General features: G+C 45.0%; 2 protein-coding genes across 5 annotated transcripts; both read left to right on the top strand.

The window, feature by feature from the left end:
• The first annotated feature begins 25,929 nt into the window (after nucleotides 1-25,929).
• On the top strand, nucleotides 25,930-100,373 carry ITPRID1 (ITPR interacting domain containing 1). Of its 3 annotated transcripts, none has more exons than XM_083407012.1 (15): nucleotides 25,930-26,070; nucleotides 52,215-52,389; nucleotides 53,051-53,099; nucleotides 55,273-55,319; nucleotides 56,229-56,280; nucleotides 58,262-58,348; nucleotides 61,534-61,736; nucleotides 64,138-64,703; nucleotides 68,788-68,842; nucleotides 86,390-86,472; nucleotides 88,924-90,351; nucleotides 94,311-94,438; nucleotides 95,456-95,567; nucleotides 98,799-99,152; nucleotides 99,454-100,373. In XM_083407012.1, the coding sequence occupies exons 2-15, from the start codon at nucleotides 52,236-52,238 to the stop codon at nucleotides 99,508-99,510; spliced, it is 3,375 nt and encodes a 1,124-aa protein (XP_083263138.1). In that variant the 5' UTR covers nucleotides 25,930-26,070; nucleotides 52,215-52,235; the 3' UTR covers nucleotides 99,511-100,373. The 3 variants fall into 3 exon arrangements, with proteins under 3 accessions (XP_083263138.1, XP_083263137.1, XP_083263139.1); XM_083407011.1 differs by lacking the exon at nucleotides 25,930-26,070 and adding an exon at nucleotides 33,228-33,923; XM_083407013.1 differs by lacking the exon at nucleotides 25,930-26,070 and adding an exon at nucleotides 33,547-33,923 and having other exon boundaries at nucleotides 98,802-99,152.
• A 14,247-nt stretch (nucleotides 100,374-114,620) lies between these two features.
• On the top strand, nucleotides 114,621-136,493 carry PPP1R17 (protein phosphatase 1 regulatory subunit 17). 2 transcript variants are annotated; one of them, XM_083407166.1, is made up of 5 exons: nucleotides 114,621-115,041; nucleotides 126,308-126,414; nucleotides 127,215-127,367; nucleotides 130,104-130,256; nucleotides 136,031-136,493. In XM_083407166.1, exons 2-5 carry the CDS (start codon nucleotides 126,333-126,335, stop codon nucleotides 136,108-136,110), a joined length of 468 nt encoding a protein of 155 aa, XP_083263292.1. In that variant the 5' UTR covers nucleotides 114,621-115,041; nucleotides 126,308-126,332; the 3' UTR covers nucleotides 136,111-136,493. The 2 variants fall into 2 exon arrangements, with proteins under 2 accessions (XP_083263292.1, XP_083263293.1); XM_083407167.1 differs by lacking the exon at nucleotides 114,621-115,041 and adding an exon at nucleotides 122,430-122,763.
• Nucleotides 136,494-144,179: the final 7,686 nt, after the last annotated feature.

Genomic DNA, 144,179 nt, shown 5'->3' with positions numbered 1-144,179 from the left:
GTAGCGCTGCCTCTTATCCTGAAGCCCCGGCGCACTGAGCAGTCACGCTGGGGCTTCGGGTAGCTCTGCGCAAGCCGCAGGAGGGCTCCCACGGCTTGTGGAGAGCAGCCTGTTCTGGGGGCTGGGTTCGGGGGAAGCTCAGGCTTCCCCCGCCCCATCCTCATGCCTTGGGGGGGAAATAAGTTTTTTTTCTTTATTTCCCCCCCAAAAAACTAGGTGCGCCTTATGGGCCAGTGCGCCCTATGGGGCGAAAAATACGGTATATAATCACCACTGAGTTAGTGCTGGTTGTTGTAACGTCAGCTTTCATTTTAATTTCCATCATGCAAATTCTGTAATTTCCTAGCAGAGAGAAAGAATTCATAAGAATGCTATATGTTTATACTAGAAAATAGAGTAGGGTGGGTATCATTATCATTATTTATTGAATTTATATACCACCCTATATATATATATATAGGGATGTGGGTGGCGCTGTGGTATATAAATAATGTATCCAGGGCAGCTGTCTACCAGCTCCACCTGGTACGCAGGCTGAGACCCTACCTGCCTGCAGACTGTCTTGCCAGAGTGGTGCGTGCTCTAGTTATCTCCCGCTTGGACTACTGCAATGCGCTCTATGTGGGGCTACCTTTGAAGGTGACCCGGAAACTACAACTAATCCAGAATGCGGCAGCTAGAGTGGTGACTGGGGGCGGCCGCCGAGACCACATAACACCCGTCTTGAAAGACCTACATTGGCTCCCAGGACGTTTCTGAGCACAATTCAAAGTGTTAATGCTGACCTTTAAAGCCCTAAATGGCCTTGGCCCAGTATACCTGAAGGAGCATCTCCACCCCCATCGTTCTGCCCGGACGCTGAGGTCCAGCGCCGAGGGCCTTCTGGCGGTTCCCTCATTGCGAGAAGCAAAGCTACAGGGAACCAGGCAGAGGGCCTTCTCTGTAGTGGCGTCCGCCCTGTGGAACGCCCTCCCATCAGATGTCAAAGAGATACCTGACATTCAGAAGACATCTTAAGGCAGCCCTGTTCAGGGAAGTTTTTAATGTGTGACATTTTAGTGTACCTTTGGTCTTTGTGGAAGCTGCCCAGAGTGGCTGAGGAGAACCAGCCAGATGGGCAAGGTACAAAAAATAAATTATTATTATTATTAAACCACAGAGCCTAGGGCTTGCCGATCAGAAGGTCAGTGGTTCGAACCCCCGCAACGGAGTGAGCTCCCGTTGCTCGGTCCCTGCTCCTGCCAACCCAGCAGTTTGAAAGCAAGTCAAAGTGCAAGTAGATAAATAGGTACTGCTCCGGCAGGAAGGTAAACAGCATTTCTGTGCACTGCTCTGGTTCACCAGAAGCAGCTTCGTCATGCTGGCCACATGACCCGGAAGCTGTACACTGGCTCCTTCAGCCAATAAAGTGAGATGAGCGCCGCAACCCCAGAGTCGGCTGTGACTGGACCTAACGGTCAGGGGTCCCTTTACCTTTACCTTTATACCACCCTATACCCGGAGGTCTCTGGACGGTTCACAGAACAAAATAAAAAAATAAACCCACAAAATATATAATCAAAATAAAAACTACATTCCAATACCCCCCCAATAAATTTCCAGTCAAAGAATGAGATAAGAAAAATGTCTTCTGCCCAAGAGCAACAAGGAAAACAGCTCCTGTTAGATCTCCACATCTTTATTCCAACACATTATTTGCATTCTCACAATCACCATGCTTTACTTCTGTCCTTTCTTTTATTTGCTCATCCCATCCCAAAATGCCCATAGGTGCCTAAACTGCTGCTCCAACCACTGACTGTCTTCTCAGGGGCTTTCATCTGCCTTATTCTGAGTCAGGCCATTATTTGCATCTAGCCCCAGTATGTTTATGTTAGGATATTTCCTTTCCACCTTAAAAGGGAGCAGGATGTTTGTGTCACAGCCTGCACATTTCCTGTTTCACAGGATGTTTCTGTTGTGTCTTTGCTTTTGTTTCTCTCTGTGCCGGAACATTGAAGCAGGCAGTCATGTTTTTCTTTGTTCTGACCAACGCTGAATAAACTTGTAAATATGCTCTCCTGCGTGCATCTTTCGCTGTGCATTATCTGCTGATAGAGCGTGCATCAGCTCTGGAATGTGGGAAGCTATTTCTGGAGCTCGTGTCGCTAATTGCTGATACTGCGTGTCTACGGGAGATCGATGGACGTCCGGAGACGATGTGGAGTCATGATGGACTTTGTCTCCCTGGCAGTATCCCAACAGTTTACTCTTGACTGTGTGTCTCCCCACAGTCTCAGAAAGAGGTCCTCTAACTAGATAGATAGATAGATGATAGATAGATAGATAGATAGATGATAGATAGATAGATAGATAGATAGATGATAGATAGATAGATGGTAGATAAACTTTGCCATGTCACTCCATTGAGCCCTGGCAGCCATTTTGGAAAAGCCATTTTTGACCCGGGGTTGTGATGATCTGAGATGGAGGTGAAATCCAGACATCTAGTGCTGCTTATGATCCTTTGATTCTGCAGCTCATAACCTGCTTGGGGCTGTCAAACGTTTGAGCAAGACTTCTTTTTGAAGCAAACTAAGCCTTTTTTTTTGCTTCTGAGGAAGTAAGGAGCAACAGATCAAAATGCTTTCTTGACTCAGTGACATCACAACCACCCCTCCACATAATTTGTTTAACGAACCTGCTAGTGTACCTTCCAACATGATGTGGCCTAAATCTGGGATGCCATCTTGCAAGTCACGTGACCTGCAGGATGGATCATTCATTCTGACTCTAAGGGGAGACCCCGATCCTGTATTATTATTATTAAAGGTAAAGGTACCCCTGCCCGTACGGGCCAGTCTTGACAGACTCTAGGGTTGTGCGCCCATCTCACTCAAAGAGGCCGAGGGCCAGCGCTGTCCGGAGACACTTCCGGGTCACGTGGCCAGCGTGACAAGCTGCATCTGGCGAGCCAGAGCAGCACACGGAAACACCGTTTACCTTCCTGCTAGTAAGCGGTCCTTATTTATCTACTTGCACCCGAGAGTGCTTTCGAACTGCTAGGTTGGCAGGCGCTGGGACCGAACAGCGGGAGCGCACCCCGCCGCAGGGATTCGAACCGCCGACCTTTCGATCGGCAAGCCCTAGGCACTGAGGCTTTAACCCACAGCGCCACCCGCGTCCCAAGATTATTATTATTATTATTATTATTATTATTACCCCACCCATCTGGTTGGGTTGCCCCAGCCACTCTGGGCAGCTCCCAACAGAATATTAATAGCACGATAAAAAAACAACATTAAAAACTTCCCTAAACAGGGCTGCCTTCAGATGTCTTTTAAAAGTCAAATAGTTGTTTATTTCCTTGACACCTGATGGGAGGGCGTTCCACGGGGCAGGCATCACTACCAAGAAGGCCCTGTAGCTTCACTTCTCTCAGTGAGGGAACTGCCAGAAGGCCCTCAGAGCTGGACCTGAGTGTCCAGGCCGGACGATGGGGGTGGAGACGCTCCTTCAGGTATACTGGGCCGAGGCTGTTTAGGGCTTTAAAGGTCAGCACCATCACTTTGAATTGTGCTTGGAAACATACTGGGAGCCAATGCACAGTAGGTCTTTCAGGACCAGTGTTACACCAGACTGACAATATATACATGTGCCTATCTGCGAATCTAGAAAACGACTCTTTCCTTAATGCTTGCTGACCATCAGGAAGCCCTAAAGCAGCCTTCCCCACCTGGTGCCCTCCAGGGGCTTTGGACTATAACTCCCCTCTGCCACAGCCAGCATGCCCAATGGTTAGGGATAATGGGAGTTGCCATCCAAAACGATATATGTATGTGATTTTCGGCTCCGACTAGACAATACAGTCAAACCTCCTTGAATGTAAATCCTTGCCATTGTGGCAAGCAGCTGCGATGGGGAATAAATAATAGTCAGCCCTTCCTCACTGCAGTGGTGCTGTGATTAATCTATATCATCACTACACACACACACACACGCACACATGGAGCGGTCAAAATCACTGCTGCATCCTCTGTCTTCTTCTGTTTTAGACCTTCACTTGCTGCACAACATGTCAGATTTTGTTGGATATCTTCAGTTATCCTCCTCTTACGATACATCTTTTGGAAATGAAAGAAAGAAAGAGCTGAAAATATTACACCCCCCCCAAAAAAAAACCCTGTGTAAAACTGATGGACTGAAAATGAAATATGGCTTGGCTTCAGGCACTTCCCCCCTCCTTTGCCACGATAATTGTTTCTACAAAAAGAAACTACTACTCTGGCGAAAAAACAAAACAAAAACCCGAATCTCTTCTGTTTGCTTGAACTTGCCATAAACTATTGCTAGTAATTAGAGAAGCCAATTGCACAGAAGCTCTGTTTGATTTAATTGGCGTTAAAAAAAAAAAGCTATAGCACAATAATAATAAAAAGTAAGACCGTTTGGAACACAGGTTTTGGAGATCATAATTTCTTTTTTGTAAACCAAACTTAGAAGTTCATACAAGATTTTAACTTATTTTATTCAGTGCTATTTTTATTTTTTTTAAAAAAAACTCTAATTTGGTAGAATGTGTTGGGAAGTAGGACAAATTTTGTCTCGCTTCCTGGGTACTGTTGCATCCTACAATGAAATATTTCATTGTTAAAAATGATTGTTTTGGGTACATTGTACAGTGGTACCTCGGGTTAAGTACTTAATTCGTTCCGGAGGTCCGTTCTTAACCTGAAACTGTTCTTAACCTGAGGTACCACTTTAGCTAATGGGCCTCCTGCTGCTGCCATGCCGCCGGAGCATGATTTCTGTTCTCAACTTGAAGCAAAGTTCTTAACCTGAAGCACTATTTCTGGGTTAGCTGAGTCTGTAACCTGAAGCGTATGTACCCTGAAGCGTATGTAACCCGAGGTACCACTGTATATGTGTGTTGGACCTGCTGCCCAAGGAGTGTCTATGTAGTTCAGCTCTAACAAGCATCTCACGACCTTTCCCCTAAACCAATGTGATGTAGTAGTTAGAACTGGAGTCACCAACTTTGTGGTCCTTTGGGTACATTTGCAAACAGGAGGCATCAGACTATGCGGCATTCAAGCACACTTCAGCCATTATGTTGCATACAAAAACAAAAACTTGTTTCAAGCCGAATTTCATCTGGGGTGCCACTTGGGAATGTCTCTGCAGGCTTATGTATGCCCAGTGGCGTAGCGTGGGGGGTGCAGGGGGGGCCGGCCGCACCGGGCGCAACATCGGGGGGGGGGGGCGCTCGCACTCGCAGCTCTCTGCCCCTACCTGGCTCAATCTCTCTCTCTCACTGCAGTGCTGGCTGTGCGAATCCGATCCGAGCCACCGGGTCGCCGCCCACTGTGGAGGGGAGGGTGCCAGGCGTGCGGTGCAGTGCGGTGTGGAGAGAGAGCGAGGGACTATCTGGGGGAGGGACAGTGCAGCGGGGGGGGGGCGCAAATTACTTGCCTTGCCCCGGATTAGGGGGCGCAAATTACTTGCCTTGCCCCGGGTGCTGACAACCCACGCTACGCCACTGTGTATGCCCATGGGTACCATGCTGGCAAACCCTGAGTTAGAGTGCAGATCCGGGTTCAAATCTCCACTCAGCCATGAAACTCACTGGGTGACCTTGGGACAGTTACTCTCTCTCAGTCTAAGCCACCTCATGAGATTTGTGTGAGGATAAAGTGAGGAGAGGTAGAAGGTGTTTTTATAAATAATACTAATAAATAATACTAATACTAAAATGTATGAATTACGGTGCTGGAGCAGACTCTTGAGAGTCCCATGGACTGCAAGAAGATCAAACCTATCCATTCTGAAGGAAATCAGCCCAGAGTGCTCACTGGAAGGACAGATCCTGAAGCTGAGGTTCCAATACTTTGGCCACCTCATGAGAAGAGAAGACTCCCTGGAAAAGACCCTGATGTTGGGAAAGATGGAGGGCACAAGGAGAAGGGGATGACAGAGGAGGACGAGATGGTTGGACAGTGTTCTCGAAGCTATGAACATGAGTTTGACCAAGCTGCGGGAGGCAGTGGAAGACAGGAGTGCCTGGTGTGCTCTGGTCCATGGGGTCACGAAGAGTCAGACACAACTAAACGACTAAACAACAACAGTACTAAAATACTAATACTACACATCAATCAATAGCAGTACATAGCACCCCATTCTCCACTTTTCCTTGATCCCCCCATTCTTTAAAGTCAGCATGTACAAATATGAGGCCACACTGAAAGAGAGAACATGAGAGCAAACAAGTTTAATTCTAAAATGTGAAGTAGCACTAACTGGGATTTAAGGTGACTTTGGATGTTATGCATCAAAGATGGCCATTTCCCTGAATTCTTCCCCCTCGTTGCACACTGTTTAGGCACTCGTTCCTGTCTTGTGATTCTCACCCTCACTACATCATTGTCTGCTTCTTTATTTATTGCAATTTTTTAATCTCACCCTACCTATAAGGAGCTCAGAGTGTCCTACAATCTCCCCCCCTCCCCACTTTATTCTCATAAAATCCTTATGATAGGCTGAATGACAGTGACTTGCCTAAAGGCCACTCCATGAGCTTCATGTCTGGGTGGCGGAATTTGATGTGGGCCAACACAACACTACACTGACTCTTAGTGTAGGTGGTAGCAAACAATGGGATGGGGGTGGCACTTACCTGACCTCTAGACAGGTGAGTCACTGCTGCTTACTAGACAAAAGAGGGGGAAGGACAAGGCTGTGGGGAAGTTGGCAATATGCAAACACATTTTCTACCATGCCAACCTTCCCGCCATCTGCTACTGAGTATCGGGGAATGATGTGATTCGCCTACCAAAATATTACGGGGAGAGAGGGAGAATTTGACATGGGGGCTACCATGTTGTCTAGGTCCCTCCTCTGTTTTCAGCTATTTAAATGAAGAAACATTTGCTACCATCTTTGACACGTCACTTGTTGAGATAAAAATAAGCCGATCGGTGTTCCAATTCGCCTCGACGAGCCTTGCATTTGCTCTGCTGTGCTTCTGTAAAAGTATCGGTGTTCATTATCTTGAAGACTGGAGCAAGGGGGGGATTTGATCCTGCAGTTGTCCAAGCGAGGTATAATCTCAGTTTTAGAGGCACAAGTTATATTTGTCTGAATGTGGTTCTGTTACTAGCAAGGTACTGACACAGTGCATCTGCCCCCGTCTGTCTCCATCTGTTAACATAGTTTGAGCAGTACACAAAGTGAGTGCAGACAAGCATTCTTATTCCATCTGTTAGCTGTGCAATTTGTACACACATTTTACCTGGGGGGTGGGGGGAATCGTATTCTTTTGTTCCTTGCTAATAGTGTGATGGGGGGAGGGGGGAAGCACCAGTGCCGTAATTTCCATTTATTCTGGAGTACATTTTTGTCATATGTCGAACCTAGGGTAGTCCATCTTACTCTATTGAGAGGGCTTTTATAAGAAGGCATATCTCATTCTTGCTAACGTTTGAACTCATAGCAATAAGGGAGTGGACTGACAGGCCAGAGTTTCAGTTACTGATAATGAGCTTGTGTTAGCTGAAGCATGCAAGAGAGGTTGCTGGTCTTAGAATATGCGCATACTGTAGGCATATTGTGACATCATGTGGCGAAACAGACCCACATACATTATTGCTGATTTATGAAGGTGCTTTTAATTGATAGCTACTGTTACTCCGTAAGAGATTAACATATTGTACGCGATTATATCCACTTCCTCCATTTTAGTATTGATAATATTGTCTAACGTTTTAAGAAAGTAAATGAAAGGACCTGTTTAGGCTGCAATCCTAAAGTAGGAGACACATAGCACTGAAGTCAGTTCATCAGATTCCCCCCTTTCTGCTACTGGAGCAATTTCTGTGGCTCTGGCCTCGGTAGGCTGAAAAGGGTGTGTGCTTGGTGCAGACAGGGAGAAGCAGTGGCGTAGCGTGGGGGGTGAAGGGGGGCCGGCCACACCGGGCGCAACATCTGGGGGGGGGCGCTCGCACTCGCAGCTCTCTGCCCCTCCCTGGCTCACTCACTCTCTCTCACTGCAGTGCTGGCTGTGCGAATCCGATCCGAGCCGCTGGGTCGCCGCCCACTGTGGAGGGGAGGGTGCCAGGCGTGCGGTGCGGTGCAGAGAGAGAGCGAGGGACTATCTGGGGGAGGGACAGTGCAGCAGGGGGGCGGGCGCAAATTACTTGCCTTGCCCCGGGTTAGGGGGCGCAAATTACTTGCCTTGCCCCGGGTGCTGACAACCCACGCTACGCCACTGGGGAGAAGGAATGAATCGAGGGGGCCCATAACCCACGCAGTCCCCCCAAAACCACTCCCCAAACCAGTAGCTAAGCTACAGCAGTCCTATGGCAAACAATGCATCGATCATTGTATTTTCTGCCAAGGAATCATGGACAGATTCTCTGTAGGAAATGGTGTTCTTTCTTGGCGTCATTTCTGGGATCTTCCAGTCTTTGCTGAAGTTTCAGCTGGCTCCTGCTTCATCCCTCTTCACCAAAGTAGGGTTTTGCCTCCTTCAGTGCTGAGGGAGAGGAATGGGGGAAACAGCTGGCGAAGAGCTTGAATATTTGGAGACCCACCTTGAGGCTTTCTATTCATTTGGCTTTGGTGTTCAACTGAGTGGGGCAAGGGCAGAGCTGCTCATCTAGTTCAGCCCACCCAAGTTATTGTGAGTCAAGCCCAAATTTCACCAAGACAATGAGCCGGTCCTAGTACAATTGTGCCATGCCATCACAAATCGGGTCCTCCCTTAAAGAGGGCATGTGTTGCGGTGAGACCTGGCAACCAAACCCTGTGTTGTGGGTGGGAGTGATTGGATAGCCACAATACCCAGTTGGTAGGTCCCTCGGTGCAGGGTTTAATCAGGCCAATGGGACACAGGCTAAATGGATCAAGGGACCTATTTATGCCCATGCACGTGACCCAGATCTTCCTCTTTTGGTGCGTGCATCGGAACATCTGCCCACCTCTCCCTACTTTTAGGGCTTTGCGCTTGACCTTGCTATGCCATCATGTGTCGTCTGATGTTAAGACAGGGGCATGGCAGGAATTTTCCCCACTTGGCTGATTGGCTGTTGCCATTTGGGTTTCGCCTGCCACGTAGCAAATCATCACAACTTTTAAGGTTGCGGATAGGCTCTGCTTCAGGTGATAGGGATGGGGGAACACTCTCGCCATCCCTATGTGAAGGGTATTCCATTAAAGGAATCCAGGGACTCAGTGGTTTGGTCAACCCTGTGAGGGGGTTGTGCCCGTGCCTGAGTCCAGGGGAACATCTGGGTGGTGGACATAGCCTGTTCCCGGCTTTCCGCCTATCCGGGTATTCACCCTAGGCTGACCTATGCTGGTGCCCTGGGTCAGCGCTACCTGCATGTCAGGGAGCTAGTCAAACCAGAGCCTATGCAACCAGTCACTTTCTGTAATCAGTAAAGTTGTGGCCTAAATTCTGCCAAAAACCGTACCAAAATTTGAATCTTGTCTGAATTTATTTAAGGGGGAGGTTTAAAGGTCTGAACACGGAAACACCCACTGAGAGAGGGCCTCTGTTATTATCAGGAATACTGAAATGGTACTGTCCCAGTCACAAGAATCTCTGGGACCAGCAGCCCCCCCCCCCAACATTGAGTATTCAGCAGAAATGTGAGGCAATCTAGATCAGGGATGGGGAAACTTTTTCACCCTGGGGGCTGCAATGCCTTCTGTAATTCACCTTCCAAGTGAAACATGCCAGAGGAGCAGTGAGCCCGTCCTCCACCCAGACAATTGAGGCATTAACAGAGTTCAAGAATATGTAACAGCCTGGCAAAAACAGGGTGAGAAGCAGGACCAGTGAGGGGGTGAGGGGGGGTGTTCTGGGAAGTTTGTTTGTTTGTTTTATTTACACTATTTTTAGCCAGCTAAATGAAGTAATAATAATAATAACATTTCTATTTTACATGGTTTTATTTTGTTATAAAATGTTCCGTGGCTATTTGTGGTGCAGGATGGTATGGAAATCTCTCAAAGCAAACAAGTAGAGTATTGTTCTAGATTTGGGGGGGGGGGCATAAACCCTATAATTATTTTTTTTAAAAAAAAATAAAATAGTAGGGTTTTGATTAGTTGGGATATGGATGAAAGTATAAGCTGCAGAACTGTGCCAGAAAAGGAATCTGTGGGCTGGCTTATGCAAACCAGCTAGGCTGGCCTAGGTAAAGGTAAAGGTACCCCTGCCCGTACGGGCCAGTCTTTACAGACTCTAGGGTTGTGCGCCCATCTCACTCAAAGAGGCCAAGGGCCAGCACTGTCCGAAGACACTTCCGGGTCACGTGGCCAGCGTGACATCGCTGCTCTGGCGAGCCAGAGCCGCACACGGAAACACCGTTTACCTTCCCACTAGTAAGCGGTCCCTATTTATCTACTTGCACCCAGGGGTGCTTTTGAACTGCTAGGTTGGCAGGCGCTGGGACCGAACAGCGGGAGCGCACCCCGCCGCGGGGATTCGAACCGCCGACCTTTCGATCGGCAAGCCCTAGGCACTGAGGCTTTAACCCACAGCGCCACCCTCGTCCCTAGTGAAGAGCAAATTTGTTAACTTGACAAAAGGAGTTGATGGACCATCTGAGAGGAATCCTTTGACCTGGAGAGACAGATGTTGCCAGGGTAACTGGCTGTGAGGTGACAGGAAAAGAGAGTTTTTAGCAGGGTGTTCTGGGAAGAAGAAGGAAGAAGAAAGACTGGGGTTCATCTTGGGCAGGTTGGCTGAAGGCTGGCTGCACTACTTCTTGAAATGCCCATGTTGTAGGATCCTGGTTCAATCTCTCTCTGTGTTTATAAAGTTTGAGTGAGGCACATAAGAAACCATCAACTGAGTGCATATGCAGGAAAGATATTGGAAACCTATCCAATTTTTGTACTGTTTAAGTTTTAAACTGCCCTTTTCTGATAACATCTTTTTCATGGAGACCAAAAGTCTGTTTAACCAAAGGTCTTCTATGAACTAGAGTGGTCTAGCTGTTAACGTACGAGACTAGGACCAAGGAGATCTGGATTCAAGTCCCCAGTAAGTTATCAAGCTCATTGAGGCTGTAATTTGTACAGCCAAAACTGGGAGTGAGTCCTATTGAATTCTCTGGGACTTACTTCAGAGTAGATGTGCTTAGGATTGCACTGTGACATGGGCTGGTCACCATTTTTCGGCCTAGCCTACCTCACATGTGATGGTAGGGAGAATCTTGTGGAGGAAAGGTGGCACTGAAAGTGATGACAGTCAATAGTTCTGAATCATTCTGGTATATATAGACCATGCTTTAGCTTTGCTTCTTTCCTGAAGCTCCCATATTTAAACCAGCCTCTAATCTAAAAAAATGTGGGTATCGTGACTCAGTGCCTGGTTTGAAATCTTCTGCAAAGGCGTATTGAAATACTGGTTTTGTAATGAAGCCTTAGGTATGAGGAATAGGACTCTGACACATTAAAGAGCTGCCTGGTGAATTATTTTGCTGCTTTGCAAGTTGCCATTACGCTGTACACAAAAATAAAACTGCACTCATAGAAGCTGTCATCATCAACAAATCCAACAACGAGGACAACAAAAACAACAGCAAAAAAATTGAATCGGAGGGGGAAATACTGCATGTTTTAGGCTAAATATAATAAGTGTTGTAACAGTATCACAATAATTTCAAAGTATGAGAAAACCAAATATTTCATAATGAATGCAGCATATAGCTTTTAAACAGGGCTAACATATGGGCCACTAATGTGAATGCGAATGCAAATGAGGTACTTTTGATTGCCTTGAAATAAAGTCAGCAAAATCAGAGCTTCAAAAAGCAAATTGTGCAGCTTTAACCACCTGAGTGCCACAAACGGAATCGTGCTCTTGCAGCATTTCCCCGTGAAATGAAGGCAATAAACAATAACCAAGGCCATTTATTTCAGGAAACCTGTTCTAGATTATAGGAAGCCTGCCTTTGTCCTCCCTTTCGAAATGACCTTTCCAAACCATTCTTGTGAGCTGTGCCGGCAGTTACATTGCTGGGTCGTAGGGCAAAAATGTGGCAATAGCAGGTTGCATCTGCCTGCCCATTCAGCCATCATTTTAAGGAGGCCATGAAGGGCACAGGGTGTTGGAGTATGAATTTCATACTGTACATTGGTATTCCGTTCACTGTTAACTCCTCTAACTGGAGAACAATTTGGCAGATTTAGGGCCCAGTCCTCTTTTTTACTGGTGCATAATGGCCTTCCATGAGCACTGACTTGGGCTATACATTTAACAAATGCTAGCATATAAAGTTCACTGACATGGAATCGGAAATGATGAATAGCAGGGATTTGTTCATTCTGTGGAGTGGCGTTATAGCACACATGGGGATAGTTGTGCCAAGGGTTTTGCTGGATGGAAGGCAGGTTAATGGATTGAGGTTGAATCCTGACAAGGCAGAAGTACTGTTTCTGGGGACAGGGGGCGGGTGGGTGTGGAGGACTCCCTGGTCCTGAATGGGGTAACTGTGTTCCTGAAGGTTATTTTGGACTCACAGCTGTCCATGGAAGCGCAGGTGTATTCTGTGTCCAGGGCGGCTGTCTACCAGCTCCATCTGCTATGCCAGCCAAGACCCTACCTGCCTGCGCCCTTTCTCACCAGAGTGGTACATGCTCTAGTTATCTCCCGCTTGGCCTACTGCAATGCGCTCTACATGAAGCTACCTTTGAAGGTGACTTGGAACCTACAACTAATCCAGAATGTGGCAGCTAGACTGGTGACTGGGAGTGGCTGCTGGGACCATTTAACACCGGTCCTAAAGGATCTACATTGGCTCCCAGCACATTACAGCTCTGATCACAATTCAAAGTGTTGGTGCTGACCTTTAAAGCCCTAAACAGCTTTGGCCCTATATACCTGAAGAAGTGTCTCCACCCCAACATTCAGCCTGGACACTGAGGTCCAGGTCCAAGGGCCTTCTGGCAGTTCTCTCACTGCGAAAAGTGAAGTTACAGTATAGGGAACCACGCTAACGACATTCTTGGTAAGTCACACCTTCTCTGTGGAACTCCCTCCCATCAGATGTCAAGGGAATAAACAACTACCTGACTTTTAGAAGACATCTGAAGGCAGCCCTGTATAGGGAAGTTTTTAATGTTTGATGTCTTAGTGTGTTTTTAATATTCTGTTGGGAGCTGCCCAGAGTGGCTGGGGCAACCCAGTCAGAGAGGTTGCATATAAATAATAAAAAATACATATTATTTATTTATTTATTATTTATTATATTTATTAAATCTCTATACTACCCATCATCCGACGATCACAGGGAGGTTACGATATAAAAACATAACATAGTGCAGACTGTCATGTGGTCCATGAAGACCAGAGAATACTGAAGTTTTATTGCTCTGTCTTTTGGGGTTCACCCATTAACAGTCCTCATTCAATCAGTAAGCATGTTCTGACAGACAAAGTGTGAGAACCATAAAGAGGAATGACTTGAGTATGGTCTGAAATGAAATATATCAAAGGATCAGGCCTGTATTATCTACCTTTGTGGACAATAATATGGTGTGAGCCTTGCGGAATTGTGCAGACACATTCCATTGGCTCAGCTTTGAAAGCAAAACAACATGAAATATTTTGCATTGAAGCCACAGCCCACCCTGGAGAAATGCAGTATGTCATAAACAGGAGAAGAAAGCCATTCTATATCACTTTGTTGACTGCATGCAGCTACCTTTTGCTCAGTGACAAGGCTCCAACTTTAATTACCTGGTTGATATTTATACTATGTCAGTTGTCTGGTCCTGTAGATCCATATTTATTCCTGGCGTCAGATACTAAAATGTGCTTGATTAGTCTTGTGGCTTAAAAGTGGTGGCGATCTTCCACATTTTCACTCAACTTGAAACATGGGACCCTCTTTGTTTTATATGTCCATGTTGACAAACATGCACTATGATGTTGTTGTTGTTTAGACATTTAGTCGTGTCCGACTCTTCGTGACCCCATGGACCAGAGCACGCCAGGCACTTCTGTCTTCCACTGCCTCCCGCAGTTTGGTCAAACTCATGCTGGTAGCTTTGAGAACACTGTCCAACCATCTCGTCCTCTGTCGTCCCCTTCTCCTTGTGCTTTCCCAACATCAGGGTCTTCTCTTCTCATGAGATGACCAAAGTATTGGAGCCTCAGCTTCAGGATCTGTCCTTCCAGTGAGCACTCAGGGCTGATTTCCTTAAGAATGGAGAGGTCTGATCTTCTTGCAGTCCATGGGACTCTCCAGCAACATGCAGTATAGATGGTTTCTTTGGAGAATAGAACCCTTGTATTTAACTACCGTCATTGCATGGTGACTGCTGGGTGAAAAGGGCTATTATGGGTGTACTGTGGCACCTTGGGGTGCCTTGAATGACGGTCAGGGGTGCCACGGGCAACACTGGCCTCTGTCGCTCCTTCCCTCCCTCCCTCCTCTATAAGACTCACTTTTTCCCTCCTAAAAAGTAAGGAGAAATGTGTGTGCGTCTTATGGAGCGAATGCAGGCTGTGCAGCTATCCTAGAAGCCAGAACAGCAAGAGGGATCGCTGCTTTCGCTGTGCAGTGATCCCTCTTGTTGTTCTGGCTTCTGAGATTCAGAATATATTTTTTCTTGTTTTCCTCCTCCAAAAAGTAGGTGTGTCTTATGGTCTGGTGCGTCTTATAGAGCGAGAAATACAGCACTTAATTCGTTCCGGAGGTCCATTCTTCACCTGAAACTATTCTTAACCTGAAGCACCACTTTAGTTAATGGGGCCTCCTGCTGCTGCCGGGCCGCCGGAGCACGATTCCTGTTCTCATCCTGAAGCAAAGTTCTTCACCTGAAGCACTATTTCTGGGTTAGCAGAGTCTGTAACCTGAAGCGTATATAACCCGAGGTACCACTGTATGCGTGTGTTTGCGTGCGGTGGAGAAGAAATGAGTCGTTTAACAGAACGTGCCATATTATATACGTTAAAGAAGATTTGCATACTTGAACTAACTTTGCCCAACTGAAAGCACAGAAGTGATGGCTGACAATTCTCAAACTCCCCATGGTTCATCCTTCCCTAATTTAAATGTCACACACCATGTCAAGTCTAGCTGGCTGTTTTTGTTGGTGAATACATTGCAATTAATTTACTCAGGTTCCCCCTGGTATGGCGGTTACAATTGGAAATCTGTCCAGGTGGAGAAAATTATGCACTCATAAGGAAGGCCTAACCCGCTCTCCCACGAGAAAGAAGAAGTGAAAGAGAGAATTATTGGCACATAATAACTTGATTCGTTGTGGCGGAAAGTCACCCTCGCCAATTCCACATCCTTTTATTTATTTATTTTGGCCTCTCAGAGCAAAGCCGTGTTGAATCATTTTTAAAAAATATTTTGCACCATCTAGTTAAGGCACACCCACTGAAATCAATCAGCTGCAATCCTATACAAATTTTCCAAGTGTAAGCTTCATTAAACTCACTAGGGCTTAACCACTCAGGTTTAGGTTGTTATCCTGTGCATATTTGACAATATATATATCCATTTGTGCTCAGTGGGACATGCTCCAGTAGCAATGGTTTTAGGATTGGAGCCGAATAAAGCATTTAACTGACTTAGTGACCAGAATTTCGTTGAGATGTAGCTGTTCAGTCATATGTTTATGACGATAAAAAATTAGGAAGTGAGATTCTTGGGAAGTAAGATTTTAACTGAAAAGACAGACCTGCTAAATTAATTCCAGAAATGAACTAGGTTTTGAATTGCCAGTTAACTGGCAATTTCTTGGGAAAGTGAGAATTAGGTAGGCTCACCTCTAAACGTGAACTGAAGTTCTTGCACATCCTTACTGTAGACTGCCTTCAAATTAAACTGGTTTTGCTACAAAGACATGTTGATTGACTCTACAAACCTTCAGAACATATGGAGCATCTCCACCCCCATCATTTAACCCGGACATTGAGGTCCAGCTCCAAGGGCCTTCTGGTAGTTCCCTTACTGTGAGAAGTGAGGTCACAGGGAACCAGGCAGAGGGCCTTCTTGGTAGTGGCACCTGCCCTGTGGAACGCCCTCCCAGCGGATGTCAAGGAGATAAATAACTATACAACCTTTAGAAGACACCTGAAGGCAGCCCTGAATGTTTTATGTTTCTTTGTATTCTTTTATTTCTGTTGGAAGCTGCCCAGCGTGGCTGGGGCAGCCCAGTCAGATGGACAGGGTACAATAAATTGATGATGATGATGATGATGAAGGCCTCTGCTGAATAAACAGATCAAAGCAGTTCTCATCCAGCATTTTATTCTTAATGACCAGCCAGATGCCTATGTGAAGTCCACAGGTAGCATGTAAAAACACTCTTCCACTCAGGTGTGCCAGCTTGGCCCCACGACCATGGGTGCCCAAGGCTGTGGGTGCCATGCAGCATGCATAGCCTGGCACCGAAATTTTTTGCACGGCCCCTTCATGGGGAATTTTGTGGGTGCTTGGGCACCCAGGGCTCCTGGGAGTTGACATCTATGCTCCCAATCATGTTGAGCAACTAGTATTCAGAGGCATACAGCTGAGACTGGAGGTTATGTAGCCATCATTAATAATAATAATAATAATAATAATAATAATTTATTTATACCCCACCCTTCCTGGTTCAAAAATCGGGCTCAGGGCGGCTAACAACAAATTTAAAACACTTTAAAACATTTAATTATAAAAGCAGCATAAAATGCAGTATAAAAACATGAATAACAATAAAATTCAAAAATCAATTAGATAATCCCCAGGGCTAGCTGGCTGAATTGGTCCTACTTGGACCAGAGAGGAGGCCAGGGGAGAATTAGCTGTGGGGTCTCAGAGTGGGTGATCTTCATAAAAGGGGAGGGGGAGGGAAGAGAAGGGAAATAAATGATCAGGCTGAATTCAAATTAAAGGCCAGGGGGAAGGAGGATTTAACCTCCTTCGGACAGAAGGAGGTTAAATCCTGCAGGGCTCTAGTTTCATGGGACAGAGCATTCCACCAGGTCAGAGCCATCACTGAAAAGATCCTGTCCCTGGTGGAGGATAGTCTGACTTCCTTAGGGCCCGGGACCTCTAGACTATGGTTATTCATGGACCTTAAGGTCCTCTGCGGGGCATACCAGGAGAGGTGGTCCCGTAGATAGGAGGGCCCTAAGCCACAAAGGGTAAAGGTAAAGGGACCTCTGACAGTTAAGTCCAGTCGTTAACGACTCTGGGGTTGTGGCACTCATTTCGCTTTACAGGTTGAGGGAGCTGACGTTTGTCCGCTCCGCAGACAGTTTTTCCAGGTCATGTGGCTAGCATGATTAAGCCGCTTCTGGCGCAACGGAACACTGACACCAGAGCAGCGCATGGAAACGTCGTTTACCTTCCTGCTGGAGTGGTACCTATTAATCTACTTGCACTGGCATGCTTTCAAACTGCTAGGTTGGCAGGAGCTGGGACTGAGCAACAGGACCTCACCCCGTCGCGGGGATTCGAACCGCCAACCTTTTGATCAGCAAGCCCAAGGCTCAGTGGTTTAGACCACAGCGCCACCATCATGAATAGTAGCCATTGATAACTTTATCATCCATGAATTTCTCAAATCAGCCTCACTTTCTTCTAGTTTAGGAGCAAGAAGATGGAAAGTAACAGCCTTGCCCCTTGCTGTTCTGGCAACAGAAAGGAAGAAAAGTCTGAATAGTTTTGGGTGGTGTTTTTTGTGTTGTTTTTTGTTTTGCTTCTTTTTTTTACAACTCATAAAAGCCACATCTCATTTTGTCACATGATACAGTTATTTAATGCAATATACTACAGTATATGTTTATACGCAAACCTTTTGGGTATGCATTATAACAAGACCAGATTCAGTAATCCTTACACACTATCTGTGGAAAGTTTTCACACACTGTTTTTCTGTGTTACATTTAACGAGGAACACTGGCATTTGTTTTTATAGTTTATTCACATGTCACTGCTCCCGTCAACTCCTTGTGACAGGATCACCCTGTAGAATTAAATTTTCAGCATTAGGGGAATTTGGGTAGCTTTTTATAGTTGGATAATAATTTATCGTCTCCATTCCCATAGTCCTTTCCTGCCTGGCTGCTCAGAAAGCAGAGCCTACCAGAGAGTGGTGAACAGAAATATTTTTCAAGAGCAGATGGGATGTACCTTCAAAAACCAGGATTGTCCCAGTGAAACTGGGACATCTGGCAACCCTAAAAAAATTCAAACTAGATGAAATAAAAATTATGGGGTAGAGGAGCAGAAAAATATGTCTTTGCATTGATTAGCAGGCAATGTAATTAATCTTCTTCAACTCCCTTTTCAGCCCTTAGTGTAAAAATGAGGAGAAATTGGGATCTTGTTACCTTGCCAAGCATTAATTTGTGAACCATAATTTCAAAGTAGTACATTTTAATGAACTTAGAAGGAAGGATTCGCTATTTTTTCTTCCAAATACAATACAAACTAATTTAACGATACAGCCCGAGGGACTTTAAGATAATCAGAAGTTTGGATATAGGGGAGGTTTACCTTAGTATGGGAATATACAAAAAATATTCAAATCCAGAAAAGTAAATGTTGGGATAACTGAGGCCTTCCATGCTCTTTAGTTTGAGGTACCAAAGGCAGCCAAGGCTGACCCTCCTAACAGACAAGTTGAAGTAACCCAACTCAAGTAACATATATTTATTTACTGATTTGTTGTTGTTGTTGTTTAGTGGTTTAGTCATGTCCGACTCTTCGTGACCCCATGGACCAGAGCACGCCAGGCACTCCTGTCTTCCACTGCCTCCCGCAATTTGGTCAGACTCATGTTGGTAGCTTTGAGAACACTGTCCAACCATCTCATCCTCTGTCGTCCCCTTCTCCTTGTGCCCTCCATCTTTCCCAACATCAGGGTCTTTTCCAGGGAGTCTTCTCTTCTCATGAGGTGGCCAAAGTATTGGAGCCTCAGCTTCACAATCTGTCCTTCCAGTGAGCACTCAGGGCTGATTTCCTTAAGAATGGATACGTTTGATCTTCTTGCCGTCCATGGGACTCTCAAGAGTCTCCTCCAGCACCATAATTCAAAAGCATCAATTTTTTGGCGATCAGCCTTCTTTATGGTCCAGCTCTCACTTCCATACATCACTACTGGGAAGACCATAGCTTTAACTATACGGACCTTTGTTGGCAAGGTGATGTCTCTGCTTTTTAAGATGCTGTCTAGGTTTGCCATCGCCTTTCTCCCAAGGAGCAGGCGTCTTTTAATTTCGTGACTGCTGTCACCATCTGCAGTGATGGAGCCCAAGAAAGTAAAATCTCTCACTGCCTCCATTTCTTCCCCTTCTATTTGCCAGGAGGTGATGGGACCAGTGGCCATGATCTTCGTTTTTTTTGATGTTGAGCTTCAGACCATATTTTGCGCTCTTCTCTTATTTGCTGATAAAGTGTAGTAAATGGTCAGTGATTTGGTTTATTATTTTTACCACCATGAGGAGGCACCATTTGGATTTTCTGCCTCAGACATCAAAACATCTTGGCCTCTCCCTGCCTTGAGTAGCTGTGCAGAAAGAAAAAAGCAGAAACACACATTTTCTGTTGCAATTCTTTAGGTCATTGGGGCAGTTCTTACGACTAAGTTCTGACTGCTGTGCCGCCATTAAGGCTGCAGGGTTATGCAAACTTACTTGAGAGAGTAAACCCCACTGAATTCAGTGACACCAACATCAGAGTAAACCTGCTTAGGATGGTGCAGTAAAGTCAATAGCCATGAGGTAGAGTAGTCCTCTTGTACCTCCATGAAGGATCCACTGTTTTTCCAAGTCCTAACCCAATTAGATGTCCCAGGAGGATATTGTTATGTACTGAAGTTCTCACCCTGGGCCAGCAGGGGGATACTGTAGATAGTTATGCAAATAAGGGATCGAAAGTGACGTTCAGTGATTGGATAGTTTTAGAAAATTGTTACAGTTACGTTGTACTGGAGCTCTATATAAGCAGGCTGGCTGAACCCTTCAGTTCAGTTCTGTCCAGACCTGTGAATAAACAAGAGCTGTTTGAAGAATCGCTGTGTCGTCTGGTATGTTCACCCACAACTTTACAGATATCATGGCTGATGCTACCAAAAACTACTGTGAGGTTCAGAAGAAGCAACATATCTAAGCAATGAGTGTCGTATGAGACTGGTGCCAGTCCTTCTCTGATTATTTTTTGGTCCTTTTTAAGGCTGTAGATTCTTTTACAGGTGGTATATGACACCTTCAAAGCTTGCAAAAATTTATAAGTAAAAATCCAACCTTTTTGGAAGTGCAAGGAGGTAGAGGGAACCATGATGCATGTTTGGTGGGGCTGTGGAAAAGTTAAAAAATTCTGAAGATGTATCCATGAGGAGTTAAAAAAAAATGTTAAAAATTATTATAGAAAAAAACCCAGTCTCATATTTATTGGGCCTAATTGGAAAGGATAATCCACAAGATAAGAAAAGGTTATTTCTGTATCCAACAGCCGCAACCAGACTTGTACTTGCAAAGAATTGGAAAGGAAACACTATACCCACAAAAGAGGACTGGATTTGTAAATTATCTGAATTCATTGGAATGGCAAAACTAACATAAGATATCAGACTAATCAGAAATTAAGGGCAGAATGGAAATGCTATGAAGAGTACATGACTAAGCACTTGTCTAAGGACGACATGTTGGTATGTATGGATTAAGCTTGTAAAGGAAAATCAGAAAAAATTAATCGTATTACAGTGGTACCTTGGGTTACATATGCTTCAGGTTACATACGCTTCAGGTACCACTGTAATAATATTAAGGATGAGATATATAAAATGCAATGTAAATAAGAACTTTAAGTTTAAGAGACGATGAGCTGTGGGAGAGGGAAGTCACAGGGGTGTATTATTTTTTGTTATTTTTATTTGTATTTTGTATGTGAGTTTGTCAGATGTTTGTTTGTCTGCTTCTGGAGGGGGGTGGGGGGAAAGCTGTAAATTCTTGCCTTTTTCAGAAAAAAAACCCCAAACCAAACTGACAAAAAGGTAATGGAAACAGTTACAACGAATTACCTTAAGAGGAATGAACAAGTTTTCAGAAATCTGATAAATATTCATTTGTGTGCATTTGAATGAACGCGAGTACAGGTGTGTCTGCATAAAGTGTAGGTGATGTCACTGAGGTGGAGCTGAGGGCAAAATCAATTCTTTGATGAGCAGCTTCACAGATTATCGTGGTGGAACGATTCTTGGGAAAGGGCACGGAACAGATGGCTCACATTTAAGCAGCGCCTTCATACTGAGATTGATAAATTTGAGTGTAGCACACAGACAAAGTTACTTCAGAGGGTGAAAAAATAATTCTCAGCAAAAATAATAATAATCAAATCACCCCCAGTTTGCCTGACAACACAATTACACCATATGCACTCGCAACAAAGGAAGGAAAGTTGCTGACACTTCAGAACCTATACTGAACGTGGAATGCCTGGTGGGAACAGTTTTAAAGGTGCTGATTTATTTGTGGTTACTGCGGTTACTTATCTAACTTTAGTTCAGTATTTTCAGTTTATTAATCTGTAATGTGGCCTACTTATTCTGAGGTGAAAATGACCTCTGGTGGCAGAAAATAACATGTCTGTTCAGTGAATGAATTATCATCACCTCTTGCTCCAGTTTTCCTGGCAATATTTGCCTTCAAATTATGGATTTTTTTTACAGTGACCTTTTAAACCGTTTTTGTTACTGTGAAAACACACTCACACCGATCTGCTCTGAGGTTCTTCAGGACTTATGCCCAAGTTTCGTTAGGGTCGCCATATTTCAAAAAGTTGTTGAGCTGCGTCTTCTTCTTCTTCTTCTTCTTCTTCTTCTTCTGCAAAATCTGAATAAGTAAGGAATTTCTGCCATTTCTGTCCAGACATTGCTTCCAACTGCCGTTTTCCGGACATACCTACACAACATGCTCTATGGTCATTTCATACCCACTAGCTGCCTATCAGGATGTTAAATAGAGCTGAATAATTTTGAAAGGTAGCTATGCCATACGTAGTGCAACCAGAAACATACTGATGCCAGGCATTTTATCGAATAGTCTTAGGAAATGCTTGTATCCAGTTAACTGAGGGCCACACCACATGGTGTCATGGCATTTAACCGAAAATGAGGAAAGAGCATTTGGGAGCAGAGAAGTTGCACAGGACTGGGGATTCATTCAGCCCCAGCTTAATACAGTGGTACCTCGGGTTAAGAACTTAATTCGTTCCGGAGGTCCGTTCTTAACCTGAAACTGTTCTTAACCTGAGATACCACTTTAGCTAATGGGGCCTCCTGCTGCCGCCGCGCCACCGGAGCATGAGTTCTGTTCTTATCCTGAAGCAAAGTTCTTAACCCGAGGTACTATTTCTGGGTTGTGGTTCGAGGACCCCCAACCCCCGTGAGGTGGAAATAAACACACAAGGACGCGTGGTATAAGACTCTCGAAGCAGCGACGTAGAAAGAGGCTGAGGAGGGGGCCGGCCCCAGCATATATACTAAGGTCAAGCCCTCCCCCTCTACGGGCGGCTCCAGGTGGGAGCCGCCTCCTGGGCGTGAGGCACCGGCCAGGTGAGCCGGAAGAAGCAGGGGCTCCCGCCCCTGCGTGGGCGGGGTTGGGGCTCCCGTCCACAACCACTCCCCTCCCTTCTGAGGAGAGTCTTTAGCGGAGTCTGTAACTTGAAGCGTCTGTAACCCAAGGTACCACAGTACCTTTTTGTGCCTGAAGAATTGAGTTTTAAATTGTGCTTTGCTTGTGCTTCAGAGATGCTGGCACATTGTGAGCCAGTGTGGTGTAACAGTTAGTGTGTTGGACTATGACCTGGGAGACCTGGGTTCGAATCCCCACTCAGCCATGAAGTTCGCCGGGTGACCTTGGGCCCGTCACCATCTCCTCAAAATTGCTTTTCCTGCTCAAGAAATGCAACTGTTCTGCCATTGCACATGTTTGCATCTCTTGTGTAGCTTGGCCTAAACCTGTACTGCTTCAGGAGCCAGGGCAAGATGATTTTTGCAAAGGAATGCAATGAACAGCAAGTGTCAAAGTCTCTTCAGCAAAGTGTAATGAGAGAGCCTAACCCCACCCCCACCCCAAAGGAAGTGACCTGGGCTGCAGAATGCTGTAAGAACACACAAGTGTCTTTATTTTCATTTGTATATCGTTGGAAGGCCATAGCTTTATTTAGTGTGCCATTTTGTTGCGCAGAATTGGTATTGTGAGCGGCTGCTCTGAATGTTTGGATCAGCAGTAAATGATGGTTTGTTTGGCCCATTTGTTCGCATCCGAAAGTGTGAAACTGAGAGTTCCTTGAGGTTATAGACTCTGGGGGGCTAAGAACACCAGCCTTACAAATGCCAATCCTTATTAATCCTTTTATTCTTAAAATTAGCTACGATTCTCAACATTTGGTCATAACTGCTAAGGCTAATGTCACGGAATTGTGAAAACGTGTGTGGATCGGTGCACCGTACGTGATCAACGTTTGCACTTATAAATAAGACTTAAATGAAATCACTGCAGTTTTAACTCACTTGACATTCCCCTGGAAAAAAACATTTGCTACAACATACCTCCAGGAATGAGTTGTTACTCACAATGCCTCTCTTTTTTTGCATAGAGTGCCAGAAATAGCTCTGATGGGAACGTGGCTGCTTCAAAAAGCCAGGTCATCATCAACAGTACTTTGGTTTATTTGCATAGTAGGTGTACGATTCTGTGTTTATGTGAGCACATGCATTTATAGACCGAATTGTTTGCATTTCTTTCAGAGGTAATCGGGAGGCAGCGTGCTTTCACAGCAGCGGGCAAGCTTGTAAAAAAATAGGAATTATTTCTTAAAAGAAAATATCCTGAAGCTGAGTGTGCAGAGTGAAGTGGGATTTGAGCAAAAAATGCAGAGGGCATCATGGCTCGGCTTATATCAATGGGAGTCTTTCTCATTGGCTTTCCAACGACATCAGTTTGCCAACATATTTGTCTGGCGGAGTGCCACTGCCTTTAACAGCTGCGTAACAGGATGTAGCAGGCTGACCGTGTCATAGAACTACAGTATTGACAGAAGCTGTATCTGGAAAAAAAAATATTTTTTTTTAACACCACTATCTATATTAGGAAAATGTTTGCAGTCTGCTGTTCAGTCTATCACTCCTGCTAAAAACGAACTTGGGATGTCAGGTCCAACCAGACTGGGAGGCAGAATGGGGAGGCAGATTTGTCCGATCAGAGAAAGCTTGATGCTGAGATGACCTTTGTGGTCAATTGACAGGGCAGCCAGGTCAAGCCTCAGGAGTATGGGAATACAAACCTTTTGGCCTAATTTTACTGCATTTTTTAAATTGTTTTGCCATTTTTAGATCAGTTCTTCTTCTTCTTCATTCAATAAAGTTGTGGCTATTTTAGTGCCCCGATCTCTTCATTGCCCTCACAACTGTGCAATCTGATAGCTAGCTGTTTCTGATCTGTGTCTACGCCTGAGAATTACAGATTTGGTGGGTTCTCTTTCAGATGCAGACTGAAGAACCTTCTTCTCCCCTCCTAGATTTGAATCCAGGTCTCAGAGGCAGACTACATTGGTACCTCGGGCTCCATACGCTTCAGGTTACAGACTCTGCTAACCTAGAAACAGTACCTTGGGTTAAGAACTTTGCTTCAGGATGAGAACAAAAATTGTGCTCCGGCGGCGCGGCAGCAGTAGGAGGCCCCATTAGCTAAAGTGGTGCTTCAGGTTAAGTACAGTTTCAGGTTAGGAACAGACCTTTGGAATGAATTAAGTACTTAACCTGAGGTACCACTGTACATCACACTTGCTCCAAAACTCCTGCATTCAGCTGCCAACAGCACCTAGCATAGCATACATAAAAACCTTGTTTTGTGGTTCGAGGACCCGATCCCCCCAAAGAGGAATGAAAACACAAAGACACGTGATATAAGGTTAATGGGCAAGAAAAGGCCACAACTTTATTGATTACAGCAAGTGAAAAGGTATTGGCTTAGGCATTGGATTACGTCAGCTGACTCCACCCCCTCAGAGAGGGGTGAATCTAAAACAAGGGGGGTTTATTCACCAGTAGGTGGAGCCTGTTGATGCTAATCCAACTATAGGTTCTCCCCTGATGTCACCGAGGGTCGTGCCATGGCCTCCCGCCAAGCAGGCATCGGACAGAATACACGACCGCCGGATTCCTTTAACGGAATACCCAAAATTGAAGGCATAGGCGATGGCCACACCTAGCCCTTTGACACCACAACACATTATTCCAATGCCTAACCTACCCACCAATACTACGAGAGTTGTGACAATTGCTACGAGGTAGGCGAAAAAACCAAAAAGCCTAATGCCAAATGGAAAAATTCCTACCAGGCCCCCCGGACAACCAGGGCGACCAACCTAAGGTCCATAGCAAGGCCAAGGAAAACTAAGACCCTGAGCTCAAAGGGAGTGGAGGGTGGGTGAATCGCGACGGGACGACGAAGAGTGAGGCAGAGGAGGGGCTGGCGCCGCAGCATTTAGGCTGCTGAACACGCCCCCTCGGAGGCACCTGGTTGGGTGCCTGCCGATGGGCGGGGCTCGGGTTCCCGCCCACAACCACTCCCCTCTCTTCCAGGAGGAGAGTCTTTGGCTCCATGAAATGTATACCTCAGAAATCATCTATTCTAATCCCTCTGACCTTAATGACTTTAAACTTGCATTGATGGTGACGGTATCTTGGCTCTACAACATACAATATAACAAATGAGCTTGCTTAGTCAAATGTCTGTTCTTTCTCCTTCCACACAAGATCTGTTTATATTTGGAGTGAAGCCCTCCTCGATCTTGCTGTTATCTAAATGATCCCAGATAAAATACCTTTGAAAAACAGGTTTTGCTTTAGACATGGAGCTGGGCGTGGATTATGAAAATGTCACTGCAGGACAGGCAAATGTTTGTCTTTCAGCCTTTTGCTTGCTTCGTTTAGGAGCAGCAAGACAAAAAGGCTTCAAGTATTTTAAAGGCTGCAAGAGAGATCACTTCGACTTGGGAAACTTACTGGCTGGATTTCTGTCTGTATAAAAGTCTTTGGAAATGTCACCCGGGCATCAAACTCCAATAGGTAAAGGTCTTTATTTTGGATTCTGTCTTTTATTCCCCACCCCACACATTATGGCTGTGATTGTGTGAGTGGAGAACATTTGTAAAAACGCTTGGGTCTCGATGTGATCTTTCACTTCTTGTCCAGAAGTGACAAGAATTACCAACATCTGAAACTTAAATTAAAATTTGATGGACAGTAAAAGTGGGGGGAAAGAGTGAAAGTTTAAATGTATGGGTATGACTGTTATCTTGGGTGCTGTATGATCTCTCCAAACAGTGAAAATTAGGACATCTATTACGTTGATCCTGTATCAGACAACTTTGGCTGAAGCACAGCGGAACCTTTTATTGGGGATTATCCTATACAATTTTGTTCATTCAGGAGAAACTCCCATTGAAAACAGTAGGATTTACTTGGTTCAGGTCAAGCTGCAGGAGTCATTCGGATGCTCTTGTAATATCCTCTTTAGTGGTTGTGTAATTGTGGTTCAGGAATGAAATTCCCACAATAGCAGGTGGTAACCTCTCTCAGAAGAAGTGTGTGGATCATCGTTTGAGGTAGCTGGGAATGTTATTCCTTGTTCTCCAGACACCTGTGGGTGTGCTGCTTTCTCTGCTTCCGGCATACAGTGGTACCTCGGGTTACAGACACTTCAGGTTATAGACTTCGCTAACCCAGAAATAGTACCTTGGGTTAAGAACTTTGCTTCAGGATGAGAACAGAAATCGTGCGGTGGCAGCGGGAGGCCCCATTAGCTAAAGTGGTACCTCAGGTTAAGAACAGTGTCAGGTTAAGAACGGACCTCCAGAACGAATTAAGTTCTTAACCCGAGGTACCACTGTACTCCAATTGTGATGATTCGGGATTATCTTTTAATAATGATCAGGTATAAAAAGGTAAAGGGACCCCTGACCATTAGGTCCAGTTGCAGACAACTCTGGGGTTGCGGTGCTCATCTCGCTTTATTGGCCAAGGGAGCCAGCATACAGCTTCCGGGTCATGTGGCCAGCATGACTAAGCGGCTTCTGGCGAACCAGAGCAGCGCACGGAAATGCCGTTTACCTTCCCGCCAGAGCGGTCCCTATTTATCTACTTGCACTTTGACGTGCTTTCAAACTGCTAGTTAGCAGGAGCAGGGACTGAGCAATGGGAGCTCACCTCGTTGCGGTGATTCGAACCACCGACCTTCTGATTGGCAAGTCCTAGGCTCTGTGGTTTAACCCACAGTGCCACCCAGGTCCCATATCATAGCAGAGGGTTTTCCCATGTAACATTTTAGTCTTTAATGACCCTCTGGTTTGTTAGGTACACGTGTTTTCTGTACATGCAGCACAGGTGCAGCCCTTCATATGTTAGAATCATAGAATCATAGAGTTGGAAGAGACCACAAGGGCCATCGAGTCCAATCCCCTGCCAAGCAGGAAACACCATCAGAGCACTCCTGACATATGGTTGTCAAGCCTCTGCTTAAAGACCTCCAAAGAAGGAGACTCCACCACACTCCTTGGCAGCAAATTCCACTGTCAAACAGCTCTTACTGTCAGGAAGTTCTTCCTAATGTTTAGGTGGAATCTTCTTTCTTGTAGTTTGGATCCATTGCTCCGTGTCCGCTTCTCTGGAGCAGCAGAAAACAACCTTTCTCCCTCCTCTATGTGACATCCTTTTATATATTTGAACATGGCTATCATATCACCCCTTAACCTCCTCTTCTCCAGGCTAAACATGCCCAGCTCCCTTAGCCGTTCCTCATAAGGCATCGTTTCCAGGCCTTTGACCATTTTGGTTGCCCTCCTCTGGACACGTTCCAGTTTGTCAGTGTCCTTCTTGAACTGTGGTGCCCAGAACTGGACACAGTACTCCAGGTGAGGTCTGACCAGAGCAGAATACAGTGGCACTATTACTTCCCTTGATCTGTTGCTGAACTACAACTTCCATCAGTCCCATCGACCATGGCTGATGATGGTCAGTGATGATGGGAGTTGTAGTGCAACAACACTTGGAGAGCCACATATTCCCCATGCCTGATGTGCTTTCCTGTGTTAGATATTATACTGGGCATGCAATGAGGAGGCACTCTGCCTGCTCCTCTCTTTCACCCCCCAAATGACTGACAACTGGCTGTTGTGGACTTGGGAAGTGCTGCACACTGCTCTTTGACAGGTTAAAGTCACATGACATCATTATAGTGAATGATTGGCAGGTGGAGGTCCCACCCACCTGTCAAAGTTGGGTGAGTGAAGATAAAGATGGCCCACTAGGTCAGATTTTACATTTTTATTGCTGTAAACAGCTTCAATATATGTTTTATGAAATGAAATATATGTTTTATGAAATATATTTTCGAATGAATAAAAAATTTCCCTGCCCCTGCTCTGTCACTCTGCTCATCCCGGATTTGTTTTACCACTTTTTCAGAACCATAGTATCAAAGAAACAGCTTGTGTTCCCTTGATCGCTTTATTGCCGTTTAACTTTTTTAATTTTAATTTTTATTTTCATTTTTAATATAGAAACAAAGAACACACGTCCCACACCCCCTTCTCTCCACCCACCAATTACACAACTTTCATACCAATCACGACATACAGCTAAATCCCAAGTGACTCCCCTTCCACCCTTTTCCTGGTTTCTTTACTTTTCTACTAAATCACGTATTTCAAATTTTTAGTCTTCAAATTTCTTCCTCTATTAGCTCCTGTTCTGCTGGATTTACTCAACACCTGTGAGATTAATTACTTATTTACACTGGTTCTTAAAATATCCAATAAACATTTTCCAATCCTCCTTATATTCTTTATCACCCTTTTCTCTTATCCTATTCATTATACCTGCCAATTCAGCATTCCCAAGCATTTTAATATGGTCACTCTTCCTTGGTGGGTACTATACTTGTTTCTCACCTTTGTGCCAATAAGATTCTAGCCATAGTGGTGGCATATAATAATAATTTCTTTTGTTTTTAGGGACTTCTGTTGTTACCATTCCCAAGAGGAATGTCTCAGACTTTTTTGGGAGGTTTTTGTTTTTTTAAAAAAATCATTTTTAATTCATTGTAAATTGCTTCCCAGAATTCCCTGATTACCTTACTGGACCACCACATGTAGAAAAAAATCCCTCTTTTCCAACATTTGCCTTTATCTTTTTTAAACATTTTCGCTAGTTTGGCAGGTGTTAAGTACCATCTGTGGGTCATTTCCATCGTATTTTCTTTTAATGCATAACACGCCATAAAATTCATATTTACTGTCCATAAATTCTCCCATAGCTCATAATTAATATTATGACCAACATCCTGTGCCTACTTAATCATACTTGATTTCACAATTCCTCTTTTGTTTCCTGCTCTAGCAGCAGTTTGTACATTTTTGATAATACAGTGGTGCCTCGCAAGACGAAAAGAATCTGTTCCGGGAGTCTTTTCGTCTTGCGGTTTTTTCGTCTTGCGAAAGCAAGCCCATTGTCGGAGTAGCGCTATTAGCACTATTGACATTTTAAGGGCTAAAAACAGCTTTTTAAGGCTTGTGGGATTAGCGGTTTTGCTGCTAAAATGCTTTTAGCAGCTTAGCGATTCAGAAAAAGGGGTTTTGGAGCGGAAAACCCCCCCGAAAATTTTCATCAATTTTCGTCTTGCGAAGCAAGCCCATAGGGAAATTCGTCTTGCGAAGCGCCTCTGCAGACGGAAAACCCTTTCGTCTTGCGGGTTTTCCGTCTTGTGAGGCATTCGTCTTGCGGGGCACCACTGTACTTTTACTTTTGTATCTAATAAATACCTTGTAATTTGGCATTTTTGTTCTGCAAATTCAATTTTTTTTAATCTATTTTAGTTCGTTAATCTGATGTATCTGTAACCAATCCATTAATATATATTTTTAATTCCTCAGGATTTTTCAACTTTAGTTCCTCTCCTGTAAGATCTAGGATTTCTTTATATGTTAACCATTGTTTATCCATATTTGTTCTTTTCCTGGCAGTGGCTTCAGTCAGGGATATCCACATTGGTGTTTTCTTTTCTAATAGATTTTTGTACTTTCCCCCTACTATGTATATATATTTTTCTGATCACATGGTTTGTAAAGGTTTTATAAATTTTTGCCTTCCCATACCATAGGCAGGCATGCCACCCAAATTGTATATCATATCCTTCCAAATTTAACACTCTGATATTCTCCAACAATATCCAATATTCTATCCGCCATAAACATGATAACTCAAAGTAGATTTGGAAGTCTGATAGAGTGAGGCCTCTTCTTTTTTAATATATCAATCATGACTTTGTGTTTTATTCTGGGCTTCCAGAATAAATGCCAGATAAACCTTGATATATTTTTCTGCCACGCTTTGTAGCATCGAGTGTTGTTAATTATTGGGTTATTTTGAAATAAGAATAACATTTTTGAAAGGACATTCATTTTAATAGCCGAAATCCTGCCCAGTAACAATAATTTCATTCTTTTCCATATTTCTCTTTATCTCTTTTCAAACCTTTACCTAATTAACTTGGCAAATATTATAGCTGTTTGTTGTTAACCAGATCCCCAGATATTAATTTTTTTCCCTCTACTTTCCACCCACACATGGTTTCTAGATCCTTGTTTTGCTTGGTTGTCCATATTTTTAACCATCATTTTTCCTTTATTTAATTTGAAATCAGCCAGTTTTCCAAATCTGTCTATCTTTTCTATCACTTCCAGTATGCTCTCTCTTGCTTGTTCTAAAGTTAATATTGTCATCCGTGAATGCTTTTAATTTATAGTTTTGCTGTCCCACTTTTATTCCTTGTATTCTATCGTTTTTCCTGATATTTTCCGCTAGTACTTCTAATATTAATATAAATAACAGCAGAGACAATGGACAGCCCTACCTCATTCCTTTGTGCGGCATACATTTTTCTGAAATATTATTTACTATAATATTGGCTGTTTAATCTTTATAAATTGATTTTATGCCCAAATCTCAACTTTTCCAGTAACTTTGACATAGATAGCCATGAGACGTTATCAAAGGCCTTTTCGGCATCCACAAATATTATCGCCACCTGCTTTCCATTATGAACACAAAACATTTATCACTTTCCTAACATTTTCTTTCATTTGTCTCCCAGGAAGAAAACCCACCTGGTCTTCATGTATCAAATTTCATAGAGTCATTTTCAATCTATTTGCCAGTATCAACGTAAAAAGCTTGTAATCGTTATTTAATAATGATATTGGTCTATAATCTTTAGGTTCCATTAGGTCTTTATCATATTATGGTATCACAGTAATATATGCTTCTTTCTAGGACTCTGGCATCCTTCCTGTCTCCAATACCTTTGATTTGTTTTACCATGTTTTCAGCACCATAGCAACAAAGAAACAGCTTGTGTTCCCTTGATCATTTTATTGTCATTTTATTTTAACCCCTTTGGCTCTGCTGTGCAAGTTGAAGTCAGAGTAGTGAAATCGCAGCTAAGAAGCTAAAATCGTATATGACTGACACCCTTCCTTGGAAATTAAACCCATGTCCAGACTTTAACATTTCAAAACTTTACTTGCAGAAACTTATAGATGAATCAAAACATAATATTTACAGTCACATGCTCATCCAAGCATGGGCTTACAGTCTCTTCTTCTGACTTCCAAACAACTGTATTTTCCTCCCTTTCCAGTGTTCACCACTTTCAGCCTTCGTATCTCAATTGCAGCTCCTATGAGAGTTTTCCACTTTTACCTTCTTCTCCTGCAGCTTTGCTCTCTTTCTTTCAAGTGTAGAAGAAGCACTCTGACACTCTATTCAACTTAGCAGTGTTCCACAGTGGATTCTAAAGCACAGTCATCTTGCTTCACATAAAATGGAGTCTCTACTTCACTAGATACCTCCCATGTGACCAGTGTTAGCCAATCACCTGAGAACTACTGGAGAACTCTCTAGAACTGAATTACCAACCAAACATATTTCAACACATAGTAATGGATACAAGCATTTACAATTTCAGTGAATTAAATTACTATACTTAACTGTCCACACCTAATCTCACCTTGTCCCACAAGAAGATTTTCACACCCAGCCCCCATTTTATTTATTTGAAAGGTTTATGGCCTACTCTTTATTGCAGAAGCAACCCCAGGGGGTGGGTACATAAAAATGTAAAGGCCCGTGTAATGGTTCTAGGGGTTGCTTGTGCGTAAATCAGCGCCACACCTGGGTGGGTTGCCTGAGTGAACCCTTTCTGTCTGGACAGCCACCTGCCTGTGGCTGTCTCAGTCGCTGGCAGAATCCGTCAGTGGGCGTTTCTTGAACTTCTTCCAGCATAAAAGTTCTTTGACGCCTAGTCGCCGCCTACTCTCCCTGCGCGGAAGCCTTCTGCGCAGGGAGGGTGTGGGCATCGGAGGACCCGTGCTCTCCCCGCTGGTCCCCAGCAAAGAGTCTTGGAGCCACCTCACCAATTCCCCCATCTGCCCCCCTACTCCACTGGTGCTACGCTGATTTCCTTCCCCAGAAGATGTGCTGCTTCTCTCCCTCCCGGGACGTTCTCCGGAATCCCTCTGGAGCCCTCCCTCTCCCTCTGGCTCCGATGGCAGTTCCCTGACAGCCCGTTTCAAAGGAATGCATTAATTTCCCAATTCACTGCTGCATGTCATCTTCTTCAGTCCCCTGCATTTTCCTTTCCTCTTCTTTAAAATTGCAGGACTGGAAACTCTAAGGTTGTTTCCAAATTCTATCGTGCACCATGATCTCCTGTGAAATCCACCCTTACACGAATGATTGTGCAAGTTTAAGACTACAAAACCCACAATGCATTGTGATCCTGAGAGAAAATGCAGGCTCGGAATATAAACCCCACACGGTGCTGTCCAAATTTCGATTGGAATCGTGTCTTTTCTGTGGAAATCCATTGGGGTGAGGCCCAAAAAGATTGGCAAAACAATTCCTATGAAGATTTTGCATGTGCCTACACCCAAGGCCCTCAGCTGAAATTGGGCTTCAGAAAGGATGGAGATGACCCGCTTCTTGAACTCTCTAGCCAATTTCTGCTTTGTAGAGAGAGGAGTTGCAAATAGATAGATGATAGACAAACACACACCTGTAGAGACTGTACTTGTTTTATTCTAATCAAAATTAGGAGTGCCATTTGTAGAATACAAGGACTCAAAATTGTGAGACTGGTAAGTCCTTCTCAAGTGCTACTATTTGTGCTGGTAGCTGCCAGCTCTCAAAATGGAAGTTCCACAGCCTGTCTGCATTCAGAATACCAAGTTGTGTGTCCTCTACTGCTCGCTGTTGCTTTGCAATGCAAATTGGAGGGTTTTGTATCACTCAGCACTATATCCATGGCAACCGAAAGAGAAAAAAGAAGGGATATTTTTTTGGGGGGAGATAAGTTTGCATTACTTCCTTAGTGGAGTTTAATCCTTTCCCTTTGTGCATGGGCCAACAGGTCAAACTGTTTTAAAGGGACAACAGTGTCTTGCTTTGGAATCGAAGCAGAGAGGAGTTTCTGTTTTAGAATCGGCTTCAATTCTCTCTCCTGTTCCCTCCTCCCGCCCCACTGCCCACATCACTAAAACTTAGATGACTTGTTGTTCTCCTCTTCCTTTTCCTGAGAGGGCAAGTGAAGAATCATCCATCGTAGCTGTCGTCTCAGAACGCCAGCATTTGGCAAAAAGCCCCTTTTGGCCTTTCATGGAAGGCTTTTTAATTCAATGGGGTTTGGGAAGGCAGGCCGGGAACGCAAGTTCCTGTACCTTGGCTTTTCAATCCAAGGATCTGTGGAAAAACACAAATATAGAGGCACCAGACTAGCAAGGACCGTCCTATTGTATCCCTGCAGAAGCGGCAGAAACCAGGACAAATTGGACTTCGCCATCATCTAAGGACTCTTGCCTATCCTGGTAAACTTTGAGATTCCCTTCTTCGTATAATTAATGTCTGGATTAAGTTCAGGGAAGGTTTTGCTCGTTCTTTGATATCTTTATTAATTTACAACAAAACATACATTATTTTCACATTTCACATTTCAATTTCCAAGTCTTTGATTTTGAACTTCCTTCAGCTTTTCCGTAAATCTTTCGTAGTCACTATTGGTTTCAGCATTTCTTTCCTTAACCATTGTCATTAATTATATCTTTTTCCCTTCATACCTTTTAACAATGTCTCTCGCCTGTTCACAGTGCTCCTTTAAAACCTTCTAGCGTTATTTGACCATCACTTATATTCTCCAGATACTTAACAAATTTCCCCCACTTTTCTGTAAACTTTTGGTCTCTTAGGTATCTAATCTTTCCAGTCATCTTATCCAGTTCAGCATAATCTAACAACTTAGACCTCCAGTCTTCTATTGTCGGTATTTCCTGTTGTTTCCATTTTTGTGCCAGTAACACTCTTGCTGCAGTCACTTTTGATATCACGTTCTTTGATATCTTGAAGTTGTGCTTGTCGCAGAGGTTTTTGGCAAAGGCAGTGATATCTAATGTTTGAGTTCTGACAGACCGTCGTTTCCTTACAATTTGCAGAGGCTTCCAAGTTAAGTTAAATGCACAGGACTAGAAACTTAAATACTTACTTGGGAAGAAACATTAGTGGAAATCTTAGAGCAGGGGTGGGGATAATTATTATAGTACATGCTAAGACATTTTTTCCTTTGGATTCTGAAGTTTAAGAGGGCAAAGCTGAATATCCCGATCTCACTTCCTTTTTTATACTGAATCCTAACAAGTTTTGGTGCTGCTGCAATGTTTGTTTTTCTCTAGCACACTCTTGACTTCAAGCTGCACCTGATTTTCTGGATCTATAAATACCGTATTTTTTGCTCTATAAGACTCACTTTTTCCCTCCTAAAAAGTAAGGGGAAATGTGTGTGCGTCTTATGGAGCAAATGCAGGCTGCGCAGCTATCCCAGAAGCCAGAACAGCAAGAGGGATTGCTGCTTTCACTGCGCAGCGATCCCTCTTGCTGTTCTGGTTTCTGAGATTCAGAATTTTTTTTTTCTTGTTTTCCTCCTCCAAAAACTAGGTGCGTCTTGTGGTCTGGTGCGTCTTATAGAGCGAAAAATACGGTATGTGTAGAACTCAAGAGAAAATATTTCCCGAGCTTCTGCATGTATAAGAATTAGTAGCTTTCAGACTTGGGCCAGCATCCTCACATGGAAAAAAAGATGTATGCTGTCAAGAGTTAGCATTAGAGGTTAATGCAATTGAAAGTTACTGCATGGCCCTGATCCTTTAAAAATGCAGATAGAAGTCAATCTTCTTATGGTCGCCAGCTGACCATAGAAACCCAGGAAGGGAGGTACGTATGTAAGTACACCTTTTAAAGTTGCTTCCATGAACTCAAGAATGTGCTAAGTATCGCCAATCGTATCTACGTGCTAAATTTGACGAATTTAAATGCTGTCTCTCTGCCAGTGTCAACCCCGTTCCCCTCTTGGTGCAGAACATACAAATGACTGATTTTTTAGCATGCTTTTGCCTCCGACTTTGCTCATCTGAGGAATCTCTGCCACTTTATGAAGACAGTCCCATGCTTATAGCCCTTTATAGATTGCCAGTAAAGATACTTAAGATTTACAGTCATACCTCGGGTTACAGCCTCTTCAGGTTGCGTTTTTTCGGGTTACAGACCGCCAAAACCCGGAAGTACCGGAACAGGTTACTTCCGGGGTTCGGCGGTCACACACGCGCAGAAGCGCTAAATCACGCTTTGTGCTTGCGCAGAAGCGCCAAAACGCAACCTGCATGTGCGCAGACGCGGGTTGCGAACGCTGCAGGTTGATGTTGATGTGTTTGTGTCAGGGAACTGCCATCAGTGCTGGAGGGAGAGAGCAAAATCCAGAGGGATTCCGGAGAGCGTCCCGGGATTGGGAGAAGCAGCCCATCTTCTGGGGAAGAGAATCAGCGTAGCACCAGTGGAGAAGGGGGGCAGATGGGGGAAGCGGCGAGGCGGTCCCATGACTCCTTGCCTGGGACCAGCGGGGAGAGTAGGGGTCCTCTGTTGTCCACGCCCTCCTTGCACAGAGGGCTTTCACACAGAGAGAGTAGGAGAAGACTAGGCGTCAAAGAGCTTCTTTGCTGGAAGAAGTTTAAGAAACGCCCACTGACGGATTCTGCCAGCGATTGAGATAGCCACGGATGAGTGGCTGTCCGGACAGAAAAGGTTCACTCAGGCAATCCAGCCAGGTGTTTGCACCGGCTTACGCACGAGCAACCCCTAGAACCATTACAGTTTGTTAATGTGACTTGCGATTGTCTTTGTTCGCTTATCTGAAGCCTTATTTAAACCAGAAGCCTGAAGTTGTTTGCCTTGGTGCACCAGTGATGGCCAAACTTGGCCCTCCAGCTGTTTTGAGACTACAAATCCCATCATCCCTAGCTAACAGGACCAGTGGTCAGGGATGATGGGAATTGTAGTCCCAAAACAGCTGGAGGGCCATGTTTGGCCATGACTGACTTAGAATCTGCCATGCTATAGACGTGAAAGATACATGGGAATGACAGGGCTATGTCTAGCTGATGGCAACCTGCGAAGCTTTGAAGGGCCCATGACTTCATCACCAGGGAGATTTCAATGTGATGGCTGCAACTGAGTTAACAGGGTGCATCTTCTCTTAAAGCATGCTCTGATCTGTCACTCCTGCTGCATTATGTGTGGGGAGGGGTGTGTGCCTGAGGGCACATGCCCTGCTACCATGTTGAGTGGAGCAACTTCAAAGGGTCTCAGTATACACAGAGGCCCTTGTATACAATTGGAGCAATTGCACAGGGGCCCTGTTCACACAGAATGCCTTTGCAAGCATAAGTGTGTGCATGCACATGTACCTCTTTGAAAGTGTACTACTCAGTGCACACGTGTCACATCAGAGCTGGTGGGCTGTTGGTGTGCCCCTCCTTAAAGGTAAAGGTAAAGGGACCCCTGACCTTTAGGTCCAGTCGCAAACGACTCTGGGGTTGTGCCGCTCATCTCGCTTTACAGGCCGAGGGAGCCGGCGTACAGCTTCCAGGTCATGTGGCCAGCATGACTAAACCACTTCTGGCGAACCAGAGCAGAAATGCCGTTTACCTTCCCGCCAGAGTGGTACCTATTTATCTACTTGCACTTTGACGTGCTTTCGAACTGCTAGGTTGGCCGGAGCAGGGACCGAGCAACAGGAGCTCACCTCATCGCGGGGATTCGAACCGCCGACCTTCTGATCGGCAAGTCCTAGGCTCTGTGGTTTGGGCCACACCGCTACCCGCATCCATGGCCCTCCTTACCTCCATGCAAATAGACTACATGTGGAAGGCAATCTCTGAGATGAGCATTTGTTGCCTGCACTTGTGGCTGGCAGCCCCGGTCCTACTTTTCTTGCTCTGCTCCTTACATCATTTTATATTTTTTTTAATATTTATTTAAACAAAGTAATAATCATAAATAAAATAAAAAATGGGCAACCCACCCCAAGACCATTCCACTGTAACTATCCAACCTCCCCAAATTTCAACACCTCTTGCAATGGTTTTGACCCCTTTCCATTTTAACAGTACAAATTCTACAAATACAGTGGTACCTCGCAAGACGAATGCCTCGGAAGACGAAAAACTTGCAAGACGAAAGAGTTTTTCGTTTTCTGAGTTTCTTCGCAAGACGGATTTCCCTATGGGCTTGCTTCGCAAGACGAAACGTCTTGCGCCTTTTTTTTTAAACCGCCAATGCATTCCTATGGGAAACCGTCAATACACAGTGGTGCTTCACAAGATGAAAAAACTCGCGGAACAAAAAAACTCGCAGAACGAATTAATTTCGTCTTGCGAGGCACCACTGTACCTTTCATATCTCCTCCAAATCATTTCTCCTGCATGTTCCCTGTCTTACCTTAATAGCACATGTTAATTTATCATTAATGGCTATATCCCACAACCCTTTATACCATTTTTCCATTTCATATTCTGCTTGCCCCTTCCACTTCCTAGCTATAATAATTTGTGCAGCTGTCAATAAATTTGTGAGCAAGCCCTTCATACCTTCCACCCTATCGTAAATTGGCTTTAGGTTAGCTATAACCCAGTGATTTCTGTTATCTGCTTAAACACCCCCCCCCCCAAATGTACACCTCCACCACATGTGAACATAATTCCTGGTTTCCTGGCACCCCCTCCAACATAACACCGAATATTCCTTGTTTATTTGATTTAATCTTACTGGTGTACAGCTTTCTATTATTGCATTATATTTAATGCAGAACAAGATTCAGGTTCAGACACTGTCAAGAAAAGAGCTCATTCCATTCCTTTAGCAATTTTGACAAACCTTTTTATCCACTTAGCTAATATTTCATAATCCATCCAGTAGTGTTTCATATGCAGTTCTCTGTATCGTGGAGCTTATTTCATACAAATTGTACACAGGTTTTACTAATGCACATTTGGTCCAGTCTTTGTTCCACCAATCTCTGTAGCCTTGAGTTCAAACAACAAATAGTCTAGCTGCACCTTAAATATTACCAGATTTGTTGTTGCTTAAGCGTTCATAGACTAGAACCCACTTCATCAGTGGTTTGCTGTAACAAACGAAGCATTTACCCTCCTGGAAGTCATCTCAATCCAGAGGCAGTAATTTCTGAATTGCAGTCATATTGATATGAGTCTCTGGCTGGCTATAACCGAGATCTCACTGTGCTATCAGATATAAATGTTAATATTTGGCTTTTTAAAAACAGATTAAATGATGACACTTGCTCGATAGTTTTCTGACTGGTAGGCTTGTTAGTCTCTTGCAGCAAAACCGACAAAGAGTTTTGTGGCTCCTTAAATATTAACCGGATTTGTTAAGGCATAAGGCATGGTGCTCTGCTTGTGTTGTGACTCCCATCTTCCCTTGTCATTGGCCATGCTTGCTGGGGCTGATGGGAATTTGATTTCCCCCAGTCTGGCTTGAAAAGAGAGCTTTTAACTCTTTGCAAACACCAGCAACTTCAGTGATATCCAGCAGTTATACAGCATAATATTTTTTATATATTGTCTTGAATAAGCCACAAGCTCCAGCATTTGTGTGTTCAGACCCAGAGACCTCCCCCCTAAATAAATTCACACATGAATCAAATTTTTGGTTTTGGTTTTTGGCAGAATTTAGGCCACAACTTTATAGATTACAGAAAGTGACTGGTTGCATAGGCTCTGGTTCGACTAGCTCCCTGCCATGCAGGTAGCGCTGACCCAGGGTTCCAGCATAGGTCAGCCAAGGGTGAACACCTGGATAAGCAGAAAGCTAGGAACAGGCTAACTCCACCACCCAAATGTCCCCCTGGACTCAGGCACGGGCACAACCCCCTCTCAGGGGTTGACCAAACCATCGAGTCCCTGGATTCCTTTAACGGAATACCCTTCACATAGGGATGGCGAGAGCGTTCTCCCATCCCTGTCACCTGAACCAGAGCCTATCCGCAACCTTACAAGTTGTGATGGTTTGCTACGCGGCAGGTGAAACCCAAATGGCAACAGCCAATCAGCCAAGTGGGGGAAATTCCTGCCATGCCCCCGTCTTAACATCAGACGACACACGATGGCATAGCAAGGTCAAGTGCAAAGCCCTAAAAGTAGGGAGAAGTGGGCAGGTTCCGAATTCACGCGCCGAAAGAGGAAGCTCTGGGTCACGTGCATGGGCATAAATAGGTCCCTTGAACCATTTGCACTGTGTCCCATTGGCCAGATTACACCCAGCTTCGAGGGACCTACCAATCAGGTGTTGTGGCATCCCTGTCACCTGAACCAGAGCCTATCCGCAACCTTAAAAGTTGTGATGATTTGCTACACGGCAGGCGAAACCCAAATGGCAACAGCCAATCAGCCAAGTGGGGGAAATTCCTGCCATGCCCCTGTCCCAATGACAGACCACACACGACGACATAGCAAGGTCAAGCGCAAAGCCCTAAAAGTAGGGAGAAGTGGGCGGGTTCCGAATTCACGCGCCGAAAGAGGAAGCTCTGGGTCACGTCCATGGGCATAAATAGGTTCCTCGAACCATGCGCTGCTCTGGTTTTGGTGTTCCATTGCGCCAGAAGTGGCTTAGTCATGCTGGCCACATGACCCGGAAAAACTGTCTGTGGACAAACGCCGGCTCCCTTGGCCTGTGAGTGAGATGAGCACCTCAACCCCAGAGTCATCTGTGACTGGACTTAACTGTCAGGGGTCCTTTACCTTTTTTAAAAAAATGTACCTACAGTAATATATGCAGGTATCTTCTCCATTCTTTTTAGTACAGGGGACACAGAACTTGGTGGGCACACCAGAGCAGTCATCTTCAAGCTTTTGAGACACAGAACTCAAGCATGGTTTCTTTTAATTTCCTTTATCTCTCTCTTCCCAACTCTCTGCACCCACTCACAATGCATTATCAATAACTAAGCAAGTAATAGACATCACCCCAGAATTGGCCCTACTAAACATTTTCCAAGACAACAATGCCCATTTACACCACAAAGAACTCATAACCCACCTACTCTCAGCAGCCAGAAGCATCATAGCCAGACACTGGAGAGACCTGTCAGGAGTAAGTATGGACCAATGGTACCAAATAGTATGGGAAACAGCCCTACTAGAAAAATTAACTAATAAACTGAAACTGACACGAGGACAAACAGAAGAAGACGCCTTCACCCCGGTATGGCTTTATCACATACACAGCCCAACAGGACAATGACAATAATCCACCAACAGCATACAAATCAATATGGCTAACCTGATCCAAAACACCCACCCACCTCACTCACACACGAAAACAAAGATCACCACAGCCAATCACAAGCAAACAATCACACCCTAGGCCAACCCCAACCTCTCTCACCACCAAAGGAACACAAGTGAACAACACAAACAACGCTGACCCCAAACTCTACATACATGAAACATAATAGAAACACCGCCACCCGACCACACCCCCTTCCATCTTCCCTCTCTCCACCCCCCCTTTCTTTTTTCTTTTCTTCTCCCCCTAATGCCTCAACAAATGAAATGGATTTGTAAAAATGTTACATGGAAAAACAACAACGAGGCATTACACTTACTTCTGTAAAACAAGAAAATCCTTAATAAAATATCAAGATAAAAAAAAAAAATCAAGAGGAACTGCTTTTGTAAAGCACCGGTGTGCAATACCGCATATACCCACAACCCTGGGCAATGTTGATCTGGTGTAGCTGTTTGTATGTCCTTTCTTAAGGGTCAAGTGTTAGGGTTGAGTCCTTTGTCTTTTAGATTGTTCCATTATCAGCTTCCAGGATATTCCGCTCGTATTAAGATGAGCCAATAATCTCCCAAGGTAATTTTGCTCTATCCATAGAGCCTTTATCAAATGAAGAGCCCAGCAAACTACTCCACGCTCCTGGACTGAAATTGGGGCCTCTGGCAGTGCTTTCACAATTTTACCCTCTTGGAGCAATAAGTTGCTGGTTAAGTTAAATCTCCCCCCCCCTCCAATTCCCAGATTTGCTTTTCTAGCTCCAGCTGCTCATATTTATATATTTTATGATTTTGGCTCATATGTGATGATACGGCCTTTATAGCTTTATGTCCCTATATCTTATGCCTGCATATGTTGGGGGTTTCTTTTATATTGTTTTCCATGAGCACCGTCTATTATTTCCGCAAAGCCCTTTTCTTTTCAGCAGCATAATGTTCTCTGATGTCCGACACCTGATTGTTATTGGGGATTTTGCTCTCGTAAATTAAGGTTCATGGTCTACTATGAGAACAAGTGTATAATAGTATCTTGGCAATAGGGATTTTGCTATTAACACTGGATCAAATCTAGTATGCACAAGTGTTGTCTCAGAAAAGAGAGCCAATTTCTTTTTATCCAGATGCACAAGCCTCCAAAAATAGACCAACCTGTGCCACAACATGCTTAAGATTCTTATACGATTAGTATTATATCCATGGCACAGTCTCTGTAACATTTACATTTCTTAGCACATGTCTTAATGTTTTTAGTTGTTCTAAAATCTTCTTTAGGACGCGGGTGGCACTGTGGGTTAAAGCCTCAGCGCCTAGGACTTGCCGATCGAAAGGTCGGCGGTTCGAATCCCCGCGGTGGGGTGCGCTCCCGTCGTTCGGTCCCAGCGCCTGCCAACCTAGCAGTTCGAAAGCACTCCCGGGTGCAAGTAGATAAATAGGGACTGCTTACCAGCGGGAAGGTAAACAGCGTTCCGTGTGCTGCGCTGGCTCGCCAGATGCAGCTTGTCACACTGGCCATGTGACCCGGAAGTGTCTGCGGACAGCGCTGGCCCTGGCCTCTTAAGTGAGATGAGCGCACAACCCTAGAGTCTGTCAAGACTGGCCCGTACGGGCAGGGGTACCTTTACCTTTACCTTAAAATCTTCTTTGCTACTGCTTCTGATATGCTAAGATAACTCTTGTTGACACTACGTCAACTTTTCTATGCTGATACAGTGGTACCTCAGGTTACATACGCTTCAGGTTACAGACTCCGTTAACCCAGAAATAGTACCTCAGGCTAAGAACTTTGCTTCAGGATGAGAACAGAAATCGTGTGGCGGTGGCGTGGCAGGAGCAAGAGGCCCCATTAGCTAAAGTGGTGCTTCAGGTTAAGAACCGTTTCAGGTTAAGAACAGACCTCCAGAACAAATTAAGTACTTAACCCGAGGTACCACTGTAATTCCTAATACTATTGATGTAGTTCTGCTGTCACACGATTGATTCACACAATCCTTTCTATGTACAGAAAAAGAACTTGGCAGGTAACGTGTAGATCAAATTTGCTTGTAAGGGAGGTGATTACCCAGGACTCTATAAACATTTCAGTCGATGTCAACATTTTGTTGCGTCATTGCCACAGAGGTTTCCAGTTACACCAGGGGCTGTCAACCTAGTCCCTACCACCCACTAGTGGGCGTTTCAGGGTTCTAGGTGGGTGGTAGGGGGTACTACGGCACAAGCTGAATCCTCCTTCCATCGAGCACTGGTGGGCAGTAAGGAAATTTGACCATCAGGAAAGATGCATTAGTGGGCGGTAGGTATAAAAAGGTTGACTACCCCTGAGTTACACTAAGACAGTACACTACAGTTAAAAAACAGGCAGTCAGAAAACATTGTAAGGACCCTGTGAATTCCCCTCTATTGCCCTTGCCTGTCCAATTGCGTGGCTGGTCTGGGTGACTGCATGGTGCTGATAATGCCAAGGTTGCAAGTTTGATCCCTGTATGGGACAGCTGAATATTTCTGCATTGCCTGGGTTGGACTAGATGATCCTCAGGGTTCCTTTTCCTGTTCCTTTCTGATTTTAAGTTGTGTGGGTGTGGGTGTGCTTGCAGCGTGTGTTTGTGCCTGCCGTTTATTGATTTATTACTCTCTAGCGTGGGTTGAGCAGCGCTTTCTCTTAGCTATTCTTTAGTTCTTTTTGCCTTGTGTTTCTCACTTCCTTGTTTCGCAAACCAGTGGCCAGCCTTTAAACAACCCAGGTGCAGGCCCAAGCCCTCAGTCAGGAACGGTGGCTGTGCAAACTAGGTCTCAGCCTTGCTCGGTGATGACTGACTTTCAGAACCGCATCGGGGCGCCTGCGTGGAGGCTGCCGGCCCGTATAAATAACCCGGTGGCTTCCAGTTCTTCTTTGCAGAATAAGCAGCCCAGGGTCTAGCTTCCAGAATCAGGCACCTCATCAGCCGGTGATGACGAGTCAGAATGGCTTACACCCTTTATGTCGAGAAGAAGCCATCAGAGGTGTATCGCACTGGAAAGCTGGACCTTAGAAGGATTTAAACGTAAGGTGTGCGGGTAATTCAATAAAGGGCAATGCCAATGGCAGTCTTGTAAGTACCCGCACGAGTGTGAGAGATGCGCAGGGGCTCACCCAACCACAGTGTGTTACAAAGGGAAGCGGCTCTTTCGGGGAGGTCGGGGCTTTCACCACTCTAGTTCCAGACAAACCCCCGCAGCAGGGAACCATCGATAAAGTCCTTCTGGGTCTAGCATTTTCTCAAATTCAGCTTTCTCCTCTCCTCAACCACTTGTCCATCCATCCGGACGGAAGTGCAGCATCCTATCTTTGGAAGGGTTTCTCAGAGGGTTTTAGAATCCTAGTAGTTGGCTCCTTAACCGCAAAGGACTCTACTAATCAGAAGTCAGTAAGGGAAAGGATGCTCGCCCCGCCCCATGGGTAGCTAGCCCCACCCCACCATGTGTGCCACTCTGGGTGCCAGAGCAGCTAGCTCTGCCTCTGGAGTCACACTATGGCATACACTATGGGATGAACCCAACAGGGCCGCCACTTAGCCCCTGCTTGGTCTCCAGACAGAGGCACCCCTTCCCAGACCCACCCCCCTTTTGAGATTATTAGGCAACCAAATGTATCATTCCATAACACCTCATACAGGAATTATTTTTTCCTGGGGAACCTGCCTTTCTCCCAGATCAACTACAAGAGCAAGACCACAGCTTTAACAAAATGACAGCCCAAACAGGAAGACACATGGGAGCTTTGAAGTGTTCCAGATCCATTCCCTGTTCTCCCAATGAGCAGGGCAGCTGTGGGCAAAATTGCAAAGAAGTACAATAATGATTTTGTCCTCCGTCCTAGAATCTAGTAAGCCTTTAAGCCCAACAGTCGGAATCGCATAATTTCAGTCCGTTAACCATATTAGGGAACATGTATAGTTAGTAAACAAATTGCTAGTTTTGTGAGAAATAACACTTCACTGAAGTGGATAACGCTTTGGCTAAGAGCTCACCTTTGGCAATCTTCTAGAACATGTTGCATATGTAGCAGTTATTTCTAGCTAGAGTGAAACTGAAACCTGACATTTACAGTATCAAAACACATACACACACACACACACACACACACACACAAAACAAAACCCACACAAAAAACAAAACAAACAAAAAACAAACAAAAACAACAGCAGCAACAACAACAAAAACCCTTCCCAAACCTGCATATATCGCCCTTGGGCATCGTGCCGAAGAAGAATCCCGGGGAATTTCGGCTAATTCACAATTTATCCTATCCGAAGGGCGGCTTAGTAAATGACGCCATTCCACCAGAGTTATGCTCGGTGAAGTATGCCACCTTCGATCACGCGGTTAAATTGATCAGGAGTTTTGGTCAAGGGGCGCTTTTGGCAAAGTGCGATATTGAATCGGCTTTCCGCCTTTTGCCGGTGCATATTTCAAGGTAAATATTATGTGGATAAGGCCATGCCAATGGGCTGCTCTGTAGCCTGTTCAGCTTTCGAAACATTTAGCACCTTTTTTTGGATTGGGCCTTAAGATTTAAAACAAATTCCATTGGGGTTACGCACTATTTGGATGACTTTCTCTTCATGGGGAGGTCCGCCTCTGGGGAATGCGCCTCACTGCTGGAGGCCTTTGCGGCCTTGGCGCAGGACTTGGGTGTTCCTCTTGCAGCGGAGAAAACAGAGGGACCCACTACTTGCCTCACGTATCTGGGCATCGAGTTAGCTCAATCCTCCCGCTTACCTGGGGAAAAAATTGACAGCCTTAGGGAAATAATCCGGCCCACCCTTCTGCTAAAAAAGATTACCCTTAGGCAGATCCAGTCCCTATTAGGTCATTTTAACCTTGCTTGCAGGGTGATCTCCCCGGGACGCCCCTTCTGCATCCGCTTGGCCAGGCTGTCAGTAGGCCTCAATCATCCGCACCACAGGGTTAGACTCCCGAAATCGGTCAAGGAAGACCTGGATGTTTGGGGGACCTTCTTAGATAATTATAATGGAGTCTCGCTATGGCAGGATATTCTTAACTTAACTTCAGATTTTCAGGTCCAATCGGATGCGGCAGGGTCGCTAGGTTTTGGTGTGTACTTTAGGGGGTGATGGTGTGCTCAGCGGTGGCCAGCAGGATGGCAGGGCGAGGCTATCACGCGAGACCTGACTTTTCTCGAGTTTTTTCCGATAGTGGTCGCGGTGCACATCTGGACGAAGGAGTTTCAAAATCGTCGGGTATGCTTCAGAACCGACAACCAGGCAGTGGCGAAAATCTTAGAAAGGCAGTCATCTCGATCTACGAGGGTAGCGGCCCTCCTGCGGTCATTCGTGCTCCGGTACCTCGAGTATAACATAATCTTTTCGGCCAAATTTGTACTCAGTATCAATAATAATATTGCGGATGCTTTGTCTCGCTTTCAGATGCCTCGCTTCCGGTCGCTTGCACCTGGAGCGCAACTGTTGCCCGAACCCTTTCCGGAGCACCTGTGGAACGTTGGAGACGCAAAGTGATTAAGGGAGTGTTAGCGTCTATCGCACCTCCACCCTCAGGTCTTACAAGAAGGCCTGGTGCGATTTCCTGGGCTTCAGGATGGGGTTATCCGGTACCGGCCCTTGTGTGCCACCGTCCACCGACGACGTCCTAAGATACCTTTCCCACCTTGATGATCTGGGTCGGGCCCCAAAAACCCTTAAGATTCACGTAGCTGCCATTAGCTTCTTCACCAAAGCCACGTTTTCGTCTGACCCAGGCAGTGACTTCCTAGTTCGCCGAGCCATAGAGGGATGGAGTAGGCTGCAACCTCCTAGGGCCAGGGGCCGTAAGCCTATATCGTATGGCTTACTTTCTCAGATCCGTTTAAATCTGAGGTCCATCTGCTGGTCCAAGTATGAGGCCCGCATGTTCTCCGCAGCATATGCGATTGCATTTTTTGGGGCCCTGCGCGTAGGGGAGGTAGTAGCCGAGGTTAGTGCAAACGGCTCATGGCGCGGCCTTCTAGTGGAAGACGTGCAACTGGGGGATGGGTCCATGTCGGTGCATATACGTCAGTCAAAAACAGACCAGGCGGGTAGGGGAGTGCTGGTGAAGTTGGCAGCATCAGCTGAGAAGGGCCCATGCCCGGTAAAGGACACCAGACGGTTCCTCCACCTCCGGCCTCCCGGCCCGGGCCCGCTGCTGGTACATGCGGATGGGTCCCCTTTACTCAGACACCAGTTCACGAGGGTGCTACGCAGGGCCATTGGTGCTTGTGGGTTACCATCGCACGATTACGCAGCCCATTCCTTCAGGATTGGCGCCGCAACAACAGCGGCTCGTCTGGGCTTGCCAGTAGACAGGATTAAGGAGATGGGCCGTTGGAAATCCGATGCGTATAAAGCCTATATCCATTAGATTGCGTTTACCCATTACTCCGACTTACCGTTCCTCTTTTCCTTTTCATCCTCAGCTGCCGTCAAAAAGATTGTGTGGATTTGTGGCCACAGTATAGTTCACTGGGCCCGCGCAAGTGCGTGTGGTTCTGGCCTCACCACTAACCTTGGGCTGCATCCTGGAGTACGTTGTTTCTGGTTTTCCAGAAGAGGCATGCGTTGGCAGGAGCTTATGCCGTTGTTGAGGGTGAAAGTGGCCACGTTTGGCCCTCCCGACATCCTTATTATTCAATTGGGGGAGAACGACCTTGTTGATAGAAGAACTGCGGACTTGTCATGGAACATTCGAAATGATTTGAATGAGATTGCTGTCTTGTGTCCCGGAACAATGGTGTTCTGGTCCTCCCTCCTGAAGCGGATTGTTTGGCGCGGAGCTTACAGTTGTATGGCCATTGAGAAAATCAGAAAGACTTTGAACCGGGCCGTGTCCCGTTGGGTGCGCTGTCGGAATGGCCAAGTTATTGTGCATGATCGTATTCGGATTGGCAACATGGACTTGTATCGAGATGACGGGGTTCATCTCTCAGACCTGGGGAATGACCTGTGGCTTGACAGCATCATCGGTAGTGTTAGGGATTGGTTGCAGCTGTGAGGGTATTGGCGGCGAGCCTTTGGCTCGTGTGGCGGTTAGGCATTGGATTATGGTGTTGTGGTGTGTTGGAAGGCTAGGTGTGGCCATCGCCTACGCCTTCAATTTTGGGTATTCCGTTAAAGGAATCCGGCGGTCGTGTATTCTGTCCGATGCCTGCTTGGCGGGAGGCCATGGCACGACCCCCGGTGACGTCAGGGGAGAGCCTATAGTTGTATTATCATCAACAGGCTCCGCCCACTGGTGATTCAACCCCTGTGGTGGACATCCAATGCCTAAGCCAATACCTTTTCACTGCTGTAACCAATAAAGTTGTGGCCTTTCCATGCCCATAAACCATATATCACGTGTCCTTGTCTATTCATTTCCACGGTGCGGGGGTCGGGTCCTCGAACCACAAAGACTCTCCTCCCTGAAAGAGAGGGGAGTGGTTGTGGGCGGGAGCCCGAGCACCGCCCCTAGCAGGGGGCAACCGCCCCCTGCTTTCCTAAGCTCACCTGGCTGGCGCCCCGCCCACCAGCCGGCACCCAATCGGGTGCCGCTGGGGGGGCGTGTCCAGCTAACCTTAAATCGAAGCGCCAGCCCTCTCCCCGGCCTCTTTCCTCCTCGTCTCGCCGAGAGTCACCCACCCTCCACTCCCTTTAGCTTAGGGCCTCGGCCTTGCTATGGACCTTAGGTTGGTCGCCCTGGTTAGTCGGGGGGCCTGGTAGGAGTTTTTCCGCATGGCAGTAGGCCATGAGGTTTTTTCGCCTACCTCGTAGCAATCGTCACAACTTTCGTGGTATTGGTGGGTAGGTTAGGCATTGGATTATGGTGTTGTGGTGTGTTGGAAGGCTAGGTGTGGCCATCGCCTACGCCTTCAATTTTGGGTATTCCGTTAAAGGAATCCGGCGGTCGTGTATTCTGTCCGATGCCTGCTTGGCAGGAGGCCATGGCACGACCCCCGGTGACGTCAGGGGAGAGCCTATAGTTGTATTATCATCAACAGGCTCCGCCCACTGGTGATTCAACCCCTGTGGTGGACATCCAATGCCTAAGCCAATACCTTTTCACTGCTGTAACCAATAAAGTTGTGGCCTTTCCATGCCCATAAACCATATATCACGTGTCCTTGTCTATTCATTTCCACGGTGCGGGGGTCGGGTCCTCGAACCACAAGTATTATATCCATGGCACAGTCTCTGTAACATTTACATTTCTTAGCACATGTCTTAATGTTTTTAGTTGTTCTAAAATCTTCTTTAGGACGCGGGTGGCACTGTGGGTTAAAGCCTCAGCGCCTAGGACTTGCCGATCGAAAGGTCGGCGGTTCGAATCCCCGCGGTGGGGTGCGCTCCCGTCGTTCGGTCCCAGCGCCTGCCAACCTAGCAGTTCGAAAGCACTCCCGGGTGCAAGTAGATAAATAGGGACTGCTTACCAGCGGGAAGGTAAACAGCGTTCCGTGTGCTGCGCTGGCTCGCCAGATGCAGCTTGTCACACTGGCCATGTGACCCGGAAGTGTCTGCGGACAGCGCTGGCCCTGGCCTCTTAAGTGAGATGAGCGCACAACCCTAGAGTCTGTCAAGACTGGCCCGTACGGGCAGGGGTACCTTTACCTTTACCTTAAAATCTTCTTTGCTACTGCTTCTGATATGCTAAGATAACTCTTGTTGACACTACGTCAACTTTTCTATGCTGATACAGTGGTACCTCAGGTTACATACGCTTCAGGTTACAGACTCCGTTAACCCAGAAATAGTACCTCAGGCTAAGAACTTTGCTTCAGGATGAGAACAGAAATCGTGTGGCGGTGGCGTGGCAGGAGCAAGAGGCCCCATTAGCTAAAGTGGTGCTTCAGGTTAAGAACCGTTTCAGGTTAAGAACAGACCTCCAGAACAAATTAAGTACTTAACCCGAGGTACCACTGTAATTCCTAATACTATTGATGTAGTTCTGCTGTCACACGATTGATTCACACAATCCTTTCTATGTACAGAAAAAGAACTTGGCAGGTAACGTGTAGATCAAATTTGCTTGTAAGGGAGGTGATTACCCAGGACTCTATAAACATTTCAGTCGATGTCAACATTTTGTTGCGTCATTGCCACAGAGGTTTCCAGTTACACCAGGGGCTGTCAACCTAGTCCCTACCACCCACTAGTGGGCGTTTCAGGGTTCTAGGTGGGTGGTAGGGGGTACTACGGCACAAGCTGAATCCTCCTTCCATCGAGCACTGGTGGGCAGTAAGGAAATTTGACCATCAGGAAAGATGCATTAGTGGGCGGTAGGTATAAAAAGGTTGACTACCCCTGAGTTACACTAAGACAGTACACTACAGTTAAAAAACAGGCAGTCAGAAAACATTGTAAGGACCCTGTGAATTCTGCTTTAGATAGCTGGTTATTCAGGTTGATGACATTGTCCCATTTAGTTTTCTGATTCTTTTCTAGAACTCTCCTTGTACCAGCTGCTTTATTCACACTGTTAATTTTTTCTTAAGACGTTTGCATCTATTGTGCATCCCCATTCCATACCCTCCAACATTTCTCCAATGGAAATAGGGATGCCCTATTCATTTATTATTATTGTTGTTGTTGTTGTTGTCTACGTGGGGCTGCCCTTGAGACTGACCCAGAAACTCCAGCGGGTGCAGAATGCTGCAGCGAGACTCCTTACGGGGTCTTCGCTGCGAGATCACATTCATCCGGTGCTATACCAGCTGCACTGGCTCCCGGTGGAGTACAGGATCAGGGTTAAGGTGCTGGTTTTAACCTTTAAAGCCCTATACGGCCTAGGACCCTCGTACCTACGGGACCGCCTCTCCTGGTATGCCCCACAGAGGAACTTACGGTCTTCAAATAAAAACATCTTGAGGGTCCCAGGCCATAGAGAGGTTAGGCTGGCCTCAACCAGAGCCAGGGCTTTTTCAGCTGCGGCTCCAACCTGGTGGAACGCTCTGTCACAAGAGACTAGGGCCCTGCAAGACTTGACATCTTTCTGCAGGGCCTGCAAGACAGAGCTGTTCCACCAGGCCTTTGGTCAGGGTGCAGCCTGACTCCCTCCTTTGGCAATCTTTACAAAACTTTAGTTTATGGTTGCCATCAATTTTGAATTTGATCTTAATTAATTTTTTATAATGTTTTATAATGTTGCACTATTTTAGTGTTGTTAGCCGCCCTGAGCCCGGCTTCGGCTGGGGAGGGCGGGATATAAATAAAAATTTATTATTATTATTATTATTGTTGTTGTTGTTATCCGACCATCTGATGGGGCAACCAGTTGCCCCAGTCACTCTGGGTGGCTTCCAACATGTATAAAAACATAATTAAACATTACAAAACTTCCCTATACAAGGCTGCCTTCCCTTCAGATGTCTTCTAAAAGTTGTATACTTATCTCATCGGCTTGGATGGCAAAACTCCATACCTTCCAACATCTCTCTGATGAAAATATTGATGTCCTAAGGAAAAACGGGATGTTCCAGGATCAAATCAGAAACTGGGATGACTTCTGTAAATCCGGGACTATCCCTGGAAAATAAGGACACTGGTAGGGTCTGTCATTCTTCCTTCCCACTTTGCAGTTGTTTTGAGGCTGAGGGCTTCTTCTGTAGGCAATTGTCATTTCCAATGTATCCTGAGGCTGATTCAGATACAAAATTAAACCTTTTCTTAGGTTACATTAATGAGCCTTCAAGGAGCCTCTATTCTTTCCTGGTTTTCAAAACCCCATAGTTTGCCGCCTTGTTCAAATCAATAACTTGTGGTTTGTGCTTGCCTTGTAAACCCACTTTAGAAACCAGATTTTATGCTGGTGAGTCTCAAACTGAGAAAGGAGGGAGTTGGAGCGCGTGTGTGAGCCAAAGGCGGCATGAATCTTCATTCATAAAATATCAGATCAGCCTAGTGAATTGGTGTGGTTGTCCCATGGATACTACGAGCACTTTTTCCTCAACACTCAGCCAAGTGGTGTAAGAGCTTTTTATCTCAGCCAGCTTTGGGCGGCTGACATTAAGTTGATGGGATGGGGTTTCAATATTTCTCCTGATTAGCCTCAAGGCTGCCGTTTAGTGAGAGTGGGGCAGGTGACTTCCCCATGTTTCTGACCACAGGAGATTATTCTTCAGGAGTGTTTTACACATCTGGCAAAGCTCACTGGTTCTATGCTCCAAGTTAATTAACAATGAAACAATTGTTTAAACAATTAAATGGACCCAACTGCTAGGGTATGTACACCAGAGGGCACAAATACCTGTGCTTCAAAAAAGAAGGAAGGAAGGAAGGAATAGAAAACGAAAAAAGAGAGGGGGGGGCTCCTGTTTGTTTTGTGTTGATAACATTTTTATAGATTATATGAGCAAGCTCTGCTCTTTTACCTACAGCTCTTCCTCCCCACAACTTCTTCAGCTTCATCCAGGGTTGTCAATCATTCATTCACTAGATTAAACTGATCTTCGTTCTGTCTTTTCTTAAAAAGCCGTTTCATTTTTACACTGAGATGTTCTCGGAATCCCACCGCCATGGAACCAATATTGACACTGAAAAGAAGAGAGGACTGCTTTCATCAACCCAAATGTCATGGACGCAACTGGGTGAAGATTTTCCAGCTCCAAAAGCTGTGGTAGACAAGCCTCTTTCTCCACCACAACTTGGTAAGAGGTTCTATGAGGTGTTTTAAGATCTTAGTATCTAAAGGTCCTTTATCTTCCTCACTTGGGAGCCAATTTGGTATGGAATGAAAATCAGAAGCATTGTGGTGGCCATCCTATTCATATTTAGCTGGGAGTAAGTCCCACTGGACTATATGGGGCTTATTCTAAGTAGACATGTATTGACTTGTACTCTGTGTCACGTTGGTGGACTCCATGACATGATTCTTTCCCATACTCATGCTTTCCTAGTTTCTGGAAGGAGTGAGACTGCAGTGTGAAGGAACCTCCTTAGGGCCTGTAGATGTTCTCATTGTGCAGTGATGTTCTTGTGCATTGTCTACAGATGAAACCTTCAGACTCATATTTCAAACAATACATAACAGTTATGCAGTAGATAGTTGTGTTGCTTCATTGGCAGGGTGGGGGGAATCAAACAGCCACAGTATGGCAATTGAGTTGTTTGGTCACATTCTAGCCAAATAGACATGAGAAGACACAGGTTCACATCCTGTCACATCAGTAACTATGAAACTTTGTGGTTGGTTCTGGGCCAGATACAATCTGTTTGCCTAACCAACCTTGCAGATGTTGTGAGAATAAAATGGAGGGGAAGAAAGAACCATAAGAAAATAAGTAATATTCTGCTGTGTCTAATTTTTAGTGGACCACAAAGAAAAAAACCTTTGCAACTGGATGGACTCTGGTTTCTAGTAAGTATGAGCAGTCCTGAATAGCATGATCAATTTTAAAAAACTAATCCTTGCAATTGTATGGATAAAGTGTTTCAATATAAAGAGCCAACTGTACATCTAATAATGAGATGATTGGAGTGGATAAAAATCTCATACACACACACACACAGAGAGAGAGAGAGAGAGAGAGAGAGAGAGAGGTTGTTGTTTTTTAAGGAAATACCTTGTCTCTTTTAAACAATAAGCTTCATAACAAATGATCTAGTCATAAACGTATTGGTACTAGACACATGGATACGTTCTATGTAGATGAAGAAACATGGATATTTACCAAACATAGGCATTTCATTTCCATCCACACACTTTAGCTCAAGCGTCTAGATTACGTCTCCCAGTAGCTTCGTTTATGGACACAGGGGACCAAATGGGATTCTGAAACACCCCACAGACCAAAGACCATAGAATGGGACATAAGTCCTTCAGCATTCCTCAACACAGGTTATCCACCCATGTGGCCAAGGCCAGTTCTGTCCCCAAGCCACATTAGATATCAGACAGGAATGCCTCCAAAAAAAGCAGTATAATCCCCCAAAGACCACCTTTTCCACTACCTTACTCAAGGGTGGAACATAAAATACTGGCCAATAGTAGTCCATAATGAGAGCATCCACATTTGTTTTCTGTTTTCTTAACAAGAGTCTTACAGCAGACTCTCGTTTCCATCACCCAAATTACTTGAAATCCCCCCATTTTGCTGATTGTCAGTGGGATAACAACATGAGGAAGCATCTTGGCTCAACCTCATGAGAGAAAGACTCTCAGAAACAATTCACCAGGGCAGTAGTCTAGTTGTATGAATGCGTTTCTGCCCCAACGCCCTGAATCTGTTCCCAGACAGCTGCCACCTGTCTGCTTTCTAACAACCAATCCAGGAGTGGTACTACCTTTTCATCTCCTCCCCCTTAGTCTCCACGTGACTCTTGTTGTATTCAGCAGGGAGCACCTCTCATTGATTCAAGCTCCTCCTAGTGCAAATCTCTGTGCCATCTGGTTTCCAGTCCCCATGGACGCCAGCCAGCACTGCGCTGGGGGGGGGGGGAACATGTTTTATTCATCCTGGTCAATGAATCAGAAAGAACTTTTCAAAAACTACCCTTACCAGAGTTCATAGGAACAGGAGCATCTTAGAATGTGGAAGCAGGTTAAAAGCACCCTTCAACGTTGACCTTGAATGCTGTTTTATCTCCTGCCACCTTAGCAGCTAAAGAAGGGAAGGGAAGGGCATTGGTGGAAATTATGGCTGCCCTGAATCTTTCTGAGCTGAAAGGGTTTATATGCTATTCATAATAAATTAGGGATTTCTGAAAGGAGGGAGGTAGTTTCCCAAGAGCACACACATTTCCTAAATAACCTGTATTCCTAATAACCAGCAGCCTTTATTTTTTTATGAAACTTTTACAGTGGTGCCCCGCAAGACGAATGCCTCGCAAGACAGAAAACCCGCTAGACGAAAGAGTTTTCCGTTTTGGAGGTGCTTCGCAAAACGAATTTGCTATGGGCTTGCTTCGCAAGACGAAAATGTCTTGCGATTCCTGGGTTTTTTTTCCCTCCCCCCCCCTTTTTTCCCAAGCCCCTAAGCCGCTTAACAGCTGATCTAAGCCGCTTATCAGCTGATCTAAGCCGCTAATAGCCTTTTAGCAGCTAATCCGCTAATCCCTTAAGCCTTTAATAGCCGCTAATAGCCTTTTAGCAGCTAATCCGCTAATCCCTTAAGCCTTTAATAGCCGCTAATAGCCGCTAAACCGCTAATAGCGCTAATAGCGCTAATCCGCTAATGGGCTTGCTTCGCAAGACAAAAAAACCGCAAGACGAAGAGACTTGCGGAACGGATTCTTTTCGTCTTGCGAGGCACCACTGTATTAGCATTTTGTCTTAATAGGCAAACGTCCTGGATTAATGGTCATCCAGGAACTAGGATTATATATATATATATAAAATGTTAAACTATCAAGTAGAATAATATAGAGAAACTATATCAGACTGGCAAACTTCCTAAGCAGTCACAAAGAATCTCTTCTGTTAGAAAGGATCCTTGCCACATCTGTTTTGTAAATAAGTGGATCAGAGTTCTGGATATTTAATCCTCCCTCTTGAACGGCAACAACCAGTTTCCCCACCTTTCTTTTGACAGCTTATCTGAAAGCGAAGATCTTCAAGAAAGCCAAGGCAAAGCAGCAGGTAAGGAAACACTTGGACTTTATTTGACAATAATGCGGTACAGGAAGGGTGCCTAAAGTAGGTCATTAGAAATCCTTGGAGAAACATTGCACCATTCATTTAATCATGATTCAGAGCAAACATTTGCTTAATCAGACAAACACTGACTCTTTAGAATTACATGTAGGAAGAGCAGAGGCCAAAACCATGGGGCAAATCTGAGTAAACAAAGAAAGGGCATTACGTCAATGACTTGCTAACTAGTTTTCTGTCCCATTTCTAACCGAGCTCACAATGTTTTCAAACTATTTCTTTCACATTCCATGTTCCTTTTTCTGCTGTTTTTGAGTTTTGGATCCTTCCTTGTACCACTTTTAAACTGCAAATTGATAACCGCAGATACAATTAACTTCACGTCAGTGAAAAAGTGTTCAGTAATTCAAGTTGCTAGTCACGTTGTGTTTTTTCACAGTAACATTGTCACTATATTCATATACTGAACTGTTTTATAGAGTTATTACTTCAAATCCAATGTATCACCCGAAGTGCTTAAACAGCCAGATGTAGTCACACTCAGCTTCTGTAATTCTGTCCGAAAATCAACTTATTCAGCTTCAGGGATCCCAGCTGTAAAGCTTCATGGTCTGGAATACATTTACAAGGCTCCACATGTCATCCAAGTGTGCAAGAAGATTCAGGGCGTGTGGTCTGGAATTTGGTTTTGTAGAACCGAAATAACTGTTTCAACTAGGCTAGATCCAATCTGGAGGTTTTTTTGTTTCTATGAATTAATAACTTTTGTCATCCCTTTATCTCCTTTGCAAAAAAAACATACCTGGTCATGCAGTGAAGTTCAAATCTTGATTTTAAAAATCCTGCCTGTTGGATTTAAGGAAAAATTAAATATCAATGAATTCTGTTTCTTTGCAGCTCTTTCACCTCCCTCAGGAATGGCCCAAATGACCGTGCAAAATTACATGCGGTAGGTTCATGTATGGTGTTTGGGTGCATGTTGTGAGCTATTCACTTCTACACTTCAAAATTCAGTGAAGGCAGTGCAATTAATTGTGAAGGGAAGCTTTCGATGTCTGAACTGTAGGGTGGCAGGAAGAATATTTGTTAGCTTAATGATGACATCTACATTTCCCTAGTATTACGCTAAATGTGATGTGTATAATTAGCCAGAATTGTATGTGGGTGTAAATGCGAAATATTCACGCTAAAATATGGAGCAATCTTTCATGCTAACACAAGCTAGTAACAAGGAGGGTTCTGCACTCTGATGCGTAGATCTCTCCAACGGGATGTGAGTAAAAACAGGGTTGAGGCGCACAGTCCGATGTTCCTACATGTAAGTAACCCATTGTGCAACGGTCACATGAGGGAACAGTCAGACGAACCTGGCTGTACACATAGACAGCTGGCAGCCATTTCTCTAATTGTAGTAGAAAAAAGACAGTCACGGAAACCGAAAACTACACAAAACAAATGAAATACCGTGAAAATCCCTGAAACGAGAAGTAATCGGCTAGAAATATTATCTTATAGAATTAAACTAAATAACAAAAATCACAAAGTTTAAGGAAAAAATCCAAACAACTTAGAATTGAACAAAGCCTTAACGGGATGCAGGCTACAAACCTCGTTTCACTGAACCATTCAGTTTCCTCAGAAGGAAATAGAGAAATCATAAACCTTAAATGATTTTAAACAAACTCGAAAACAGGACTGAAACGCTCCCCTGAGTTTACAAAAAAAGTTTGAAAACCTCAATAGCAAGTTTAAGACACAGCCCTATCTAAAGCAAGCCAAGCAGTTGTGATAAGGAGTTGAGGACCCGGCTGTGAAAACTCTAGTATTGCCCTTACAAAAAGGTTTTAAAAAACCTACATAGTACAAATTCAAAAAACAGAATACTAAGATAAGCTGTTTTAGATTTTAAACAAACTCAGCTACCTTGTCCCCTCCCCTCAGTAACTGACAGTGACATGTGCCATTGGGAAGCCAAGTCAACAACACACACGGTCTGTGCCACCCTGCTACTGCTTCCAGGGACTTCTCTGTGGCAGCCCCCAAATTGTGGAACTCCTTTACAGCGGTGCACCTGGCCCCATCATTATTCAGCTTCTACCAAATGCTGAAGACAAACCTCTTTTCCCTTTGTCAGTTAAGGTAGTTTTGTGGGTCCCACCTGTGCCTTTTTGTACCTATACAGTACTAGTTTTGCTTGGGTTTTTTCTTTGTTTTATAATGGTGCAAACCGTTTTACCTGTTTTGAATTGTATGGCTGTATGGTAAAGGGCTGCTTTAAAAGATTCTATAAACAGACAAAACAAAACAAAGCAGGAAAATGCAGGTAGCCAAGTTCTTACTAATTCCTTTATCTTTTTTATGAATTACGTTTTATATATGTTTCCAGGTGATCTAGAAAAACGGACCTCTGGGATAGAGGGCATTTGAGGCGGGGGTTGAGGAGATTGCAGCTCACGCTTTCGTAATCCATTGCCGACAGCAAACTAGTTAACAAGTCGCAGCGAGAAATCTTGACAAAATAAAGATATGAGGGTGTTCCTTCTGGTATTGCTCATTGCATGTTACAGAGATAGAGCTTTATTAAAAGCAGTTATATCTTTCTAGAAAGTAGGTGGTTAGAGAACGTGTGCTCCCCAAAGACTTCCAAAGCTACGCCATCTGTCAAAAGCGAAGAAGCTCTGCCACCTTTATAATTAGCATTTACCGGTACCTAACACCTACATTCTAACACCTCCTGTAACATACTGTTCCTGAGAACAAATGTGTTTGCCACAGTATCATATATGCTCTTCTCCTGAAGAGCTCCGGCAAAGTAACATTTTGAACTAAAAGAAAGATGCAAATGTTTACTCCAGAAAGAAATTATAATGACATCCCAGAGGACCTTGAGTGTAAACAAATTTCATTGTTGCTTTCTCCCACTACTATAGATCCCTGCATCAGTTTTCAGAAATGCCGGTCCTTTCACGATGGAATAGTGCTGGCTCATCCCATTCTCTTCCCAGTGCCCCCAAAAGGTCAGCATCAACCAGATTTCAATGTTTGCGGCTTTCACGGTGCACGGCGCACGCCTCAAATTCGGCTATGCGGGACGGGAAGTTTTTTCTGGTGCTTTGTTTTTCTGCGGAAAATTTTCTGTTTCACAAGTTCATTAGTAGCAACGAACGGCTGCCAATTGCAAATAAATATTGGGCATACTTGGCAGTTTTGATGTGTTTGGCTTTGTTTACTCAATCCGAGTAAAATAAACATGCTAAATTACATCACTCTCAAGGGCAGCAGAAAATGTTCTGATGCGAACTGAAAGAAATTCTGATGCAAATTGCCCTGCTTTCCAACTCAGAATTTCCCAGAAAGCCCGCATTGGTGCTCAAAGAAAATGTTTGTTTGTTTGTTAATTTCATATAATTTACATGCCGCTTGGTTGTAAAAACAAGATAAAAGGTAAAGGGAACCCTGACCATTAGGTCCAGTCATGGCCAACTCTGGGGTTGCAGCGCTCATCTTACTTTATTGGCCGAGGGAGCCAGCGTACAGCTTCCGGGTCATGTGGTCAGCATGACTAAGCTGCTTCTGGCGAACCAGAGCAGCGCACGGAAACGCTGTTTACCTTCCTGCCGGAGTGGTACCTATTTATCTACTTGCACTTTGACATGCTTTTGAACTGCTAGGTTGGCAGGAGCAGGGACCGAGCAACGGGAGCTCACCCCGTCGTGGGGATTCGAACCACCAACCTTCTGATCGGCAAGTCCTAGGCTCTGTGGTTTAACCCACAGCGCCACCCAGACCCACCCAAAAACGGAAAGTGGTTGGACCTAAATAGATATGCACATTTGGTAGATGATGCAGAAGCCATCCCCATGGCCCATTCCAGGTGTGTGTGCATGTGTGCAATTCAATTGTTTCATCTTCCAGCATCAGTGTGCTCTGCCATGGTAACTGACAGCAGTCAAAGCTAGTGAGGATGTGTGGCTGAGCATTTTCCTTTTCAGTGGCTTCACAGCACATGCCAGATTCTCATGGCTCAGTTGCCCCCAAATTCCTCTGAGCTTCAGACCCTGGTTTAGTTATGATTCGCAATGTTCAGAATGTTCTCTGGTTCTCTCCAGGAACAAATTTTTGAAACTTGTAATGCTCACCTTAAATAGGTAAAAGAAGTTAATGGTAAAGGACCCCTGGACGGTTAAGTCCAGTCAAAGCTGACTCTGGTGTTGCGGCGCTCATCTTGCTTTCAGGCCGAGGGCCATCACTCCCGGTCACAGAGATCCATTAATTAGCAGTCTTATCTCTTGAGCGTTACTTGATGTAAGTGCCTCAGCTTCATTCCAATCGTATGTTTCCAATTATAATTCCGAGCTGAAGCTAACCAGCATGCGCTGATTGGAATCAGCATCAGGAAGAGCTGACCGCATCGAGGGCTCGTGCCAAGTGACCGGCACCCCCAGACCTCGGATCTGGGGGTGCATTGTGGACACCGCTGGCAAGGCAGCCCCCCCATCTCCTTGGGGGGGGGGGTAGGAAGACTGCATACTTCCCATAGCAGCCTCTTAATTACCTCGTATGGGTCAGAGAGATGTTATTGTCGGCCATCTTCCAATGCACCACTTGGTGGCCCCCCTATGTTGAGATTTCCATTCCACCTTAAGGAACAGATGTGTATCACATGTCTGTTTACATTCCAGCACAGTATGCTAGGAACTTCTGTTGTGTATAGCTTTTGCTCTGCCCATTCTCTCTGAGATGACATGAGAGAGAGACATGTTTCTTTGTCCTGATTTATGATTAATAAATCTGTAGTTGTAGTATGCTTCCACAAGCCTCACGCCTATTCTGTGTGCGCAGTTCTCTCGCTGATAGAGTGCCCTGGCTTTGAAGCCCAGGTCACTGATTTACGTTGGAGCATGAGCCGATGGAAGGAGACGGCACAGCTGGGGTTTGCCAGCTGGCCTCCTGGCCCTCTGCATGTCGGCCCATGTGTTAGTTTTCTCTGTGTGGTTAGAAGCCGAATTCTGAGGAGGGTTTGGCTCATGCACTGGCCATGAGGCAAAGTTGTCCTGGAGTTGTAGTTCCAGTGTCTTTGAGTGACCAGTATTAAACTGAAGGAGCTGCGCACTGACCATTGTCTACATTACACCCATTGATTGACTGTGTTTCTAGTTTGATTAATTTCAGGGATGAAAACTTAATACATAATGAAACTCCAAAACATTCCTAGGAATCTTCATGACATGAAAGAGAGTTGTACTTAAGTGAGCGTTGGATGGGTGACAAGCAAAATTATTACCTGAAACTCTTGACATGAGTAATGATTATTGAAATGGACATGTGCATTGTTACCTGGGTTGAGTCATTGGGTTGAGGTGAGCTATAAGCCCAAATAAATAAATAAATAAATAAATAAATGTAAACAAATTACTTTTGTAAAGTGTAGTTTATTTATCTGGGAACAAATTTAAAGTTTACTATGTCAATTTAGATTTGTTGGGTGGTAGCTTCTCATAGGCCATTTTGTACTTGTCTAGCTCAGAGATAATGGGACACGGGTGGTGCTGTGGTCTAAACCACAGAGCCTAGGGCTTGCCAATCAGAAGGTTGGCGGTTCGAATCCCTGCAACTGGGTGAGCTCCCGTTGTTCGGTCCCAGCTCCTGCCAACCTAGCAGTTCGAAAGTACATCAAAGTGCAAGTAGATAAATAGGTACCGCTCCGTCGGGAAGGTAAATGGCGTTTCCATGCACTGCTCTGGTTTTTACAGAAGCGTCTTGGTCATGCTGGTCACATGACCTGGAAAAACTGTCTGCAGACAAACGCCGGCTCCCTCGGCCTGTAGAGCAAGATGAGCGTGCAACCCCAGAGTCATCTGTGACTGGACCTAATGGGCAGGGGTGCCTTTACCTTTACCTAGTTCAGAGATAGCCAATATCATCACTTCCAGATTTTGTTGGGCTCCAACTCCCATCAGGCCAAACCAGCATGGCCAGTGGTCAGAGATGATGGTAGATGTAGTACAGCAACATCTGAAGAATACCACATTGATCACTGCTCATCTAGCTCCACAATACAGACATGAGATAGGAAGAGGAAGAAGGAAGAATGATATCCAGTTAAATCGTGCTCAGAGTAGGTCTGGATATATTTTAGCTTAGTTAAATGAAATAACATATCAAGCCAGCAGCATAATTTATGTGGTTGTTTTCTCTATAGTGTCACTGAATGGTTAGATTTCTCGGAAAAAGATCCAGTTGAGATTCTGCTGGATTTGGGGTTTGGTACAGATGAGCCTGACATCTGCACTAAAATCCCTTCCCGGTTCATCAGTTGTGCATCCATAGCTAAAGGAATCAACATCCGGGTCTTCATTGAAGCTCAAAGAAAACGAATGGATATAGAAAGCCCCAATTTATGTGGTAAGTAAATGAAAATAATAGATTTTCTTTTGGGGAACGAGGAAAGGTTTTGGAGAGATGAGCTCATTCTCATGAGTAGAAGGTTTTGCTGAGGGGGGAAAGATCAGGAGAATAAATCTTATCATAACCATCCAACACTTTGAGAGGTTAGTCCAGTGGTCTATTCATTGAAATCAACTGAGGTATCTGCACTTAATAAATATGGCAAGGTATTTTTGGATAGCAGCCAGCTTTGACTGTCTGAAAGGGTCTTCATTATGGCCGCCTCTGATTCAGAATTGCTTTCTATGTAAGCCCATTCAATCAGACTATAGCTGAAAATAATACTCTGCTTCGATAATGAAAGGAGAATCTGACCCACTATATCTATATTGTATAGTATACTGAATTTGTAGTAGTTCCTGTGAGGCTTCAGACCCTCATTGGCTGAGCTAGAATGATGTCAAAAAATGTTCAATCAGAGAAAGAAGCTGTTAGAATGTTCGAAATCTAGTTTCTGTAAGAGAAGAAGAAGTTGTCAGTATGGCTTGCGCTAATATGAATTTCAGTTTGTCGGGCTATTTAGCTTAGGGCCAAGTTGAAATGTAAGAATACAATCTAATGTTGGAATTAAGAAGAATAGAAGATGGAGAATTCACTGCTTATCCTCCTTAAGAGGTCAATTACAATAGATTAACAAACACAACAGGTCAACAAATGTTACTTTAGCCATGTGGAAAATGTGCTTTTCTTTTACTAGCAAAATTGTATAGTAGCTGCTGTTTAAATGGCACAACCACTCAGACAAGGACTGATCGTGTGGACCTTGACCAAAAGCTGAAGTGGTTGGGCCATTTACATGTTATCCCTTTCTACATAGGAGCAGCTCTCAGAAGACTGACTCTTTGGTAGCTTCTAAAAAGGCTCTTTAATATGAGGTGCTTTGTTAGCTTTTAGTTTGTAGAATGTGTGTGGCAGGTAGGGATGGGGAGAAGTTTGATTCAGTTCACATTTAAAGGCAAATTCATACATTTGGAAATAAATGAGAACCAAAGCACACCCATTCTTCAAAATTCACACTTGCTCAAATTTTGAGATACAGTTCTCCAACCAAGCAACGTTTACCAAAAAATAAATAAATCATCTGTTAGGGAAAGGCATACATTAAAATTAATATACAAAAATGCATTATATCAGGGAAAGTTGATTGAAAAGTGTATACAGTAGTCAAAGCTGCATACAAACATGTGCTTATTCAGAGAAATGTTCACTAAAATGTTGATGAATTTTCATGAGGATTATGTGTGCGTGTAAAACCACAAATTGCTGCAGAAATGTGGACGACTGAATTTAATATGGGGGGAAATGAGAAACTGAAAGAACTGAAATCATCAGATCCTTCCATCTTTGGGGCAGGTAAAAAAAATCCTCCCTAGGTGATAATAATATGACTTAGCCCATTTCTGATTTTCAAAGATCAAAGAGCCCCTTTTCTTTTATTCTAAATACCCTAAAATTGACACAGAGGTTTAATATAAATGTGATAAGTGTTAAAGAAAACCTGAAGTGTGTGCTTCAGGGTTTTATCGCTGAGTGAAGCATGGTTAATGAAAAGTCCAAGTCTCTGATTCACCTCTGCAAATACCCAGATTAGACTCAATTAATAGTTCCTTCCAAGATATCTTTATCATGGCACAGGTTCTCTCCTGAGGGCATTTCCCTCGTTGCAATCCATAAATGGTTGGACCATGGGAGTCCTTTTAACAACAGCATGTTCCCCTCTGTCAGGGTTGCTGATGCATGTGTTCTAAGGTTACACATGATTAGGAATGAATGAATCTGCCAATTCTGGTTTCTTGCAGTTTCGTACAGTTCTTCATTTTTCCATTTTTAAGTTTAGTTCACTTCATTTCTACATCAGTCTACATTTTTAAGAGGTCTGCACACAAAAATCATATGCATTTTATTCAGTTTTCCTAATACGTGCAATTTCATAAGCCATTTATCCCAATCGAATGTATTCATTAATATATAACACATCATCATTAATTTATTTATTTCGTATGCATTTTGGGACCCATTTTCCCTAAACACATTTTTGTACACATTTTTGGGGTTGAGAACTGCACCACAAAATTCAAAGAAGGGCAAATTTCAAAGGAATTTCAGTTCTGATTCATAAAATAGAGCTGCCAAACGTTTATCCTACATATAATAGACATATAACTATGTAAAACATGTGTGAAGGCCACAAAGCTCTGTGGCAGCAACCACATTGCAGTGTTAACAATACGATCTGAGTTTAGAGATTTAGCGTTGTCTGTCTTCAGCTTGTTGTATGAAGCCTGGAAGCTTTCTAGGTTTGGTCTGCAACTAAACAAACAAATGCATAAGTTTTGTTTTCATCTGTCTCAAACGTCAGGACGTTTTCGGCAATTGGAAGTCCTGGATCATGTGACTAGCGCCTTTTCTTCTTTGCTGAATGACATCAACACCCTGCATCATAAGTCGGAAGAGAGAACCGGAGAGGAGAATTGTGCAGTGGGCTCTCCAAAGCGGAATCTTGTGGTCACACAGGCAAAGAGGAGGAGAATAGGTCAGCTCCTGAGAAAAGTGTCCAGGCAGACAACAATGCATAGCCCTCAAGTGTACCGAAATGCTGGCACATGCCAGGCCAAAGAAGACAATTCTTCTGTTGATGTGGACCTGCACATGGCAATGCGGACTGGCTTGTCTGAAAACCCTGCCTTGGTCCCTCTGAAAGAAGAACCATTTCCAAGTGAGAAGGAGGCAAAGACTCCACAATCCATAGCAAGTAAACCTTGGGTGTTGCCTCACCTTCCAGTGAAACTGCCTCATCTTCCTTCCACCTCTGAGATGCTCATTAAAGACAGACCACGCAAAGAACCCAATATCCTTTTGACCCATGCGCTCAGGAGAGTGTCTAGCTTCAACTGCAAGCCTTCAGATTCCTTTGAAATGGAGGAGGTAAAACAGATTGCTGTGTGTTGCGCATAGATAGGTGATGGAGGCACAGAGGAAAGTTGGTTTTAGTATACGTCTTATTTTAAAATAGTTCTATGCCACTTTCCAGTCAATGCTTGCCCAAAGTGGCTTATAGCAGTAGAAGTAATAAAGTAAACCATAGATCATTGTTACAAAATATATGAGTCTAGGACTTGCCGATCAGAAGGTCGGTGGTTCGAATCCCCGCGATGGGATTGCTCAGTCCCTGCTCCTGCCAACCTAGCAGTTCGAAAGCACGTCAAAGTGCAAGTAGATAAATAGGTACCGATCTGGCAGGAAGGTAAACAGCGTTTCCGTGCACTGCTCTGGTTCACCAGAAGCGGCTTAGTCATGCTGGCCACATGACCTGGAAGCTGTACCCCAGCTCCCTCGGCCAATAAAGCGAGATGAGCGCCGCAACCCCAGAGTCGTCCACGACTGGACCTAATGGTCAGGGGTCCCTTTACCTTTACCTTTATATAAAAGAATAAAACCCATCCAATGAATTAGAAATCCATAGGCCATGAAACATAACTCTAGACCCAGCCCATCCAGTGTCAATTTCATTTTACAACAACAACAACAACAATAATAATAATAATAATAATAATTTATTATTTATACCCCGCCCATCTGGCTGGGCTTCCCCAGACACTCTGGGCAGAATCCAAAAAAATATTAAAATACTGTAATACATTAAACATTAAAAGCTTCCCTAAACAGGGCTGCCTTCAGATGTCTTCTAAAAGTCTGGTGGTTGTTTTTCTCTTTGACATCTAGTGGGAGGGCATTCCACAGGGCGGGTGCACCTACTGAGAAGGCCCTCTGCCTGGTTCCCTGTAACTTGGCTTCTCGCAGTGAGGGAACCGCCAGAAGGCCCTCGGCGCTGGACCTCAGTGTCCGGGCTGAACAATGGGGGTGGAGACGCTCCTTCAGGTATACTGGACCGAGGCCATTTAGGGTTTTAAAGGTCAGCACCAACACTTTGAATTGTGCTCGGAAACGTATTACCAGTCTTCAGTTCATCACATTTCTGTATCAATTTGTGATTTTGTCAGGAAGTCCTGAAACAATCCTCCTTTTTGTAAGTAATTTCTCCTTATATGATGAATGCTTATGCTGTTTTCACCAATATATGCACACTTAGGCACATTCCTCACCCCTCCAATATACCAATTTTTGTACACAATTTTTTTTGTTTGTTGAAGTGTGTAGATTTCAAATAATAGGTAAGTTTTGGTTCATCACATTGTTTGGAGAAGGGCAAGTCAGGAAGAAAGAAAACCATATTTCTCCATTCTGTAGTGGAGAGTGGTGACTGGAAGCTTGGAAGTTGGTTACAAGTCTTGCCAGCTTGTTCACCAAGCAGAAGTTTAGAAATAGTATGCCATTTGGGGATTGATGTGATACTAGCAACATCCTTGTTTTTAGATGCTAGCCTGTGAGCATTATAGTATGACATGATCACTGAATGATTATTTCCTATCATTAGCTATGCAAGCTAATTTTGGGTCGTTATGGGTTCGGGTGTTTATGAGAGATGTGTTTATGATATAAAGTGTGAAGAGGGCAATATTTTCAAGCAGTTTGATAATAATAATAATAATAATAATAATAATAATAATAATAATAATTTATTATTTATACCCCGCCCATCTGGCTGGGTTTCCCCAGCCACTCTGGGCGGCTTCCAAAAGAATATTAAAATACTGTGATACATCAGGGCTGCCTTCAGATGTCTTCTAAAAGTCTGGTAGTTGTTGTTCTCTTTGACATCTGGTGGGAGGGCGTTCCACAGGGAGGGCGCCACTACCAAGAAGGCCCTCTGCCTGGTTCCCTGTAACTTGGCTTCTCGCAGTGAGGGAACTGCCAGAAGGCTCTCGGTGCTGGACCTCAGTGTCCGGGTAGGGCGATGGGGGTGGAGACGCTCCTTCAGATATACTGGACCGAGGCCGTTTAGGGCTTTAAAGGTCAGCACCAACACTTTGAATTGTGCTCGGAAACGTACTGGGAGCCAATGTAGGTCTTTCAAGACCGGTGTTATATGGTCTTGGCGGCTGCTCCCAGTCACCAGTCTGGCTGCTGCATTCTGGATTAGTTGTAGTTTCCGGGTCACCTTCAAAGGTAGCCCCACGTAGAGCGCATTGCAGTAGTCCAAGCGGGAGATAACCAGAGCATGCACCACTCTGGCGAGGCAGTCCGCGGGCAGATAGGGTCTCAGCCTACGTACCAGATGGAGCTGGTACACAGCTGCCCTTTGGGGAAGAAGACACCTTCCCCAAAAAACCCCTCAATATACCATCCCAATACTTCATTCACTTTATTGTGCTCAGTTCTAAAGGTCCTTGCAGAAATATTTAAGATTCTTCATCAGAAGATTGGCGGTTCGAATCCCTGCGGCGGGGTGAGCTCCCATTGCTCAGTCCCTGCTCCTGCCAACCTAGCAGTTCGAAAGCACGTCAAAGTGCAAGTAGATAAATAGGTACCGCTCCGGCAGGAAGGTAAATGGCATTTCTGTGTGCTGCTCTGGTTCACCAGAAGCGGCTTAGTCATGCTGGCTGCATGACCCGGAAGCTGTACACTGGCTCCCTTGGCCAATAAAGCGAGATGAGCGCGGCAACCCCAGAGTCATCCGCAACTGGACCTAATGGTCAGGGTTCCCTTAACCTTTACCTTGAGACTGAACCAAAAAAAGTGCTGCCAGTTGTTATACAAGCCCTTGGTTCTCTGGGGCCATGCTGATTTCCCTCCTCCTCTCTGTAACCAGCTCCTGCAGAGCTACAAGATATGGAATACAAGTGTCCATAAAGACTTGGATGCAGCAGACTGAGAAAGGACCTCTCTGCATCAAACTAAGTCGTCTGCCTCCCTGTCACTTGCTTGTGGGACATGAAGGTGACAGAGATGACCAGGGCATAATTTGATACGGAGATGTTTCATCAGAAAATAAGAGGGGCCACTCAACTGTAGCAATTGCCTTCTCTGCAGTACATTGTTCATAGTCTCCACTCTGGGTAATGTCCTGGGGCAGAATGAAAGCCATAAACACCTGACCATTCATATACACAATATGAACCATGATTATTTTTTCTCAGCCCTCATTGGGCTGTTTTGGGGAAGGAGGGGGTTGCCCTTAGGGATTTTTTAATGCACTTGTGCTCATCCCTCCTTCTTGTTTCTCAGTGTTTTGCATTCTGGCAGCACTTACCCATGGAGGCCAATCCATTTGGGTGAATAAGGCCCCGCCCCATCCACCTCAGCCAGTCACCACCTGTGAAATATATTCGGAGTCGAGTGTGGATTTCATGCTCTTTATTCAACTCATAGTAGTGAGGAATGGAAGTTTCCCCAAAATGTCTGCTTTATATACAGTATTTACACAATGGGCCCCATGTGATTGGCTAATTCTGGGATTCCCCTGTAGGCCAATCAGGTTGCGGATTCACTTCCACCTGGAGTTGGATTGGGTGGCTCCTGCAGACCAATCAGAGTACTGCATTCTGAATCCTATTGTTCTAGGACCAATCAGACTGCTGCATTTTGGATCCTATTCAACTCAGTACATAACAACCTGCATTCTTACTTACAACTAGTCCAGAGACTGGCCCTGGCTGTCAGTTTCCTTCTCCTTACTCCCAGAGTTATAAATGTAGAACTCAACAGAGAAGAGGACGGGGACAAATCTAGAATTAGTTGGCTCCACATATCCTTGGCTCTGGCATCCAACTACCACAGGTCTCCCACCTTGCCCATCTCAGTGGACACCAGCCTACCATAGGCACTCAACACTTGATTTTTCTATTTGAGAGAGATTTCCACTAGGCAAAAATGTGCTTTGACCTGGCAATGGTATCACGTGGAACAGATCTGTGTTATAAACTCTAACTTACAGCCCCAAACCCAAGTTTTATTTTCAAAGACACATCAACAACAGAAGAACATTCCATGTTGCTTTGTTCAGTGTTGTTTTAGTCTGAAATCCTAATGTCAAAGTGAAGAAATATACTTTTAATAGTAAACAAAAACGAGCTGCTTTAAGGAGTGTTTTTCCCCTCTCCTGTCGCAGATCCAGAGCTTTGAGGATGAATCTTCCTGGGCAAATCCTCTTGAAAGCACTTCAGGTGGGTATTAGCAACCGTAATTGCTCTATAACATTTTGCAAATTTGCCGTATGCCTTGGAAATGGAAATGCCAGAGATATGGACTGAGTTGGTTGGACTGGTCAACCAAAAACATTCCCTCACAACCTGATGTCTTTATTTAACATATAAACCCTCCCTGTTTTGAAAGAGAGTTTCATATGGATGGGCGGATGGGATTCTTGTAAGAGACAAGTTGTAAATGGGTGGGAGAGTGGGATGGAAGTAAACAAAAGAGATTGCAGGAAGTATCTTCTTTTCAGTAGGCTTTGATTGTTGGCATTCCTAAGATGCGTTTTCTGAGTAATTCGTATTTGCTGGAAGGTAGGAAGTAGAGCATGGGACGCGGGTGGCGCTGTGGGTTAAAGCCTCAGTGCCTAGGGCTTGCCGATCAAAAGGTCGGTGGTTCGAATCCCCACGGCGGGGTGCGCTCCCACTGTTCGGTCCCAGCGCCTGCCAACCTAGCAGTTCGAAAGCACCCCTGGGGGCAAGTAGATAAATAGGGACCGCTTACGAGCGGGAAGGTAAACGGCGTTTCCGTGTGCAGCTCTGGCTCGCCAGAGCAGTGATGTCACACTGGCCACGTGACCCGGAAGTGTCTTCGGACAGCGCTGGCCCCCGGCCTCTTTGAGTGAGATGGGCGCACAACCCTAGAGTCTGGCAAGACTGGCCCGTACGGGCAGGGGTACCTTTTTTTAGGAAGTAGAGCCTGAGATTTCATGGTTGAGTTACACCAGAGATATGTGGCTTGCTGTTTGCACCATGAGCCAGTCCGCTCTGCTACTAGCTCTGCATTGCTTTTTGTTCTATATAAGCAATGTCATCATCATATTGGTCAACCATTTAGATCTGCTCTTAGTTGTGTGCTCTGCAAGGTTTCAACTGCATCCAAAGTCTCACGAAAATCTATGTGTGAATTGTGGTGGAACAGGGACCTACATTAGGTACCTTGTGGAGGTGTCAAATGCAAAAGCCTAGACCAGCCTTCAGTTGGCATCATAAAATACCACCAGGTAATAATGTATGGAGTGGGACATGGGTGGTGCTGTGGTCTAAATCACAGAGCCCGGGGCTTGCCGATCAGAAGGTCGGCAGTTCAAATCCCCGTGACGGGTGAGCTCCTGTTGCTTGGTCCCTGCTCCTGCCTACCTAGCAGTTCGAAAACACGTCAAAGTGCAAGTAGATAAATAGGTACCGCTCCGGCGGGAAGGTAAATGGCGTTTCTGTGTGCTGCTCTGGTTTGCCAGAAGCGGCTTAGTCATGCTGGCCACATGACCCGGAAGCTGTACGCTAGCTCCCTCGGCCAATAAAGCGAGATGAGCGCTGCAACCCCAGAGTCGTCTGCAACTGAACCTAACTGTCAGGGGTCCCTTTACCTTTACGTAAAAACTTATTCAGATGTGGCTTTGCAGTATCTTTTTTTTCCGGTACGAACCAGTATTTATTGCTGTTTTACACTACATAATTATTATTATTTTAAGGCTTCAGGATTTTTTTTATTACTGATGTTTTTATTTATCTCATTGCAATGTATACCATCTTGCTATATTTTAACGAAAATGCCATATATATTTATGTCAATAAATATAAATAATAAACTATGAATGAGATGACAAGGTATACCCAGTGCTTTTTTCTGGGGGGCATGCATACCCCTAAACATTTTATGAATCTTAGTTTGACCTCATTGAGGGGCAGTTTTTCAATATGAGTAGGAAAATGAGAGTACCCCAAACATATATATTTTTTTTAGAAAAAAAAGTACTTGGGTATACCTATAAGGAAAACATAACATTGAAATGTAATTCATACTCTATTCTGTTCCTTACCTTTTTAAAAAAATGTACTTGAAGAAGTGTGCATGCACACAAATGCTCATACCAATAACAAACTTAGGTAAAGGTAAAGGGATCCCTGACCATTAGGTCCAGTCGTGACTGACTCTGGGGTTGCGGTGCTCATCTCACTTTAAAGGCCAAGAGAGCCAGCGTTTGTCTGCTTCCACAGTTTTTCTGAGTCATGTGGCCAGCATGACTAAGCCGCTTCTGGCAAACAAGAGCAGCACATGGAAACGCCATTTACCTTCCCGTCGGAGCGGTACCTATTTATCTACTTGCACCTTGATGTGCTTTCGAACTGCCAGGTTGGCAGGAGCAGGGACCGAGCAACGGGAGCTCACCCCGTCGCTGGGATTTGAACCACCGACCTTCTGATCGGCAAGCCCTAGGCTCTGTGGTTTAACCCACAGCTCCACCCACATCCCACAATAACAAACTCTAAGGTGCTACTGGAAGGAATTTTTTTATTTTGTTTCCATCATTTAAAAAAAGTCTCATTTCAAAACAGAGCTTTGAAATGAGATTTTTTTTTTTGTCCCGAGACTTCAGGTATGGGATGAGTTAATTATCCCAAACAGTCAAGTACCCCCCCCCCCTTCTCTAATTCATGTACTTTAAATCTGACCATATTTATAAGAGTTGGTTAGGGGCACAGACTATGCTTTATGGTAGATCTAACTGAGCATGAAAGAGGAAGATACAGTGGTACCTCAGGTTAAGTACTTAATTCGTTCTGGAGGTCCATTCTTAACCTGAAACTGTTCTTAACCTGAAGCACCACTTTGGCTAATGGGGCCTCCTGCTGCCGCCGCGCCGCCGGGGCATGATTTCTCTTCTCATCCTGAAGCAAAGTTCTTAACCCGAGGTAATATTTGTGGGTTAGCGGAGTCTGTAACCTGAAGCGTATGTAACCCGAGGTACAGACTGAGTATTTTGTTTACGTAGACATGATGAAAATACTTTCCAATGTACCTGCGTTCCTTAGCTGTAGGACCAGGCCTCTGTCCTCATCCAATTGTTCAAAATTTTGCACAACCAACCCACCCACCCACCCATCCCCTCATGCGGTGAAATATCATTTCTTGGCTGCTGTGAGCTGTTTCTTTTAGCTGTTCCCTTTGCCAGGAATCTTGATGCTCCTTTCGTCTTTCCCCCCCCTTGAGCCGATTGCAGAGACTTAATTCTAAAAGACACTCAAACCCCAAGCATCTCTAGATAACTTCCAAGGAATACCGGAGTGTTTTCGAGCAATTTGTGTGTGTGTGTGTGTGTGTGTGTGTTCTACACAAAATATTACAATTTTTATTAGGCAATTTTATCATTGTTATAAATAAGTAATTGTACTGGGGAGAAGGGATAATCCTTATTTAATTAAATTCATCTATACTCCCAGGTTGGCAGCAACCAGACATATGTGAGACTAATACCCACAGCCTGCCTTGTATGCATGTGCAATTAAAAATTCACTCTACAGTAGCACTGGCAGTTTAGTGTTGCTTTTGGCATTTACAAATTCTTTTATTTTGTGACTTTTTTCCCACCATACACATATGCTGGAGCAGATGTTGCTTATTTGTTGTTTATTCAAATCTGTAAGCTCTGGCAGCAAACGCCATTGTTCTGTAATGAAGCTTTGCTCAGTGTCCTGTATTAGGAAGGGCCCAGCAAATGTCTGACGGGCACTTAGCTCCCAGCAGGAGGATGTACGCATTTTACCAGCAATTTATACATCCATTTGAGGATCCTGGCTGTAGGGCAGTGCAAAGGAACGGAAAGGCACAGAACATAGGGAAGATCAGGGCAGCCTGGTCATAGTAGGGGCCTTGTCTTTTATTTTCACCTAAACTTACCTGGTGTGCAGATGCGCGGTTCAGCACCTGGGAACAGAGTTGTTCTTGCACACCAGTGCTTTCCCCTTTTCAGCTGGCTTTTGGGGAGGACGTGAAGGCAGTGGCGTAGCGTGGGGGGTGCAGGGGGGCCGCCCGCACCGGGCACAACATCTGGGGGGGGCGCGCTCGCACTCGCAGCTCTCTGCCCCTACCTGGCTCACTCACTCTCTCTCACTGCAGTGCTGGCTGTGCGAATCCGATCCGAGCCGCCGGGTCGCCGCCCACTGTGGAGGGGGGGGTGCCAGGCGTGCAGTGCGGTGCGGAGAGAGAGTGAGGGAATATCTGGGGGAGGGACAGTGCAGCGAGGGGGGGCGCAAATTACTTGCCTTGCCCCGGGTTAGGGGGCGCAAATTACTTGCCTTGCCCCGGGTGCTGACAACCCACGCTACGCCACTGCGTGAAGGTGACTAAGATAGCATGTGGCTGAAAATTCAGCAGCAGCAACCCTTAATTGTAACAGGTATGGCATTTGTGTGTGTTGGTGTCCATCAACACCAATGCCAGTGTGGTGTAGTGGTTAAGAGCAGTAGACTCGTAATCTGGTGAACCGGGTTCGCGTCTCCACTCCTCCACATGCAGCTGCTGGGTGACCTTGGGCCAATCACTCTTCTTTGAAGTCTCTCAGCCCCACTCACCTCACAGAGTGTTTGTTGTGGGGAGGAAGGGAAAGGAGAATGTTAGCCGCTTTGAGACTCCTTCGGGTAGTGATAAAGCGGGATATCAAATCCAAACTCTTCTTCTTTGGGCTTGTCCCCCTGCCTCTTCCCCCCTCCACCCCAGGCAGCTTTTTCCAAGGGGGCCCTGACCAAAGAAGGAACGGCTGATCCCCAAACTGGCTCTGCTAATGCAAGAACATCCGTTGGCTGAAAAGCCCCCTTTTCAGCCCAAGAGGCAATCAATCAGAGAAAGTAACCACCTCCATCTGGCAGACGGTAGCCTGGATACTCACTTCCGCAGCCTTTTGCGATTCATCTTGTCCCAACAAGTGGTGCCAGGGACCAAACCGCACTCGAGTCTTTCCAGCAGCTGGGTACGTTTACCTCCCCAGCCTGCTGAGCTGACATATTAGCTCCCCTGACTTATTGAGTGGCAATGCTTTTAATTATCACACCTTCCCTTCCTCCTCCTCCTCCTCCTTGCGATCTCTTTCACGTACAGTTTGGCACCATGGGAATATCTGCAGAAGGCAATCGGCATTTTTCTTAATTGACTGTGTTCCAATAGTGTGAATCCTGTTTATTATCCTCCCGTAAAGTACATATGGGAACGATTGCTTGATGGCGAGAAAGAGTGCCACAATCATTTCCCTGTTTCTGATGGTGGCGGGCAAGTTGTGTTGGTTTTCACAGATGGTAGTTGCTTGCCAAAAGCTGAAGATGGGCAAAAGGTATTATGTGTGCACTTATTATTTAAAATCTCTCTTCCCCAGTCACATTTCTTCAAATCACATCTCTTAAATTTCCTATGAAGTCCTATGGTTCGCATAGTTTATCTGAAAATATCTGCATGTTGACGAATAATGGGCAGGAATAAATAGAATGATGTTTAATGCATGGTCCTTACTATTTGATAGGATTGGCTATTGGTTTTTCTTTTTAAAAATCTGGTATAAGAGAGAGCACCACAACATTTCATAGTTCCATGTCTTTCTTTCTTTCCCAGTTGTTACGTCTTGTCCACTTACACCTTTGCCCAATATTTTTGAGCTGTAACATAACCTCATAGAATTATGGGATATAACTGCATTGGCAGATGCAATTGCAATAGGCTGGCGCTAAACATCTGAGAGGCTGAGTATCCCAGGTCACCATCAAACATCTGGAAATAGCAGAGGAATGCCAATTTCCAGTGATTTCCTCATAAGCCTGCCTCCCACCTAGAGCCGGGGTACCAGATGTTTATTGCCACATCTCTGGGAAGGCTGACGTGGAAGAAGGAGAATGCTCCAGCTGGGTAGAAGCAATGAGTGAGAAAAGGGATAAGCGTAGCCCTTCTGCCTGCAGCTTCTCCTCAAGAAATTGGCCCATGTCCTCCTTTCCACCAAGAACCTCAAGATGGTGGTCATGGTTCTCCTCCCCATTTTGTTCTAGCAAGAACCCAGGTCGGGCTAACTGGTTCAAGATCACCTAGAGCAGCCTTTCTCAACCTGTGGGTCCCCAGATGTTGTTGAACTACAACTCCCATCACCCGTAGCTACCAAGGCCAGAGCTCAGGGATGATGGGAGTTGTAGTCCAACAACATCTGGGGACCCACAGGTTAAGAACCGCTGACCTAGAGAGTTTCATGATTGAGTGGGGATTAGAACCCTGGTCTCCTAGGTCCTAGTCTGTCACTGTGACCACTTCACTGATCCCCAGTGAGAGGGTCACAACATAGTTCTCCCTGTGGTTTTTATGGCATGATCTCATCACCTGTAGAGGCAGCAAGGTAGCAACGTCAAACATCGATGTAGGGCAGAACCCAATGACTTTTTACTCAGGGTAGACCCATTGAGATTAATGAACACGCTAGCTCTAGGACTACTTTGAGTAAAACATCACTGAACACCATCCACAACTTCCCCATCTATGGCTGTCCAATGCCAGAGTCACCCAGACCATTGGATGAGGAGGGATAATGAGTGACTGCAGCCAGAGCAAGTCTTACAAACTTCTCAAAGGTTCTCTCTCAGTCCTACCTGCAGGTGCCAGGGAGGGATTCATAGAATCATAGAATCTTAGAACTGGGAGGGACCCAAGGGTCATCTAGTCCAACCCCCTGCCATGCAGGAATCTCAGCTAAAGCATCCAGGACAGATGGCCATCCAACATCTGCTTAAAAAACCGACAAGGAAGGAGAGTCCACCACCTCTAGTGGGAGTCTGTTCCACTGTCAAACAGCTCTTACTGTCAGAATTTTTTTCCGAATGGTTAATTGGAATCTCCTTTCTTGTAACTTGGAGCCATTGCCTCGAGTCCTACCCTCCAGAGCAGGAAAAAAACAAACATGCTCCCTCTTTCATGTGACAGCCCTTAAGATATTTGAAGATGGCTATCATGTCTCCTCTCAGTTCCCTCTTTTCCAGGCTAAACATACCCAGCTCCTTTATGCACTCCTCATAAGGCTTAGTTTCCAGACCCTTCATCATTTTGGTTGCCCTCCACTGCACACACTCCAGCTTGTCAGCATCCTTCTTAAATTGTGGTGCCCAGAATTGGACGCAGTGTGGTCTGACCAAAGCAGAAAAGAGTGGTAATACATTGGACGCTTCGGTTGCGAACGTGATCTGTGCGGGAGGTACGTTCGCAACCCGCAGCATTCGCAACCTGCAGTGCTGCGTCTGCGCAGGTTGCGATTCGGTGCTTCAGCACATGCGCAAAGTGCGATTTAGCGCTTCTGTGCCTTAGCGACCGCCGAAACCTGGAAGTAACCTGTTCCAGTACTTCTGGGTTTCAGCATGTCCGTAACCCGAGAAGACGCAACCTGAAGCGTCTGTAACCCGAGGTATGACTGTATTTCTTCCCTTGGTCTGGACACCTTACTTCTGTTGATGAACCTGGGACCTTCTGTTAGGATATTTCTGTTCCACCTTAAAAGAGAGCAGGATGTTTGTGTCACAGCCTGCGTATTTTCCTGTTTCACAGGATGTTTATGTTGTGTCTTTGCTTTCGTTGCTCTCTCTCTCTGCCGGAGACATTTGAAGCAGGCAGTCATGTTATTCTTTGTTCTGACCAACGCTGAATAAACTTGTAAATAATGCTCTCCTGGGCGCATCTTTCGCTGTGCGTTATCTGCTGATAGAGCGTGCATGGCTCTGGAATGTGGCAAGCTATTTCAGGAGCTCGTGTCGCTAATTGCTGATACTGCGTGTCTACGGGAGATCGATGGACGTCTGGAGACGACGTGGAGTCATGATGGACTTTGTCTCCCTGGCAGTATCCCAACACCTTCTGCATGCAAAGTAGCTCTACCACTAAACCATCGCCCTTTCCTTAAGTTTGCGGCTTCAGTGGTCGCTATTTAATGCCAACCGCTCCTTCCTACCATCCACTGCTCCTCTGAAACAATCTTCTTTTTTTCTCATGTTTCATTTACCTTACAGCCTTCAGGACCTTTTCACTCTGTTCACCCAATACTCTTCATGTTACAGTCTTCAACACGATCATCAAGTGATGGGTTTAGAAGGAAACAAATGTGTGTGCCGTCTCTCTGTGTGTATGGAAAAGTCTACCGCCTAATCTAGGCAGAGAGGTTAACTGCATCGCTGAGCATCGTAACAAAGATTTAGGTGTTACAATGCACTGGGAATTTGCCAGCCTTAAGTCTGATGTGGAAAAGGTCTGCATTCTGTCCAAATGAATTCATGTGTGACTCTCCTAATGTCACTGGCAGCCTGCCATGGGTCCCAGGGTCCCTCTACCACATTACCATGCTGCTTTGCTCGCTAGTCAAAATGAGCATGTCACATTGTCACTCAATGATACTGAGCTTCCAACTTTGCCTTCCCCTCCCCTCGCCTGCAAATAATCCCTGGCCGCCTCGCTACGATCCCGGTTGCCTCATGTTGGGAATGTGAGGGGAAAGATGTGGCCGGGGATGCTCACAAAATCCTAAAGAGTTGAAGTGCTTTGGGGACAGCCTCGAGCTAATCTCAGACGTCGCTTTTCCTCTGCAGCAGGAGATTGACGTATCAGCCTCTTTGCAGAGCTCAATCGAGGTCTGGCTTAGATGAAATCAAGATAAAAGGAACCGCCGTCTCAAATATTAATCACCTTCCTTGACTAAGAACATAAGAAGAGCCCCACTGGATCAGACAAGCAGTCTGCCTGATCCAACATCCAGTTTCCATTGTGGCCAACGGAAGGTCTCTGGTCTTGTCTTCAGTGGCATGTGGCCCCTGAATCCTGAAGGCTGCATATGGCAGTCCTGGCTGATAGCCAATGATAGCCTTATTCTGTGCAACAAAGGGACGTGGGTGGCGCTGTGGGTTAAACCACAGAGCCTAGGACTTGCCGGCTCCCTTGGCCAATGAAGCGAGATGAGCGCCGCAACCCCAGAGTCATCCGCGACTGGACCTAATGGTCAGGGGTCCCTTTACCTTTACCTATGCAACAGGAGTGGGGGATCTGTGGCCCACCAAATGTTCCTGGGCTGCATTTCCCATCAGCCCCAGCTAGCAGAAGCAGTAGGGGTGGTGTGTGGTAGTCACAGCTTAGCCACCCATCATCATCATCATCATTAGTTAAATTTATATACAGTGGTGCCTCGCAAGACGAAAAGAATCCGTTCCGTAAGTCTCTTCGTCTAGCGGTTTTTTCGTCTTGCGAAGCAAGCCCATTAGCAGATTAGCAGATTAGCGCTATTAGCGGTTTAGCGGCTATTAGCGGCTATTAAAGGCTTAAGGGATTAGCGGATTAGCTGCTAAAAGGCTATTAGCAGCTTAGTGCCTTAGAAAAAGGGGGTGAGGAGCGGGAAAAAAACCCCAGGAATCGCAAGACATTTTCGTCTTGCGAAGCAAGCCCATAGCAAATTCGTTTTGCGAAGCACCTCCGAAACGGAAAACCCTTTCGTCTAGCGGGTTTTCCATCTTGCGAGGCATTCGTCTTGCGGGGCACCACTGTACTGACCTTCACAGACCTGCAGGTCTCAGGGCAAAATTCCACGCAAAATTCCAATAGAAAAGCACAAAATGCCTGATAAAAACGAGAACGAGAACTGAACAAACCAATCACTGCCCACTCTCACTTCCCACAAGTGCATTTAAAAGGGCATTGGAGGTCAACCAGCCAAAGGCCTGGTTGAAGAGGAACGTTTTCGCCTAAAGGTGTATCATGAAGGCGCCAGAACCTCCCTGCGGAGAGCATCTCACAAATGGGGAGCCACCACCGAAAAGGCCCTTTCTCATGTTGCTACCCTCTGGACCTCATGTGGAGGAGGCACATGAAGAAGAGCCTCTGATGATTCTTGCAGAGTCTGGGACGGTTTATACGGGGAAGGAGGTCCTTGTGTTATTGTGGTTCTGAGCCATTTAAGGCTTTATAGGTAAAAACCAGCACTTTGAATTGGGCCCAGAAACTAATAGGCAGCCTGCACAGTCGGGCCAGGATCATACCAAATCAAACCATTGGTCTAGTTGGTTCAATCCTGTGTGCACTGACTGGTAGGAATTCTTTGGGGTTTCAGGCAGGAGTCTTTACCTGCCCTGCTTGGAAATCCCATGGATTGAAGCTGGGACAAGGCATAGATCCAGTCCCTGAGCTGTGGCTCTGGCACAGCAGTTTACTTGTGTGTAAAAAGTGAACGCAGCACATGAACTGGCTCTTATGTTTCTCTGGAACACAATGAAATGACAGCAGATTGCACTGTATCTCTATGACAAAAGCCAACCATCCCTGCTTGAGAGTCTTGAATTGTGCAGTGCTGTAGCACCCGTGGTCTACTGTGGCCGCACCAAACTTTCTCAGGTTCATTCTCACACGCACACTGGACGTACAGAAGCGGATGCATGGACTCAGAGCTATCTCATCTGTCTCTTCACTCATTGAATGATCAGCCTGATGACTGGGGAGTGGCGATTTGCGTTGCCTAACCCAGTACAGTGGTACCTCGGGTTAAGTACTTAATTCGTTCTGGAAGTCCGTTCTTAACCCGAAACTGTTCTTAACCTGAAGCGCCACCTTAGCTAATGGGGCCTCATGCTGCTGCCGCACTGCCAGAGCACGATTTCTGTTCTTATCCTGAAGCAAAGTTCTTAACCTGAAGCACTATTTCTGGGTTAGCAGAGTCTGTAACCTGAAGCGTATGTAACCTGAAGCGTATGTAACCTGAAGCGTATGTAACCCGAGGTATCACTGTACCGTGTCTACTTTACAATTTATTTATTTTGCTGTTGCTGCCCAAATGGGGAGGATGGAGAAATTTGCTGGTGGGGAAAAATTAGACACCCCCCCCCCAAAAAAAAAACACCCCCTGGGGTTAGCCACCTGGGCTGTAACATAATGTTGCTTTGCCCTGTCTTTTCTACAGTTGACAGTGAATAGTCTCTTCCTTCCATGAAGACTTTTCAGTTGTGGAATCTCCAACAACCCCAGTTCTCCCAGAACCATTTTTATCCCGCTTCCATCTCCTGGAAGCTGCGGGGGGGTGAAGGTCTGCGGCAGCACCGATGGCATTTCTGCACTTCCAAACGCTCACAGCTTTGTGTCTCATTTCATTAGAACTCGACACAGATGTCAGCCGGCTTTTTCACTGTTTGGCAAGGCTTAGGAACTGGACTAAAGCCAGTTAGTGAGATGAAGATAATACGAACAACTGGGAAGGCAGGGCACTGTGAGAACCTGACAAAGATGCATTACATACAGGAAATGGTGCAAAGCCATCTTTTAAGGTGGTTTGGGAGCTTGGGGTTCTGTGGATAACCCCCCCCCCCATTATATTGGAACCAGTGGCAAAAATATGTTGAGATGCTTCCAATCCTTCTAAAATGGGTTTTAATATTATGCTTTTGCCTCTGAGATACAGAATCCAAACTGGTCAAGGTCACTGCAGGTGCTTTTTGAAAGACCCTTGATTCCTCCCACCCTGAACTATATTTATCCTAGCCCTGCACAAGCACTGTAGCATCCTATCCAATCTGCACAAGAGGGTGGGGAGCGAGATAGACAGCATCACAGTCAGTGGCGTAGCGTGGGTTGTCAGCACCCGGGGCAAGGCAAGTAATTTGCGCCCCCCCCCCGCTGCACTGTCCCTCCCCCAGATAGTCCCTCGCTCTCTCTCTGCACCGCACCGCACGCCTGGCACCCTCCCCTCCACAGTGGGCGGCGACCCGTTGGCTCGGATCGGATTCGCACAGCCAGCACTGCAGTGAGAGAGAGTGAGTGAGCCAGGTAGGGGTAGAGAGCTGCGAGTGCGAGCGTGCCCCCCCCCCCGATGTTGTGCCCGGTGCAGCCGCCCCCCCCCTGCACCCCCACGCTACGCCACTGATCGCAGTGGGGGTCATAGTTATTATTTTTGCTGCTGTTGTTGCTGTTTATTACCCACCCTTTACTCTAAGGTCCCAGGATGGATTGCAGCGTTAAGACACAGCATTACTAATAAAATTATACAATTTTATATACCGTAATTTTACAATAATAATTATGTTATATTATATTATATAATTATATAATCGTTAACTCCTTATTTTCAAAAGAGGACACTTGCAGTAGTTTCTACGGCTCTGAACACCGACAAACGCCAGTCCAGCATCCAGACAGCTATTCTCTGGTCTGTACTCTAGGCAACAGTTGCAGCAACCACTGAATGAATGAATGAATCTTTATTTTAGTCAAGTAACCTTTATTGGCATCATATAAGAACATTCAGAGTACATTCAGAATACATAAGCCAGTGCGATCTCGTCACCATCCCAATGGCACAGTCACCCCCCAAAGAGCAGAAGAGGTGAGCAATCTGCCCCATCTCTGTGGGTTTCTGGCGAGGGCAGGATCCTGTATCATACTTCGGCGACCAAAAATCCAATAGAGGAACTTAGCTACTGTCTTGGTGAGCTCCTGGTCTCTCCCCTGTATTAAGAAGTGCATAACCTCCTTCTCTGGTTTCCATGTTGGAATACATAGATGGTCTAGAAACTGTTGGCGGAGATCATCATACATTTTACATTTAAGGGCCATGTGAGCTAGAGTTTCCACCAGGAATTGCACGGACAGATCCTATCTCCTTCTGCCAAACCCACAAACCTACCCCAAAGGAGGTTAGAAGGATTAGAATTGAACCTAGCCAGCGAAAAGGCCCTTCTTTCTTGCAGATTATACAAATCTTTATTTGCGTCAGCCATCGGTCATAGCAATAAAATGACAATATGATATACAGTGGTACCTCGCAAGACGAATGCCTCGCAAGACGAAAAACTCGCAAGACAAAAGAGTTTTTTGTTTTCTGAGTTGCTTCACAAGACGAATTTCCCTATGGGCTTGCTTCGCAAGACAAAAACGTCTTGCGCCTTTTTCTTAAAACCGTCAATGCATTCCTACGGGAAACCGTCAATGCATCTCCGTGCTTCGCAAGACGAAAAATTCACAAGACGAAAAAACTCACAGAACGAATTAATTTCATCTTGCGAGGCACCACTGTACAAATAAAAAGTAAATTATATAAAATACATTTTAGGGTTTTGAATCAATAGTCCAATAGCGGATCTTATCCTGATTGCCCCAGCTAAAAACCTTGCAACCTTTCCTGTCACCTGCTCATCTTGATCTGCCAAGAGAAAGGACACTGGGCAGTGGTTGGGCAACTTTCCGTATCGTCACTTTCCTCTCCCAACTTTCAGTTTTTCTTTCCTTCTGACTACTGGAGTGTTTGTGGAAGAATTCATAATATATGGTATGTATCTGCCCCTCTGAAAATTTTGGGATTTCCTTCAGCATTCTGATACCTCTCTCTTGTTTTTCAGTTGGCTCTGTTCTGACTCCGTTTCTATCAGCCCTCACACACCTGACTTTGCCATTAGATGGAGTGATATTTGACAATTGCATACCTATGCTAGCCACCATTTGTCAATACTTGGCTGCAGATATACAACGGCAATTATAGTTGACATCTTTTCTTGTGATGCAATTGTGTTAACAACTCATTCCTTGGGCCAGTTTAATTTCTAATTTCTATTCTAGAATTCCAATGCTGAATTTTTAGATCAGATCTCGATGTTGACATTGGGAAGTTCCACATATTTCAGAGCTTTGCAAAATGTCATTTTGGCATTATTACAAAGAATGGTAGTAAAGAAACAAAACTTGAGCAGTTGGATACAAAATCCCCTGGGCTTCATTAATTTGATGTTAGTTGGTTTAAACCACTTTAATGCTTTAAGGTTGAGGGGAAGTTCTGTTTTGTTCACATATTAATGCAAAGCTACCTAATCCACACTTCCAATCCAGAATTTCAAAATTCACACATCTCTGAATTTTGCGATGCAATTCTCCAAGCAAACAATTTGTGCAAACATGCATATGTTAGGGAAAGAGTTGCATTAAAATTCATATATTAGAAAACAGTATTCAAAAATGCATTATATTAGGGGAAATTGCTCACAAAGTTTATTAGCCAAACCTGCATACAAAACTGTGTTTGCAAGCAGAAATTTGCACTAGAACGCTGACAAATTTTCAAGAGGAAATTTGCAAATTATTGTGGATTGGGAAAGGGAGAAAAGGAGAGAAGCAAAATTGAACAATCTTTCCATGCTAAAGTGTTTAATTTAACACTGCACTGTCTACTGTGGTGCGCCAGTTCCTCCACCAGTCCATGATAACACACACCGAGTACATTGTCTTCCACCTTAATATGTTTTGCAATTTAGTGGTATATAAATACTTTTATAACTAAAGAAATAAAATGTGTGGTTTTCTCAGACGTGAATCCAGCCAAGTTCAGTGAGTTTTGCTTTTAAATATGCATGCATCTGATTGCAGCCTTAGTCTTTAATTTTTTGGTTCCATTGCTATTCCTGCATTCAAAAGGAACAGAGGCGTTGTAAAAGAGTTTATCTGAGTGTTCACGTATTTCAAGTTTTACACTGGAGGTTTGTCTACTGCTGCCACCTACTGGTCATTTTAAGGTTTGAAGTCAAGGTTTTTAAATTGATCCGTTACGTTGATTTCCTTGGTCTGTTGCATTTTGTAGACTAGCATGGCCTAAATTAGTTTTGCAGCTTTTATATGTCAGAGAAATTCTGCTGATCTTTTCGGGAATATGATTTTGCTGAGGAAAAGCAAACTCTGTAAGGCTTTCAATCTCAAGCATCTCGTCAAAAGCAAGGTGTTTATTAAATTCGAAAAATAGGTTTATATCTCAATATAACCAGGTAGGGCAATTTTCTTCCAGGATTACTAATTTTCCAAAGAGACTGCAATGTGCAGCACAACTGCATGTGCACCTACTCAGAAGTAAGTCCCTTAGAATTCAGTGAGGCTACTCTCATGTATATCTGCATAGCCCAAAAGTTCCTTGATGAAAAAAGTCTGTTGTTTGGGCCCTATTTTTCCAGTAAATTTTATTTCTACACCATCTTTGTGATCCGTTGCCTTTGTTTTTAAAGTGAAGATGTGTGTTCTTCTTTGGTATTTGCCTTAGCTTTGCTTTAGCAGCAGCAGCAGTTAAAATTAGCAGGTAATTTATTAGCGTTACTATCGTGATCTTTGCTTTTACAGCCTTCCTTATGCCCTGTAACAAAAAAAGTTACATAATTGTATTTACCTCTGCTGCTGTGGCCTTTGGACATCTGGAATTAATAATAAACCTGAAGCAGATCCACAGAGCACAACAGCAGAATGACTTCCTAGCAAGATCAATGTGCGACTTTTTAAAAATGTAAAGCTTCAAAGGGAACGTCGCCCTTGAAGAAGAGTCAGCGGTGGTAAATAGCTAGAGTTTAGCATGTGTGGGTCCCATGCATGTCCACCTCCTCATTTATGGAATGGTCTAGTGTTGCCCGGCTTCAGTCTAGTGATGGAATCTATTGTTTAAAGGCTGCAAGGTGCTGTGCGTTTGTGAAGCCTATTCTGGTCTGGCAGAAGTGTCCATTATGAATACAGCGGCAGTCTGGGTACCACTCTTCTTTGGGGTCACTCCTTTAACATTTAAAACATTGCTGCGTGAATTGTGTTCTTAATGTTGTGCACCACCCTGGGATCTTTGGATCAAGGGTGGTGTACAAATTGAAGAAATAAAAATACATACATACATACAGGCTCAGCACCTACTGGTTAAGAGCAGTGGACTTGTAATCTGGTGAACCAGGTTCACTTCCCCACTTTTCCACATGCAGCTGTTGGGTGACCTTGGGCTACTCACACTTCTCTGAAGTCTCTCAGCCTCACTCACCTCACAGAGTGTTTGTTGTGGGGGAGAAAGGGAAAAGAGATTGTTAGCTGCTTTGAGACTCCTTAGGGTAGTGATAAAGTGGGATATCAAATCCAAACTACTACTACTTGGATGAGGCCAGTCTGGCTAGGCAATGACACAGGATCAACAACTGGAAGGTAAGGAGGTGCTGTGGATAACAGGTCCCACCCGTGTGATGTTGGACATATAATAATAATAATAATAATAATAATAATAATAATAATAAAATTTATTTATACCCCGCCCTCCCTAGCCAGAGCTTAACAACAGTAAAATTACAGTAAAAACATAATGGGGGGGGACCAATTTAAAATACAGGTTAAAATGCAGTTTAAAATGCAACCTCATCAAAACCATAAGGGGAGGGAAACATAAGGGTCAGACTGAGTCCAAACCAAAGGCCAGGTGGAACAGCTCTGTCTTGCAGGCCCTGCAGAAAGATGTCAAGTCCCGCAGGGCCCTAAGAGCGTTCCACCAAGTCGGGGCCAGTACTGAAAAGGCCCTGGCCCTAGTTGAGACCAATCTAACCACCTTGCGACTTGGGACCTCCAAAGTGTTGTCATTTGTGGACCTTAAGGTCCTCCGCGGGGCACCATTGTAGCAGCAGCATGGGATGCATCTGCAGAAATGTGGCTCCTCTGGCACCTCTGGAAGAATACATGCCCACACGACCTGCCTTCCTCCTACATGCATAGCCATTGGAAGAGTCTGGTTCCATACAAACTGCATATTCATAAGCACTGTGCATGCCTGTGGCATTTGCCCGTTCATTTAGAAAATGTTTGAACAGGGGGGAGAGATAGGGTTAAAAATATAGACCAATAGGAAAACTGGAGGCGGAGCCTACCTGTGAATAAAAGGGCTTAGCCCAAGGTTTGAGTTAGTTGTTAGGAGTTGTTGGTGGGCGGTTGGTTGGTTTCAGTGGGTTGGCTGGTTGGGAAAGGGAGTTGGAGAAGCAGTTGGCAGGCAGCTGGAAATAGAGAGACAGAGCAGTGGGTTCTTGAGTGAGGGGAGGTAGAGAGAGGGAAATAGGACTAAAAGTAAAGAGCAACAATGTTTGGAATGCCGGAAAGGTTTGTTTGTGTCTGAAATAAAATACACTCTTCTTTATTAATTGAGAACCTGACTGAGGCTGAAGTGATTTTACCGGGGAGGATCTGGTTGGTGGCAGCGGATTAGTGGTGTACGGGTCAATAGTCCGTGAGACGACTGGGGGCTCCATACGAATGCCACAATGCCCCCCCCCTTTGGCAGTACAGTGGTACCTCGCAAGACGAATGCCTCGGAAGACGAAAAACTCGCAAGACGAAAGAGTTTTTCGTTTTCTGAGTTGCTTCGCAAGACGGATTTCCCTATGGGCTTGCTTCGCAAGACGAAACGTCTTGTGCCTTTTTTTAAAAAACCGCCAATGCATTCCTACGGGAAACCGTCAATACGCAGTGGTGCTTCGCAAGACGAAAAAACTCGTAGAACGAAAAAACTTGCAGAACGAATTAATTTTGTCTTGCGAGGCACCACTGTATCCATGATTGCTTGGACAGAGCCTAGGCACAAACAGTTTGTACTTAGGTATAGGCTTTTTCTCAAGCTATGCATTGAGGGAGAGGCTTGAGCAGGCCCAATCCTCCTCCCCTTATTATCTCCCTCTTTCTTCAGGCTGGCCGTCCTCTGTTCCTATCTGGTGCTAGGGACAAACAAGGGAACACCCTCTAGTAATTGCCCACGGACATACCCAAGATAATATGCTCCAACTTTAGGACTAAAATAAATAACACAGAACTGGAAAACATCTCTCGCTCTTTCGCTTGGCTGTCATGAGCAGCAGATGCTGAAACCACCTGAAATAAAGGCTGAAATAAAATTCTCCAGTCATTTCAATTACGTACTTTCCTTCTCACCTTTATTTTTCTAAATATAGATGTGATAGTGACAAGAACAAACAGTTGCCAGTCTGACAGCAGTGGATTTCTGGAAGATCCTTCAGAGCCCTTACCTCTCCAGGTGAGTGCGGACCGAGAAACCTAAACCTAAAAAAATAATAATAATAAAATCACACTGTAATCTGAAACATAGGTGTTCTGCTGATCGTGAGGTGGGCTTCCAAGGTTGACATGCTAAATCCGGTTTTGGGTGTCCATGCGAAATTTATCACTTCTCGGTTGCAGGAATTTTCAGCGGCTATTTTCTGACTGATAAAAGTGCCTGCCTCTATGCTGAGATGTTCTAAGCCATCAGTAGGCAAACTAAGGCCTGGGGGCTGGATCCGGCCCAACTGCTTTCTAAATCTGGCCCACGGACGGTCCGGGAATCAGCGTGTTTTTACAAGAGTAGAATGTGTCCTTTTATGTAAAATGCATCTCTGGGTTATTTGTGGGGCCTGCCTGGTGTTTTTACATGAGTAGAATGTGTGCTTTTGTGCTCCGAGCCTGAAAAACCCATCCCCATGGAAATAAAGACACAGTGGAGGCAGAATTTAGTTTAAAGGTTAATGGGCAAATTTTGGCCACAACTTTATTGAATACACAAGTGTGACTGGTATTGGCTTAGGCATTAGTATCAAGACTATAACTGGCTCCTGCCCACCCTACAGGAAGCCTGGAAGGGTAAACAACCAGCAGGGGGCGCTCCATCAATGTACAGTGGTACCTCAGGTTACAGACGTTTCAGGTTACAGATGCTTCAGGTTAGAGACTCTGCTGACCCAGAAATAGTACCTCAGGTTAAGAACTTTGCTTCCGGATGAGAACAGAAATCGTGCGGCAGCAGCAGGAGGCCCCATTAGCTAAAGTGGTACTTTAAGTTAAGAACAGTTTCAGGTTAAGAACGGACCTCTAGAACAAATTAAGTTCTTAACCTTAGGTACCACTGCATATTGACTGGTGCTCACCCCTGGGATTCCCGGGGGTCCTGGCATGGCCCTAGCCCCTCTCCAGGCTTCGGCTGAAATCCAGACCTCTGGATTCCTTTAATGGAATACCCTATTAACTGGAGGGGCAGGTGCTGGCCGCACCTCCCCTCCCCACATCCCCCTAAACCAATGCCTAACCGCCAAACCTTACAAAGTTGTGACGATTTCTAAGAGGTAGGCAAAAGCCAAGTGGCCACAGCCAATCTGCCACATTGGAAAAAAATCCTACCCGGCCCCTGGTCCCAAACAGGCAACCAACCGAAGTCCAAAGCAAGGCCAGACAAAACCTAAAGGGTGGGCGGGCAGGTGTTTGGCAGCGCAAAGCAATAGAGGGTCTCCACGTTGCCCTGCCAAATAAATACCCACAACCTTGCCACGTTGCTGATTGGCTAAAGGCCAGTGGCATAATTGTGGCACCACCAGCTGGAGCAGGGCAAAGTCCCGCCCACAAACCAGTTACGGAAGAATTCCAGAGCCAAAATATAGTCTGGCCCACCACAAGGTCTGAGGGACAGTGGACCGGCCCCCTGCTGAAAAAGTTTGCTGACCCTTGTTCTAAGCCTAAATTTCAGGTGTGTTGGTGGTGCCCGTGCTAATCGTCTGAGTGAGTTTCTTCTTCGCAGCTGAAGGCATATGCCAACTGCAACACACACAGCCCAATCCTAGACAAGTTTACTCAGAAGCCAGCCCATAAGCTCAATGGGACTCACTGCATTCCAGGAATGCCGGATCCCTCCAGCTGCATGATTCTTTGATTCTACAGGGTCTCAGAAATAAGTCTAACTGATTTCAGTGGAGCTTACTTCCAGGCTGGAGTCCTAAACACCCTAGGAGTTACGCCCCCTTAAACACAGTGGAGCCTACTTCTGAATAAGCAGGTACGGGGTTGAGTGATTAGAAGAATAGGCCAAAGGCTTCCAGTTCCACCTGCCTTCTACTGTTTGCGAGAGGCTGGGAGTAGGGATGCAAGAATCTGTCAATTTGTTTCCCATTTCCCCAATTTTAAGTTCAGTTTACCAACATTCTCACATCTGGTTGTGAATTAAAAAATAATAATCAACAAAATTTTAGTACATATGCCTCTTGACAGACACACATAAAGGTAAAGGTAAAGGTACCCGTGCCCGTACGGGCCAGTCTTGCCAGACTCTAGGGTTGTGCGCTCATCTCACTCTATAGGCCGGGAGCCAGCGCTGTCCGCAGACACTTCCGGGTCACGTGGCCAACGTGACAAGCTGCATCTGGTGAGCCAGCGCAGCACACGGAACGCCGTTTACCTTCCCGCTGGTAAGCGGTCCCTATTTATCTACTTGCACTTAGGGGTGCTTTCGAACTGCTAGGTTGGCAGGCGCTGGGACCGAACGACGGGAGCGCACCCCGCCGCGGGGATTCGAACTGCCAACCATGCGATCGGCAAGTCCTAGGCACTGAGGTTTTAGCCACAGTGCCACCCGCGTCCCTTGACACACATAGTTGTGTGCAATTTTGCCTACTATATACAGTTTCCCCTATATAATGTTAAAGTGATATTATTTTTCTTCCAGGGCTTGTCTCTGCCTGGTAATTTGAGACTTAGCTGCGGTTCCAAGGATTGTCAAGCATTCCTGCGACAGAGGAAAGATTCTGCTCTGACTAGCCAGGATCTTCTGCCCAGTGCTAGCGTATCAAGAGCAGATGGTAGCAATGCCATCTTCATGCCCAGCCTCAGCAGAGAACACACTTTTCAGGGAGAGGAGATATTTTATTCCATAAACGAAGAAGATGATATGTGTGAGACTTGCAGTGGTCCATTTGAAAGCGCATCTGAAGAAGCCCTACAGGATATGGATGAGGAGGAGTTGCAAGGACAACAGAAGAGAGAAGATAGCTGTGTACAAGGCTGCAGTTCACAACCTTGTCATACTGACAATACAAATCCGGGAGATGCTAGCCCTTTCGATAGGAACGGCCTCTCCTCCTCTAGTGAAAGGCACCAAAGTGTAAGTTCTGCTCTCACAGAGGGAAGCGGTGCGACCGCCATTGGCCTCAGTGGCCACCAAATCAGTAAAGGTACAAGAGGAAGTGAAGAATGTTTGACTGAAGGGGAGGAAACGAGAGACGGGTGTGAAGAAGGTGTTCCCGAAAGTATTGCAGAATGTGTGGAAGGAAAGTACTCTGTGAAGGGTTGTAGAAAGTTGCACTCTCTTGTTGTGGAGGACGTTGCAAGCGGGTGTCGGGAGACTGATATAAATGGGGAGGTTAGATCCTTGGATATATCTGGAGCACCCAAAATCGAGCGTGACACGGTGGCTGCACAACCAGAGATCAATGCCATCTTGAGAAGTCCTCTTCATGATTCTAGCCTTTCCCCTCACTCCTTTGAAGAGGGAGACATTAGAGCCTCGGACACGTTGTCAACAGGTGCGGAACTGGGCGAAGAAGGAACTGGTGCTAAAACAAATACTAGCCTTTCAAAATCTGTCACTGTTCAGATGCCTTCAAGACTTATGTCAACGATGCGGAGCTTCTCCTTGGGTGAAGCTGCCGTAAAAGGTCAATATTTGGATTTCGCATCCAAGGATGAGCCTCAAATTGCATCAGTACCAGGTATGCCAAAAGAGGACGAGAAGCGAGTGAGAGAAGCTTCTATTCAGACTGAAAGGAGCCACAGAAAGAAAGCAGCTCTCTCCCTGTCTCAGAGTCTCCCTTCATTTCATGGGCATGGACATCTTGTGAAGTCTGCATCTCTGGATACAGGGCTTTATGGGAAATACAGATCTTACTGCCCAGAGCCTTTCAATGCCTGGTGTGCCCAGCATGGAGGTCCCTGCTACCCTTTGTGCTCCCATCACTGCTGTTTGTTGTGGCCTTTTCCTTTAGCTCCTTCATGCAGACAGCCAGTGGCCTGCTTCTCATCTCATGCCACCATCGAACTGCAGCTTCTGAAAACGCTCAAGCTATTGCAGGACACAGCAATGAGAAATATTTCCTCGGTGAGTATATAACTCAGTGGGCTACCCAACAAGTGTTCTGCTTGCTTCAGCCCATGGAACCTGTGTTCAAGTAAAATCTGCTATATATTTTGGAAAGTTGTTCATCTGCTTGCCATGCATTTGAACACCTGGATCATAACCAAATTTGGCAAGATGGTTCTTGAGACCATGCAGGAGGTTTTCATCTATGTTTGTGTATAATTGGGTGCCATTTTGAATCAAGGTGGCAGACTGAACCTTTCAAAACTGCCTTGATTTTAACCACTGGTGTCGAAACAGCACTGATATTTTGCTTCCATAAAATTCCTGAGCTATGTCGGGTATGAGGTTGCTATTAATCAATAAAGGTAAAGGTACCCCTGCCCGTACGGGCCAGTCTTGACAGACTCTAGGGTTGTGCGCCCATCTCACTCAAGAGGCCGGGGGCCAGTGCTGTCCAGAGACACTTCCGGGTCACGTGGCCAGCGTGACATCGCTGCTCTGGTGAGCCAGAGCCACCCACAGAAACACTGTTTACCTTCCCGCTAGTAAGCGGTCCCTATTTATCTACTTGCACCCAGGAGTGCTTTCGAACTGCTAGGTTGGCAGGCGCTGGGACCGAACGACGGGAGCGCACCCCACCGCGGGGATTCGAACCGCTGACCTTTCGATTGGCAAGCCCTAGGCACTGAGGCTTTAACCCACAGCGCCACCCGCGTCCCTCTATTAATCAATACAGGGGTTTTAAAGAGCAGATTAGGAAGCTGTCTTACACAGGGACAGACAATATGCCTAGCTAGTCCAAGAATGTAAACTCTGACCATCTCCAAGGGAAAAACACTGATTTTTCACATCACTTCCTATCTGACATTTTAACTTGAGATTCTTACCTGGCTTCACTTGCCCTTCCTTGCCCTTCTCATACTTCTAATGAGGGAATTGAGTGTGTCTGAGTGGCAAGTCTAAGCACAATGTCTGTGGCCCTATTCGGACACGGATTTTATATATTCGAAATATGGGGAGACAGAACTAGGATCTCAACCCTCTTGGCCAAACCTCTGAACACCTCAGTTCTTTTCAGAGATTTGGTTGAACACTCAGAGGCTGGCAGTGGGGGCACCATGTGTGATCCTGTTCCCCTTTCCATACATGCAATAAACACGGAATAGCCATCTGCACAGGGCTAGGGCCTCCAGGAAAAGGCATGCATTCCTACATAAAGAAAGGAGACCCATTTACATGGCATTTTGCCAGTGGTGCCTGTTCCATATTTCACATCATGCTTCAAGGAGGGTCTAAATCAGGGGTCAGCAAACTTTTTCAGCAGGGGGCCAGTCCACTGTCCCTCATACCTTGTGGGGGGGCCAGACTATATTTTTTTTTGGGGGGGAATATGAACGAATTCCTATGCCCCACAAATAAACCAGAGATGTGTTTTAAATAAAAGAACACATTCTACTCATGTAAAAACACCAGGCAGGCCCCACAAATAACCCAGAGATGCATTTTAAATAAAAGGACACATTCTACTCATGTAAAAACACGCTGGTTCCCGGACCGTCCGTGGGCCAGAATTAGAAGGCGATTGGGCCAGATCCAGCTCCTGGGCCTTAGTTTGCCTACCCCTGGTCTAAATATATGGCCTACATTGATTTCTTTGTACGGTGGTACCTCAGATTACATATGCTTCAGGTTACATACGCTTCAGGTTACAGACTCCGCTAACCCAGAAATAGTGCTTCAGGTTAAGAACTTTGCTTCAGGATGAGAACAGAAATTGCGCGGCAGCAGCAGCAGGAGGCCCCATTAGCTAAAGTGGTGCTTCAGATTAAAAACAGTTTCAGGTTAAGAACGGACCTCCGGAACACGTTAAGTACTTAACCTGAGGTACCACTGTAGTAGTGTGTTTAAGTCTGAAACATCTTACAGTTAGTTAAAGTAAACAAGTTAACTTCTACCTGAAAGAACTCACTTCCTGACCCACTTTGTTTCATAAACCATTTTTGTTTAATAAAACTTTTTATTGTTTGTTTGATTATTTTCTGCCTCTCTAATCATTCAGTTTTCCCTCATACATGTCCCCCACTAGATAAGCTGTGGTAAATTGTAGAAACTCATGTAATTGGTGTACCGTGAGGTGGGTGCACTATAATTAATTGGGGGGCAATTAGCGGAAGTGGATCCGCCGCATTATTAATGGGTAGCATTAATTGGGTGGATTCGCTACAGAGGCCTTAACCCCTAGTGGTTTGAATATGAACAATATCAGTAAGGAGGAAATGGGGTTCACAACATTGAGATGCCTTTTGCGACATCTCTCCCCCCCCCCCCCCCCGGTCATGTCACAATTTTTCTGGAATATTCCAACACTTGCAAATGCCCACTAGATGGCAATGTTTCATTAACTCGCTCACAACTGGCTAAGCCCTTTCAAACTGCATGGACATTATCCTTATTCTTTCTTGTGAGGACTGATAGAAAAGGTTCCCCCCTCAGGAAACCTAAATGATAATGCAGTGGCCTGACAAGGAAGCAGTGCACCACTGTACTTGGAGCAAAAGAGGAAAAATAGATCAAATTAAATAGCTCTGTTGGTAAGGTAAAGGTAAAGGTACCCCTGCCCGTATGGGCCAGTCTTGACAGACTCTAGGGTTGTGCGCCCATCTCACTTAAAGAGGCCAAGGGCCAGCGCTGTCCGAAGACACTTCTGGGTCACGTGGCCAGCGTGACATCGCTGCTCTGGCGAGCCAGAGCCTCACACAGAAACGCCGTTTACCTTCCCGCTAGTAAGCGGTCCCTATTTATCTACTTGCACCCGGGGGTGCTTTCGAACTGCTAGGTTGGCAGGCGCTGGGACCGAACAACGGGAGCGCACCCCGCCGCGGGGATTCGAACAGCCGACCTTTCGATCGGCAAGCCCTAGGCACTGAGGCTTTAGCCCACAGCGCCACCCACGTCCCATTAGCTCTGTTGGTAGAGACTCTTAATTTCAGGGCCGTGGATTTAACCCCCACATTGGGTAAAAAAAATCTGCATTGCAGGGGATTGGACTAGCCGACCCTTGTGGTCCCTTCCAACTTAATCCTTCTATGATTCTACTCCTGTTTCACACTTCATTCTATTAAATCATTATCTTATATGGCTTAAAAACAAAAGCAGAAAGAGATCACTCTGTCCATATGTTCCTAGCTTTGAGATGTGAGCATGCAATCTCAGGATCTTATGTTCCCTTGACCAGGGCCAGATTTAGGTTTGATGAGGCCCTAAGCTACTGAAGGTAATGGAGCTCTTTACATGTGATATTTTAGGGAGCAGGCTAGCAGGCGGGGCCCATTATAGGAGCCTACACAACACTAAACACTGTTGCTGTATGTAGGCTTTATTTTATTTGTTTTTTATCTTATATTTTGGAAATGTACATCCAGGGTTCCCCCCCCCCTTTAAAATTTTTGGGGGCCCCAAGAGAGTTGGGCCCTAAGCTATAGCTTGTTTAGCTTATACTGTACCTAAATCCAGCACTGCCCTTGGCACATGTACCAGAGAAGTAGAATGGGGATAGGTGGCCTTTGGTAAAACTGGTGAATGTCTATGAAGAGACACATATATCTGTTTAGGTTTATATAAGGTTAAATGTGTATGTGTAGAAATCTGAATGTCTACCTATAATAGCTGTGGCTATATGTTGAATTTGTTATGTACTGAAGTTCTCACTCTGGGCCAGCAGGGGGATACTGTAGATAGTTTTCACTTAGGTCCACATATGCAAATAAGGGATTGAAAGTGACGTTCAGTGATTGGATAGTTACAGAAAATGGTTACTGTTGCGTTCTAGTGGAGCTCTATATAAGCAGAGTGGCTGAACCCTTCAGTTCAGTTCTGGCCTGTGAATAAACAAGAGCTGTTTGAAGAATTGCTGTGTCGTCTGATAGGTTCACCCGCAACTTAACAGAATTGTTGCCTCTTCTTGATCTTATGTTTAGTGCACGGTCCATGAAATCGAAGTCATGAGGAATTCGTGCCAGAGGTTTCGAGAACGGCTGGATGAGATTGAGCAGCACATGACGGAGCAAGAGGCTCTCTTTTCCAGTGCGATGTCAACAGAGGGGCGGTAATGTGCCTTCATTTCACACCCCAGCCCTGCATTTGTGGCACCGTCATGTGCACCACAAAAAAACACAGACACACACACAGTGCATCTTATTGTACACAGAAGGGCTTCTCTTAAAAATGGCGCGGTACATGCTATTTAAACTTCAGAGTGCTCTCCAAACAAAACAATCACGACAATGGCATAAATTCCATGCAGGGTGGTTTTCTCCCATCTGGTAGGCATGTCATCACATTTCCTACAGCTGTGCAACATCTGCAGTGTCTTAAGGGCGGCGTGAGGGAAATCTAACAATTACCCTTGGTGCCATGGCAAATAGGTAAAGGTAAAGATACCCCTGCCCGTACGGGCCAGTCTTGCCAGACTCTAGGGTTGTGCGCTCATCTCACTCTATAGGCCAGGAGCCAGCGCTGTCCGCAGACACTTCCGGGTCATGTGGCCAGCGTGACAAGCTGCATCTGGCGAACCAGCGCAGCACATGGAACGCCGCTTACCTTCCCACTGTAAAGCGGTCCCTATTTATCTACTTGCACCCGGAGGTGCTTTCGAACTGCTAGGTTGGCAGGCGCTGGGACCGAACGACGGGAGCTCACCCCGCCGCGGGGATTCGAACCGCCGACCATGCGATCGGCAAGTCCTAGGCGCTGAGGTTTTACCCACAGCGCCACCTGCGTCCCACCCATGGCAAATAGGCTGTGGTTATATAATAAGCATGAATTAATGCACCATCTTGATCTTAAAAGACTAGCAGAGAGAGAGAGAGAGAGAGAGAACTGAATCCCATGGTTATGAATTTAATTTACTCAGATTACTGTGTTCCAGCTTTAATTCAGTTAATTCAGCGTATTGACCCACTGTGTTGCCAAGTATAGGAAATGAATTGTGCCCAGGATTGAATGTAATTAAACTTGGACATGATTGTCTTTGTAATATATTTTGATGATATTAAGGGAAGTGGAGGCCTCACTGAGGATTGCCTTTCTGTCTTTTGTCTTGTCCCCCTGCCATCTACCACAGAGAGGAAAGAAGACATTTGCAGGTCTTGCGCCAAGCTGTTCGCCGAGAGGTCGCTGAACTGGAAGGGCAGCTGCAGGATCGCGCTCGCCAGGTTAGGGAGGGAATTCTAATGGTACGTAACCAGAGCTCTGCACTGGCCTCCTGGACACAAATCACAGGCCTCTTTTCCTAAAGGACTTAAGGCCACGTAACTCAAGAGGCCAAGCATTTTGGTCAGACAAGGGACTAGCAACCAGCTAGGCCTCAGGAACCGTGTTGTGTGAGGGAAATTGGGATTTGCCTGGTGTAGGAGCACCACATATAAACATGGTAGAAAGCAGGGCTTTTTTTCAGCCGGAACTCACCAGAACTCAGTTCCAGCACCTCTCAGATGGGCACCATTGCCACTGTAAGAGAAGGTAAAGGTAAAAAGGTAAAGGACCAGTCAAAGGCGACTGGGGTTGCAGCGCTCATTTCGCTTTCAGGCTGAGGGAGCCAGCGTTTGTCCACAGGCAGCTTTCTGGGTCATGTGGCCAGCAGCACCAAACCGCTTCTGGAGCAACAGAACACCGTGACACGAACCAGTGCACACGGAAATGCCATTTAACTTCCCGCCAGAGTGGTACCTATTTATCTACTTGCACTTGTGTGCTTTTGAACTGCTAGGTTGGCAGGAGCTGGGACAGAGCAACGGGAGCTCACCCTGTTGCGGGGATTTGAACCACCAACCTTCTGATCGGCAAGCCCAAGAGGCTCAGTGGTTTAGACCACAGCGCCACCCACGCCCCTAATGTAAGAGAACGAGGGAGGTGTTCCTGGTGAGTTCCGGCACCTCTTTTTCTGGAAAAATAGCTCTGGTAGAAAAGGAAACAACAGCTCAGCAGTTAGTAGCAGCTGGTGTGGTGGGACAGAGTCACCCCTTCTGACATGAACAAACTGGTGCAGCCAATCTGGCATTCCAGCTTCCACCCTGCCCCAGTGATGCTGCAGTGGCAAAGGTGTAAAGTTGTTGTTGTTGTTGTTGTTGTATTTTATTTATACCCTGCCCATCTGGCTGGGTTTCCCCAACCACTCTGGAGAAGGTGGTGACTCTGTGGTTCCAACACAGCAGCTGCTACTCTGAGTAGTTCTGTTGGTTATTTGCAGATTAGCATCACTGCAGAAAGCATGCTGGGGAGACCACACATTCATGAAATGCAAACTAACTTTTGCTCGGTTTTAATAACAAAAACAAAAACTCCTTTTACACTCAATTACAATATTTATTAGCATGACCCATCCACCAGGGTACTGAGAGAGCTACATGCTGCTCTTTAGATACCATACCCAACATCTTACAGTGGTGCCCCGCAAGACGAAATTAATTCGTTCTGCGAGTTTTTTCGTTCTACGAGTTTTTCGTCTTGCGAAGCACCAATGTGTATTGATGGTTTCCCATAGGAATGCATTGGCGGTTTAAAAAAAAAGGCACAAGACGTTTCGTCTTGCGAAGCAAGCCCATAGGGAAATCTGTCTTGCGAAGCAACTCAGAAAACGGAAAACTCTTTCGTCTTGCGAGTTTTTCGTCTTCCGAGGCATTCATCTTGCGGGGCACCACTGTACTTACCACAACTTAACAGTGCCTGCTATACTGCTTCACAGCTGTAAAACTAGGTCACGTTATTTGCTTTGCCCTTTAAAGAAATACACATCTTGTGAAACAATAATGAACCTTAAAATTTAAAGAGACCGTTCAGCAAGTATCAGGCGACACCTGAACACCCTAAGCCATAGGGCTTAGCAGAAGCAAAGTCCAGGAGCTATTCTATACCAGTTGTAATCTATGTAATCTGTAACTTCCCATTTCCTCCAAACTGGAGAATCGTGATTTGGAAATAACTATGGTTAATCTAAACAAACCCGCTTCAAAAGCCATGGTTTGCAGTACACTTCTTCTGAAAAAGACCATAGTTGCTGTTAATTTCTATCGACAAATAACCCTGAGGCTCATTCATGTAGCGCTAAACCATGGACTCAGCTAGACTGGCAAAGAAAAAGTGATTTATAAGTGTTGTATATGCACTATATCATTGTGCCACCAGATGGTGATGTGGAGCCCCTTTTTTCTCTACCTGTTTTCCCTGTTTAAATTTACAACGCTTTAAACTGAAACCTTTCTTTGATGTGTCTCGATCCAGGCGTTGGTTTAACTAGGGTTGCCATATTCCAGACAAAAGAGTTGTTGACCTTTTTTCAGAGGGTGGGGAAATCTAAAAAAAGAAAATAAGTTTTTCGGCTAGAAGAAAATAGGGCGTTTTTTGGCTAGTTTTAAGAAAATCAGCAAAAATGACCCCAACATGGGTTGCCATACATCTGGGTTTTCCTGAACATTTTTTTTTTTTTTGGAAAATAATATTTATTACTTTTCCAACAATTTAAACAAAACAAAACAAAACAAAGACATAAAAACCCCCAATACAATACAATCCAAAAACCAATATAATACAATCCCAAAACACTACATATCACTAACACATTAAACTAACAAAACCAAACAAGAACAGTTTAAAACACCTCAAACAATTTCAATATCTTATCTTTCATTCACTTATTTCACCGACCTCCTCACACCTCCCTTTTTGTATTCCACTTCTATCAATTGTTTCGGGAATTCCTTTCCATCTTCCTCTGTTTTCTATCCTATAATTATCTTAACACATTCTAACCTTATTTTTTCCTTTAATATTCTATTAATCTATTCATACTTAAATCCTTATAACATTTCTACTAAAGCCATATAACTTCATTCCAACATTCTTCTAACATTCATTAATTTTACAGTATTTCTGTAGATAGTCTTTAAACTTTTTCCAGTCTTCTTCCACCGACTCTTCTCCCTGGTCCCGGATTCTGCCAGTCATTTCTGGACATTTAAAGCGGACATTAAACATTATGCCAGGATGCCATTTTGGGGATCAAAATCCTGGCAAATGCCAGGATTTTCCGGACGTATGGCAGCCCTAGTTTAACGTTATATCTGAACATTGTTGTTATTGTTTACTACTGAGTGGTCCATCTCTCTCTCTTTTAAGAAGAAGAAGAAGAAGAGTTTGGATTTGATATCCCGCCTTTCACTCCCTTTAAGGAGTCTCAAAGCGGCTAACATTCTCCTTTCCCTTCCTCCCCCACAACAAACACTCTGTGAGGCGAGTGGGGCTGAGAGACTTAGGAGAAGTGTGACTAGCCCAAGGTCACCCAGCAGCTGCATGTGGAGGAGCGGAGACGCGAACCTGGTTCCCCAGATTACGAGACTACCGCTCTTAACCACTACACCACACTGGCTCTTAAATCAATATGTTTGCAGATATCTCTGTTTCCTTTGCAGCAGCTGAATCAGCTATTAGTCGAACAATCCAACCTGTGCTCAGAACTTGGAATTCCCGATCGGACGGAAGAACGAGAGCCTAAAGACGAGCGCGCTCACAGTACTCTTCCGGATGCTGCTGACGATTTCTTCTCCAGAGCTGGCTATTCCAATAATCTCCACCACAGGCCTCCGAGTAGGAGTGCAACGGTCCCCTCAAGCCCCTCCAGCTCTTCAGTCAGACAAACGGAGCAGAAGGCGTCAGCTGCTCTCGCAAGCGGCAAGGCCAATTCTGCGTCGGACCCCAAGGAACTTCACACCAGTAAAAAAGAAGTCAAAAGTCAAAAGATAGACTTCAAGGCCTTCATCCAGAATGTAAGAATCAAGTTGCATTCAGGTTCCTACCAGAGGTGGGACCTCTATTCTCCAGGGCCTTTGAGGATGGGCAGAGGAAGCACTCAAGTCATAGCTGTCAACTTTTCCTTTTTCTTGCGAGGAATCCTATTCGGAATAAGGGAATTTCCCTTAAAAAAGGGGAATCTTGACAGCTATGACTCAAGTTCCTTGTCGAGTGGGAACCATCTTGAATGGTGCTGCACAGCTTTGAGTGTATAGGCTACATTTTTGTGGTCGGTTCGCTCGTAACTCTTCTTATTTCTCTCTTTTTCTCCGTCAGCTGAAGAAATCTTTCCGAAATTCTTTCAGCAATGACGCAGCAGAAGGAAAAGACTGAGGCGGAGCAATTCCCCGCAACCCGCTACCCAGCGATGTTTCCTTGCAAGAGGATCTTTTGAACCACCTCACAGGATTGGAGAGGATTTCCCATAAATGTTCAAAATGCTTCTTCTTTTTTTTTGCGAGAGAGCATATCAAAGAGAGATATATACTGGGGGAAGTCCTGGAGGACGAGTGTCGAGAGGCGAGTGCCGAAGAAGTCATCGTAAGAGATTTATTGAAGGCAATATCTAGATGGCTGTTTTGCTATTGAAGATTTTGTGGTCTTTAATAAGGCCCGCCTAGTCCAGCGTCCTGTTCCCACATTGCCCAACCAGGCGCTTATGGGAACCCTTAACCCTCTTTCTTATAGGACTAGTGCCAGGAACAAAGGGAACCTGGATAGTTAGCCATTTTGAGTTTCCTCCAATAAGGAAGGCTGTCTCTGAACATTTGATTTCCAGCTACGAAGCACCACCTATTGGTAGGCATTTAAAATAGCAGAGACAAGAACTCTTCTCACAGCTATGACACCAGAAATCTGCTTCTTAATGAGGGCTGTATTTCTACAGTATATGCTTGGAATATTAATGTTTTACTACAGGAATATGTTCTGTGGGTTCTTCAGGAAAAAAATGTCTAGATTTGGCCTTTTTTTAGTTTAACATTTTGAAAGTTTCCTGGCCTAATAATCAAACCCAGTAAAAAAAGACAGAAAAATAGAGGCACGATCCTGCCTAAATCTCTGTATGCTTTAATTTGGAACTAATACATATTCTGCTTTTTCAAAATATTTTTTCCCAGGCATCTTTATTGAAATAATTATATGTGCACTAAACATGGTGAGATTGCATAAATCTTTCGCCTTTTACTTTCCCAAAATCTTGCGACTCCCTTTCTGCTTCCTATGGACTAATCCTCTCTTTTAGAAAAGTTTGAAATCAAATGTGTCGGCCTTTGTTTGCAGTTTCCCAATTATCTTATACAGTGGAATCTCGGTTTCTGAACGTAATCCATTCCGGAAGACCGTTTGACTTCCGAAACGTTTGAAAACTGAAAACTCAATACGGAAGCCTCAAAACGGAAAAATTAATACAGAGAACTCAATACAGAAGCCGCCTCGGAAGTTTGACTTCTGAGGCGTGTTCGAAAGTGGAAGCATTTACTTTGGGGTTTCTGGTTCCAAAACGTTTGTCAACGGAGACGTTTGGAAACCAAGGTATGTTGAACTACATAGCTAGGGATGAACACAAGAATAAAATCTGCCTTGGGCTGGTTTCTCACTGGATATCCTACCTGACAAATCCAGATATGTCTTTGAAAAGCTGCACTTATTTTTGTTTTTTGACATAAATTTTAGGAAGAAAAATCAGTGGAGGGGGGGAGAACACTTGCAAGATGGTCTGAGTGCTTCTGAGGCAGCCTGGGGGCTGCCTGTCTGCCTTCTGTTGCTGTTTTTAAATAGTCATTTTGTCTGCCTAAGAGTGACTAGCTAGTGGGCAGGGCGCTTTCTGCCACACATGTTGAAATCAATGTAGCAATTCCCCCTGGGAGCGACGAGTCTTTGATATTCTGCTGCCCTCACAGGGATTTTTTACAGATACTGCATTCAATTTTATGTATTTTTATGTTCAAGGGGACTGAATACAACATGAAATGTACACAAAATCTGTAAAATGTAGCAAGCTAGCCACTCTTAGGCAGATGAAATTACTTTGTTAGGCAGCCCTCAAACTGCAGCATATGCAAGCCTACAAAAGAGTACGAATCTGGCAATGAACAGATCCCACAATCCCAAATCGTTGAATTGGTCTGTACATGTGTCCACTTCAGAATCACAGCTTGTCCACTTCTTTCCCCGTCCTCATAGTCAGCATTGTGCTTGCTGTGATTTAACAACACATACATCATCATCATCATTATTATTATTATTATTATTATTAGAATTTCTTCTTCTTCTTCTTCTTCTTCTTCTTCTTCTTCTTCTTCTTCTTCTTCTTCTTCTTTTTCCAATCACTCGTAGCTGAGTAAGATTGTCTTCCATAAACACGGTTTTAACAATGAGTCTGTAAGTGACTGTGGAGGCCAATTCTGGATCCACACATCCTTCCACAGTGGGGACATTGGTTTCTGGGCAGGAGCTGATCATGGTGTGGGTTTGCCAAGCATGCCTTCCTCCTACCATGTTTCTCCCTTGAGTCCTGAGTTCAAGTGTCTTCAAAGCCCATGATACCTTTGGTAAAGTGCTGGAGTGCTCGCAGGCCAGTGTTTCCCAATTGTTGGTGTTTATATTACATTTTTAAAGATTTGCCTTGAGACAGTCTTTAAATCTCTTTTGTTAACCACCAGCATTACACTTTCCATTTTTAAGTTTGGAATAGAGCAGTTGCTTTGGAAGACAAGAATCAGGCATCTGCACAACATGACCAGTCCAACGAAGTTGATGTTGAAGAATCATTGCTCCAACACTGGTGATCTTTGCTTCTTCCAGTACACTGATATTAGTTCGCTTGTCTTCCCAAGTGATACCAGAGGTCTCAGGGCAGTTCACAGAATTGGCCTTCGTTTCCTGGTTTCCACTTCGGATTAACACCAGGGTCACTTCTTCCCAGATCAGTTATATGACCAACTAATTGGCACGATAATGCACACAATCTGGAGCAATCTGGTCAGCAAACTTTTTCTGTGGGGGGCCAGTTCACTGTCCCTCAGAACTTGTGGCACACACACATGTCTTCCCTCCCTCCTTCCTTCGGAGACAGAGCGGCTGAGATACCTCCACTCACCGCGTTCAGACAGAGCAGGCTGGGCTGGGCTGGGGAGGGGGCTCCCCGCCGGCGCTGGGTCTCGGCTTGCGCGGAGGGACTGCAGCCACCCCACCAGGAAGGGCCCCTACCCTGGGGTGTCCATGACCGTTGCTAATGTGCCACCGCCGAGCAGCACAGAAGAGTCCTCCTCTTCTTCCTCCCTCCTCACAGGCTCTCTGCTCCCGCTTCTTCCCGCCCATTCACTTCTCCCCTTCCCTTCACGGAGCTAGATGTCAACAAGGCGCCCTGCCCTGCGCCTCGCCCCAATTGGAGCAGCGAGCCTTGGGAAGGGTTGCCATTGGCCGCCGGCTCGCTTCAAACCGGCCAGTGGAGGGGAGGCCTGAGGTTGCTAAGGCTTCAGATTGGCCAGTGTCATGGAAGTCTCAGCCACCTCAGAGCATGCTGGGAGATGTAGTTGGGGGGAGGTCGCAAAAAAATGGCACTCAGAAAAAATTGGGGGGGGGGAAATGTGATTGCGCCAATCCAAGCGGCGATTGCAGAACCGTTCACGGGCCTTTGGGCCAGATCCAGGCAATTGGGCTGAATCCGGCCCGCGGGCCGTAGTTTGCTGACCCCTGATGAGCACCAGGATCTGAGTTAATGGGTGATTATATGTCAAAACAACTTGCCGGAGAATATGTCAAACTATACTTCTCAATACTACAGTACTGTACTTCAGAATGCAGGCTTTGACTAATGAATGCTTCTGATAAAAATAATTACAAGGAAGCCAAGGTAACAAAATGGTGCTAATATTTTAGATATATCCCTAGGCAGAAGGGTACCTCAGATATGTTCCCTCTGCCTCTCTCTCAAATACACACCCCTATGAATCAGCCAGTTTGCAACACCAGACGCCACCCACAGCAGGTTCCTGTGGAGAAAAATGTATTTGCCAGAGACCTGTCATTGGATCGGGGCAATTTGGCTGTTAATTCCACAAAATATCAAGCATAGTTACGTTGGTAGCTAATCTACTGGCCTAAGACTGGCCTGCCTTGTGGCAAATTTCACTCGCAGTAATGGAGAGCAGAGCACTTGAAGTCAAACACCAATATGATAGCGCTGAGTCGGGTCCTGTAATTTAACGAAAGGCAGAAGGCCATGCAATGCTCTGTGGTGAGTGACAAGGTTCCATCAGCAGTAATGAAGTATGAAGATTCAACAGTCAATCCAGCCTGTTCCTGTATGAGGAATTTGAGTTGGGGACACCAGATTGTCCTTTGCCTCAGGCAGCAAAATATCTTGGGCTGCCCATCACTCTGATACAGAAAGTCAAGAGGTGTGGGGCAGAAGATGATGTATCGATGGTATCTCACCCCAACCAAGTTGTCAAAAATGTACAGGATTAGAAGTAAAACATGCTGGAAATGTTTAGATAGGGATGGCCATTTTTACCACATGTGGTGGCTATGTATAAAAACAAAAGCATTTTTGGGACAATATATACAATGAACTAAAAAAAAAAGTTTAGATATACCTTCCCTAAAAGGCTGGAGGCATTTCTTTTAGGAATGGTTGGGGATGAGATACCAAAAGAAGATGAAAAACTATTTCTGTATGCATCAATGGCGGCCAGAGTTTTGATAGCTCAAGGATGGAAACATCAAGATCTACCGACTATTGAGGAATGGCAAACAAAGATGGTAGAGTATGCAGAATTAGCCAGGCTGACGGGACGAATTCGTGAGCAGGACAACCAGAAGTTCCAAAAAGACTGGAATAAATTTATAACTTACCTTGAGAAACACTGTTTAAGAACACTGGGAGGTCTGAGATAAACCTTACAACGTATAGGTAATTGATGGAGCATTCTATATGAGATTATAGAAAGAACCATTTATAGATATGAACAGTATGCTCATATAAATCATTGTATAAATATGATAGTATGGAAACAAGAAAACCAGAAGAGGGGTAGAGAGAAGTGGTAATCCTGAGAGTTTTAGGTTACTAATTTTGTAAGAATGTATAAATATATAATATCAAAATCAATAAAAACAATTGCAAAAAAAGAAGTGCAGGGCGGAGGAAACACAGAGCTAAGATTGGAACAAGAAGAATTGTGGATGAAAGAACTCTGATTGGGGTGATCAGAGTTCTGAACATCTTTTGGGTGACCCTGAGGCCTACAGCCAGGTTTGGATTGCGTACAAAAAATATTAGAGAAGTTTTGGATTACCGTACCTTAACTTTTCATCCTGCAGCATAAGCAGATGGATGTTTTAGAAAATCTAATCATGCTCTTCTTAAAGTCCTCTAAATGTTCTTTCTTCCTCTAAACAAAAACCCATAATAATGACAAGCATTTCTACTTGTTACATACTTCCTTTGAAGAAGGGACAGTGTCTGCTTATCCTATAAACTCCAAGGTGTAAGCTCCATATCTTATCATTTCCACAGCTTGCATTTTTCCTAGTCTTCAGTTTCTATTAGACTAACCTGAAAGACACACAGGAATAGCTTATATTCAATATCACTTCATATCTGTTATGTTGTAGATCATACTTTGTTAAAATAAATGGAAACAGATGTGTAACTGCTGATTAAATTAAACATCATGGGAAGTGAGCTGTGTATAAAAACTTAAGTTGTGGCCATTTCCAAGGACAAGATACTAAAAGCTCCAAGGATGTGGAAAATCAATAACCTCCTCGTGTTGTCACCAAGTCAACGTCGAGAGGATGTCAGATTGCATCTTCACGCTATGATTATAAACAGGGAGGTGAAAAATAAAGAGAGTTTGTGTTGGCCCATATTATCATTCTATTTTAGATATTCTGATAAGATACCGGGTAGCGAGAGAAAAGGAAAAAATCCAGGTGTTTGAAATAAGATTCATTTCGTCCGTCAATGTGCTTCCTAGTCATTAAGCTGTCTCCTGACATTGATTATTGCACCTTCTGTTGATTGCAATCTTAGGAACTAAGCTTTAGTGTATATAATCAAAACAAATACACATTATTTCCCTATTTTTCCCTGCCTGCATCACCACCCACTTCCCATGTCGTCTGCCCTGTGCTGAATTTTGGGCTGAGATTGGATGGCAGCTTCTGTCAGGTACTCTGTCATTCTTAGGCACCAGTGATAAATCTACAGAGGAAAGTGATTATTATTGCAATCCTAGAGAGAGAGGTAAACAAAAGGACTGCTAAAGTCCCACATAAATCCACAGAGTTACTATCAAGTGTATGATGCAAAGACTATGGGATGGAAAGGAAGCCCCAAGGCCTGCCAAGTCTCGCTGGTGATTATTCTGCAGAGGACGAGAAAAGCGCTGTTTCATCTTAGATGAGCAGCTGAACTTTAAAGGAACGGCATCTGGACACTTCATAGTGGGAAACATTAATACTGGATTCACAGAGTCGCTTTCTGAAGCTCCCTGGGGGTTGCTCTTTCAGATTTTGTTCTCTGCGGTGGCCTTGAGGGCATTGTAACCCCAGCATCCTGTTTGTGGCCAGCGCGTGTGTGTCACCTGTTCATTTGCATGCCCCAAAGCCACATTTTAAAGGGAAACGTGGTGTACTGTATATATTAATATATTTCAACAGGTACTAAGAAGCGATTTTGTACCAGTGCAAAGCAGCAGAACTGGCTCCCATTTGTGTAGGTGCCATTAAACAGCAGCTTCAGACACTCCTGCGAAGAAGCAGGACCACATGCATTGGAAGGGAAGGTTGTTGTTGTCATGATGGAAATGTCCCCTCTGAAGCTGCTATTTGCACCAGCGTGTATTCCTCCATCGGTGCCAATAGCAGCTGCTTTTTACTTAAGAAAAGAAAGGAAAAAAGCACACTCAGGGCCAGATTCAGGTTTGATGAGGCCCTAAGGTAATGGGGCCCTTTATATGTCCAGCTGTCCTTTGTCAACAACAAATTGTCGCTGTTTTTTGTGTTGAATATATGCTATATGGTAATTTATGGACCTAATAGGTATCTAGAGCCATCTGCACATAACAAAATATGTATTTTATCAAAGTACAGTGGTACCTCTGGATGCGAACCGGATCCATTCCGGAGCCCCGTTTGCATCCTGAAGCGAACGCAACCCGCATCTGCGCATGCGCGGATCGCGATTCGCCGCTTCTGTGAATGCGCTTGATGTCATTTTGAGCGTCTGCGCATGCGTGAGTGGCGAAACCCAGAAGTAACGCGCTCCGTTACTTCCGGGTCGCTGCGGAGCGCAACCCGAAAATGCTTAACCTGAAGCTACTTCAACCCAAGGTATGACTGTAATTGTTGAACTGAAATACAATTAAGAAGTATATTAATATGGGACGCGGGTGGTGCTGTGGGTAAAAGCCTCAGCGCCTAGGGCTTGCCGATCGAAAGGTCGGTGGTTCGAATCCCCGCGGCGGGGTGCGCTCCCGTTGTTCGGTCCCAGCGCCTGCCAACCTAGCAGTTTGAAAGCACTCCCAGGTGCAAGTAGATACATAGGGACCGCTTACTAGCGGGAAGGTAAAAGGCGTTTACGTGTGCAGCTCTGGCTCGCCAGAGCAGCGATGTCACGCTGGCCACGTGACCCGGAAGTGTCTCCGGACAGCGCTGGCCTCCGGCCTCTTGAGTGAGATGGGCGCACAACCCTAGAGTCTGGCAAGACTGGCCCCTACGGGCAGGGGTACCTTTACCTTATTAATAGTGAAATACAGGCGGGGTCCATTACTTACATCATAGGAGCCTACACAACACAAAACACTGTTGCTGTATGCATGTTTTATTTTATTTGTTTTGTTCTTATATTTTGGAAATGTACATCCAGTTTTTTTCCCTTTAATTTTTTGGGGGGCCTCCAAGAGAGTGCGGCCCTAAGCTATAGCTTGTTTAGCTTATACGTAAATCCGGCACTGAGCCCACTAACATCATTCATGCAAACTCACAACACATCTCATTTGGCCTGTACTTATCACAATCCTCCCTTTTTGTGTGAGTTTGGTTGCTCCAGAGGAAGGGTCTGTTGAGCAAAAAAGAATGCACACAAACAATTCCTGCATTGCTTGCGTCCGTTTCAATGCTACAGTCCTGTGATTCTATATTAGCCTTAATACACAGAAGATGCGGGTGGGACCAGCAGGTTTTATTAATTTTCCTTCCCCTTTGGTTTATGTGGCTGTGTCACAGGGCAGGGCCTGTGAGACTTGGTCCTTAAATGTCACTCAACTCCTCCTTGTAATACTCATAAAGGCTGACCAAACCTCAGAGATGTGAGGAACCACAAGAGGTGTCTCATCAGTGGACCTCAATGTGCCTCAAGATGGCACATACAGGATCAGACTTATAAGGTCATTGTTGCTCCTAGATTGCATCCAGGATTTATGCGCTCTATGTGGGGCTACCTTTGAAGGTGACCTGGAAACTACAACTAATCCAGAATGCGGCAGCTGGACTGGTGACTGGGAGTAGCCGCTGAGACCATATAACACCGGTCTTGTAAGATCTACATTGGCTCCCAGTACATTTCTGAGCACAAATCAAAGTGTTGGTGCTGACCTTTAAAGCCCTAAATGGCCTCGGTCCAGTATATCTGAAGGAGCGTCTCCATCCCCCAACGTTCTGCCCGGACACTGAGGTCCAACGTCGAGGGCCTTCTGGCGGTTCCCTTGCTGCGAGAAGCCAAGTTACAGGGAACCAGGCAGAGGGCCTTCTCGGTAGTGGCTGGCGCCTGCCCTGTGGAACGCCCTCCCATCAGATCTCAAAGAGATAAACAACCACCTGACGTTTAGAAGACATCTGAAGGCAGCCCTTGTTTAGGGAAGCTTTTAATGTTTAAAAGACCATTGTATTTTAATATTTTGTTGGAAGCTGCCCAGAGTGGCTGGGGAAACCAGAACTATCACAGAACTTTTAAAGAACTGCCTATGCTGGTTCCTATCTAGATCAGCACTCTCTTTCCTTCAGCAGACCCAACAAGCAGAGCAAAGTGGAGATAGTCATCTCTCATCGCTTATCTCCAGCACATAGAAATCAGGTAGCCTTCTTCTAAATATAGAAGTTTAATTAAGCCTATCCGGCTTTCTCTGATTGTTATGTAATGAAAACAGAGCTCTTCACTATTTCCCTTTCTATAGCCTCTTGCCCAGATGTGGTAAGAGCAGGGAGCAGAGACAGGACTCAATACTCAATAGCCTCCTTTGATTTGATTTTTTTAATAAAAAAATCTTTTTAAATGTTACCAAGCAAAATGCCAGTTTTCAAAGGGCTTTGTGAAACCTCTGGCTACGAAATCATGACCATTGTTCTCCACCCAGCTTCTTGATGTGTCGATGAATGTACATTTAATTAAAACCGCAGGCGAGAGAGGCTCTCGAGGCAGCAACACAATTTGGAAGTCTTCTTGGAATATTATAATGGCAATTTAACCTGGAATTTTCACGAGACACATCGGCACCCCTCTCCATAGAATTACCTTTGTGCAGCACAATGCTTACGCCTGTATTAAGACAACAGATTCCCTGCAGCTTTGCATTATGTTCAGCAGAAGTGGTGTCATCCTGAAAAGGACCACTTCAAGGCAGCGTCTGGCATGTGGATACAGAAATAAAAACACCACGGTCTTGAATAGTGCATACGCACATCTGAGCTCATTGTGATTTTTTAAAGTCCACCTCTGTAGAGCTAAACAGAGTTCATTCATTCATATTCATCCACCTCCAAAGGCTGGGAGTCCAGAGCAACATAGTTCAAGAAGATAGTTCAAGAAGAGTTATCTCTCGCTTGGACTACTGCAATGCGCTCTACGTGGGGCTACCTTTGAAGGTGACCCGGAAACTACAACTAATCCAGAATGCGGCAGCTAGACTGGTGACTGGGAGCGGCCGCTGAGACCACATAACACCGGTCTTGAAAGACCTACACTGGCTCCCAGTACGTTTCCGAGCAAAATCCAAAATGTTGGTGCTGACCTTTAAAGCCCAAAACGGCCTCGGTCCAGTATACCTGAAGGAGCATCTCCACCTCCATCGTTCTGCCTGGACACTGAGGTCCAACGCTGAGGGCTTTCTGGTGGTTCCCTCATTGCGAGAAACCAAGTTACAGGGAACCAGGCAGAGGGCCTTCTCGGTAGTGGCACCCGCCCTGTGGAACAGGGAAAAACAACTATCAGACTTTTAGAAGACATCTGAAGGCAGCCCTGTTTAGGGAAGCTTTTAATGTTTAATAGACTATTGTATTTTAATATTATGTTGAAAGCCACCCACAGTGGCTGGGGAAACCCAGCCAGATGGGTGGGGTATAAATAATAAAAAATTATTATTATTATTATTATTATTATTATTATTATTATTATTATTTATTACTATCCACCTAAAATATAAACTGAACACAATAATGGTGCAAACGTACAGCTAACACAGGAGTGGGGGAACTGGTCTTTCTGGGACTGTTGGTCTGTAACTCCCATAATCTTTGGGGCTGATGGGAGTTGGACTTCATCACCATCATCTGAGCTATCTAGATGTGGCTTCATACATGAGGACAGTTTTTTTGGTGGATTTTTTAAGTAAATAGTCCAGATCGACTGCTGTGGGAAGGAGGGGGGGCAAAGAGTTAAATCCCCTTTATCCATACCTGTCAGGATCCAAATCTGGATTGAGGCCCGGCTATTTATTTTATAAAACCATTCGCAAACTTGTTGATTGTTTGACTAGTGTCACACCTGGTTTGTCTATTAATCCTAAACAGCGAAAGTCCCCAAAGTCAGACTTCTTTTTCTTTGTAAACCTAAACCTCTTTTGAATGGCTCTGCGTTCATTTCTAGCAAGACTAGGTACTTTGTGCATTGTGGCAAGGCACTGAGATGCTTGGGTCTCAGGAGGAGGCCCTCCGCAAATGGGTTAATCAGCTGTTTGTGGGACAAAACAAATTTCAGGGGTGAAAAATTAGACCTGGTGCACATCGAAAATTGCAGTTACCTGTACTGCTCCAGTAAATGCTGGCTTACAGTGTGCTGTTTGTTTGTTTGTGCTTATAAATAAAACCATTCTAAAAAGTTAGTCCTGGTGGGTGTCATATAGCACTTCTATGATTATCACAGAAGCCTCTCTTTGGAAAGTTAAGTAGCCGTGTGAGCACACAGCGTTCTCACTGGTTATGGCTTAGTTTCACAAGAGAAGTGCTCTCCAAACGTGAAATGAGATCCCAGAAGTGTCTAGTGCAAGAAAGAGGTGAAAGAAAATGGGAAATCTGGTGTGAGCCACTTCTAGCCTGTTGGCTGCATGTTGGCTGTTTCAGTCATAAAGGTTGGTATATTTCTGTAGACATTCTTTTGGAAGACATGAGGTTCCAATCGTGACTGTGCCTCATTAAGCAAGCTACCATCAATCAGTCAGCCTCAGTTTTTGTGTCTGCAAAGTGATAGTTTCTCCTGAAAAGTAGGAAAGGAAAGTCGAGACAAGCAGGAGGATTGTAGGGCCATGGGACATGAAATGGGATAGTGTAGTAATAATAATAATAATAATAATAATAATAATAATAATAATAATAATAATTTTTATTTCTATATGGTTGCCCCAGCCACTCTGGGTAGCTTCCAATACATGTAAAAAAAAATAAAATTCAAACATTAATAGTAACAATCTGATCCAATATAAAAAGATCACAATAACTTTAAAATAAACAACTTTATTATTATTATTATTATTATTATTATTATTATTATTATTATTATTATTATTAATACCCCACCCATCTGGCTGGGTTTTCTCAGCCACTCTGGGCGGCTTCCAACAAAACATTAAAATACAATAACCTATTAAACATTAAAAGCTTCCCTAAACTTATATCACATAAACTTATATAAGTTTACACTTATCTAGTACAATAAAGAATTACCAATCTATAATCAATAAAAACAGCAAATCACAATGCATAAAATGCCACTAAACATACAAAACGGCGTAAAAGGATCAAATTAAAAAACAAGGACGCACAACGTATAAATTTTATTTTTTAAAATATCCCTGAAAGTCCCAGCTGCTTCCGCTGTTCCCAAAGTCATGGTCTGGGAGAGGCTCCCAAGGCTGGAGGGGGTGGGGCAAGGCAGATGGAAAAAGCCATTGCCTGGTGACCAGCAAAAAGTCTCTCTCCCCTCAGAAGTGACAACAGAGGCATTGTATGAGCCAGATCAACATTACCCAAATGGACTTGGACCTAAAAGAAAGCAGATAAAACCATGCATGCTGCAAGAGTTTCGCTTCCCTTATTGTCCCAGCAATCCCCAATGCCCAGAAGCCAAGGTGCCATATTATTTTTTCATGGAGCCAATTCGTGGTCAAAGGCCACACACTTTCTTTCCTTGATGGAAGAGGGTGCCCAGGTCTGATCCCCAACTGGAATGGGCCAAAATAGTTGGTTTCATGCAAGAGCCCTTGGAACTGTCACTCCATAACTCTTCCAGTCCCCTTCCCCAGAGAAGAGGTAATTGCAACTGGGCAGTACAGTGGTACCTCGGTTTTCAAACATACAGTCATACCTCGGTTGTTGAACACCTTGGTCCTCATACGTTTTGGCTCCCGATTGAAACCCAGAGGTGAGTGTTCTGGTTTTTGAACTTTTTTGGGAAGCCAGACGTCTGATGCAGCTTCTGCTATTGTTTGTGGTGCGCCTGCGCAATTGGAAGCCAATCGGAAGCCAATCGGAAGCCGTGCCTTGGTTTCTGAATGTTTCGGAAGTCGAATGGACTTCTGGAACACATTCTGTTCAGAAACTAAGGTACAGCTGTAATCTGATCTAGAAGACTTCTGAAAACCGATGCATTTACTTCCGGAAGCATTTGCTTATGGAAAACTCAAAATGGAAGCCGTGTGGCCCGTTCGACTTCCGAAAAGCATTCGAAAACTGAAGCACTTACAGTGGTACCTCGGGTTAAGTACTTAATTTGTTCCGGAGGTCCGTTCCTAACCTGAAACTGTTCTTAACCTGAAGCACCACTTTAGCTAATGGGGCCTCCTGCTGCTGCCGTGCTGCCGGAGCACAATTTCTGTTCTCATCCTGAAGCAAAGCTCTTAACCTGAAGCACTATTTCTGGGTTAGCGGAGTCTGTAACCTGAAGCGTATGTAACCTGAAGCGTATGTAACCCGAGGTACCACTGTACTTCTGGGTTTTCAGTGTTCGAAAACCAAAATGTTCAACTTCCAAGACGTTAAAAAACCAAGGAACCACTGTAGTTGTCATAGAACGATGGATCGGTGGTGGGCTTCTTAGGGGTGGTCAAATCGCCACTTCTTTCAAGACTGCAGGGATCATTCCTTCTTTCAAGGACTCATTGGCCACACCCTGGACATACCCCTTCAGGCAAGCTTAAACCAGCCAAGAGGAGCATTCACATCATCACAAGCACCTTGCCTGTGTTACCAGGCAGCAGCATCTGAAACTGATCCTGTGCTGTTGCGTCTCGAGGTCCCCAAGCCACCTCCCAATGTTTAGGTTTTTGGCATAATTTTGGCCACAACTTTATTTAAATACACACATGTGAGTGGTTGCTTAGGCATTGGTTCCGACTATCTGTCCTTGCCCCAGGGACAGAACTGACTTCCGGATTCCAGCGGAAGCCAGTCAGGGAAACAATTTTGGGGAGAAATGAAGCTGGGCCTCAGTCCCTCACTTCTCACCCTCATTCTCCTGGTGGCTTGCCTGTCCCAAGTCCGATGCCAGGGACAAGGGCGAAAAGAATGGCAAGCCTCTAGATTCCTTTAACGGAATTCCCTTTCTGCACCACAATTGGAGGGGTAGGCACTTACCCCTCCACCAACCAATTTTAACCAATGCCTAACCGCCAACCTTGTGGGACGCGGGTGGCGCTGTGGGTAAAACCTCAGCACCTAGGACTTGCCGATCGAAAGGTTGGCAGTTCGAATCCCTGCAGCGGGGTGCGCTCCCGTTGTTTGGTCCCAGCGCCTGCCAACCTAGCAGTTCGAAAGCACTCCCGGGTGCAAGTAGATAAATAGGGACTGCTTACTAGCGGGAAGGTAAACGGCGTTTCCGTGTGCGGCTCTGGCTTGCCAGAGCAGCGATGTCACGCTGGCCACGTGACCCGGAAGTGTCCTTGGCCTCTTTGAGTGAGATGGGCGCACAACCCTAGAGTCTGTCAAGACTGGCCCGAACGGGCAGGGGTACCTTTACCTTTACCTTTAGGCAAAAACCAAATGGCACCAGCCAATCAGCCAAATGGACAAAATTCCTACCGGGCCCCTGCCTCAAGGCAGACGACCCCATGACAGGTCAAGCGAACAACCAGGTCAAGCAGCCAAGAGGACTCCCAAAGTTGGGCAACCAAGATTTAAAACCTCTGACCCCTCCTTCAAAATTGGCAACAGGCAATTCTCCCCAGCGACCCCATTAACCAATTCACTGCCTGGGTCTCCCTACAAATCCGCCCAGCAACAATGGGGTGGCCTGTACCCCCCACCGCAACACGTGCTCTCTGCTAGGGAGAACACGGTTTGTAGCAGACATTGCTCTGGACCCCTAGCTGGTGGCTGCAGTGAATGTGAATGTCAAGCTTCTCCAGATCATCCAGAGAGGATCTGGGGCAAGAATGGGGAGTGCGCTGGGAGGAGAGTCCAGATAGCCCCATTGCACTAGGGTGCTGCCTTTCAGTGGCGTAGTGTGGGGGGTGCAGGGGGGCCGGCCGCACCGGGCGCAACATCTGGGGGGGGGCGCTCACACTCGCAGCTCTCTGCCCCTACCTGTCTCACTCACTCTAGGGGGCGCAAATTACTTGCCTTGCCCCGGGTGCTGACAACCCACGCTACACCACTGCTGCCTTTTGCTAGCAAAACTGGGTAGTCGAACCCAGCCCCATGGCTCTGTGGCTCTTTCAAACAGAAAGAGCAAAGAAAACGGAGACAATGAGCCTCCGCCAATTCTGGCGCTGCTAAATCTCCGAGAGGAAATGGCCCAGGTCGGAAGGCCTTTCCCTGTGAATGGTTAAAGGGCTCCAATTCATAGCGCTGCACAACGGGCAGAAAGTTTCCTCTGGCTTTCCAGAGGCCCAGCCTGTTTGTATGCCTTTCCCCCGTTCCAAACAAAAGCTCCCTCTCAAGCGACGGGCGAAAATAGCCAATTCTGCTCACCACTGGCATGTACACAGGAGCCACAGAAGACTCCCCGCCCGGGTCCCTAAATGGCAGCAGTGTGCCAAGTTTGTGTAACAAACCAATCCGTAAACATACTCAAACCACCGCAGTCGTCAGAGAAACCTCATTCGTAGACACGGTGTACCTTTGGTCTGACTGTTTAGGTGCCCTTTCCAAACTCTGCTTCCTTCATTGCTCTGTATTTTGATCGGTGATCAACTACCTCCCAAACTTCTGGGAAAGGCACCGCTTGGATCTGCTGGACGCCAAAGTTTTAGGTGTCTAAAGCCCATGCACACAACTTATTTTCTTCATCCCTCACTGTCACCCTTGGGCAGTTTTCTGCCGTCAGACTGTGGCAGGAGGTCTCGCCGTTTTGCGAGCGATATTTCCCCCGCTGGAAGTTTTTATCTGTGGGTTTTCTCTCCTCCTGGCGACGCTAATTTGAGAAGCTGCAAGCCCCACTTCATTCAAATCTGCTAGTACGCAGGCTAAAGGTTACTCTTCTTTCCCTTCCTGGGGTACTTTGGGAAACAAAGCGTCGCCATAGCAACTGCTGCTTCTGCTCCCTAGATAAGGGCAGTGCAGGAGCACTCCATGCGAGCAGAGAAGACAATTCTTGCTCCAGTGAACACTGACTCCATATCACACCTAGCCCAGCTTCCCTGCTTGGTAAGTTCTTCATCACTTTTGCCGGGGTGGGAGCGGGGCGTTCTTTCTCCAAAGGGAACCCAAAAAATCTGCCTGCGATGTGATAGTAATAAAAAGTCACAGATCAATTCCTCTGCGAGGCAGAAGATGGGTAGCAGATTATTCTATCTGGGAAGGCTTGGGAATGGTTATCGAGCTGTAAATTGAGAGAGAGAACTGGTGCCAGAAAAAGAGAGGGGGTGGAAATATTACAATTTGTTTGAGCTGCACCTTTATGGCACGGAGGTATTTGGAAGTTGGACAACAGTTCAGCTGAATCCTAAACACATTAATGTGCAACTCTTATCTCAGGCTGTTAAATGAACAAATATTTCCAAGTTTGTGTGGTCTGATCCTATGCATGTTTACTTGGAAGTAAGTCCTACTGAGTTCATTGGGGCTTAATTCTAGGTAAATATACCTAATTTCAAAAGTGTACACAGCTTGGAGTAAGTCCCATTGAAATCAGTGATACTTCTGAGTAAACATGTTTAGGATCTGGTTGTTAGCCTGGCGGTGTAAATCAACTTAAAAATAAAGTGCTTTTGATTAATTGAATGTATTTTTGCTGCTGGAAACAGGAGAGGACAATCTACAATCCAGTTAAGCTTAATGGATTCAGACAGCTGTAGATTTATAGTACAATCCTAAATAGTTCCAACGATGTCCTTATGTTCCATTTTAAAACCTTTACCATTGGGGTACTGTTTAAATTCTATATCTATGGGGTTAAATCAGTTTAATGCTAAGAATTTCATTTTAACGTTATGAATCACGTGTCTAAAAATAATTTAGAACAACTTCCAAAGGGGGAAGCTTTTGTTTGAAATTGGACAAGTAGGGAAGAGAGAGATAAAATCACACGTGCTCCTGATCTGTAGCCTTCTGTGGTGGCGTCATGGTTTTTTAGTTGCCATTCTTTAAATCCTTTCTGGAAAGTGTTTCTTTCAAATCTTTTCTTTCTTTTTGTTCATGGTGCAGACAAACTAATATTTTCTGTTTGCCATCTGGAAAACAGACATTTGTATTCCATATCTTGCAAAATCGTATTCTTCCACAGCAACTGAAACAAGATGTGTTTGTGTACTCTTTAGTTTTATTGGAGTTTGTAGAGTTTAGGTCTAAATAAAATAGTGTTGCTTTTGGGAAAGCTTTTGAAAAAGACTACCCTATATTATTTAAAAGCGTTTAAAAATTTGTTCTAGAAATGTTGCCACCATCCTATCAGATTATATAGCTAAACACCAGATATTTAAATCCTTCCCTTGGGGATGCACTATTAGCGTGTCTTTGTATTTTCCACGCACTGCCTATTCCTCTCTGGAAAAATATTGTGTGTGTGCTTAAATCAAAAACAAAAATTACATCTCATTCTTAAAAGCAAGTAAGTTCCAGTGAAATTGGGAATAAACTTATTTAGAATCAGGGTGTCAGTAGTGGGTGACACAGAATAGCATCTCAAGATATAGAAGTCATCTTCTCAACTAATCTAACGACCTTGCTTATCTCAACTTGAGGTACAAGTGTTCTGGTTAGGTTGAGCTCCTGAGATCCTCACTTTAGGAATCACAGACAAATAACAATGTTGAGAAGACTCATCAATGACCTGTGAGGTGGGATGGGCAGTGGCGTAGCGTGGGTTGTCAGCACCCGGGGCAAGGCAAGTAATTTGCGCCCCCTAACCCGTGGATTTGCGCCCCCTAACCCTAACCCCCAGATGTTGCGCCCGGTGTGGCCGGCCCCCCCTGCACCCCCCACGCTACGCCACTGGGGATGGGCATCCCTCTCTGATAATGTAGCATGACCTAAAACATGGAAGCCAGTTGTTTAGCGCATTACTTCATGGATCACTGTCTTTAGAAGGGTTGACAGGATCTATGTGCTCTTCTGATATGTCAGTTGTCGACAACGAGAGCATTTTGGCCAGCAAAAATGGATGTTATGGAGCTCTCCATGCAACCTTGCTTCTACTTGCGCTAGTAGCTGTCGGAGGCTATGAGTTACTAGAGCACTTAAAAGTACTACAGCTCTGTGCTGTGGTCGCTCTGGATGTTACTACACCTCTGTGCTGTAACACCCAGAGGAGAACGGTAATGACACCCATAACTAGCTGCCCGGCAAGAAGCCCTTTAGCATGCTGGATCTACGCCTCAAAGCCTTTCCTCTTGGACCCCAATCAAGCGCCTCATTTTCTCTACCGTCAACTGGACCCACTGAGGTAATTGCCTCAGCGCAGGGAAATTGCTGGCATAGGCATGGGAAATCACTAATAATAATAATAATAATAATAATAATAATAATGTATTTATACCCCGCCCATCTGGCTGGATTTCTGGCTGGGAGGCTTCCAATGGACTATTAAAATACAATAACCTATTAAACATTAAAAGCTTCCCTAAATAGGGCTTCCTTCAGATGTCTTCTAAAAGTCTGGTAGTTGTTTTTCTCTTTGACATCTGGTGGGAGGGCGTTCCACAGGGCGGGTGCCACTACCGAGAAGGCCCTCTGCCTGGTTCCCTGTAACTTGGCTTCTCGCAGTGAGGGAACCGCCAGAAGGCCCTTGGAGCTGGACCTCAGTGTCCGGGCAGAACAATGGGGGTGGAGACGCTCCTTCAGGTATACTGGACCGAGGGCTTTAAAGGTCAGCACCAACACTTTGATTTGTGCTCGGAAACGTACTGGGAGCCAGTGTAGGTCTTTCAAGACCGGTGTTAGATGGTCTCGGCGGCCGCTCCCAGTCACCAATCAAGAAATTACCACAGCACAACACAGCAACCAAACCTGGATGAGTGCTTAGGATAAGTGAGAAAGGAAACGTCCATGTTGGCTTCCGTGTAAGAGAAGTTCCTGATGAACCATCACAAAAAGTTCTGAAGTATGCTATTCCGAATAACTGGGGTTTTTATGGCTTTGCGGGATCGGCAAGTAGTTGTGTGGCTGTGGAAAGAGGGGCATTGATAAATACGGCACGGGATGGAAGAGGACACCCACATGAGACCCTGAGGCAATTGTAAAGGGACCCTGCAATGCAAAATCTTTTGCCCAACGGGGGCTCAAACCCATGACCATGAGGTTAAAAGTCTCACACTCTACCGACTGATCTGAGCTTGTATTTCCATTTATAGTGAAGAGTAGAAACTTTCATTTTTTAAAAAAAAGAGTTGAATTCCTCACAAATCCAAATTCTATAGCATAGGCAGTCTAGGCATGTGTAGCCTTAGCTTTTGGCTAGTGGGTCATAGAATCATAGTGCTGGAAGGGATCATCTAGACCAACCCCCCACAATGCAGGACTGTGCAGCTGTCCCACTAGGGGATCGAACCTGCAACCTTGGCGTCATCAGACCACATTCTAACCAACGGAGCTATCCAAGCTCCCATCTCATGGATCACTGGCAATGCATGCAGCATTGTGCCTAGAAGCCTTGGCTCCCATGAGTCCATGAACAAGAAGATCATCCATTCTAACTGGTGAGATGCTGAATTACAACTCTTTAACAGGTGGTTAAATAGGGATGAGGGTGGCGCTGTGGTCTAAGCCACTGAGCCTCTGGGCTTGCCGATTGGAAGGTTGGCAGTTCGAACCCCTGCGATGCAGTGAGCTCCCGTTGTTCGGTCCCAGCTCCCGCCAACCTAATAGTTCAAAAGCACGCCAGTGCAAGTAGATAAATAGGTACTGCTGTGGCGGGAAGGTAAGTGGTGTTTCCATGCGTTGCACTGCTTTCGCCAGAAGCGGCTTAGTCATGCTGGCCACATGACCTGGAAAAACTGTCTGTGGACAAATGTTGGCTCCCTCGGCCAGTAAAGCGAGATGAGCGCTGCAACCCCAGAGACATTCGCGACTGGACTTAACTGTCAGGGGTCCTTCACCTTTTTAAAAGGTAGGAACGCAGATAGTGCTGTGGGTTAAACTACAGAGCCTAGGACTTGCCAATCAGAAGGTCGGCGGTTCGAATCCCCACAACGGGGTGAGCTCCCATTGCTCAGTCCCTGCTCCTGCCAACCTAGCAGTTCGAAAGCACGTCAAAGTGCAAGTAGATAAATAGGTACCGCTCCGGCAGGAAGGTATAGGGCATTTCCGTGCGCTGCTCTGGTTCCCCAGAAGCGGCTTTGTCATGCTGGCTACATGACCCGGAAGCTGTACGCCGGCTCCCTCGGCCAATAAAGTGAGATGAGCGCCACAATCCCAGAGTTGGCCACAACTGGACCTAATGGTCAGGGGTCCCTTTACCTTTACCCAGGTCCAGCAATATTTAATTGCTACCTCATGACATGGGCCATCAAGGCTGGGATAAGCAACAATAACCATCTCTCAGCCTCGCTGATGTGGTCGAAAGGAAAGCAGAGCAATACATTTGGCACTAGCCTGGCTGTAGAAGCTGCCGGAAAGAAGACGCACCCAACCATCTTAGGGACTCCCCTCCGGATTTGTGTAGGGTTGATGTCAGGGAACTGCCATCGGAGCTGGAGGCGGAGAGAAGGCTCCAGAGGGATGCCGGAGAGGGTCCCAGTAGGGAGAGAGGCAGCCCATCCGCTGGGGAAGGAAATCAGCGTAACACCAGTGGAGAAGGGGGGCAGATGGGGGAATCGGAGAGGTGGCTCCAGGACTCCTCGCCGGAGACCAGCGGAGAGGGCACGGGTACTCCGCTGCCCACACCCTCTTTGCGCAGAAGACTTCCGCGCAGGGAGACTAGGAGGAGACTGGGCGTCAAACAGCTTTTATGCTGGAAGAGGTTCAAGAAACACCCACTGACGGATTCTGCCAGCGACTGAGGCAGCCACAAAACTTGAGGCTGTCCAGACAGAAAGGGTTCAACCAGGTAACCTAGCCAGGAGTGGCGGCAACTTACGCACGAGCAACCCCTAGAACCATTACAGTTGACTCTTGAAAATATCCCACAAGGCAATCATGGTTTAGGACCAGAATTTTCCTTCTCTTAGAGGAGCTACTTTCCTAAGCTGAAGGGGCCTCAACTGTACATCTCACATCCCTGTACAGCACGTGCAGAAACCGCCTTCTTGGCCATTGGACCCAACAAATGGTCTCATTCGCTCAATCTGCCAGAGCTTGTCTTTGCATGCAGGTGAAGTCCCTAACTCACCAAAGGGTTGGGACCCATTGGCTACCATCACCCAGTTTAACTGGCCAATTCAAGCCGTTCCCAGGGTGTGGCCGCTGTCACATTCTGACAGCTTCTAGGAGTCACCGGTGAGAGTTGAGTGCAAGGTGAGGAACAAAGGTGGACAAGCTGTCCCCCACCTGAGATATTACCCATACACACCTGTTGTGATGAGAATTGTAATCCATAAATATCTGGAGGGCACCACGTTGGCTATCCCTGCTTAGTGGTTTACAGTATAAAATGGAGTAGAATCCCTTTCTACTCCAGGTTACAGCAACAGCTGAGGGACATTTTTCCACCTTCGCCGCATTAAGCAGTTGGTCCCTTACCTCTCCTGCCCCGATCTGGCCACAGTGATCCATTCGAGGGTCACCTCCAGGCTTGACTACTGTAATTTGCTCTATGTGGGGCTGCCCTTGAAACTGTCCCAGAAACTCCAGCGGGTACAGAATGCTGCAGGGAGTCTCCTCACGGGGTCCCCGCCATGGAGCATATTCACCCAGTGCTTTTCCAGCTGCACTGGCTCCCCGTGGAGTATAGGGTCAGATTTAAGGTGCTGGTTTTGACCTTTAAAGCCCTTTCTCTTGGTATGCCCCGCAGAGGACCTTAAGGTCCATGAATAACCATAGTTTAGAGGTCCCAGGCCCTAAGAAAGTCAGACTATCCTCCACCAGGGCCAGGGCCTTCTCAGTGATGGTTCCGACCTGGTGGAATGCTCTGTCCCATGAGACTAGGGCCCTTCAGGATTTAACCTCCTTCTGCCAGGCCTGTAAGACAGAGCTATTCCACCTGGCTTTCAATCTGAATTTAGCCTGATCATTTATTCCCCTCTCTTCCCTCCCTCTCCCCCTTTTTATGAAGATTACCCGCTCTGGGACCCTACAGCTAATTCTCCCCTGGCCTCCTCGCTGGTCCAAATGGGACTAATTTAGCCAGCTAGCCCTGGTGACCATTTCCGTGCGCTGCTCTGGTTCGCCAGAAGCGGCTTAGTCATGCTGGCCACATGACCTGGAAGCTGTACGCCGGCTCCCTCGGCCAATAAAGTGAGATGAGAGCCACAACCCCAGAGTCATGGACAACTGGACCTAATGGTCAGGGGTCCCTTTACCTTTACTTTTAGCCAGCTAGCCCTGGTGACCATTTAATGTTTATTGGATGGATTTCCCCCCAGATTGATTTTAGAACTTTGAATTTATTGCTATGCACGCTTTTATATTGTATTTTATGCTGTTTTTGTTGTTGTTGTTGTATCACAATTAAGTGTTTTAAATTTGTTGTTAGCCACCTTGAGTCCGGTTTTCTGAACCGGGAAGGGCAGGGTATAAATAAAAAAAATATTATTATTATAAGCTGAAATAGGCCTTAATGGCTTTGCAAGATAGTTGGCCATTTTTGTCTGTTGTCGACAACACAAATACAGACACATCCATCCCCCACGTTGCTTTAAAGAGGTGAGGAATTCACAGAAAAGTCATACCATTACAAGATGCATGTGGATGTGAGTGCACATCATTTTCTTCTCTAGGAAACTTCAGTGGAAATTTTATGTTCCTAAAAGTTGTTGGGAACATAAAGGAAGAAATAGCCAGTGTTAACATAAAGGCAAGCTTGGCTAATGTCACAGCCTGTCCATCGCCCAGCTCCAGACACACCCTGCTGCTCTCCGCCCCCGCCCCCCCCCCGCCCAAAGACGACTGTAGGATTATAACTCTGATTTTAGCTTGTGCATATGTACAGCAGGCCACGAACTCTATAAAATATGCATAGCGCCATTTATGAAGCTCTGGCACACCAGCAGCAGGAAGCAGGTGTTTGTCACAGTCATACACAAGTCCATGGATGCCTTGCCGTAGTTGTAGTGTTAATTCCTAGATTACTCACTAAGGACAAGGTACCGTATTTTTCGCTCTATAAGACGCATCAGACCACAAGACACGCCTAGTTTTTGGAGGAGGAAAACAAGAAAAAAAATATTCTGAATCTCAGAAGCCAGAACAGCAAGAGGGATTGCTGCGCAGTGAAAGCAGCGATCCCTCTTGCTGTTCTGGCTTCTGGGATAGCTGCTCAGCCTGCATTCACTCCATAAGACGCACACACATTTCCACTTACTTTTTAGGAGGGAAAAAGTGAGTCTTATAGAGCAAAAAATACGGTACTTTATCACTGTACTTTACTGGTGGGAAACAGATAATGCCAAATATCAGTATAATAACACAGTTAAATCCCGTTTCAGCTACACAGTCCTGGGAAATGGTCAACTTGTTATCAAAATCTTTGCTGATAAGCAAATAGACAGGATGAAAGAGGAAACTCACGGCAAGTTCTACAGCTGCAGCATTTGCTCAGCTCACTCCCAGATGTATAGCTGAAATGACAGATTTACATGCCAGCAAATTAAATGCATGTATGTTCATCTCTTCGTTTGTCATATGGAAATTTCTTTTCAAGTGCTCTAAAGATTGGAGAGGGGGTTCTTGATGTCATGGGCACTAGCCAAGCAGTGCTATGAAGCACTCGCTTCTGTTGAACATCTGCAAAACCTCTGGGTTTTTCCCTCCAGAGTTCTACCCAGAAATGGAAAGGTCTGTTTGTATTCAATACAGCAAGGCAATGTATTATTATTAATAATAATAATAATAATAATAATAATAATTTATACCCCGCCCTCCCCAGCCAAGGCCAGGCTCAGAGCGGCTTACAAGCAATAATAAAAACAAGTTGAATGATTACAACTTAAAAACAAAATTAAAATATTGCATCTGTATGCCGCTTTTCCACAAAAGAGCTCAAGGCAAGAACTTCCAAGCAGCTGTTAAAATCACACACACACACACACACACACACACACATATCATTTCCAACAATCATTTAACATATTTTCTTATATTATACAATGTTTTAGACTTCCATCTGCCACATCTGAAGATTTTTCAATCTTTATCCCTTTATCTACATTTCTTAATTTTTCTATTACTTTTAATCGTCTTTAACTAATAACTCTCTTCATAGTCTTCATTGCAATATTTCACACAGCCCTCCTTACAAAACTTCTTCAGTTCTACTAGCATAATTTGTTTATCACAATTGCTTTTCAAATAGTTCAAATATTTACTTCAGTCCTCTAAGAATCTCTGGTCCTGCAGGTTTCGGATCCTTCCTGTCATCTTATCTAATTCTGCATAGTCCATTAATTTCATTTGCCACTCTTCTTTCGGTGGTAATTCTTCTTGCTCCCATTTCTGTGCCAATAAAATTCTTGCTGCCATTGTTTAATATATCTATTAATATCCTCCCCTACAATGCCAAGTAAAAATGCTTCTGGTTTTTTAATAAATGTATATTTCAACATCTTTTTCATCTCATTATATATCATTTCCCAGAAGCTTTTCACTTTCTTACATTCCCACCACATGTGATAAAATTATCCTTCTTTTTCTTTGCATAGCAGCTGTTAAAATCTTATGTTGGTTTGTATTTATTATCTGACAGACCCACGTAAAGGTTGCAGTCCTACATTTCTCAGAAAGGGTTAATGAAAAGTGGCGAGACTTTCACAATCATAGTATCGATCCTCCGGCTGTAAGCAACACTTTGATCTGGACTTTGTTTCAGTGTCTCACCTGATACTATTAAGCCATTAACAATTATTTTGTTCAGTCATTGCTAATAAATGAAGAATGATGCCAAATCTTAGACTGCGCCAGGGTCCAAAAGTCCACAAAATCACACACACAGTTTTTCCAAATTTGTCATTTGTAGCAGAGAGAAGACGGCTTATACCCGAGGTCCCCTTGCAGAAATCTTAGCACAAACCATTCACTGCAGAGTGGAAATGTTTTAACTTCGTAATGTCAACACTGCATTTGAGATGAAAAATAATATGACTAGCTAAATGTGAAAGTCTGGCCTAAGATCTTCAATCCTAAAGTCACATTCATCAAAGGGTGCAGAATAAACAACAGGGGAGTTTCTGTAGTGTTGCTATTTTGGAGTGGGATTCAGTCATACACTGGCCAATTCAGGTTGCGTTATTACAGCTGATTTTGTGCTTTTGCACGAACCGAGTCTCAAAGTTTCCCTCACAAGGAATGTGATGGAAAATGCACTGGAAAATGTAGTACAACACTTGCAAACAAATAAAAATGAGTGCTCAGTTCATAGCTGAGGCTCTCTAACACAAACACACAAACTTTGTGTGAACAAATTAGGATGAAGGGGAAATGAACAAGATGTCTGGAAGCAACCTAGGTGGCAGAACCACAACCGCACCCATTGGAGAAATTTCTGTTTTGCCGTTTAGCTCTTAAACTGACAAACCCCTTCCAGACAAAGGAGATGACCGCAGAGCTGATCCCCAGATGAAATTACCACCAAAAATGCATAGTGGGGTGGAAAAGCATGTTCTTCTTCATGGAGAGCACGTGTTGCGGTGGGGGCTGACAGGATACTCAAAAGTTGTGGGGTGGGCTAATTGATCGTTGGCCACTGATGCGATTGGGCTTCCCTTGTCGTTGGGAAGAAGTTAATGTTGCCATTTGTTGATTGACAGCCAGAAATGCTAAAACTCCTTGCACGAGGCTAGAGCTTCCTCTTTTCGCCCGTGCATCGGATTGCCCGTCCCCCTTCCCTATATTTAGGGTTGTTCGCTTTGACCTTGCTATGCCTGTCATGGGGTCCCCTGCTCTCGGGGCAGGGGCCCTTTAGGAATTTTGTCCATCTGGCTGATTGGCTGGGGCCATTTGGTTTTTGCCTACTGCGTTGCAAATCGTCACAACTTGTAAGGCTGCGGTTAGGCATTGGTTTATGGTTTGGTTGGTTGAGGGGCATGGATTGGCTGGGCCTGCCCCTCTAATGCTGCTGCTGCAAGGGATTCCGTTAAAGGAATCAGGGGCTCACTATTGCTTTTGTCCACCCTAGCAAAGAGCTCGGGCCATGCGAAAGCCCCTGGTTGCATTTGGTGGAGGTCTGAGGGCAGGTTCCCGGCTCCGTCGCTACCCCGAAGTGTATTCCACTTTTCTGACTTTTGCAGGTGTGCGGAATGTCAGTCTGTCCCCCATGGGGGGGGGGCAGACCAATGCCTAAGCAACCAATGCCTAAGCAACCACTCACATTTTTGTATTGTAATAAAGTTGTGGCCAAAATTATGCCAAAAACCTTAAACAAAATTCCTGTGTGATGTGTGAGTTATTGGGGTGGCCCTGGGGACCTCGACATGCAAACACCCACCCATTGGCAGCAGGGGTGCCAACGTGAATAAATTATTTGGGGGGGTAAATATTTTATTGGAGGGGGCCAAAGGGACCCCAGCTCCTAAGAGTTGCTTCCTATGAGTAACAGTCTTCAAGCTGACAACAGTGAGGAAGCCACTTGAATCCTGGATGATAGGTTCTTAGGCGATTATTATTCCTGCCAACCTAGCAGTTTGAAAGCATGTCAAAGTGCAAGTAGATAAATAGGTACCACTCCAGCAGGAAGGTAAACGGCGTTTCTGTGCGCTGCTCTGGTTTCGCCAGAAGCGGCTTATTCATGCTGGCCACATGACCTGGAAGAACTGCGGACAAACGCCGGCTCCCTTGGCCAGTAAAATGAGATGAGCGCCGCAATCCCAGAGTTGTTCGCGACTGGACTTAACTGTCAGGGGTCCTTTACCTTTAAGACAGAGTAAGGCGAAATGAGGTTCGATCTGTAGGGCAGGTCTGCATGGCCCATTAGAGACTGGAGACGCCTCCTGTTTTTCTGATGGTTTGGGCCCGCCAAAAGGGGCACTGCCAAGAACCTGACAGGCTATAAAACATGACTGGTGTTTACTTTCTGGGGCCACACACTGCGCTCCATCACCCGATGTCAGAGAATGCCTTGAAAGTGTTAGTGGTTCACGAAGCATTCCCGACACGGCCAAAGGATCCCATACATGACTGAAGCATCCCTTGTGTCCAAATTGTCGCCTGTTGTTTACCGAGACGGATATTTTTGTACAGAATTCTATTTTACAGTTGTGTTGACTGAAAAACATTTCTCTCCCCCCCCCCGAAGAAAAGTAACGTTTTCTAGATTAAAGCAAAAGAAAAGTGCATTGACATGTGGCATGCGTAATGTGTCTATGTTTCCCCCCCCCTCCCCTTACAGGTTCTAAAGAAAAGCCTCTTCAGTGATGTCAACTGAATATGTGCAAGCATCACATGATAGCTCAGAAGACAGATTGGATGGGCGAGATACTCACTGTAACCACTTAGGTCAGTCTTCTCAGGGTGATGTCAGCGCTTGCTGTGTAGCGAAAAGGTCTACTTTGCATCATTAAGCGCTGTCCGTTGCCATCCCCTCCCCCTTTCCCCCACCCCCTCCATGGAACAACTGCTGCTCTTGAAACCTGATAGACGGTGCCTTCTGGTGACGCATCGGATGCCAGATGGAGTGGCAATGGGTGGGAATGGGTGTTTGGTCGTTTCTGTCCCCCCCCCGCCTTTTCTTTCTGCTGGGTTCAGCATATAAATATTAGCCAAAGCTCTAGAGACAAATTAATTAAAGACGAAGAAGAAGAAAGGAGAGAAGGAACGCCGATGCTTTCATCTCGTCTCCTTTCATATTTCTATGCACATGTTCCACAAAAGCAGGCAAGTGTGCCAACGCAGGATTTTATGCAGCAATGTTGCCTCGGGAGTTTAAACTTTCCTGCAAATCTGTTGCCCTCTTTTGAAAATATGTGCTGTAGACAACAGCATAGGGACTGGGAAGTTTGCATTTAAAGTGATCACACCTCGTTCGCGCTTTTCAAAGCAATGCAGGAACCAAAACACAATCAGAATTCCATATCCATGTTTCTTTAAAAATTTCAGCGCAAATCCCCAGCCCCATTAGTTGCACAAAAATGCATATATTAGGGTAAAGTGTCATATGAATCTTGGCTGTTTCCCCACCCCCCTCCTTAAGCTGTAGTTTCAGGGAAGTGCACAGCTGTTGAGAAAGTAGCTGTTCAAGGCTGAACGTTGGCTGATTATTTTGATAATAGTTGTATACTTTGCTTTGTTTGATGCAGATAACCTTTCCGAACAGTTGCTCAAAAGCTGTGAACTCAAAAAGATACCAAGGAAGGGCAAAGCTCTTCAGGGCTCTCAGAAAAGTGAGCTTGAACAGAAAAAACCGAAGAGAAAAGATACGCCAGCAATTCACACGCCTCCACCAATAGTTGGTGAGCATTCCTGAAATTGCCACTTGAGCTACTGCTAAACCACTTACACCTGCATGGATCGCAAACCGAGTAATAATGTGTCTCTGCTACTGCTTCCCAAACCTCTCTGTAGTGCAGGGATGAGAGGCCCTCAGGGCAGTGGCGTAGCGTGGGTTGTCAGCACCCGGGGCAAGGCAAGTAATTTGCGCCCCCTAACCCGTGGATTTGCACCCCCTAACCTGTGGATTTGCACCCCCTAACCCTAACCCCCAGATGTTGCGCCCGGTGCGGCCGGCCCCCCTGCACCCCCCACGCTACGCCACTGCCTCAGGGCTTCAGATATTATTGCTCCAACTCCCATGACCAATAGCAGAGGTGGATTTAGGGCAGTGCCAGCAGATTGGCCACAATGGGCACCATCTCAAAGACTGGAAAGCACTTGCCTAGCTTCAGGAAAGAGGTGTGAGGACTCTATCAGGGCCCTAAAGTCCTCCTTCCTCCTTCCCGAAGCCAAGCAAGAGCCACAGTGGTGTAGTGGTTAAGAGCGGTAGTCTCGTAATCTGGGGAACCAGGTTCGCGTCTCCGCTCCTCCACCTGCAGCTGCTGGGTGACCTTGGGCTAGTCACACTTCTTTGACGTCTCTCAGCCTCACTCACCTCACAGAGTGTTTGTTGTGGGGGAGGAAGGGAAAGGAGAATGTTAGCCGCTTTGAGACTCCTTTGGGTAGTGATAAAGCGGGATATCAAATCCAAACTCTTCTTCGTCTTCTTCTTACCGGGCTTTGGAGAGGTAGGTGGACTCTAGGACCTCACCAGAGCCTCGTGCCTCCTTCTCGAAGCCTGGCTAGGGGGAGGGCATCAAATGTTGGCCTCACACAGGGCAGCATATTACCAAGGCCAGTGCCGGATTTACGTATAAGCTAAACAAGCTATAGCTTTTGGGCCCCCCAAAAACATTTAAAGGGAAAAAAACTGGATGTACATTTCCAAAATATACGACAAAAAACAAATAAAATAAAACCTACATACAGCAACAGTGTTTCACTGTTCATATACTTCTTCTTAATTGTATTTCAGTTCAACAAGTACTTTGATAAAATACATATTTGTTATGTGCAAATGGCTTTAGATACCTATTAAGTCCATAAATTACCATAGCATATATCCAACACAAAAAACAGTGACAATTTGTTGCTGACAAAGGACAGCTGGACATATAAAGGACCCCGTTACCTTCAGCAAGTCGAAATTCGTCCCTGATCAAGGCCGGCCCCTGTCATTGGACAGGGATGATGGGAATTGTAATCACAGAGCATCAGAGAGGGCACAAATTCCCCATCCCATATATCATGCTAGACAATGTAGGGTGCGGTAGATGTCCCAATATTTTTTTCTACCTGTGTTCCCAATATTTTTTTCTACCTGTGTTGGGGAAGCAAATGGTGTCCTGTCTGCACATCCCAGTGCATAATGCGCCAGGCTGTCCATGTTAATTGGGCACCTGAGGAAGACAATCCCTCAAAGCGCAAGGATAGGTTTCAGAGCATTCCTAACTCCTGATCCAACATGCCTGGGGGGTTAGGATGTGGCAAGGCTCATTGCCTGGCTCTGTTCAGCTCCTTCACTGGAGCTCCTTCACTGGAGATGGTGGGCCTATGCTGCTGTAAAGGTCCCCACTGTGTCTGAGCATGGGTGGCACTGTGGTCTGAAGAAGAAGAAGAAGAAGAAGAAGAAGAAGAAGAAGAAGAAGAAGAAGAAGAAGAAGAAGAAGAAGAGGAGGAGGAGGAGGAGGAGAAGAAGTTTGGATTTGATATCCTGCCTTTCACTCCCCTTCAGGAGTCTCAAAGCGGCTAACATTCTCCTTTCCCTTCCTCCCCCACAACAAACACTCTGTGAGGTGAGTGGGGCTGAGAGACTTCAGAGAAGTGTGACTAGCCCAAGGTCACCCAGCAGCTGCATGTGGAGGAGCAGAGACGCGAACCCGGTTCCCCAGATTACGAGACTATCGCTCTTAACCACTACACCACACTGGCTCTTGGGCTGAGCTCTTGGGCTTGCCGATTGGAAGGTCAGTGGTTCAAATCCACTCAACGGTGGTGAGCTCCCATTGCTCTGTCCCTGCTCCTGCCAACCTAGCAGTTCGAAAGCACACCAGTGTGAGTAGATAAATAGGTACCGTTGTGGTGGGAAGGTAAACAGCATTTCCATGCACTCTGGCTTCTGTCACAGTGTCCTGTTGTGCCAGGAGCAGTTTAGTCCTTCTCGGCAGTGGCGCCCAACAGATGTCAAGGAGATAAAGAACTACACAACTTTTAGAAGGCATCTGAAGTCAGCCCTGTATTGGGAGATTTTTAATGATGACATTTCATTATGTCGTTATATGTGTTGGAAGCCATCCAGAGTGGCTGGGACAACCCAGCCAGATGGACGGATATTACTATGATGATGATGATGATGATGATGATGATGCCAGTCCAGCTACAGCAGTAGACCCAAGCCAGGGTTTCTGCTGTGACAACCTAGACCTGGTGCAGCAGAGATTACAGCTTTTACTGGCCTCCCATGTTCCACCCTGGTCACTGTGAGCAGCAGGGCTATGGGGTAGTGTTAGTGGCTCTGTGGCTCTTGACCCACCCAATTGTAGGAGCTGATGTCATGTGGGGGCCTTATTTCCCAAGCGGGATTTTTCCTAGTGAAAACGGAGAAGACTGTTATGGTTTGCAAAGGCTAACGTCCAGTCCTAATGGCATTTCTGCAGGTATTCTTTCAGACCACTTAATTAGGAGGTGTGACTTCTCTGAGAAACCTCCGCAGGGTAATGGCAGCCCAGCCCTTCAGAAAATGGAAGAGGAACAGAGAAAACCCAGAAGGAAAAACACGCCAGCAATCAATACACCACCTCTACTTGCAGGTAAGGGAAATGCGAGGGAGAGCACTTCTTAAAGTCTCTGTATTTAAATATCTATTTTGAAAAAATGGCAGGGAGCACATCTGCAGGAGCACTGTGTAACTTCAGGTTTCCTAGGCTTGTAGAAACAGAGACTTTTAATTGTTAGAGGAGATGCTCGCATATTATGTTTTCACTTTTTTATCCTTCCACTTTTCCTAAACCCATAGTGAGCGTTTCCACTTTCTACTTACTCTTCTCTTCCTTTACAATTCACCCCGGGACTCACCACTACAAGTCACCCCGGGACTCACCACTACCAGGAAAAACTGTACAGAAAAAACAACTGTCTGATTCCTTAGAGAAGCAGTTTTTTTGTGTGCAATATTAACTTTAATTGCACAACCTGAATTTGGCAGCATGTGCTGGGAGCCCAACCTGAAAATAGCAACAGTCTGGGAGCATCTTGAGAGGACATTTTTATTTCCTTTCAGCACTGTAGAATGATGGTTGGTGTTGGAATCTATCACCTACTAAAACATATGTTCTCTTAACCACTTATTCATCGCAAAGAAATTACATCCCTTTCATGTTTCGACTTTAATCCAATCTGGTCATTTCATGCAGCATTTTCCTTGGTTCATACCAGGAAAGCGTTCTCCTTTGACTGGAGCGCAGAAGTGAACAAAGCCTTTCTGTGTGGCGCTGCTTCTTTTTCTCCTTCTTTGGACTTCATAGCAGAAAAGACGGGAAATGGTGAGGCCTAATTGAATCAACACAGCCAGCCACCAAACCCAAAAGGCCCACTGACAGCAATCTACAGGAGGCTGATTTATTAGTGAAACTTGCTTGGCCTCAGACTGCGATGTTCCTCAATCAGTTTATATGACTCACTAACTTTTGACAAGCAAGGAAGAATGTACAGGGTATTTGTTTTGTTTTCCAATGGAAGTCAGTAAACGCACAAAAATGGCAATTATTTCCCCTCACCATCTTTCTCACAACAATCTTGTAAGTTGGTTAGTAAGTAAAGAAGAAGAGAATTAGGTAGTTTTCAATTACATTCTGCTTACAAATTTGACTCATACTCTTTAGCATTTGACAAAGAACAGTAGATGTAACACTTTGTGACTGAAAATCAAAATATTTCTGCTAGCCTAGCATTCTGGCTGAAAGCTCACCTGGAGTAAGTTGTGCTGCTTAAAGCTGTTGTGGAGCACAGTTCTTATTCCTATTCACTCAGAAGTAAATCCATATGTGTTCAATGGGGCTTACTCTCGGGAAAGTGTGCATAGGATTGCAGCCAAGAGCAAAGGATTTTGGTGTGTTGGATCTACTTGCCTTCAAAAGCAGTTAGGGAATCTCACGACCCAAATGTATAGAATAGTTTGTTTTTAAGGCAAGCAATCTGTCGAAGATGCCAATTTAATATTACTTATAATATAAAACAAAAGAACATAAAGAGAGGTGCATTTCCATCTTCCTTATAACTGGCAGGTGGGCCATGAATGTTCTCTCTTTTATTGAGACTTGTGTTTTAGAAATTGTTTGTTTTTTTAAAAGATATTTATTAAAAGTTCTTTAGTTACAGAAAAAAGTGTAAAAGAAAACAGAAACAATGAAAAATTTAACAAACAATACATTAAAAAGAAAAAGAAAAAAGAACAATACGTCAAAACAGCATAATAAAAAGAAAAAAGAAAACACATCCAAATTCCATATCTTTACCTTTCATTAACTTGGTTCATCGACCTCCTCACACCTCCCTTTTTTGTATTCTATTTCAATTAACTATTTCAGCAAATTCTTTCCATCTTACTCAATTTTTGTTCTATAATTTATCTTAACAATTTAACCTTAAATTTTACATTTTATCCCATTATCAATCCACTTTTACTTAAGTCTTTAATACATTTCTGCTAAAACCATATAACTTCATTCCAGCATCCTTCTAACATTCATTAATTTTACAATGTTTTTGTAAATAGGCTTTAATTTTTTCCCAATCTTCTTCCACCGACTCTTCTCCCTGGTCTCGGATTCTGCCAGTCATTTCCGTGTTTTAGAAATTGTTGGGCACAGCCAACCATGAGGAAGTCAAGACTAGTCCCCCAAAAACTCAATGGAAAATTTTAATTATAGCCTGCAAGTGCACAGCTACAATTTTCAGATTCTGTAACAAACCAGAAGATATTTATGGGAATGTTTTCATACACCTTCTGTGTTGCTAGGAGGTTAAACCAGGACACAGGGAGGTTTCTAGAATGAGCCACATGGCTTGGGTGCGGTTTCCAGGGCTTGGATCAATGTGGGACATCCTTTAGACTAGCAGAGCTTTGCCACCCAAATATGTTAAAACCCCAGTATTGGGGGAGGAAATCCACAAGCAGGATGAACTGCCTAATGCTGAACACAACCTTCTCAAAGAACTTTAATTCTTAACAGACAAAGATGGAGAAACAACCAGTGTATGAACATCTATTAACAAATGAGGAAACGAGGTGCTGTGTCTTGCATCCCACCCAAATCCCAAACATCATGCTCGGTTTGCCAAGCAGTTGTTGGTTTTGTGTAATCAAACCAGCTGAAATTGCTAACTATTCCTAAAGCTTAAGAGAATTGATATAATTTTAAAAGCATAGTTGTGCATATATAAAATACCCAGCCAGTGGCGTAGCGTGGGTTGTCAGCACCCGGGGCAAGGCAAGTAATTTGCGCCCCCCGCTGCACTGTCCCTCCCCCAGATAGTCCCTCTCTCCCTCTCTGCACCGCACCGCATGCCTGGCACCCTCCCCCCCCCCCTCGACAGTGGGCGGCAACCAGGCGGCTCGGATCGGATTCGCACAGCCAGCACTGCAGTGAGAGAGAGTGAGTGAGCCAGGTAGGGGCAGAGAGCTGCGAGCGCGCCCCCCCAAAATGTTGCGCCCGGTGCGGCCGGCCCCCCCTGCACCCCCCACGCTATGCCACTGTACCCAGCTGAAGCAGGTATATCCCTTCTTTTGACAGGCATAAGTATTTATGGCAGCAATGCTGAATTTCATACAGAGCACTCTGCACAGGGCAAAAAGAGGTTTAGAGCAACTCAGTAATGCAAAGGCCGATTTTACAAAACCAGCTCAAATACGTTGCTTAGTTTTGAAATATTAGTAGCCTTATGCCTTTCTGGCTAGAAACATTTTTTTCTGATATGTTGCCCCCCCCCCCCTTTGCAGGGAGTTTTCCAGGTGAAGCATTGGTACCCACCTACCACCTGCAGTTTAAAGTGGTACTAACCATGCTACCATCTCAGCATTCGATCACCTCACAAAACAGTATCCTAAAGTCGTGTTTAATTCCCCTGCCATCATTCAGAGCTGTTCTGCCTGGCCCTTGGTTTGGACTCCGTCTGACCCTTATGTTTCCCTCCCTTTATGGTCTTGATTTATCAGCTACTTTAAAATGAGGCTGCATTTTAAATTGCATTTTAACCTGTATTTTAAATTCCCCCCCCCCTTTCCCCTCTATTATGTTTTTACTGTAATTTTATTGGTGTTAGCCACCCTGAGCCCGGCTCTGGCCAGGGAGGGTGGGGTATAAATAAAAATTATTATTATTATTATTATTATTATTATTATTATTATTATTATTATTATTAATCTATATTATAACAATTCCTTTATTAGGACAACCGTAATGTCACAGAACATTGTGTAAGGTTTTCAGAAGTCTTTGCAAGGCTAGATCATCAAAAGTTAGGCTGTTGGCCAAGCTAGCTGAGGTTGATGGGGCGAAGGGGTCTTTGGCCCCCTCAATATTGGCTGGCATGGGCTGGACCCCCTCAATGTTGAGGGGGCAGTAGAGGCCAGGCATGGCGCAGTTCACTGGCTGAATCCTGCTGAGCACAAGACAGGAAGCTGCGCTGTGTATGGCTCCCCTCTTGGCCTCCTCCCAACAATCCGCAGGAGTGTGACAGTGCCTCTGATCAGTAGGGTGGGTGCACAACGATTCTACATCCCTCTCCACCCCCATCATCCAGCCCGGACACTGAGGTCCAGCGCCGAGGGCCTTCTGGCGGTTCCCTCACTGCGAGAAGCCAAGTTACAGGGAACCAGGCAGAGGGCCTTCTCGGTAGTGGCGCCCGCCCTGTGGAACGCCCTCCCATCGGATGTCAAGGCAACTATCTTTCTTTTAAAAGACATCTGAAGGCAGCCCTGTTTCGGGAAGTTTTTAATGTCTGATGCTGTATTGTTTTTAATATTCAGTTGTAAGCCGCCCAGATAATAATAATAATAATTTATTATTTGTATCCCGCCCATCTGGCTGGGTTGCCCCAGCCACTCTGGGTGGCTTCCACAAAGACCAAAAATACATTAAGATGTCACACATTAAAAACTTCCCGAAACAGGGCTGCCTTAAGATGTCTTCTGAATGTCAGGTAGTTGTTTTTCTCTTTGACATCTGATGGGAGGGCCTTCCACAGGGCGGGCGCCACTACCGAGAAGGCCCTCTGCCTGGTTCCCTGTAACTTGGCTTCTCACAGTGAGGGAAACCCAGCCAGATGGGCGGGGTATAAATAAATTATGATCGTTATTATTATTATTATTATTATTTGGGAGGGAGCAGCAGAAGGCCAAATGAAGCTCCTCTAATTGTTCTTCCTTCTTATCCTGGATCTCCCGTGTCACATCTTATTCAACATCTTTATCAACGACTTGGATGATGGACTCAAGGGCAGCCTGATCAAATTTGCAGATTACACCAAACTGGGAGGGGTGGCTAACACCCCAGAGGACAGGATCACACTTCAAAATGACCCTGACAGATTAGAGAACTGTGCCAAAACAAACAAGATGAATTTTAACAGGGAGAAATGTAAAGTATTGCACTTGGGCAAAAAAAATGAGAGGCACAAATACAAGATGGGTGACACTTGGCTTGAGAGCAGTACATGTGAAAAGGATCTAGGAGTCTTGGTTGACCACAAACTTGACATGAGCCAACAGTGTGACGCGGCAGCTAAAAAAGCCAATGCAATTCTGGGCTGCATCAATAGGAGTATAGCATCTAGATCAAGGGAAGTAATAGTGCCACTGTATTCTGCTCTGGTCAGACCTCACCTGGAGTACTGTGTCCAGTTCTGGGCACCACAGTTCAAGAAGGACACTGACAAACTGGAATGTGTCCAGAGGAGGGCAACCAAAATGGTCAAAGGCCTGGAAACGATGCCTTATGAGGAACGGCTAAGGGAGCTGGGCATGTTAAGCCTGGAGAAGAGGAGGTTAAGGGGTGATATGATAGCCATTTTCAAATATATAAAAGGATGTCACATAGAGGAGGGAGAAAGGTTGTTTTCTGCTGCTCCAGAGAAGTGGACACGGAGCAATGGATCCAAACTACAAGAAAGAAGATTCCACCTAAACATTAGGAAGAACTTCCTGACAGTAAGAGCTGTTTGACAGTGGAATTTGCTGCCAAGGAGTGTGGTGGAGTCTCCTTCTTTGGAGGTCTTTAAGCAGAGGCTTGACAACCATGTCAGGAGTGCTCTGATGGTGTTTCCTGCTTGGCAGGGGGTTGGACTCGATGGCCCTTGTGGTCTCTTCCAACTCTATGACTCTATGATTCTCCTTTGGACCTGAAGGTTGTGAAGCTGCAAATCTGATTTCAGTGAAATTTCTGCACATACACAAGTCACTAGTCATCAGATCTCTTTCCGTCACCCTGGGTAACTTAGCAAGTTTAACGCCCAGAGAGTGATTGGCCCAAGGTGAATGATCCACAGGGATATTTAATCTAAGCTTCCTCTTTTTTGCTTGTTTCAGGTATTAAACTACTTAAAGAAGATCAGCAGACTGTGATTGTTGAAGATGAAGAAAAGGAGGGAGAAACTTCAGCTTTTTAGATTCTTGTCATATTCTCATATGTGTGTGTTTTGTAAATAATTTTGTGCAATTGAGTAGTATTAGTCTTTTTCCAGGTTTTTTTAAAAAAAGAAATCAGAAATATAACCATGCTGCCTTCAGACATGCTTGCTCAGACATGTGTAATTAAATATAGATTATGTGGACCATTTTCTTCCTATATTACAAAGCACTAAAAATGCAAAGTTTGTATACAGTGCTTTAAGAGGCTGGTGCAACTAATTGAAGAAAAGACAACATTTACAGGCCAGGGCAGTGACACTCGTCTTATGAGCTTTTCCTCTGGGCACTGATAGATCAACCCACGAAAAAGATCAGTATCAATTTTTTCTTTGTATAAACACAGTCCTTTCACATGGCTTTTGTTGTTTGGTGATGAGGATTCTACGATGAAGGTAAACGCAGGCTTTTTTATTTCACATCTTAACAAATTTAATTAATTGCCAACAAATAGTAACCGTCAAGTATTTTTCACTAACCCCTCCTCCCCTCCTACCTCTTCATTTCCCATCTCCCCACCCCCACCCCCCAAATTTATTAGTGTTTTCAGGGGGCTTCGTGCTTCCGTCCAAATCCAACAACTGCAAGAATAGTCACTTCCCAGTGGTCTCCCAAAAACAACTGGTGACGCAGATGTCCATCAGAACATTCTTGATGGTGAAGCCTGGTGCCGAGTCTGACTCTTGCAGAAGCCTGGGGAAATTGAGGCATAACAGCCATCACGCCTGCCCACAAATACAGAATTTGTTTTAATCATTTGTTAAATTTATATCCCACCCCGCTTCCCAAAGGACACATTCCTGCACCCCTCGCTGGATTCTCTGCTCCATCCCTGAGACATCTTCTCCATCAGCAATAATAATAATAATAATAATAATAATAATAATAATAATAATAATTTATTATTTATACCCCGCCCATCTGGGGGGTATAATAAAGCCACTCCGCAGCAAGGGAATTGCCAGAAGGCCCTCGGAGCTGGACCTGAGTGTCCGGGCAGAATGACGGGGGTGGAGACGCTCCTTCAGGTATCCTGGACCGAGGCTGTTTAGGGCTTTAAAGGTCAGCACCAACACTTATGTGCTCGGAAACATACTGGGAGCCAGTGTAGGTCTTTCTAGACTGGTGTTATGTAGTCTTGGCAGCTGCTCCCAGTCCCAGTCTAGCTGCCACATTCTGGATTAGTTGTTGTTTCCAGGTCACCTTCAAAGGTAGCCCCACATAGCGCACATTGCACTAGTCCAAGCAAGAGATAGCTAGAGCACGCACCACTCTGGCGAGACAGTCCATGGGCAGATAGGGTCTCAGCCTGCGTACAAGATGGAGCTGGTAGATAGCTGCCCTGGACACAGAATTGACCTGTGCCTCCATGGACAGCTGTGAGTCCTGGTCCTGGTCCAGGCTGCACACCTGGTCCTTCAGGGGCACAGTTACCCCATTCAGGACCAGGGAGTCCTCCACACCCACCCGCCCCCTGTCCCCCAAGAACAGTACTTCTGTCTTGTCAGGATTCAGCCTCAATCTGTTAGCTGCCATCCATCCTCCAATCATCTAATCTCCTACTTATCTTCCAGACATTAGTTCAACACCACCTGCTATGCATCTTTTTTGCCTGGAGCATGCAGCCCCTCCTTCCATCGTGAGATCATTCATCCCAAGTTGCCCTTTGTCTTCATTCACAGATGTTTGACAATATTCTGTTGCAACCATCTGCCAACCAAGGGAAACCAATACTTTGGGTTGGGTGGCACCTATCAAGTTTACATTTCTGGCAGGTAAAATTTGCAGGTCTGAGTGCTTGAATCCTGCCACATTTCAGACAAATAGGTTCAGGATTAGTGTGTCAAGAACATCCAATTTGGAGCAGTTTATGAAGTTTCTGCTGCCCTGTTGCTGTTGTTTTTTGAGTGTTTTTGAGTGAAACTCACAGGATGACCTTTACTAAGACTCCTGCAAAATTTTACCTAGGCATGTGCCTGGGTTCAGGACTTATCCAAGATCCATCAAAAACCTTGTTTGAGTTTCCTTTTCATAATAGTTATTATCTCTCAAAGGCCCTCCGAAGTTACTTTGCTTAGGGTTGCCATGTGTTCGGGATTCCACGGGTGAAATCACCATTTTGGTTGTTGTTTAGTCGTTTAGTCGTGTCCGACTCTTTGTGACCCCCTGGACCAGAGCACGCCAGGCACTCCTGTCTTCCACTGCCTCCCACAGTTTGGTCAAACTCATGCTGGTAGTTTTGAGAACACTGTCCAACCATCTCATCCTCTGTCGTCCCCTTCTCCTTGCGCCCTCCATCTTTCAGGGTCTTTTCCAGGGAGTCTTCTCTTCTCATGAGGTAGCCAAAGTATTGGAGCCTCAGCTTCAGGATCTGTCCTTCCAGCGAGCACTCAGGGCTGATTTCCTTAAGAATGGAGAGGTTTGATCTTCTTGTAGTCCATGAGTCTCTCAAGAGTCTCATCCAACACCTTAATTCAAAAGCATCAATTCTTCGGCGATCAGCCTTCTTTATGGTCCAGCCCTCACTCCCATACATCACTACTGGGAAAACCATAGCTTTAACTATATGGACCTTTGTTGGCAAGGTGATGTCTCTGCTTTTTAAGATCACCATGGGGCAGGGTCAAAAACTGCCAAAATGCCTGGGATTTTGCAAACAGAACCGGGAAGTAAGAGAGAGAGAGAGAGAGAGAGAGAGAGAGAGAGGAGTATCACTCTTTACTTTTTTCCTATGTCTAGGTGTGCATGCGAGGCTCACTCTCAACCTTTTCCTATCTCTATGGTGCATGCTGGAATGGGGCTCATCACTGAATGGGGCAGATCAGCTGATGACTGGCTCTCATGTCAGGGAAAGTCCTAGTTTCAATTCATTACTTTAGCCATTGCATGGTTTTAAAGGAGAGGAAAGATTCTGCAGCTGTCTGGGGGGGTAGCACTTCAAGGTGGGTTGGAAAAGTGGTGGGAAATCCTTCCCCCACCTGTTTAGAACAAGTCTCTCTCTCTATTTTTCTTTCTCTTTCTCCCTTCCCCTCTCCACTTTCTCCTCTTGAAGTTTTGCAAAGTCTGCGAGCTCTTAACCTTGCACTCCCCTTCCTCCTGTGCAAGAGGAAGCGGTTCCAGAATTAGTTGGGAATTATTATAGAATTAAGCCCAGGAGCCTCTGCCTCATTCAACTCTTTAAAGAAAGAAAAAAATGACTAGGAATCACCTCTGATTCCTGATTCATTCAGGATCTGAATTGGTTGCACAACCCTAATACCAGTGCAGTTCTGGACCAGCTGTTGCAGATCAGCCTCATTTGCAGATTTCACCTGGGAATTGGGAATTGCCCCTGATCAGGCAGTGCCCTTTATTTTAAGAAAAACCTGCAGGTATTCAGCACGGAGTTGTTAACAGTAAGTGCCACACTTTATTTTATTTTATTTTTTATCTTGATATTTTATTAAGGATTTTCTTGTTTTACAGAAGTAAGTGTAATGCCTTGTTGTTGTTTTTCCATGTAACATTTTTACAAATCCATTTCATTTGTTGAGGCATTAGGGGGAGAAGAAAAGAAAAAAGAAAGGGGGGTGGAGAGAGGGAAGATGGAAGGGGGTGGGGTCGGGTGGTGGTGTTTCTATTATGTTTAATGTATGTAGAGTTTGGGGTCACATGGCGAGGGGAGTTGGGAAGAGGCCAAGAGGACTGATAGCTGTGTTTGTTATCACTTAAACTTATCCCATCGACAGAGCCCTTATATCTTTTGCGAGAAAAGCATCTCTCTGTATGACGCTAAGCTATTTAAAAACCGCTGTTATTGAGTGGGGAATCAAGTCCGCAGTTGTTCATGTTAATCCAAGTATTCTGGTTGTGCGATGCAGTTTGTTTATTATCTTCATTTGTACAAGTGATTCGGTTCCATTTTCCTCATTGTCAAATGCAGATATAATGTAGCGCTCTGAATTAGCATTTGATGAGAGCAATCCATCTTTGCAACTCTGGATTAGAAAATGCAGTGCCATCTGTAAAGGAACTATCTATGAGTGAAGCCTCTGTAGTATGTGCCTAGTACTAAATACAATGCATACTGTTAAAGAGGTAGTAGAACGTGAATTACGTTTATTTGGGTAGATGATTGTTTTAAACTTTGGTCTTCTTTTTGGATGATCAGAACCTGATTCTCTGCTTTTGAACATACTTTTTCAGCTTATGTTTAGTGATCCTTTCAAAATATTCACGTATTTTCAAGAATGGCTTGAATTGTGCGGTCTTTCAGGAATATTATGCATTGTGACAATTGCATTGACTCATATGGTTTTATTACTCGAAGTGTGTAAATAGCATGGCAACATCCTTCCTTATTCATCACATACAGAAGAACATTCTGACCATGGCAAAAACATTCACCTGGATGGTTTTCTCTCTGTGTGTCCCTTGGGCTTCAGTATCATTAGGAAACTGGGTTTTCTTTTAAAATGGGAGGTGGGGTGGCAAAACAAAAATCAAGTAGCCTTAATTTTAGTGCAGTCCCGTTTGCCCTCTTTAGCGATGTACTTGCCATTATAAATTTATTAGTTCAAACTGATCATTGGAAGTTTCTAAGTTCATTTGCAATGCTGAAGGCTAGTAACATGATACTGGAATGAAATTCTTTGAACCCTATAACGCTTTAACAGTATACAGCTTTATTTTGGTCGTGTAGATTTCTAGAACTTTGGTTTATGAAGGTCTGTTATCAGTTGTACCATTTGCACCTCAGGTCTTCTGCTCTGAATAATTTGTTGTGTTTGTTTTTAAAGAGCTTCTAGCATCTGTCAATCAGCTTTTCTTCTCAGTGCAAGTAAAGCCAGGGCTCCCCCCCCCCCCAGCTGGAACTCACCTGAACTCAGTTCTGGCCCCTGTCAGGTGGGCACTATTGCCATTAAACGAGAACAAAGGAGGCATTTCTGGTGAGTTCCGGAACTTCTTTTTCTAGAAAAATAGCACTGAGTAAAGCCAACCTATTGATTCTTTCTCCCCTAGCAAAGGGTTTTCTAATCTCTTTGCTTATTTGGGCTTTTGTTCTTCAAGTTGGTGTCTTCAAGGAAAACACTGAAGACTGCTGGAAAAGAGATGTAGAGAATTTACGTGGGTCTGTGTTTGTATTATGCCTAGAATTCCAGTGTTTAGAATACTTAGAGATGCTTCAGAACAATTACTACCATTATAATAAATGTCTTGAAATTATAGAGTCACTCTTTATTGTTTCATGAACTCCAGTTAAAATGTAAAGATCTAGTGTATTTTTACCAGAATACCAAAGCAGCTGGTTAGGAAAATGATGCTACCATATTCTTTCAACGTCCCTCTGCTATCCTATACAGTGATACCTTGGTTTACAACCACAATCCGTTCTGGAGGTCTGGTTGTAAACCAAAACAAGTTGTAACCCAAGGCGCGCTTTCACCAATGGGGCCTCCAAAAGAAAATTGGTTGTAATTTTAAAAAAAAAAGTCGTAATCCAAAACAAGGGACACACACGTCAGGGTTTGAAGTAGTTGTAATCCAAAATGGTTGTAATCCAAAACGGTTGCAAACCAAGAAAAAGAGTTTGGATTTGATATCCCGCTTTATCACTACCCAAAGGAGTCTCAAAGCGGCTAACATTCTCCTTTCCCTTCCTCCCCCACAACAAACACTTTGTGAGGTGAGTGGGGCTGAGAGATTTCAGAGAAGTGTGACTGGCCCAAGGTCAACCAGCAGCTGCATGTGGAGGAGCAGGGAAGTGAACCCGGTTCACCAGATTACGAGTCTACCGCTCTTAACCACTACACCACACTGGCTCTCCAACCGAGGTACCACTGTATTCATTTTCTGTAGGTGTCCTCAACACTCAATATTTTACAAAGCAAATGGCTCAGTTCAGACACCATCCCAAGCCACGGCTTGTGCTACCCATAGGCAGTGCATTTTTATTTTTGTTGCTGGTACCCACCAGTATGTAGGACTATCACCTCTTCTTCTTCTTTTTTGCTGTATTGGCAGCCATTTTCTGCTGGTACCCATAGCACTTTCTCAAGATATATATCCCCCCCAAAAGCAATGCCTATAGTCAGTTGTCCAAATCATGGTTTCAAACTTCCAAATGTACTCTTACGATTTAGAGCTGCCTACTTTCGGTTCCTATTTGGAAAGGCTTCAAACGTTTTATTCTGTCTCTGTGGTGCAGGCTCTTGAGTGGGGCAGCGATTTTGTGGATTGCCAGTGGTTTGTGAGTTTAGGAGTTAGCAGAAAGTGTGGCTTGCAAACCAGCTTCTTTGCATGCGGAATATGCTAGTTTGAATCAGCCTGGGAATATACTTTGTCTGAAATCCTGCCAGTCAGCTAGATGGCCCAGTGCGCTGACTTAGCATGTAAAGGTTTCCTATGTTCCATGCTTTGTTTTCCTGGTTTGGCAGTCCCACTGTAAAAGCACTTTTTGTAAATTGGTGTAAGGTCAGACATAACACCAAACCATGGTTTGTTGTTACCTCTGAACGTAACCAATGACGGTAAAATCCTAAAGTGTCGTGAATTAATGTAGATAAATTTGAAATTACAAATATCAAGACAAAAAAGGGAGGTTGCAAGAAACAAGGTTAGAAAAAAATCACCTCATAAGATGTGTTTGTTCAGGACAGCTGTGTTTCCACCTGAATTTCAAGTTTTTGGGTTTTTTTTCTAATTCTCCATCCAATTCAATAGTGTCTGTGATGATATTTAACATTTTTGGGGGAATTCAAAGTATTTTAAATATGTACTGGATATTATTTCAGTGCTATGTAGGTTGTGAGAAATCGTTCTAGAGCATATAACAGCTACTTGAGCAACAAAATAAAACAAAATTGTGCATTTTGCACCCTACAGCTATGTCCACAAGATGGGAGTGTTGTATCATGCAGAACAGCACTACTTGCAGATTGCAACTGATTTGGGCTGCTTAAGATTAAATGATTGTCCCATTTTTCTACTACAAAACCACTGCTTTCCAAAGCCTAACTAAATACACCATCATTTGGAAGAGTTGTGGAATTAAAATGTGATATCATCTAGATATGCAAACAGGAAAAGGGAAGGCTCCGAACAAACAAACTCACAAATAAACAAGGCTCATTTGGAAGAATAAAATATTGCATTTTATACAACCTTTTCTGCAGATAATCTAAGTGACACTTTACAAGCAATGTCAAAAATATTTTCTCCTTTTGTCATGAAATTCATAAGACATAAAATCACATTCTCTCCCCCTCCCCCTAATTTTACAAGGCTTTCTGTGCAAGGATATAGGCAACTTTCCTATTAAAGAAGAAAAAGAGTGGATTCAGCAAAGCATGATGCCTGGTGGGGAGGGGAACACAGTTCTGAGGTGCTACAAAGGATTGGGCTGGACAGTGACTTTAAGACATGGAGCCATTCCACTGAAAAGAATATCTTGCCCATTTGTAGGCCTAGAACACACACGTTCTCAGGAGACATTTTCCTGACGATGTGGTTTTCCGTGACAGCTCCAGTTGACTTGCTGTCTTCCCATTTATTAAAATTCATTTGCTTAAAGAGAATGAGGAATGCAGACATACTGGCAGAAAAAAAACCCTGACTGGATAAGGATTTCCCCTTTTCTCTCCATCCCCTCGCCTGCCTCCTGAGCTCTGGCAAGGAGTTCATTTTACAGGTTTTTCTGAATCAGGCCTAGAAGCCTGCACAGCTGGACCTGAGCTTCTGCCCAGACATGTAGCTGTTCCAGAGGTCCTAGACCTGGAAGGAGGAGCAGGGCCTGTTCAAGACATTTTGCTGCCTGAAGCCATGAGGTCTTCCCTTGGGGAAGGACGTTAGCTCACTGGTAGAGCCGCTGCTTTTGCATTCAGAAGGCCCCAGGCTCCGGAGGCAGAGCCAGGAGACACAAAGGATATGATCTTCATATTTATAGGATGCCAGGTTGCATTGCAGCCACTTGCAAGTCAGATATGTCTAGACACAGGGCCACACAGAGCTTTCTCCCTCTCCAGGCAAGTGAAAAAGACATTCCAGACTGAGAAAAGCATTCGCGGACAAG

This window comes from Podarcis tiliguerta (genome assembly GCF_965153285.1).
Source record: "Podarcis tiliguerta genome assembly, chromosome: 12".
Lineage (NCBI taxonomy): Eukaryota > Metazoa > Chordata > Lepidosauria > Squamata > Lacertidae > Podarcis > Podarcis tiliguerta.
This window is presented reverse-complemented; position numbering and strand designations above follow the sequence as displayed.

Excerpts from the sequence above, each read along its gene's own strand:
- ITPRID1 (XM_083407012.1), top strand. The coding sequence starts at position 52,236 with ATGTTCTCGGAATCCCACCGCCATGGAACCAATATTGACACTGAAAAG. Across the intron at positions 68,843-86,389 it reads TCCTCTTGAAAGCACTTCAG|ATGTGATAGTGACAAGAACA; the intron begins GTGGGTATTAGC and ends TTCTAAATATAG. Across the intron at positions 90,352-94,310 it reads CAATGAGAAATATTTCCTCG|TGCACGGTCCATGAAATCGA; the intron begins GTGAGTATATAA and ends TCTTATGTTTAG.
- PPP1R17 (XM_083407166.1), top strand. The coding sequence starts at position 126,333 with ATGTCAACTGAATATGTGCAAGCATCACATGATAGCTCAGAAGACAGA. Across the intron at positions 127,368-130,103 it reads CACGCCTCCACCAATAGTTG|GTATTCTTTCAGACCACTTA; the intron begins GTGAGCATTCCT and ends GCATTTCTGCAG. Across the intron at positions 130,257-136,030 it reads TACACCACCTCTACTTGCAG|GTATTAAACTACTTAAAGAA; the intron begins GTAAGGGAAATG and ends TGCTTGTTTCAG.